This window comes from Molossus molossus, unplaced genomic scaffold, assembly GCF_014108415.1.
Source record: "Molossus molossus isolate mMolMol1 unplaced genomic scaffold, mMolMol1.p scaffold_m16_p_7, whole genome shotgun sequence".
Classification (NCBI taxonomy): Eukaryota; Metazoa; Chordata; class Mammalia; order Chiroptera; family Molossidae; genus Molossus; species Molossus molossus.
Window position 1 is genome coordinate 64,997,276 of NW_023425401.1, and position 144,179 is coordinate 65,141,454.

Consider the following 144,179-nt stretch of genomic DNA (forward strand, 5'->3'; position numbering starts at 1 on the left):
TTCTGTAATGGCTTCCAATCTGCAAGTACTCTTCTTGCCACGTTCCTCCCAACTAACCTGTCCCTTACCCACAGTTTGTACAAGTCCCCAGGGTAGTTACTCTATTCATTGTCTCACCATGGTAGGAAAGATGGCTCCTGTCTGCCACTTCAGCCTCTTTTTCATAAACTCAGATTTCTGAACACATTCTTTGTCCCTGTGCTGCATGACCTTTCTGTTAGGATGTGGATCTGTCATCCCATCCCCCATTTTTGTACTGGGAAACCCGCATTTATCTTTAAAATCTAGCGCATCTATTCTTCCTCTGTGTATCTTTATATACCATCCTTCCAAGCATGATATGCTTTTATGCCTGTCTACCCAATGAATAGAACGTGCCAAGCACGAAATTGGTACTCAATTTGAGGGCAGGGGGGAAAGTTAAGAGAATAAATAAAAGTCAAGAGATAGGGCTCTGTACCTGCTAATTAATGTTTGGCAAATTATCTATTTCGAACTTGTGCCTGGATTTAAACAAAGCAACCGATTTTGTGGAACTACTTCTAACAGACTACCAAATCAAAGGGTGGAGCCGGAAGATAATCTCATCGCCACACCAGATATGTATTGTCATAGGGGGGGCTCCGGCGGCCTCAAAAAAGGCTCTAGTCCAAAACATCCAAGCAGGCGACTTCTCCATGGGCCAGCAGTTAGATACCAGGCGCGGGTATCTCCACGGTGCGAGACCCTCCACCTAGGGCAGCTGACTGACCCATTTCCTAGGATTCGGCCAGCGACCAGCCACATCGCCGGCTCCGCTTCGGAAAACCCCGTCCCACAGGACAGAGCGGCCTCCATCCTATGACGCCCCGGGAGAAGGGGCTGCTCCCTAGAAGCAAGATGGCGTCCTTTGGTCTCCCCTCCTTTCCCCAAGAACCCCTTCTTGGTCCCCATAACAGAGACAAGGAGGTCGCGGTGCGAGATTCGGGAAACTCCACGAGGCCGCGTCCACTCCCAGGCCCCCGGGAGGTGACTTCATCTCCTCCGGCAGAGAGACCGGAATGGGGCCGCCGGAAGGGCAGCCCAGACCCGCCGCAGCACGCTATGTGGAAGCAAACTAGCCCGCGCCCTCCTAGCTATTGTTCTCCAGCTCGGCGCCCGACAACTCCGCTCTACCGAAGGAAAGGAAGGAAAGGAAGTCCCTCCTCCGTAGGCCCCGCCTAGCTCCCTAGCGCCCCGGAAGTGCTCTGCGGAGGCTGCTGCAGAGCGTCCAGGAGGAGGGAGGGTCTCTTGTAGGCAGAGCGGCGTCGTCCTCCTCCTCCTCCTTCTCTTCATCCTCCTCCTTTTCCCTCTGCCGCTCAGGCTCCGCCGCCGCCCGTCGTACTCCTCCTTCTGCTGCTGGCGTAGAGCCTCCCAGAGAAGGGCCGAGTACTCTTCGCCCGAGCCAGCCCTGCCGCAGCTTCCGGTGCCCGTGGGGCGGCGGACTGGTTTGCGGTGCAGGTGAGTGGGGCCGCGGGAGGGGTGGTGGGGGTGTGTCCGGTTGGCGGCGGGCCGAGGCCCAGGCGCTGGGCCCGCCGCAGAGAATGCACGTCCTGCGTTCTGCCCCGGGGCGAGCCGCGGGTCGAGCCCGGGATGGAATTTGGGGCGCCGTGTTCGCCGCTGTGCGGGCAGCGGCGGCGGCGAGGTTCCCCGCCCCCGTCACCCCCTCTAGGTTGGCCACGTCGGAAGGTCACCTCGCATTTCTGACCCTACGCGCTGAGGACCTTTCCTGGGCGGTGCCCGCCACCTGGGGGACCAGCTGCAACTACTGAAATCCCCGCGCCTGGCTCCGCTCCTTTTCCCTCCTTCCCTTTCTTTCAACTCCTTGCCTGTATTAAGGCCGTTAAAGGAATGGCTTTTTCAGACTAAAGTCATTAGATTTCAGGCACTGAACTGTTGAGCCGGCTCTGGGGCTCTTGCACAGGTTTGGCCCATATTCGCGTGATCCAGGCCTTAAAACGAGGAAGAGAATATAGATATTTTGAGTGAGGGGTGTTTCCTCTGTAATCCGTTCCTAAAGGTTTTCCAGAAGTGAAAAATGTGTTTTGTATGTGTTAGATTGGTATATGTGTCTAAGTGGGCGGGGGTGACTACGCAGTGTTGTTTTAAGGTTTAGGGAGAATTAAAGAGTTAACTGGCCTTTGCTCGTGAACCAGAATGTACAGACTCCTGCGAGCTCATCCAATTGAGGTTGTGCGAGAACTCCAGTGCCACACCCTACATGTAAAAGGGAGAAAAAAACACCTAATTTACAAATTGTGTTTGGCCATGATGGTAGGGGAAAACCTTTATAAAATTTGTATCGTAAGTTAATTCTTGTCTTTAATTACAACTTTAATCATGTTCCAAAAATTGGGTAACAAATTTCATTAGTAAACTCACAGAAGGCATTCCGTTACTAATCTATGTAAATATATTTTATTAGTTTTTGATTGTCTGTCTTCATTAATACAGTGTTACTATAAAATGACTCTGTAACTCTAAAACATTTTTAAACTTTGAATTTCTTCAGGATAGAAGCCTGTCTGTGTGTTTCCATGCAGTGTGGCTTGCACATAGAAGTTATTCATTTATTTTTTCATTGAATGAATATGGGTGCGCTCACAGTTGACTTCCAGGAGTCATTTATTTTATTGGACTAGGGTTTTTTTGTTTGTGTTTTTGTTCCAGTTTCTTCACACATGCGTCTAGACTCTGCTTTGCCTGTCTATTCTTGAGCATGGTCAAAGAATAATTCAAGGAGTTCTTTGCTGTCTTTCCAAAACTATCCTCCCCTGAAAGGTTAAAATGATATTTGGGGAATTGTGACTGAGCATTATAATACTTTATATCCAGGTTTACTACTTGAGCATGTTTGTCCAAGGTTATGAAGCAGAGATTTCCTGGTGATAGTAGGTTTAAGTTGGGAGTTGATAGCCATACCCTGTTTTAAAAACAGAATATTTGGAAGTTTAACTGTTTGGAAAACATGGTGCATCACAGAATTGCTTATAGTGGCTCATTTTTCCCATGGATATATGAAATCTTCTGACATCCAATATGATCTTGACATAAATTACCAATAGTCGTGTTCACATTTCTTTTCAGAGATCCAGATGCTGTTCTGGTGTGTCTGCTGAGTGTGCAGTCATCTGTATCTATTTTGAAGCAGTTCTTCATACAACACTTTCTTCACAGGGCTTTCAGGGCAAAGGGGGCTAATTATAAGAAACTCTTTTCTGCCATTTGTGTGTGGGGGAGATAATTTTTGTCTATAGGTAGGTGGGTGATTTTCACTTAAAGAAGGTTCAAATAAAAAAGTGCTGATACTTTCTTTTCTTTCCAAATATCTGGTGGTGGTCCTGCACTGGTTTTCCAAGCTCAGCTTCAACATAAATACATTTTCAGAATCATTTGTATATGTGTGCATCAGTGTAATATGTACTCTTAACCCTTACTAGTTGGGTGGCAAGGGCAATCACTTTTAAAATACTAGAATAAGAGGGCTGTTAATGAGGGGAAAGACTATGATTTTGAAGAAGTAGGGAGACAGATATGGTTTTCATTGCTTTATAAAATGTTTTAATTCTTAGACACTAAGAAGAGGGAAGGAAGCCTGCAATTTTTTACCTCATTGACATTATCACTGTACAGAGGTCAGATTTCCCTTTTTGAATTTATCAACCCTCCTGATAATAACATTCCTCATACATTGATTGCCTGTCAAGCACTGTGAAAAGAGCCTTACTTATATTATTTCAGATCTCCACAAAACCTCTGCAAGATAGGTAGTTTTTCTAGACCTTACTAAGGCTAAGTGAAGCTAGGCAGCTAGTGTGTAGTATAGTCTGGATATGAAAGTAAAGATTTCTGAGAGCTTGGGTATTGCAGGAATCCTAAGAGGCTGAGGAAAATGAGATTCTGATTGAGCCCAGCTTCAGGGAAGCAAAGATACTGATCTCAGCACTTGATCATCAAGTGGGGTCTGGGGGTTACTCATAACCCTGGCCATGTGGTCTCATGCAGTAACACTCTTCTGTTTATCTCCAGTGTACCTACAAATACAGTGTTGCCACCTTCTATATATGCTGTAAGGGAAAAAATAGTTGGGCACTGTTTATGAAGTGTCCTATAAAAACAGCATCAGGATCTCAACTCTAGTGTTTGTTGATTGCTTTTCCCTCTGAAGTATTTGAGATTTGAGAAGACTTTTAGAAACCTATTTGTAGTAACCTTTCCTTAAGGCATGTCTTTTTTCTTTCTTTTGCTAAAGGATATGGGGAAGAGGTTGTAGGGGAATGGGAAGAATAGTAAAAGAAGCAAAGGTGTACTGGGTATGTTTTTACCTTTTCAGACCATATATCATTTTCTGTTTGGGTTTAATATAGAGACTTAAACTGGGCAGAACTCTTATAAGGGTCTAATTGCTATTCAGTGCTAGAAGAATTCTCTTCACTCTTTCAAAGACTGCAGTTTTTTTTTTTTTAAGCACTTTTGGCTTAATTAAGACTATCGTTCATCTCTTGGTTTAAAAAAAAGTACGTAGCTCTATGTAAAAAACAGCTCATTATCAGCCTTCATTAGTAACAGTTATTCTTTGTTTTCTCTTTAGCTCTAAGACATCTTATTGTACTCATTAGCATTTGGTTCATAATACAGAAAAAGTGAAATTAAAGCTCTGAGTTTTGTGGGGTTTTTTATTACATTTTTTTTTTTAATCCTCACCCGAGGACATTTTCCATTTTTTGATCAGGTAGAGTGGGAGGAAGAGAGAGAGAGAAACATCGACGTGAAAGGGACACATTGAGTGGCTGCCACCTTCATGACCAACCAGGGCCGGGGACAAACTGCAACCGAGGTATGCGCCTTTAGCGGGAACTGAACCGGGGTCTCTCTGGACCGCAGGCTCATGCTCTAACTGCTGAGCCAAACTGGCCAGGGCAAAGCTCTTGAGTTTTTAAAAGACTTGTGAGTGACTTTTAGAAGAGAATTTGTATCTTTGATTAAATTATACCTGAAGATGAAGACTTAATTCCTCAAGGTCACGAGGATAGTCTGTATAAGCCAAAAAAGCAAGTTTCTATAAAATATAATAATACTATTCTGAAAGACTTTCACAGCCAGAGTCCCGTGTGAGATGCAATAGATATAACCCTTGGCACAAGTAATCTCTTTGAAATGTGGATCCAATTTCATTGCTGAATTCACTTATTCAAGCTAAATATCAGAATTTGACAGTGCCATCTTGAAGAATAAAACAGCAAGATTGTGAAATGACTTCTACCCCCAAATGTAGTGTGAAGGTGAGGCAAAGATCCCAGGTTTTCACAAAGATCATGATTGTGGTAATCTAAACCACAGGATCTCTGCTTCTGTGGTCTTAAGCGTTGAGTAGCTAACATAGTAATGCATTGAAAGTGGTGGTGGTTGCCACACCAATGAGTGATTGCAAATGCTTTAGTTCAGTTGCTCTGTCTAGATCTACTCTGCATTACTGCAGCAGCCTTTTAATTGCTGGTTGCTTACCACCACCTCCCCCTCCTCTTTCCTCCACATCTGGTTAGAGCAATCATGATACTCCCCTGCTTAAAACCTTTTTGCAGCCCTGGCCGGTTTGGCTCAGCGGTTGGAGTGTCGGCCTGCGGTACAGAGAGACCCGGGTTCGGTTCCCGCTAAGGGCACGTACCTCGGTTGCAGTTTGTCCCCGGCCCTGGTTGGTCGTGCAGGTGGCAGCCACTCGATGGGTCCCTTCACGTCGATGTTTCTCTCTCTCTCTCTCTTCCTCTCCCTCCCGCTCTATCTGAACAAAAAATGGAAAAATGTCCTCGGGGGAGGATAAAAAAAAAACCAAAAAACCTTTTTGCAGTACCTTCTTGACCATTAATAAAATCCAACTTTTATCCTCAGTCACATATACAAAAACCTTCAAGATCTACTCTTTCCTTAAACCCCATAACCTCACCTCTTTTCTTCCAGGATATTCAGTTTCACCAATACCAAGCTTCTGGAATCTAGTATTTTCTCAGGCCCCCATTTTCTGTTCTAGTAATTCTAGCCACTCCTTCCCCCAGTCTAGTATACTCCTTTTGGTCCTTCAGAACTCAGTTTAGGTTATGTCCCCCCAAATTATATCTTGATTAGATTATTTCTCTCTGTGTTTTTCTTTATTGATTTTCAGAAAGAGAGGAAGGGAGAAGGAGAGAAAGATAGGAACATCTATGAGAGAGAACATCAATTGACCACCTCTTGCATGCCCCCCACTAGGGATTGGGCCCACATCCTGGACATGTGCCCTGACCAGGAATCCAACCAGCGATCTCTTGTGGGTTGACGCTCAACCATTGAGCCACACCGGTAGGACTAGATTCTTTCTCTTGATACCATTCCTCAGGGGGAATAAAAGACAGACAAAAAACAACTTTCAAGACTGAGCTAGTTGCTTCTCTTAAGTGCCACCGTAAAATTTATTACAGCTCTTACTATACTATGGACAGTGCCTTCATTAACCTATTGTAAATTTTGTTAACCACAATCCACAGTAACCTCATAACCACATGCACATACGCTCTTAAAAGCCTTCATGGGCCTCTATCAGAAGCTCCCAAATGTTCTCAGTTCATGGCAGCCTTATTACGTCAATAATTTTTTCACAGCATCCCTGGGTCAAAAGAAACATGTAACAGTTTTATTTCTTAAATAATTAGGTCCAAATAATATGTATTTACATCCTGACAACTTAGAAGCTATTTGAAAAAACTGATACACAAAAATTAAATAACTTTTATTCTTAACTGCATAGTATGCCATTGTATGTACCATAGTTTGGTCAACCAGTCTCCTGTACTTGGACATTTAAGTAATTTCCATATTTTTTTATTACAAATGATGTTATAATGAACAACTTTGCATGTATGTATTTTTGTATTGTTGGAGGTATATCTTCAAGATAAATGTATGTATAAAATGTGTTAGGTATTGCCAAATTCCTCTGCCCCTGTGCCTCCCCTCACCTGTGCATTACCTTTGCTCCAAGGGCCCTTCTTTTGCCTCTGTAATTTGTTTCCTTAGCCCACTTCTTCTACAGCTTACTCTACTACCTCTGTAACTTTATAAATAAACTTTCTCTTATAATTTGAGTTTCTTTGCTAAATTCAAGAACCAAGGTTAATAACACATCATCTGTATATTGTATTGTGTGTTCACCACTCCAAGTCAAGTCTCCTTCCATCACTATTTGTCTCCCCTATACCCTATACTTTTTGTATTACAGAAAAAAAGTGTCACAATCTTGCCAACAAGAGTATATTTTTATGATTTTGAATTTCTGCCAATCTGTTAGGTTAGAAATGGTGTCCTGGTATAGTTTTAATTTGTATTCCTCTTACTACAAGTGAATTTAACATTTTTGTGTATGTTTAAGGACCATTTTTTACATGTTTAAATTATTCTGTTCATGTTATCTACTTTCTAATAATAATTTTTGGTCTTCATTTCTTCAGATTTAAAACATTATTTAAGAATATTTGCCATTTAACTTTGACATATGTTGCAAATATTTTGCTCAGTCATCTTTTGGCATTGCTTATGGTGGGTTTTTCATTTTTGTTTTTGCTATGCAAAAGTTTCTTTTTGAATAGTCAAATATATTAATGTTAAATTTATTACATCTGAATTTTTAGTCTTAGTTAGAAAGCCTTTCCCTACCAGGTTATAGAGGAATTCACCCATGTTTTCGTCTAGTACTAATAGAGTTTCATTTTTCACAGTTCTCTGATCTAGGAGTATATTTTGGTATATCGGGTGAGGAATGCATCCAGTTTGATCCTTTTTCACATGATTATCCAGTTATCCAATGCCATTTATTAAAACAACAACAACAACAAAAGAAAAAGAAAAATTGTCCCCTTTGTCATATGAAAGATTTCTTTTTTTAAAATAATTTTTTATATTTTATTCATTTATTTTTGTTACAGATGTTTCTCTTTTTTCCCCATTGACACCCCCCTCCCCACCCTGTCCCCAACTTTGTTGTCCATATCCATTGGTCATGCATACATGTATATAAGTTCTATGGTTTATCTCCTCTCCCTACCCCCTCTTCTGGGGATTGTCGGTCTGTATCCTACTTTTATGTCTCTGGGACTGCCCTGTTCTTCATATGAAAGATTTCGAAATGTAGTTGGGTATATTTTATTCTGTTGGATTGTCTGACTATTCATGTGCTAGTACCATACTGTTTTAGTCATAGAGGCTTTGTAGTATGATTTAATATCTGGAAGGACTAGTCTGCCATTATAGCTCCTTCTCATAGTGTTTTCAATGCTCTTCTTGCATGTTTTATTTTTTCATATGAACTTTGGCATCAGTTTGTCTAAGTCCATTAAAAAGCTCATTGTTATTTTTATTAGGATTGCATTAAACATGTGATTTAACTTAGAACTGATATATTGATGGTGTCAAGGCATCTTAACCTAGAACAAATGATGTCTTTTCATTTTCTTAAATCTTGTAAGGAATTATTTATAGTTTTCTCTATGTAGGCTTTGAACACTTAAGTTTATTCATAAGTATTTTATTTTAATTTTTTGTTGCTATTACAGAGTTTTCTTATCCATTCTGTCTTCTAACTGGTTATTTTTTCATGTATATGAATACTATTGCTAATTTCTGGATATTTCCTGCTACCTTGCTGAATGAATCCTTATTGTTTGAGTTACTTTAATCATTGCTTCTCTTAGATCCGATATATTGTCTGTCACCTGTAAGTAGAAATTTTATCCCTTTCTTTTCCAATGTTTATTATGCTTCTTATTTCTATCTTACCTAATTGCATTGATTCATATCTCCCAAACAATGAAATAGCAGTATTATAGTGTCTTTAATAGATATGTTGATTGCTTTATTGTATTAACTTCTCTGGATATACAAAGATGTACATTTGTATGTTAATTTAGCAATGGATATGCCTTTCAAAGACCGCAGTCCTTCACTATCTCTGTAAGAGATCCTTAATGGAGACGAATGTGGTAAGAGGCTGGAAAGGTTGACTTTCTCGGTGGGCTGCAGCAACATACAATAATAAGCAAGGTTAAGACTATTCCATGGTTTCCTAGTTCATACAACCATTCCTGAGTTTTGTGTCTGCTTCTCCACTCAGTTCTTCCAAACTTCATTATAGTCTTCACTTAGCCTGTCGTGGACGCCACAGTGACATCTAGGCTAAAGCTGCTATAGGTCTATGGAAATCTAAGGATTCCCTTCTAGGCTTTTGTAGTCTTAAATGATTTCTGTGTTTTGCAGATGAATTAGGCTCATGTTGTATTGATGTGGTTATGAGTTGGATCCGTGGGTCTGTAGGTTATTTGGCAGGGCTGATTTGTAGATGAGTTTATCTATTGGGGTGGCCTAGAATACACAGCTGTGGGTTGGTTCTAGACAAGTTTGTAGGGCCTGGATCATCTGACTTTGAGGCAATTCTTTCTCCAGAATTGATTTAGGAAGACCTAGTTCTCTGGCTAGAAGTGATATGTTGACATGGAATCAGGTGTTGTTGGCCCAAGATCCTGCACTCATTCCACCTACACACAATTATAGGTACACACCAGTGCTCAGCCTCCCTCCTTTTGAGGAGTATTTTCATTTCATTGCCGTATAATTTCATCCAGAAAGTTCAAGTTGCATATTTTTCATGGATTCTTATTCACGTTTATCTGGGTGCGTATGTTAACTCTCAGTTCACATCCCATTATCTATCTCTGCCATTCTAAGTATTTTCTTTCCCAGGAGTGCCGGGTGGTAGGATATTTATTAATTTCTTGTCCTTTATGCTGAGGTGTGCTTCTCTCTAGAAGTTTCTACAATTTCCAGTTCACAGCCTATTGTCCATTTTCACTGTCCAGGAATGCTGGTAGGTGAGGTGTTTAATAAATAATCTCTTCTTGTCCCTAGGTTTAGGAGCTCTCACTTGGTGAGTACTCTTGGTCCATGGCCAATTGCCCATCCCCACTTTTCCTGGCACCCATGGGTTGCCTTTTACTCTCTGGGTCTTGCTGCCTAACTGTCATGCAGTTTGGCCTTGGATGGGCGCAGGGGAGGAGGGGTCTCATTCTAATGGTAGTGCTTGGTCTGGAGGCTGATTTTTTTTTTTTAATTTAATTTTTTTTTTTAAGAGAAATAGAAACATTGATGTGAGGAACATTGATCAGCTGCCTCCTACATCCTCCCTCCCTCCCCCCACTGGGGATCAAGCCTGCAACCTGGGCATGTGCCCTGAGTGGGAATCAAACCCGGAACTCTTAGTCCATGGGACGACGCTCAATCCATTGAGCCAAACTGTCTGGGCAGGAGGCTGATCTTTTTTGTCCCCTATCCCCTTTAGTTTAAAGACAGTCTGTTTCCCCTCATTTTTCTGCCTCAGACATTTTGTCTGTGACAGAAAATCCCTATCCCCTGAGGTCTTAGGTTTCTGGGACACCAACCCTGGTTTTTAATTCTTGGGTTATCAGTAACTTTTTCAACATCCTATTAGTCAACAAGGTCTCACTATTTCATGTATCTAAACACTACAACTAAGGTAATTCTTTATGTCTGTTACTTCATTTATTCTTATTTCATGCTTAGAGTTTTTAGTAGTTGTCTTGGTCCTTCAGAATAAAATAAAACTTACCAGATCTTAAAACCTATTTCTGTCTTTATGTTTTATTTTGTTTTGAAGGTTATATTTATTTAGTTACAATTGTTTGAACTTTTTGTACATTCATTTGTTATTTATATTTTTTATTCTTTTTATTGCCTTTTTATGTCCTTTGCTTGTTTTGGGGATGTGGGGGGCTGTTTTTGTTTTTTTGATAAGTTTATTCACATACCATAAAATTTACCCTTTCAAAGTATGCCATCCAGTAGTTGTAGAGTTGTGTAACTATCATCACTATCTAATTCAAGAATATTTTATTACCCTAAAAAGAAACCCTGTGCTCAGTAAGTCATCACTCTTGATTCCATCCACCCACAACAGCCCCAAGCAACTACAGTTGACCCTTGGACAATGTAGGGGTTATGGGCATGGTCTTCTGTGCATTTGAAAATCTGTGTATAACTTTTAACTCACCCGAAACTTAACTAAGCCTTACTGATAACATAAATAGTCAATTAACATACTTGGTATGTTATAGACAAATAATGTATATTATATTCTTACAATAAAGTAAGCTAGAGAAAAGAATAGGTTAAGAAAATCGTAAGGAGCCCTGGCTGGTTGTTCAGTGGTTAGAGCACTGGCCTGTGGACCAAAGAGTCTCGGGTTCGATTCCAGTCAAGGGCATGTTCCTTGGTTGTGGTTTGGTCCCTGGTCCTGGTCGGGGTCATGTGGGAGGCAGCCAATCAATGTCTCTCTCACATGCATGTCTCTCTCTCTCTCTTACATGCATGTTTCTCTCTCCCTCTCCCCCTCCCTCCCTCTCCCTCTCCCCCCCTTCCTCCCTCTCCCTCTCCCCTCCTCCCTCCCTCTCCCTCTCCCTTCCACTGTTTATGAAAATAAATGGAAAAATACCCTAGGGTGAGGATTAAAAAAAATTATAAGGAAATTATATTTACAATACTGTATGTATTTATTGAAAAATATCCATGTATAAGTGGACCTGTACATTTCAAACCTGTGTTGTTCAAGAGTCAACTGTACCAGTCTACTTCCGTTTGTACAGATTTGCCTATTCTGGAAATTTCTGGTCTCCATAAATGGACTCTTACAACATATAGTCTTTTTTTTTTTAAGTGTGATACAGTTGACATATAACATCATATTAGTTTCAGTTATACAACATAATTTGATATTTGTATATATGTTGAGAAGTGATCACCACAGTAAGTCTAATTAACATCCATCACCACACATAGTTAGAAAATTGTTTTTTCCTTATGAGAACTTTTAAGATTACCCTCTTAGCAACTTTCAAATATGTAATACAGTATTATTAACTATAATCACCATGCTATATATTAAAGCCCAATGACTGACTTATTTTCTCACTGGAATTTTTTAGCTTTTGGTCCCCTTCACCCATATTGCCCTGCCTCTGGCAACCACCAATTTGGTCTCTGCATTTATGAGCTTGGGCTTTTCTTTTTTTTAGATCCACATGTAAGTGATATCACACTGTATTTGTCTTTCTGTTGACAATGTAAGAAACATTCTAACCTACAGAGAACTTTTGTGAGTTTATTTGAGCCAAACTGTTAACAATTGCCGAGAAGCAAAATCTCAACAGTTTGAGATAATGCTTCAGAGAATGGCAGTTTTGCACCTTATTTTATTATTTATTTAAATGTTTTTTATTGATATATATATATATCATATATATTTCTTTTTTTAGAGAGAGAGAGAGAAATATTGATGTGAGAGAAACACTGATCAGCTGCCTCCTGCATGCCTGCTACTGGGGATCGAGCCTGCAATCCCGGCATGTGCTCTGGCTAGAAATTGAACCAGGACCTCTCAGTCCATGGGATGATGCTCAATCCACTGTGCCACGCCAGCACTTTATTTTATACAAAAGAAAATAGTTTATTTATCAAACCTAGCAATTTCATCTTTAAGTATATATCCATGAGAAATGAAAACATATGTCTAAAAGAGTTGTATGTGAATGTTCAGAGCCAGATTATTCATAATAACCAAAAATGGAGAAGCATTCCAAATGTTCATCGCAAAATGTGATATATATCCACAGAATGGAATAGTTACTGTTCATCAATAAAAAGGAAAGCACTACTATACATGATGAACTAGAAAAAATTATGCTAAGTAAAAAGAAAACCAATAATGCTTGTGTTTATATGTAATGTTTAGAAAAGGCAAATCTATGGAGCAGAATATAAGCTAATGGTTGGCTGGAACGGTTTGGATAACTACAAATGGGCAGAAGGGATTTTACTGAAGCGATGAAAAATGTTTATTTTTTTAAATTAGTTTTTAATTTTTTTCCTCACCCGTGGACATTTTTGTATTTATTTTCAGATAGAGCGGGAGGGACAGAGGGGGGGAAGAGAGAGAGAGAGAGAGAGAGAGAGAGAGAGAGAAACATCCACATGAGAGAGACACATCATCTGATTGCCACCCATATAATCCCAACCAGGACGGGGACAAACTGCCACCGAGGTTATGTGTCCTTAGCAGGAACTGAACCTGGGACTCTTTTGTCCGCAAGCTGACACTCTAACTGCCAAGCCAAACCGGCCAGGGCTGAACAATGTTTTAAAACTGGATTATGGTGATGATTACACAATACAGTAAAGTTACTAAAAATGACTATAAACCTAAAATGGGTACATTTTATAACATGCAAATTATATCAAAAAAGTTCATCAGAAAAAATGAAATAAAAGAGACTGAAGACATAATAAGCAAACAAAAATAATGAGTCTTGATTGAATCCTGGATCAGGGGTTAAAAACAGCTATTAAAGACATTAGGCAACAACTTGACAAATCTGAATTTGGGCTAAATATTAGATGATGTTATTGAATTACTACTAATTTTATTAGGTGTTACAAAATATTATGGTCATACAGGAGGATGCTTTTACTTTCTGAAGATGCAAGCTGGAGTACACAGAGGTGAAGTTTCATATCTCCGACATTCTTTTAAATAGTTTAGAAAACATCTATACTTAAGAAAGATAGCCCTGGCCAGTTTGGCTCAGTGGTTAGAGCATCGGCCTGCAGTTCAGAGAGACCCAGGTTCGGTTGTGGTTAAGGGCACATACCTCGGTTGCAGTTTGTCCCCAGCCCTGGTTAGGTCATGCGGGAGGCAGCCATTCAATGTGTCCCTTTCACGTCGACGTTTCTCTCCCTCCCACTATATCTGAACAAAAAGTGGAAAAATATCCTCGGGTGAAAATGAAAAAGGAAAAAGAAAAAAGAAAAAGGTATAGCAAATGTAGCAAAACAATAATTGGTAACTGGTGGTTATAGACTTTCAATATACAACTCACCTATTTTTATATAGGTTTGAAATGTTTCAAAATTCAAAGTTGGGTCTGGGGCAGAACACTCATTTTAAAATGTAACCAAATGTAAAAGGAATAAGCAACACAGTTCTCTGTGCATTTAAGAAAGAGGCACATAGTTGATATATAAAGACTTTTACCTCTGGTCTGTGTGTTAACATACAATACAAAAAATAACAGAGAAAACAAATGGGAACTAAAAATATGCAGAAACTTAGCAAACTGGAGCATTATGAAAATGCTGTTGTTAACAAGTACTTTTTGAAATAACAATTTTAAACAAGGCAACATAATTATTAGTTGCTGAAATCTTTTAAGTTATGGGTATGTCCAAGAAGACATTGTTAATGAAAGTCAATAAATTCTCCCATCTGGAAGAGTACCCATTCCATCTATGTTGCTTGGTGGATATAAAGATCAGATGAGATGATGTACACAAAAGTGCCAAGTTTCAATTTTTAAAATTTAGTTTCTTAAATTTTACACCTTTCTCGATAAAGAATAGAAACATTGGATTGAAGTGTCATCTTTGGTTACTCTTGCCCCTCTATAATCAGGGTTCCTCAGTTTTGTAGTCGAACACCACTAACAATTCTTCAAAACACTGTCAGTGTTCATTATAAATTTCCCTTCACTACTCTAACAGGCATTTGTCTTACTACTTGCTATGCCACAATATGTAACAATGTGCTTTTAACAATTTAAAGATTTAACAGCTTGAAACTCATTAGACACAATAATATAAAATAGAAATGGTGCCCTGGCCAGTGTATCTAAGTGGTTAGAGCATCAATCTACACACCAAAGGGTTGTGGGGTCAGTGCCTGGCCCAGTTAGGACACATGCCTGAGGCAACCAATAATTTTCTCTCTTTCACATCAATGTCTCTCTCCCTTATCCCCTTCCACTCTCTAAAAATCAATGGAAAAAAAAAAAAAATACCCTCAGGTGAGGATTAACAACAGCAGCAAAGTGGGAATAGAGGGATCATACCTCAACGTAATAAAGGCCATATATGAAAAACCTATAGCCAACATCATAGTCAGTGGACAAAAAAAAAATGTTTCCCTTCAGAGGAAGACAGGGATATCTGCTTTCACCACTCTTATTCAACTCTGGAAATAGTACTGGAAATTTTATCTATAGTCATCAGACAAGAAGAAATAAAAGCATCCAAATTGGAAAAGTGGAAAGTAAAACTGTCATTATTTGCAGATGACATGATATTGTACATAGAAAACACTAAAGACTCCATCAAAAGACTACTAGATCTAATAAATGAATTCAGGAAAGTTGCAGGATACAAAATCAGTATCCAGAAATTGATGACATTTTTATATACCAGTAATGAACTATTAGAAAGAGAAACTAAGAACAACCCATTTACTACTGCAGCAACAACAAAAAATAAGGTACCTAGGAATAAATTTACCCTAGGATGGAGGTAGAAGACCTGTACTCAGAAAACCTGAATAACTTTATTTTTATTTTATTTTATTTATTTTTTATTAATTAATTAATTTATTTTTGTTACAGATGTTTCTCCTTTTCCCCCCAGATTCCCCCCTTCTTCTCCCTCCCCGCCCTGTCCCCAGCTTTGTTGTACATGTCCATTATTCATGCATACATACATATAAGTTCTGTAAACTTGATTAACTTTAAATTAGCCTTTACTAGGAACACTTTAGTTCTTATCTAAGCAAACTCATGTGATATTTGTTTTAAGCTAAAACATCCACACACACTTCCCACCTCCCATAGAGGAGAGGGACTGACAGCCTACATTAACAATGATAATTTGATCATTGTGGCTGGTTTTTCTGCACTTGTCTTGAGCGTTCCTTTGTGTAGTTTTCTTTAGCTCTCTGGGGGTTATATCAACTGTCTTGAAGTTCCTACAATTTTTTTTTTTTTTATAATTAGTTTCCTTCCTCTCCTTTTTTCATTAACATAGACTCTCAAGGTATGTCTTGAGATCATCTGTTATATGATGCATCTTTGAAATGCTTTATTTTTTTAAGTAAGGATACTTTTCAATTCCTTTTCATGACATTGGGTATATGCTGTGTATGCTGATGGTGATGATACTGTTGCTATAATTGTGATTTTCTTGCTCAGAAGAGGAATAATGTTTATCCCCCTGAAGTGTTTCCTGTCTAAACTCTTAAGAGACAGATATGACTGACATGTAAATACTGTCATGAAGCTGAACAAATAACTTTGGATACAGTGGCTCTTGCTTCCATACTCTTTTAGTACTCTTCAGGATTTATTTTAAGTGTGAAAAAAAATTTTTTTTAACTGAAAACAAGAAACATTTATTATGTCATCTAGTTTCTGTGGGTCAAAATTTGGGAGTGACTTAGCAGGTTGGTTCCAGCTCAGAGATTCTCATGAGGATGCAGTCAAGATGTTGGTTGGGGCTGCTGCAGTCATCTGAATGTTTGACTGGGGTTGGGTGATCTCTTCCCAAGGTGGTTCACTCACATGTCTGACAAGTTTCTACTGCCTGTTGGCAGAAGGCCAGTTCTTCACCCTGTAAACTTCACAGGGATGCTTGAGTGCCCTTACAACATGGCGGCTGGCTTCTCCCTGAATAGATAATGAAGGGAATTAACCACGTCTTGAAGAGAGGAGTGTCACTTTATGGACATATTTTTAAAATTTTTTTTCTTTATTGAATTTAGAGAGGAAGGGAGAAGGAGAGAGAGAAACATCGATGAGAAAGAACATTGATTGGTCGCTTTCTGCATGCTCCCCACTGGGGATTTGGCCCACACCTCAGCATGTGCCCTGACTGGGAATTGAACTGGTGACCTCTTGGTGCATGGGTCAGTGCTCAACCATTGAGCCACACCAGCCGGGCTTATGTGCATATTTTAAAAGCACCACTAACGAGGATGGCTAGGTGGCTGTATGCCAGGTGGCCAGGGCTGTCCTTTACAGCCCCTGGAACAGTTGCACATTGTTTCACTTGGGAGATTTAAAAAGAAGTGCAACCACCAGAGCCCCAGTCCAGACTAATAGAATAAGAATCTCTGGGTGGGGATTGGGGGGACAGACCTGGGAATCTGTATTTTTATTTTTATTGTTGACACTACTCATCTACTGATGGGCATTTGGGCCATTTCCAGATCTTGGCTATTTTAAATATCGCTGCTATGAAAATAGGGGTGCATATATTCTTTTGAATTGGTGTTTTGGGATTCTTAGGACATATTCCCAGAAGTGGGATTGCTAGGTCAAAAGGCATTTCCATTTTTAATTTTTTGAGGAAACTCGATAATGTTTTCCACAGTGGCTGTATGAGTCTGCATTCCAGCCAACAGTGCACTTAGATTTTCTTTTCCCCACATTCTTGCTAACACTCGTTGATTGTTGTGAGATGATATCTCATTGTGGTTTTAATTTGGATCTCTCTGATGATTTCTGACATTTAGCATTTTTTCATATGTCTGTTGGTCATCTGTATGTCCCCTTTGAAGATATGTCTATTCATATCCTTTGCCCTTTTTTTAATTGGATTGTTTGTCTTCCTGGTGTTCAATTGTATTAAGTTATTTATATATTTTGGAGATTAACCTCTTATCAGCGGTATCATCAGCAAATATATATTCCCATGCAGTGGGTTCCCTTTTCATTTTGTTGGTGGTTTCTTTTGCTCAGCAGCTTTTTACTTTGATGTAGTCCTATTTGTTTATTTTTTCCTTTGTTTCCCTTGCCCTAGGAAACATACTGGCAAAAATAACGCTCTGAGAGATGTCTAAGGTTTTACTGCCTATGTTTTGTTCTAGGATTTTTATGAATTTGTGACTTACTTCTAAATCTTATATTCATTTAGAGATTATTTTTGTGTATGGTATAGGTTGGTGGTCTAGTTTCATTTTGTTTCATGTACCTGTCCAATTTTCCCATCACCATTTTTTGAAGAGACTGTCTTTACTCCATTGTATGTTCTTTGTCAAATATTAATTGACTGTGAGCATGGGCTTATTTCTGGTCTCTCTCTTATGTTCCTTTGGTCTATATTCTAGTTGTTTTGATTACAATGGATTTGCTGAATAATTTCATATCTGGTTGTGTGATTCCTCTGACTTTTTTTTTCATTCTTTTTTATTAATGAATTTATTTTTGTAACGGATGTTTTTTCTTTACCCCACAGGTACTCTCCTCCCTATCCTCCCTCCCCCAAGCATTGTTGTCTAGGTCCATTGGTTATGGATACATGCATATAAGTTCTTTGGTTTATCTCCGCCCTACCCCCAACCTCCCTCCTGTGACATTGGTCAGTGTGAACTATACTCATTTCTATGTCTTTGGCTCTGATTTGTTCATCAGCTTTTGTTCATTATATTCCACAAATAAGTGAGATCATGTGGCACTTGTCTTTCTCTGATTGGCTTATTTCATTTAACATAATACTCTCCAGGTCCCTCCATGTCCTCTCAAAGAATACAAGATCTTTCTTTCTTACAGCTACACAGTGTTCCATTGTGTATATGTACTACAGCTTTTTTAGCTTCTCATCTATTGATGGACACTTGGGCTGTTTCCACATCTTAGCAATTGTAAATAGTGCTGCTATGAACATAGGGTTACATATATTCTTTCTGATTGGTGTTTCAGGCTTCTTAGGATATATTTCTAGAAGTGGGATCACTGGATCAAATGGCAGTTCAATTTTTAATTTTTTGGGGAAACACCTTATAGTTTTCCAGAGTGGTCGCACCTGTCTGCATTCCCACCAGCAGTGTACTAGAGTCTCTTTTTCTCCACACCCTCACCAGCACTTGTCTGATGATTTCTTGATGGCAGCCATTCTGCCAAGTGTGCGGTGATACCGCATACTTGTTTTAATTTGCATCTCTCTGATGGTTAGTGACGTTGAGCATTTTTTCATATGTCTCTTGGCCATTTGTATATCCTGTTTGGAGAGAGTGTCTCTTTAGGTCCTCTGCCCATTTTTTAATTGGGTTATTTGTCTTCCTCTTGTTGAGTTGTATGAGTACTCTATATATTTTGGAAATTAATTCCTTATCTGATGTGTCCTTGGTAATTATATTCTCCCATATAATGGGTTCCTGTTCCATTTTGATGGTTGTTTCTTTTGCTGTGCAGAAGCTTCTTAGTTTGATGTAGTTGCATGTATTAATTTTTTCCTTTGTTTCTCTTGCCTTAGGCATTGTATCATTGAAAATTCTGCTTCATGTGATGTCTAAAATTTTGTTGCCTACACTTTCTTCTAGGATTTTTATGGAGTCATGAATCACATTTAAGTATTTTATTCATTTTGAGTTTATTGTTGTGTATGGTTTAAGTTGGTTGCCTAGTTTTATTTTTTTGCTTGTAGCTGTCCAATTTTTGCAGCACCATTTATTAAAGAGGCTGTCTTTCCTCCATTGTATGCTCTTGCCACCTTTGTCAAATATTAATTGAGCATAATGTCTTGAGACTATTTCTGGGTTCTCTGTTCTGTTCCATTGATCTACATGCCTGTTCTTGCCAGTGTTTTGAACAGTGACTTTGTAGTAAACCTGATATTCAGAATTGTGATCCTTCCTACTTTGGTCTTTTTTTCAAGATTGCTCTGGCTGTCTTTTTTGGTTCCATATGACCTTTTGAAATATTCTAGTTCTGTGAAATATGTCGTTGGTATTTTAATGGGGTTATCGAATCTATAGATTGCTTTGGGTAGTATGGACATTTGAATGATGTTAATTCTTCCAATCCATAAACAAGTTATATGCTTCCACTTTTTTATATCTTCCTCTGTTCCTTTTTTCAATGTCTTGTAGTTTTCTGCAAGTAGGTCCTTTACTTCTTTGGTTAAGTTTATTCCTAGGTATCTTAGTTTTTTGCCGCAATGGTAAATGGGATTATTTTTTAGTTTCTCTTTCTATGAGATCATTAATGGTGTATAAGAATGCAGTCAATTTCTTGATGTTAATTTTTGTATCCAGCAACTTTGTAAAATTTGTTTGTTAAATCTAGTAGGTTTTTGATGGAGTCTTTAGGGTTTTCTATGTACAATATCATGTCATATGCAAATAATGACAGTTTCACATCCTCCTTTCCAATTTGGGTCCCTTTTATTTTTTCTTCATTTCTAATTGCTGTGGCTAAGACTTCAGTACTATGTTAAATAAGAGTGGCAAAAATGAGCATCCCTGTCTTGTTCCTGTTCTTAAGAAAAATGCTTTTAGTTTTTGCCCATTGAGTATGATGTTGGCTGTATGTTTTTCATATATGGCCTTTATTGTGTTGAGCTATGATCCCTCTATTATCGCATTGCTGAGCATTTTTTTCAGATATGGGTGCCAGATTTTGTCAAATGCTTTTTCAGCCCCCCCCCCCTTTTTTTTAATTTGTTTTCTTCAGCATCTGTTGATATGATCATATGGTTTTTTATCTTTCATTTTGTTTATGTGGTGTATCACATTTACTGTTTGGCAAATATTGTACCAACCTTGCATTCCTGGGATGAATCCCACTTGGTGTTGGTGAATAATTTTTTTAATGTATTGCTGCATTTGATTTGCTAATATTTTATTAAGGATTTTGATGTCTTTGTCATCAGGGATATTGGCCTGTAGTTTTCTTTCTTTGTAGTGTCTTTATCTATTTTCAGAATTCAAATTATGCTGGCCTCATAAAATGAGTTTGGAAGTCTTCCTTCCTCTTGTATTTGTTGGAATAGTTTGAGGAGAATGGGTGTTCTTTGAATGTTCGGTAAAACTCTCCTCTGAAGCCATCTTGGCCTCGGCTTTTGTTTACTGGGAGATTCTTGATTACATCCTCAATTTCCTTAGTTGTTATTGGTCTGTACAAGTTTTCAACCTTTTCCCAGTATAGTTTTGGTAGACTGTGTGTTTTTAGAACTTTGTCAGTTTCACCTAGATTGTCCAATTTGTTGACATATAATTGTTCATAGTGTTTGTTAACGATCCTTTGTATTTCTGTGGTGTCAGTTGTTACTTCTCCTCTTTCTGATTTTGTTTATTTGGGTCCTTTCTCTTTGTATCTTAGTTGAGTCTAGCTAAGGAACCATCAATCTTGTTTATTTTATTTTTTTGTCCTCACCTCAGAACATTTTTTTGCATTTATCTTCAGATAGAGCGGGAGGGAGAGAGGGAGGAAGAGAGAGAGAGAAACATCAACATGAGAGAGACACATCGACTGGTTGCCACCCGCACAACCCCAACCAGGGCCGAGGATAAACCACAACCTAGGTACGTGCCCTTAGCGGGAACCGAACCTGTGTCTCTGCCCTTAGCAAGAACCGAACCTGTGTCTCTCTGGACCGCAGGCCAACACTCTAACCACTGAACAAAATCAGCCAGGGCTTGTTTATCTTTTCAGAGAACCAGCTCTGTTTCATTGTCTTTTGATTTTTTTTTTTTTTGGTCTCTATGTGGTTTATTTCTGCTCTGATCTTTACTATTTCTTTCCTTCTACTTGCTCTGGGTTTTTCTTTTTGTTGGCTTTCTAGTTCTTTACATTGTGAGGTTAGATAGTTAATTGGAAATTTTTCTTGTTTCCTGAGGTAGGCCTATAGTGGACTGGTCCTGAGGTAGGCCTCTCAGGACTGGTTTTGCTGCATCCCATAGATTTGTGTTGTATGTTCATTTTGATTAGTTTCCAGGAAGTTTTTAATTTCTTCCTTAATCTCTTTGGTAACCCATTCATGGTTTAATAACACACTATTTAGCCTCCATGTGTTCAAATGTCTTTGCATGTTCTTGTTGCATTTGAGTTTTAGTTTCATGCCATTGTGATCTGAGAAGATGCTTGATATGATTTCAGTCTTCTTTAACTTGTGGAGACTTAGTTTGTGTCCTAACATTTGGTCTATGTTTGAGAATGTCCCATGTGCACTTGAGAAGAATGTGAATTCTGCAGTTTTGGGGTATAATTCTCTGTAGATATCTATTAAATCCATTTGATTTAGTGCATCATTTAGAGTCTGTGTATACTTGATTTTTTGTCTAGAGGATCTATCCAGTGATGTCAGTGGGTGTTGAAATCCCCTGCTATGATTGTATTGCTGTCGATTTCTCCTTTGAAGTCCTCCAGAAGTTTTAAAATATAATTTGTTGCTCCTATGTTGTGTGCGTATATGTTTACCTAGGATATATCTTCCTGTTGGATAGATCCGTTCAATATTATGCAGTGGCCTTCTTTGTCTCTAGTTATGGTCTTCATTTTGAAGTCTGTTTTATCGGATATGAGTATTGCTACCCCAGCTCTTTTTTCCTTTCCATTTGCTTGGAAGATTTTTTTTTTTTCATTTCTTCACTTTCAACCTATATGAGTCTTTTGTTGTGAGGTGGGTCTCTTGTAAATAACATATATATGAGTCGTGCTTTCTTATCCCGTCAGCTACTCTGTGGCTTTTGATTTGAGTGTTTAGTCCATTTACATTTAAGGTGATAATTGATATGTACTTATTTGTTGCCAATTTTTTTATTGTGATTGTATTTTTCTCTCTCTTCTTCTAACTACAGCAGTCCTTTTAACATTTCTTGCAGTGCTGGTTTGGTGGTAACATATTCCCTTAGCTGTTTTGTTTTGTTTGGCAAGCTCTTTATTTGACCTTCTATTTTGAATGATAACCTTGCCGGATAGCGTTGTCTTTGATTCAGATCCTTGGTTTTCATTACTTTGATTACTTTATGCCATTCCCTTCTGGCCATATTGTTTCTGTGGAGAAGTCAGCTGATGGCTTTATGGGTGTTCCTTTGTAGGTAAGCTGTTTTTTATCTTTTCCTGTTTTTAGGATTCTCTTTTTGTCTTTAATTTTTGGCATTTTAATTATTATGTCTTGTGGGCCTCTTTGGGTTCCTCTTACTTGAGGCTCTCTGTGTTTTTTGTACTTGTATACCTTTTTTCTTCACTAAGTGAGGAGTGTTTTCTGTCACTATTTCTTCAGATTCATTCTCTAACCCTTGCTCATTTTCTTCTTCTGGAACTCCTATTATGTGGATATTGTTACATTTCATATTGTCCTGCAAGTCTCTTAGGCTGTCTTCCCGTTTTTTAATTGTTTTTTCTTTTTGGTTCTCTGATTGGGCAGTTTTATTCTACATTTCTTATAATTTACTGATCTGATCCTCGGCCTCCTCTGTTCTGCTGGTTATTCCTTCCAATGTGTTCTTTATTTCTGTTATGTCATTATTCATTTCTAATTGATTGGTTTTCAGTGCTCTCTATCTTTACTCCTGTTGTTGGGCTTCCTTATGATTATTGCTCTGAACTCTTCCTCTGATATCTTGTTCAATTCCCTTTCATTTATTTCATCTTCTGTTGAAGTATCTTGTTCTTTTATTTGGAATTTGTTTCTTTGTTTCACCATTTTGGCTGTCTCTGTGGGTTTTGGAGCCTGCCAAATTTTCCCTGTGGATGTTGGTGTTCCATTGTTTGTGGCTCCCTCTACTAGGTTTGTATGAATGTGGGAGGACCTATGTTAAACACCAGTATCAAGTCTTACTTTCCTGGGTAGATTTGCCAGCCCAGGAAAGTTCAGTTATCCTGTAGTTTTTTGCCTGGAGGCTATTAGTCTCAGTTACTTGATGAGTCTTGGGTTGTAGCTCTCAACTGAATTAAAATGTCCCTTGGGTGTTCAGGGTAAGAGGATTTCCAGAAGGTGGAGTAGATGCTTGCTGGCTGTTAATGATCCTCAATTTGCATTTCTCTGGCCTGGCCCAGTGGTGTTAATTTTGTCAAGGAGGGGCTTTTACTTTTCCCAGAGGCCCTGGGAAAGGACTCTGATTAAGATGGCTACTGTCCTGTGAGGGAGTGATTCAGCACAGAACTCCTACTGCAGTCCCAGTTTTTCAAGCTTCAAAGTCTCTCCTCACAATTCCAGTCCAGTCTGCCCTCCCTCTGCCAGAGCCCAAGGTGAGTGACTGTAGCCAATTCAGTGCTGTGTCCCAGCCCTCAGCGCTGTGGATCCAGCTTGGGATATTAACCCCTAGGGAGCTGCTCACAGCTAAAACAGCTCCTGTCAGTGGGCTCCCAGCCTGCCCTCTCTCGCCTCCGCAGTTCTTACCAGGCTTGATTTAGTGTCCTTTTTCTGACTGTGGTTATATGGGTCCTCTCTTGCTGCTTTCCTTTTGGTTTTTCCTGACAATTTGTCTTTATTTTAGTTGTAATTCCAGTTTTGTCCTGGGAGATGGTCTGTGTAGCTTTCATTCACTCCACCACCATTTTGGAATCTCCTCCAGTTTTTTTCTTCTTTATTAAGACTGCTGAAGCTATTCGGGGTTTTCTGTGTACAATAGTATGTCATCTGTGAATGACAATTTTACTTCCTCCTTTCCAATTTGGATGCCTTTTATTTCTTCTTGTCTGATTGCTGTGGCCAGGACTTCCAGAACTATGTTGAATAAAGGTCATTAGAGCCAATGTCTCTTTCTTGATCCTGATCTTAAGGGAAATGCTTACAGTTTCTGCCCATTGGTATAATGTTGGCTGAGGGTTTGTCGTACATGGCATATATGGCTTTTTTTACATTGAGGTATGTTCCTTCTATTCCCACTTTGCTGACAGTTTTTATCAAATGGGTGCTGGATTTTATCTAATGCTTTTTATGCATCTATTGGTTGTAGCACACTCTTTTAGCTTTTTCTTCTCTAGGAAGCTTTTTATTTCTTCTTCAATTTTAAATGATGGCCTTGCTGAGTAAAGTAATCTTGGTTGTAGTTCCTTGCTTTTCATCATTGTGAATATTTTCTGTCAGTCCTTTCTGGCCTGAAGTGTTTCTGTTGAGAAATCAGCTGACAGTCTTATGGGAGTTCCTGTGTAGGTTATTAATGGCTTTTCTCTTGGTGCTTTTAAGATTCTCTTTATCTTTTATCTTTACCATTTTAATTATGATGTGTCTTGTTATGGACCTTTTTGGGTTCATTTTGGTTCAGACTCTGCATTTTCTAGATTTGTGTGTCTTTTTCCTTCACCAGGTTAGGGAAGTTTTCAGTCATTTCTTCAAATGGGTTCTCAATCCCTTGCTCTCTCTCTTCTCCTTATAGTACCTTTGTGATGCAGATGTTGCCGCAAAGTTTCCTTAATTTACCCTTATTGTATTTTTTCTTTTTGCTGCTTTGATTTTATGTGGGGTTTTTTTGTACCTCATCTTCCAAATCTAGGATTCGATCCCTGCTTCACCCAGCCTACTTTTTATTTTTTCCAGGGATTCTTGATGTCAGAAATAGTATTCTTCATTTTTGACTAGTTCCTTTTTATGATTTCTCTGTCCTTTTTCTTGCTGTTCTCACTTTGTTCCTTTATCCTTAAAACCATTACTTTGAACTCTATGTCTGGTGAATTGCTTTTCTCCATTATATTTAACTTTTTTCTGGAGATTCCTCTTGTTTTTTCATTTGGGCCCTGTTTCTTTGTCTCCCCTTTTTAGCTGTCTCTTTGTGTTCATTTCTATGTATTAGATACAACCGCTATGACTCCCAGTCTTTGGGGGGGGTCCCCTTTATGTAGTTGGTGTCCTGGGGTACTCAGTAGTGGAGTCTTGATTTCCTGAACTGGGTGCTCTTGGAATGTCCCTGTGTGAATTATGTGGTCCCTCCCATTGTAATTGGGTCTTTTTTTTTTGTTTTTTTTTGTTTTTATCATCCTCACCTGAGGACATTTTTCCATTCTTTGTTCAGATAGAGTGGGAGGGAGAGAGAGGAACAGAGAGAGAGAGAAACATCGATGTGAAGGGGACACATCGAGTGGTCGCCACCCGCACAACCAACCAGGGCCGGGGACAAACCGCAACCGAGGCACATGCCCTTAGCGGGAACCGAACCCGGGTCTCTCCGGACCGCAGGCCGATGCTCTAACCGCTGAGCCAAACTGGCCAGGGCTGTAATTGGGTCTTGATTGCTGTTGGCCCATTTGTGGGTAGGATCAACCCTCAGGCTGGCTGACTGTGATTCTCAACCCTGACTATGGCATTTCAGCTGCTGTATCGGTGCTGACAAAACAGTACCAAAAAAAAAAAGGCTCTGGCCACTGTTTCTTAGTGGTTAGAGCATTGGCCCATGCACCAAAAGGTTGTGGGTTTAATTCCCAGTCATGACCGCATACCTCAGTTGCAGTTTTGAACCCCGGCCCCAGTTAGGACACAGGTGGGAGTCAACCAGTCAATGTGTCTCACATCAGTGTTTCTCTCTCTTCCTTTGCCCTCCTCCCCCTCTCCCTCGGCCCTTCCATCCTCCTTCCTCCCTTCCTCCCTTTCACTCTTTCAAAATCAAGGGAAAATGTCATCAGGTGATTAACTAAAGAAAAAAAGAATAAGGAAGGAAAAAATAAAACAAGCAAAAGAAAAAGATTAAAGAGAAATATAAAAACAAAACAAAACAATGAAGAGAATAAAAAAGGAAAAAGTGGAGTTTACTTCAGCATTTAGTGCTTGCTGTGATATCCTTTTGGATATGCTGTTGTGAAGCTTGTTGGATCCTGTGCTGATGTTGTCTGAAGATGGCTACTTGGTGTTTTGGTTCTGGGCCTCTAGGTAGGGAGTCTGGTATAGGCAAATGTCAGATAGTGTGTGTGGCCCTTGGCAATGTGTTTGGAGTTACAAGTGATCCACAGTTTGTGGCTTCTTCTGCTGAACTTTGCTGCACACAGAAAGGAGCAGGCTGTGTTCCAGTGGAGGCTTTTACTAGCACTAAGCCCAGGTGCAGGTCAGCAAATGTCCCAAGGCACCCTGGTATCCACTTTCATCTGCCAGCTGCCTGTTAGACGCAAGTCACTGAAAGAGCCTCTGACACAATCTGTTGGATGGGGCTTTTGGATCTCTATAGAGAAGGGGAGGCACTGTTCAGAATTCAGGGAAAGGTGGTGGCTTTGATCACCTGCCCTAGAGTCACATGTCTGAGTCTGTCCTGAATTTTTTCCTAACTCCGGCAAGGTATAGCCCTTAGTAACCTGATGGCTGGGGCCTCTTGACTCCCATAGATTGGGTCTGTCATAAGCCAGCAGGGTGTTTCTATTGGATCTCATGAGAGGGCAATGCCAATCAGGTTCACAAGAAAGTGGAGGGAGTGGCCCCATCCGAAAGGCTGTCATTGGTATCCCCTGAATCTGCCCATACTTCTATGCCCCCACTTATGTGTCTGACTCCTCAGCTGGGTTTAAGATCTGCAAAATGGTGTAAGTAGGATTCCATAGGGTGGGGTAATTGCTTTTCCCCTAGCTGATGCTGCTTGGAGGGGATTGCTGCACGCAAGAGAGATGGCAGCTGCTGTGTTGGAGGATGACTCAGTACAGGGGTCCTGGAGGCTATTCTCCAGTGTCTCTCTCCCCAAAGCCACAAACCCCAGACTTCCCTCAGGTGACTCCAGTCACACTGTCCTCCCTCTGCCAGAGCCCAAGGGTAAGTGGTTGCAAACAAAATTTTACATGTTTGCCATTTAAAAGGCTGCCTTCGTCTCTAGCTGTCTCTGCCTCTCCTTGGCGAACAGAAACCCCACCACTTTTCACAGCTGGATGCTATGTGGGCACCTCTTCCTGGCTCTGGCACTCTGGGCTGGGGAGCGTGGCCTGAGGTTTAGGGTTCACATCTCCAGGAAATCTCTCACAGTTGAGATGTCTCTCCATAATCTCAGCAGCCACCTGTGGGAGTGTGGCCAGCCCCTTTTACATCTATGCCCTTCCTACCAGTCTCAAGGTGGCTTCTTCTACTAATCCTTGGTTATAAGATTCCTGTTCAGATTGTCTTTAGTTGGTAATTCAGGGTGATTGTTAGGCAATTTAGTTCTATTTCCAATTTGGTTCTGAGAGGAGGTGAGAACAAGACCCATCTACTATTCTCCCATCTTGAAATAAACCTTCAGTGTGAAAATGGAACTTTTGATTTTGGATTGTCAGTATAAAATGTGTCATCTCTTATAGAATTAGAATGGGCCTTAAAATGTCATCTATTATATTCTTCCACCCTTTATAAAAATCTCCTCAAAACTACCCAACCTCTAACCATTACTTACACTTAAAACGATACTGTGTAAATCTGCGTCATTTTTTGATACTTTAATTTAAAAATCCATCCTTGCCCTGGCCGGTTTGGCTCAGCGGTTGGAGCGTTGGCCTGCAGTCTGGAGAGACTTGGGTTCGGTTCCCGCTAAGGGCATGTACCTCGGTTGCAGTTTGTCCCCGGCCCTGGTTGGGTCGTGTGGGTGGCGACCACTCGATGTGTCCCTTTCACATCGATGTTTCTCTCTCTCTCTCCCCCTCCCGCTCTATCTGAACAAAATATCGAAAAATATCCTCGAGTGAGGATAAAAATAAATAAATAAATAAATAAAAAATAAAAATCCATCCTTGTTTGGAACTGAAATCTATTGTCCTGTGACTTCTCTTTATTCCTGATTTGCTCTCTGGAGAAGCACGTAGTACACAAACATATTTTTGAGCACTTGTCAAATGGTGCATCTATTGACAGAATTGAGAGATGTCATTTTATCTGTACTTTTCTTCAAATAATTGTAGGTAACAGTTATATAACTTCCTTGTGAGCTTCCTCAGTGTTTGCCCATTCAGTGCATACATCCCTCTTTTCTTTAGTTATTTCCTTACCATCCTGATCATAGCATTTTAAATTAATATAGTAGCATTCACTTCTCTGGAGGACAAATTTTACAACTTAAAATATGAAACACACTTAAAGAGAGGAGGAAATTTCTGGAATCTCTAGATTTTCTTCTGTGGCTTGGCCCTGAGCTAAGCAGTTTCAAATTTATTATTTTCATTTGATCATCCAAACAACCTTATGAGGTAGATTAAGAAAGTTAAGGCCATGGCATTAAGAATTAGGAAATAAGGCTTAAAAACAAACAAGGAAAAACAACATACTTTTAAGCATCTAAAGTGGAAATGCAAGGTCCTAGCACTAACAGCTAGTATGTCCCACGCTCAAGAGATTAATTAGGTCATAATTCAGAACCTACTTACTTTTACTTTATATCTATTACAACATGCCTGTTTGTTTGCTTCCAAACAAGTTTTAGGGGTAAAGGGCAGCACTTAGGCAGCAGTGATCAATGAGGGACAACTATGAAAGTCAAGGAAGAGACAAAAAGACTGAAAAATTACCATAGGAGAACTCAAGAGTTACACATTATAGATCTATTGAATCAAGGAAACTGCCCTGAATTCATAATAGCCTCCAGGAACAGTATAATTATTGACCATTATGATTCTGGGCTATCAAATTAAAAAATATATGTATTTAGTAAAGTTGAGGAATTTGCAAGACAATATTTTGAACTCAAATTCTCTGTGGAGATTTCAAAAATTAAAATGCTGTCATATCCAAATGCTGTTTCTGATAGCTAAATTGCTTGTTTTTCATTATTGCCTCTGGGATATTCCCATGACAATTTTTTAATGTATGTTTAATATTAAGTACTTTGGTAAATAGTAGATATTTTTACTCACTGACTTGATTTGGGGAGGTAATCTATGCAATTATAATTTACCATTTCTTATAACTTTGGCTAAATTATCAAGGTTTTCCCATCTTGCATGTGTTAAGGTTTATCACATCATGACTTCCCTTTGTGTCTTAGCACATTATGGTCCACTCTCCCTGTAATCAGTTGTTAAGTATTTAGGAAATGTTATTAGGCTAAGCAAAACATAATTTAAATTTTCGTATAAAAATGTATATGTGTACTTTTTTTTTTTTTTTGGTACGTGCCCCTAGGCTGGAACCAAACCCGGGACTCTGGTCCGTAGGCTGATGCTCCAACTGCTGAGCCAAACCGGCCAGGGCGAATACTTTTTAAATTATCTTATTAGCAGTTGCTTTCCTTTAGATTGGGAAGTAGAATACGATTGTATTATTTCAGAAATAATTTGTTTAATTCTTCATCTCATTCTCCTCCAAATCTAAGCTGTACATTGGTGGCTGTTTTGCTATACGTAGTCAAATAGATACTGCCCTTTATTCTTACAAGCTTAAACTGTATGAATTTTATTGTATGTTTAAATCTTTGATACAAATATTGACAGCTTGTTCTTCAATTTAAAAAGATTAGTTAAAATGTACTATGCTGGAATATTTATGAGGTCTTTTTTGGTTGTTTAAAACTAGCAATAATTCTTCATCAGAGCATTACCACAATTGAAGACTATGAAATAGTAAGCTTATCTGTACTTTTAGTTAAATTCGAGTAGCTTCATATTAAGAACAGTTTTATTGTGCATTGTACAATGTATGTCATCACCTGACAGATTTGTGTAAAATGTCAAAAACTCAGTTTCTACTTAACTTTGTGCTGTTTCCTTACATTGATAGATTAAGAAATATGATACAAGTAGACTTTTTGATAACTTTGTTAAACCTTGAAAATGTGATGTAACCTTGAGATTATAATTGTAACATAATTTAAGTTCAGAACTCAAGATTAATTTTTTTCAATTTAATATCAGTATAAAATATTATCACACAAATGAAAATACTTAGGTCAAGGATAAACAATAGCATATTTCCATTTTGGAGTTTATTTTTGTAATATTAGTCAATAAATGTGTTTTAAATCTGTGTTATAGTGTGGAGGTGGAGTAGGAGGGTTCAGAAAGAAGCATTCCCTGTTAAGACAACCATATGAAAATAATTTTCAGTTCAGAGTTTTTACTAATTTGTGTTTTCTTCATTCCAAAACTGGGACAGGTTAGCAATAATGGTCTTATATGTGAAACTGGAAAGGGAAGAATAATTGTAATTGAGGTTTTGGGTGTTTTTTTGTTTAGCTTTAAAAATTATAGCTTGTTTTGTTGGCTCTTTCTTTAATATTTGAAGCTGATAGACATCTATTTATTATTAGTAGATTGTAAAATTTTGAATAGATGGGTAGAATATTTTGGGCAAGACAGTATGGTGTAGTGAGATGAGCACAGGTCTTGTTTAATGAAATGTTTGTTGAATGAATAAGGACCTATTGTGTGCCAGGCGCTCAACTGTGTTAGACACGTATAAGCAACGGGCACCAATCTTAGTCTTAAGGGAAAGGGAAAGCCGCCTAGGAAGTGACCACAGGGAGGATGAGTAGGAGATGGTTCAGATTGAGTTGGATGTTGAATATTCAGGACCATGGAATGAAATTCATGCAATGACTATAGAGTATGATGTATTTCTGAGGGGTGAGGAGGAGAAAGTGAAAAGTACCTGATAGGAGAGGGTTGGGAGGGTTGTAGGCAGATCATAATGTCCCTTATCTCAGGCTCTTGGGGAACTGTCGAAAAAACTTAGGAAGTATTTATTAATTTGAGAGAGAGAAATATCAATTTGGTGCTCCACTTATTTATGCATTCATTGGTTGATTCTTCTGTGTTCCCAGACTAGCGATTTGGTGCTCCACTTATTTATGCATTCATTGGTTGATTCTTCTATGTTCCCAGACTAGCGATTGAACCTTTGGCGTATCAGATCGACACTCTGACTGAGCTACCCAGCCATGGCCTCACAATTGCCTTTTGACTATTCTCTACAGCAGTGCTTCTGAAATTATCTCTGGTGAAGGACTATTTCTAAAATTGTCAATACTTAGAAGATTGATACTTTCATAAAAAAACCAATAAAAATATATTACTTGAAAAATGAAAATTTACAAAGACACAATGCAAGCCCATTTGAAAAATTAGATTGAGCCCTGGCCAGTTTGGCTCAGCAGTTAGAGCATCAGCCCGTGGACCAAAGAGCCACAGCTTCGATTCTGGTCAAGGTCACATATCTTGGTTGTGGTTTGGTCCCCAGCCCTGGTTGGGGTCGTGCGGGAGGCAGCAGTGGATGTGTCTCTTTCGCATCAATGTTTCTCTCTCTCTCCCACTCTGTCTGAAAATAAATGGAAAAATATCCTCTAGTGAGGATTAAAAAAATAATAGATTGAGCAAACATAAAATTATTTTTTCACATTTCTGTATATGTTTCTAAATGTATACTGTCAAATTTGTTCTTTTTCATGAATTAGTTATGCTCTGAGTACCTTTGCTGCAGAGGAGTAATCTCTTTTTGGTTGTGTACCCTATCAGTTCAGAATTCTAGAAACTGTCATGTGTGTATTAACTTTTAAATCATGCACATATACTACTATGTAGTTATACAGAGTACCGTTATTAACCATAATATATAAATTAGAAAATATTGAGAGGTATAATCTATTTGAAAATTTTTTAATTTTATATTTAATACTATAAAAGTATTTTGTTTGCACTAAATTACTTTAATGAGTAGTGTAGTTGAATATGCTTTATTATAACTTTTTGAAAGTCGTGGTTCATTCATACAACCAATAATTAGTATGTTAAATCATTACGTTATACACCTTAAATATATGCAATGTATATATATACACGTGTGTGTGTGTGTGTCAGTTATATCTCAGTTATAACTCAGTTAATAAAAGTAACAATTACCTAAGCCCTCTTCCAAGAGCTAGGGATATATATAGTAGATCATAAAAAATACAAAAATTCCTGCTCTTATGGGGTCTTCATTTTAGTGGAGATTAACACTTTGTGATAGTGATTCAGAGGTCTTTGTTTTAGATGCAGTCTGTTTTATATTTGTTTTAATGGCTGTCATAGTTGAAATAGATGCCTCCTAAAGATATATAGACCAAAATGGGAGAATTCTGTCATTGGTTTTATTTCCTTAATAATAGTGCTCGGTTTCCATTTTATTCAACAAGTAAGGACAGATTTTAAATGAAATTTGTCTTGCTAATTTCCATTTTCCCTGATGTCAGTTTTCCTTGCAAACTCATCAGAATGTGTTCCCTTTTTATGAGTGTTCTTTTAATAAATGTTTTCAAAATCCAGTGACACTGTTGGTTAAACAGGTTAGAGATTATTTTTCAGATTGGTGTTTAGTCAAGATTATCTTTTAAAATAGGCACATTTTACACATTTACATTTATAACAGTAAAAGCTTTTCAAATCTTGGTCTATTCATTTACTAATACCACACTGAATTACTGTAGCTTTGTAATGTCTTAATAGTCAATAGAGTAGGAGTCAGCAAATGTTTTTGAGGGCCAAATATTAAATGTCATAGGCTTTGCAAGCAAGATGGTCTCTGCTGTAACTAAGTACTTGCCTCAGCTGTTGTAAATAGAAAGCAACCATAGACAGTACATTAGCAAATGGGAGTGGGTATGTCCCAATAAAACTTTATTTACAGAAAGAGGCATTTTGCTATGAAACTGTTCTAAAAAATATATAGTCTATTAAAATGAAATTCAGACAAAAGAAACAGCATAACTTTGTATTGTTCCTGCTAAATATGTATAATCTGAATATAGTTATCTAACAATATCTTATGAAAAGACATTTTACAAAATAATTGCCTGGCAATCTTTCAAAATTGTCAAGTTCTTTAAAGTCAAGGAAAGTGTGAGGCATTGTTACAGACTGAAGGAGACAAAAGAGGTATGACATCTAAATCAACTCATGATTCTAACCCAGTGTACAATCTTGGATAGGGTCTGAGAATTCTGTGGTAGGAATGTGTTAATGTTTATTTCCAATGATGATAACAGTAGATTTGTCTGTGTTTGTTGGAAATAAACACAAAGGTATTCAGGTAAGACGGAGCATTATATCAGTAAATTACTCTCAACAGGCTCAGGGAATAAAGTTTTTTTGTATTGTACTTATAACATTTCTGTAAACTTGAGATTGTTTCAACATTTTTTTTTTAAAGGAATTATTAAAAGTAAAAGTTATTACAGAAAACAAAAAACAAAAAACAAGCGGCCTAGTTTGCCAACCTGTGCATAATTTGATGCTGTTCTTCAGAATCATCTTGGATGTTCTTAGCATTAGCATTTTCATACAAATTTTTTAATTACCTTATCAATGTCCACAGAAAACCTTGCTGGAATTTTTATTGTAATTGTATTGAATCTACAGGTAAATTTGGGGAGAATTACCATATTTATAGTAATGAGTGTTTCAACCCATTAACATAACCTATAGTATTATTTAGGTCTTCTTTAAATTTTCTCAGTATTATTTTAGAGTTTTCTATGTAAATTCACCATCCAAAATGCCCACCAAAGATCTTTGCCTATTGGTATTCACGCCCTTGTGTATGGTTTCCTTATACATTGAATAGGGCCGACCAAATGACATCGTGTGACTTCCAAACCTAGATTATAAAAGACATTGCAACAACCTGTGCCTTGTACTCTTAGATCACGCTTCTAGAAGATGCCAGCTGTATGTTATGAGAACATTCAGGCAGCCCAATGGAGAGGCCCAGATGGTGAGGAACTTTGAGGCCTCCTGCCACAATAGCCTCATTAGTGAGCCATCTTGGAAGCAGACGGCTCTATTTAAGCCTTCAGATGACTGCAGTCTGTCAGCTACTTGACTATGCCCTCCTGAGAGTCCCTGAACTGAGCCACCTAAGTTTCTCAAATTAAGATAGATGTTATTTTAAGTTACTAAGTTTTAGGGTAATTTGTTATGCAGCAGTAGATAATGAATACAACCATATACTTTTTTTGCAATTTTGTTTGTTTCACCCCTTTTTGTGGTAAAATACACATATTTACCCCCTTAACCATTTTTAAGTGTACAATTTAGTAGTAGTAAATAAATTCACATTGTTGTGCAGCCATCACTACCATTTATCCCTATAACTTTTTCATCTTGTAAAACTGAAACACTATTTTCATTAAACAGTAATTCACCATTTTCTCTCCCTCTATCCCTTGGTAACCACCATTATACTTTGTCTTCATAATTTTGACTACTGTTAAGTGCCCCATAAATGGAATCATATAGTATTTTTGTGTGTGTGTGACTGGTTTATTTCACTTAGCATTAACAGCCTCAAGGTTCATTCATGTTGTAACATATAGCACATTGCATAATTTCCTTGCTCTTTAAGGCTGAAAAATATTCCACTGTGTGTATATACCGATTTTGCTTATCCATTTATCTATCTTTGGATATTTTGGTTACTTCTATGCTTTAGCTATTATGAATAACCCTGCTAGGAACACTGGCATACAGATATCTTTTCAAGACCCTGCTTTTAATTATTTTAGATTTGTTCTTTAAAGTAGAATTGCTGGTTCATACAAGTTTATTTTTAATTTTTTGAAGAATCACCCTACTGTTTGCCACAGTGGCTGTACCATTTTACATTTCCACCAAGAGTACATTAGGTTTCCATTCTCTCTCACCGACACTTGTTTTCTATTTTTTGTTTGTTGGTTAATGATTTTTGATGGTGGCCATCCTAATTGATGTCAGGTAGTATCTCATAGTTTTGATTTGCATTTCTCTAATTATTGACATGGAGTATTTTTTCATGTGCTCATTAGCCATTTGCTTATCTTCTTTGGAGAAATGTCTATTCAAGTCCTTTGCCCATTTTTATTTATGTATGTATGTATTTATTCAGAAAGAGAGGGAGAAAGGGCCAGGGAGAGAGAGATAGAAGCATCAATGAGAGAGAACATCAATTAGCTGCCTCCTATATGCCCCCCACTGGGAATTTGGCCCACAACCTGGGCATGTACCCTGACTGGGAATCCAATTGGTGACCTCTTGGTGCATGGGTCGATGCTCAACCACTGAGCCACACTGGTCAGGCCCTTTGCCCATTTTTAAACCAGGCTGTTTGTTTATTTGTTGTTGAGTCTTAGGAGTGTTCTCTATATATTCTGGATATTAATATCTTATATATTATTTGTAAATATTTTCTCCTATTCTGTGGGTTTCCTTTATACTTTGTTGATAGCATCTTTTGATGCACAATATTTTCTAATTTTCAATTTGTTCATTTTTTTCTTTTTGTTACATGTGCCTTTGGTGTCAGTCAGATCCAAGAAATCATTGCCAAATCCAATGTCTTGAAACTTTTGTCCTCTGTTTTATTCTAAGAGTTTTATGTCCTACATTTAAGTCCTTGATCCACTAATTACTTTTTATATATAAAAATATAAGTTGGGACCTTATTTCTAGCAATTTTGCTAAGTTAACTTGTTGCTATTGATAATTCAATTCCTTTGGAATGTTGCCTATGAATAATCTCAATTTTACTTTTTTTCTATCTAGTCGTTTGCCTTTATTTCTCACTCTTGCCTTATTGCACTGACTAGAACCTCCAGGGCATTATTGACTGGAAGTGGTGATAGTGAACAGCCTTGTTTTATCCCTTACCTCATGGGGAAAACATTTACTATTTCACCTGTAAAGATTTTGTAAATATTATTTATTATTTTAAAGAGGTTTTCTTCTATTTCTAGTTTTCTAAGGATTTTCAGTGAGTTAATATTGAATTTTATCAGATGCATTTTTTTTTTACATCAGCTGAGATGATTTCTTCCTTTGTATGAATTACATTGATTTGTGAATGTATAAACTAACCTTGTATTTTTTAATAAATCCAGTTGGTTCCTAGTGTATTGACTTTTTTATATATCATTGGATTTGATCTAGCAATATTTTAATGTTTTTACATCTGTGTTCATGAGAGATTGGCCTGTAATTTCTTTCTTGTCCTTTTCAGGATAAATTGAGAATAAGTTCCCTCTTCTTATTTATTTTTTTAATCCTCACTCGAGGATATTTTTCTATTTATCTTCAGATAGAGTAGGGGAGAGAGAAAGAGAAACATCGATGTGAGAGTGACACACTAACTGGTTGCCTCCCACATGACCGCAACCAGGGCATAGAATGGACCTCAACCAAGGTGCGTGCCCTTAGCCAGAATCAAACCCACAACTCATTGGTCCATGGGCCAACGCCTTACTGCTGAGCCAACCTGGCCAGGGCTTCTTCTGTATTTTAAAGGTCTTATTTTTATAAATCGAACCACGTTAATGACATTGTAATATTTTATGCATTTCCAGTTTCAGTTTTATGATAGCTGTGAATTTTGAAGAGAATAAATTTAAAATATGATGCTACCTCTATGCACTTACCCTAGAATCCTTTTTCTTCATTCAAATATCTCCATCAGTGATATATTTACATAGTTTTTTCCATGTAGTTTTTTGTAAAAGAAATAATTTACTTTTGAAGAGTATCTTCTCTGGTATATACCTCTTTCTTTTTAGGAAATTCAAGCAGTTCTTGTGTATATTGTGTTATTGTACAATCCAGAAAATATATTAGCTGACACATATTAGAAACATTTGTGCTTTCATCTGCATTTTAATTTACCTTTTATTTTCTACATGTTATTTTTATCATGACAGGAAGAACAAGTGTTAATAGAGTGTAATGTAGATTACATTTTTACTAAGTAAGAAACCTTAGTGGATGCTGTAAACACTTATTTAGTTCAGAGGAATTACATAAAATTTTGATTCAGTATTATATTACTTTAGTGATAACTAAAATATATGAAGTTTTCTTGTTCTGGATACTTAGTTTTTAAATACCATAATAATAGTGATTAGTTCATACTATAGTTCTATAGTCCTTTATCTAAAACCTTCTAAGCCTGATGTGAATTCTCAGAATTTTAAGAAAGATGATTTTGTGCATATACTAAATATTACATTTTTTGGTGCAGTATTCTTTATTCATACTATTTCTGCAGGAAAATGTATGACTATACTACATGGGATAAGGAGGCCTTTGTCTATTCAGACCTTTTTGTATTTTGATATTGTCATTATTGGGTAACACCCTGAGGAACAACAGTAAGGTTTATCATTTACAATATATGTTAGAGATGGCTGGTCTCAGAGTTCCTCTTCTTTTGCAAAAGAACTTCCCAAATATTGGCAGGGCATGCAACTGCCCAGAATAATGACTACATATTCCAATCTTTCTTACAGTTAACTGTGGCTAGGTGACTCATTTTTGGCCAGTAAGATCAAGTAGAAATGATGCATGAAACTTCCAGGAAGGGCTTTTAAAGTAGGGTAGGGTTGCACACCTTAAACTTACTTGTAATGACTGGAAATGCATGCTGTACCATGAGGACAGCAACCCCCTACAAAAATGGGAGCATACTGGTTGCTAGATCATTTGGAGCCACAGTATCAGCAATGGATTGCCTATCTCCATATACTTATATCATTACAGAAATTAATTTCTATTATTTTACTTATTTTGGAATTTCTGTTATTAGTAGCCAGACATAAACCTAACTAATACAGAATTAAACATGTAAATCCATACCACAAATACTCTTCCATTTCAGTTTGGCCTTCTTCTTCTCAGATCTGGTTAATTTGTACTTGTTTTCTTCCATGAGGCTGATGAGTAACTCATGCTATCAGTGAAAATTAGTTGAAGTTCTGCCGTTGTCTTAGTGCATGAATCTCTTCAATTTGTGATTTCTTTTCAGGAATCTTAATAAATTATGTCATTGTAAGGGTGTTTGAGGTAAAACCTAGATAATTTTTTATAAATTTGTCTACCTAGATAATGTAAATGAAAATACACTAATATCCTGAAAGTAAATGAACAGTTAGTGAGAGCAGTACTTTCCATCACTCTCAAAGTACATGCTTTCTTCCCTTGGGACCAGTTGCACTCCACATGGTTGACAGAAATCTAGTGAGGATGTCAGTGTCAGTAAGTATGTTGGCTATTAATAAAGCTTAATTTCTTCATTTTTTAAGATTAGAAATGTGTAAATACAAGGTTTAATATTTTCCCATACTCCAGTGGCTCATTTTATATTTATCCTGGGGAGCATATAAGCCTACTCTCAAGATCACCATTCTAGAGAATGCATTAGAAGTTGTCAGCTATCAGGCTGGGATAATATGACTCTTGGGATAACTAGGCTGATACGATGATGTCTTAAATATAGTTGGGGGGTTGGGAAAAGCAGCTGGATTTGAAATACTAACAAGGTGGGATATATAGGATGTAAGTGATTAATTGCACACAAAAAGTTAAGGAAGAGGCATCAAGAATAACTGAAGTGTCTGTGGTGGGTACCTGAGCCTGAATGGATGATGATGCCATTTATTGAAAGGGGCCAGCTGTATTAAGTGTCGTCCCATGGACTGAGAGGTAGGTCCCGGTTAAATTCCCAGTCAGAGCACATGCCTGGGTTTCGGACTTGGTCCCCAGGAGGGGGCATGCAGGAGGCAGCCAATCAATGTTTCTCTTCCTTCCTCTCTCTCTAAAAAATTAGTAAAAACATGTTTGAAAAAAAAAGGAGAATGTAGAAGAAAAAACATGTTGTTTTAATCATTTTGAGTTTGAGTTGTCTTGTGAATATCAAAGATACGAGCAGTAGCAGTTGGAAACAGATGAACTCTATTCACATCTCCACTCAACTGATTGTTATTAATGAAAAAGACATTATCCCTTGTGCAGTCTTATGAGCTTGGTTTTTCATCTGTCTGATGCTTGCCTTATCTAGGGTCATTTTGATAAATAATCACTGAAATGGAAGAACACAGTAAGCATTTCATTCATCTACAAAATTTAGCTTCCTTTCCTTTAAAAATAATCAGGAATATATATTAGTTTGCATTATGAAATGTAACTAAGCTTATGAAGAGATTCTTTCTAGTAGGACATCTGTGCAGCCTCTGCAATTACAGGACTTATTTTGTGAATTCTGTAACTATCCTTCACTGACCTTTGGTTTAGCTATGAAGATGATTTTTGTAAATATACTGGAGGTAAAGTGCAGCTAGTTGTCTCTCTGTTCAAAAGATTACTTTGGTATCTTTGGTTATACCAGATATGTTGTGTCCTTGTAACCAAAACTGGGTATATTGTACATTGGAAATAGTGTAGGTTTGGAGTTTCATAGACCAGTATTTGAATTCTAGCTCAGCCATTTATCAGCTGTGTGATCTTGGGCATGTTACATAATTTTGGAGGGACTCATTTACCTGGTCTATTATAAAACTATAAATGAAGAATGAAAATTTCTACCTACCTTACAGTGTTATTGTTGAAGACTGGAAGATAACTTTTAAAATATCTAACATAAAGCCTTTAACATTTTAAGCCCTAATCAGTGTTTGTTTCACTTCTGTATACCAACTTATCAGCTGGTATGACACTTCTGTATAACATGACATTTTTTCCAGGAAGTCAGACTTGTACTTCCCTGTTAACCTACCTTTTTAGAGGCTGTGGTCAGATGCCTGTGTGTTTGAGGAGCATTTGTCATCACATAAGTCTTTGGAGTCATGTGCAAAATTGTGGAAGTTTTTAGGTTTTTAAAGGAGTCCAAGTTTCTTGGTTCAGTTCTTATTTTACAAATCTGAAAACCATGGTCATTAGAGGTTAGTAAGTCAGAAAGACTAAAGGCCAGTATGTGGTAGAATCTAGGTCTGTTGACTCACATTATAGTCTTCTTTCTGCTATAAGTTAGGGGCCTTTATTATGTTTAAAAAACACTATGAAAATGGGAAATGACAAAAGAATTAATATACCCAATTTGTTTTGCCAGTGTTTTCCATCAACTTAGAAAGTATTTTTGTCTCTTTTTCATAGTTAATTTATCTATTCAACAAATATTTCTTAAGGACTTACTATGAGACAGGCATTATCAAAGATAATAGAGATATAACAGTAAACAAAAATTTCTGTACATGTGTCTTATTATGGACACTGGTTTTGTTAATTATAGTTTTTTTCTCTCCTTTTTTCAGTAATGCTGTTGCTGAAATGAGTGATTTTTTTTTTCTTTCCTGAAATATAACCATTGATGCTTGAATGGATGATAGTATTTTAGTACTGTAAACAGGCTTTGGTTAATTAATGTTGAGAGTCTTAGAAGAAATACTTAGAGTAGACTATTAAGTGTGCCTAGATGAATTTTGCAGTAATTGGTATTCTTGGTTTTGTCTTACTTAATGCACATTAATCCAGAACTTGCATTCTGTTATGAGTTTGACAGTCTTTTGGAGTGACCAGCAACTTGGATATTTGCACAAAGATTTTTTTTGGTATGTAAGAGAGATTTAAGGACGTTCAGTAATACACATTTAGCTAATTTATTTGAAATATGTCTTTTTTTCTCTATATATTTGAGATATATCTTAAAGAAATCTTTCAGTTCTTCAAATGCCTTTTAAAAATTCATCACAGATGATTAGTGAAAATGCAGAGTATCATAGCTTTTTTCTTGCATGTCACCCCCATAAACAGTTTTGTACAATGAGAAATACTAATTTGTTTGGCATTCCATATTAAACTGCTGTCATGGTTCAGCTTCATTGTATGTAATGTATAGACCTAGTCCATCAGACCATGTGTTCTGGAGAGTGTTCTTTATTCAGTAAAGTTTGAATTTAGTGTAAAATAAAAATTTCTGTCCTCCTGAATTTTACATTCTACAGAGGGGAGTACTAAAGGATGTGAGGTAGTGAGCCTTGTGTTAGTCTTCCAGTCGAAGGAATGGCAAGATAATTTAGGACCTTATAGACCATTGTAAGGCTTTTATTCCCAGTAATATGGCAAGTCTTTTCAAGAGTTGTTATGTTTTGAGGGTAGAGCTTACAATTTGCCAGCAGGTCAGATGTTGCCTATAAGAGAATAGTCAAGAACTACTCCAGGGTTTTGATCTGAGCAACTTGAAGAATGAGGTTTCCATTTACTGATAAAGGGACAGCTGAGAGGCAGATTGAGGTAGGTGAAATTAGGAGTTGAGTTTTGGACAATCTGGAGTTTAGACAGTTAAATTTGGAGTATTTGTTAGACAACCAGTTGAAGAATTTGAGTAGGCAGTTGTTATGAGTCTGGTGTTCAAGGGAAAGATGAAATCTGGAGGTATAATTTTGGTGTCATCCTATATAGAAGTGTACTGAGAGAGATATGAAGGGAATGAATATAGATAGAACAAAGAAGTCTGAGCTGAATCCTGAGAAACACCAACATTTAGAATGAGAGAAGGATAGAAATGGAGTAACAATAGAGATTTGAGGAAAACCAAATGATTGTAGTATCCCGGAAATGAAAGAAGGTATTTTAAGAAAGAGGGAGGGATCATCTTGGTCAGCTGCTGCTAAGTGAAGTAAAATGAAGATTGAGAATTTATTATTGGATTTAGCAATGTGAAGATCACTGAGGACCTTAACAAAAGCCTGATAAGAGTAGGCTTGGAAGAATAGGAGAGGAGCAAACTTAGACACTAAGTTCCAGAATGGAAGCACAGTTGAAAGTTTTTGTTTCGTTTTTTAAAATAGGAAAAATAACATGTTTGCATCTAGTAGAGATGCATGGTGGTGTGTAGAGGATTTCCAGAGCAGTATCTGTTGAGTTGGCTAGAGGGAATTGGATCTACTGCATAAATGGAAGCACTGTTCGTCAGTTTAATTTATAGCAGAGGTTGACAAACCAGAGTTCTAGATCCAGATTCAGCCTACTGCCTGTTTTTTAAATAAAGTTTATTGGAACACAGCCACACCCATTAAGTTAGATATTGTCTATAGCTGTTTTCAAACTACAATGACAGTTGAGTAGTTGCTAAGGAGAATCCTACAATATTTACTATCTTGCTCTTTAGAGAAGGAGTTTGCTGACTCTTGTAAATCAAAATGGGATGACATTTGAGTAGGAGGGGGAAAGAAGCAGAAGGCAAATCTAGGGAACTGAACATTTTGAAAAGGTATTCAAATACCATTTGTGGTTTGGGTCAGATGAGATAGGAATCAGAACCTTGAATTGAGAGCAAAATAAGTTACAGCCTAGGTGCTTTTTCCAAAGGTAGATTCCTAAAAGGGCCCTAGTCTCCAAAGCTGTAAGCAACTGTATAGTCAGCTCTTAACTATGTTACAAACTACCCCAATCTTAGTGGCTTAAAACAACAAACATTGTTACAGTTTCTATTGGTCAAGAACTGGAAGCAGCTTAGCCCTGTATGGTTTTGACTCGGTCTCTCATGAGGCTTTGATCATGTAATTGCATCCTACTGCCATCATCTGAGACTTGGCCAGGTCTAGAGCAGGGGTGAGGAACCTTTTTTTCTGCCAAGGGCCATTTGGATATTTATAATGTTATTCATGGACCATACAAAATTAACAACTTAAAAAACACCCTGTTATATTTGGTCAAACATTTAATTACCTCACTTCTAATGTGATGGCTGGAACTGCTTCTCCTTGATGAGGCATGTCATGTTAGCTGGTATTTATTCATGACATTGCTACTTGCAATTGCTTTTCCAGGTTTCCTTCAGTCTGGCACTTTGTGATAAATTTTGCAAAGAACTGCTCGCAGCAGTAAGTTTTTCTGAACATAGATGCATATTTCAATGCATATCTCCTCAAAGTGGGAAATTCATCATTGCTTATGTAATGTTTATAGAACTCGGTGGGAAGATGTTGTACCTAGCTTTCAGCTCATTATCGCATTGCAGCTTTTCGTGTTGTAGGTTATCAGGCACATCAGCTTGTTCCACATTGAATGTTTAGCAAAGATGTTCAATTCCATTTGTTCACTTTTCATGCTGTTGAATCTTTCATTAAATGCCTCAATTAGTTTTGCACATTCACCAGCATATTCAAGTGTTATAGAAGGCTTTTGTCCTTTCAGAGTAGGGAAGTGCACCATGGTATCCCTTTCGAGTTGCACTTTCCGCGGCCTTAATTTAGCTTCAAATAATTTTATGTTTGGAAGCAGGGAGCTGAGAAGCTGGTTGGGGCCCTGCAGTGTGATGTTTAGCTCTGAGAGGTATTTGGTAAAGTACGCCCTGAAAGCTAAATCACACAGCCACTTGCTATCATTGAGTTCCCTGACAGGTTTTCCCTCCATCTCCAGAACTGCTTGACTTCATCCTGCAAGTTGTAAAACCTCATGAGCCACTCACTGCACTTCACAGTGATAAACAAGATCACTGTACTCAGAGTCAAGATAATTCAGTAACTCCTTTTTTTTTTAATTAATTAATTTATTTTTGTTATAGATGTTTCTCCTTTTCCCCCCACTGATTTCTCCCTCTACCTCCCTCCCCTCCTTGTCCCCAGCTTTGTTGTCCATGTCCATTATTCATGCATACATGCATATAAGCTCTGTGGTTTATCTCTCCCCCACCACCCCCTTTTCTGGGGATTGTCACTCTGTACCCCACTTCCACGTCTCTGGGACTACGCCATTCCTAAGACAGTTATGTTCATTATATTCCACAGATAAGTGAGATCATATGATACTTGTCTTTCTCTGTTTGGCTTCTTTCGCTTAGGATAATACTCTCCAGGTCCCTCCATGTCGTCTCAAAGGATAAGAGATCTTTCTTTCCATTGTGTATATGGACTGTTAATCTTTTTCCTGATAGCTTTGTTCAGCTACCTACAAATATACTTTACTTCTTATCATGTAAGCCAAACTTCCTGAAATTGTCCACACATATTTTATTATTAGAAACTGAAAAATTCATCAGGATCAAGGTAATATAAGTTTTCAAAGAGGAAGAATGAACAGGAATTGATCAGGGAGGCAGTATTAAGGAATTTAGATTTTGATCTAAGTGCAGTATGGAGTTTTTGAAGAATTTTAAGTAAACCATGTCAAAGTGATTTTACTTCTTATTGTGATAGGTTACACTTACATAAATGACAAGCAACATTAATAATGGCTTTGTATGAGTTCTTTGGTATTTTAGTTAGTATATAGTTTTTTGGGGGTAGCAGGGTCCAAAACCCCTATTCTTACATCTTAAATTTGTTCCCATTCTTTGTATATTATATTTGCATCCTGTCAATTAAAATATTACTAACATTTCAAAGTTCAAAACTACCTGAATTTGCTTTTTTCTTGCGGGGGGGGGGGGAGGGTTCTGAGAATGACAACTCTATGTAGGACTAAGAATTTAGTCTCCTAGAGTTAAACACATACAGGCCTCATCTACTCATGCTTGCTGTTATTCAATATGAAATCTTATAAAATACCGTGTAAGAGCTTTAATGTATATGGGTTTTATTTCCCCTTCAAACTTTTATTATTTCCCAGTTTTTATTAATTTATTTTTATTACAGATGTTTCTCCTTTTTACCCCCTAGCCACTCTCCTCTCCATCCCACCCCTATGCCCCCCAGCATTGTTGTCTATGTCCATTGGTTATGCATACATACATATAAGTTCTTTGATTTATCTCATCTATCCCCCCAGTCTCCCTCCTGTGAAGGGTGTCTCTCTGAACCTTTCTATGTCTCTAGATCTATTTTGTTCACGAGCTTACTTTGTTCATTATATTCCACAAATAAGTGAGATCGTGTGGTATTTGTCTTTCTCTGGCTTATTTCACTTAGCATAATACTGTCCAGGTCCCTCCAGGTCGTCTCAAAGGATAAGCGATCTCTCTTACAGCTACATAGTGTTCCATTGTGTATATGTACCACAGTGTGTGTTTTTTTTTTATACTCACCTGAGGACATTTTTGCATTTATCTTCAGATAGAGTGGGAGGAATAGAGAGAGGGAGAGAAACATCGATGTGAGAGAGACACAACAAGTAGTTGCCACCCACACAACCCCAACTGGGGCTGGGGACAAACTGCATCTAAGGTAGGTGCCCTTAGCAGGAACTGAACCTGGGACTCTGGGCTGCAGACTGATGCTCTAACCACTGAGCAAAACAGGCCAGGGCTGTACCACAGCTTTTTTATATACCCATCGATTGATGAACACTTGGGCTGTTTCCAGACCTTGGCAATTGTAAATAATGCTACTATGAACATACGGGTACATATATTCTTTCTGATTGGTGTTTCAGGCTTCTGAGGATATATTCCTAGAAGTGGGATCACTGGGTCAAATGGCAGATCAATTTTTAATTTTTTGAGGAAGTACCATAGTGTTTTCCATAGTGGCTGCACCAATCTTCATTCTCGCCACCAGTGTACTAGAGTCCCCTTTTCGCCACACCATCATCAGCACATGTTTGATGATTTGTTGATGGCAGCTATTCTGGCAGATGTGAAGTGATACTTTATTGTTATTTTAATTTGCATCTCTCTGATGATTAGTGATGTTGAGCACTTTTTCATATGTCTCTTGGCCGTTTGTATCTCATATTTAGAGGTGTCTAGTTAGGTCTTCTGCCCAGTTTTTTATTTTATTTAAAAAAATTTTTTTTAATTGATTTTTAGAGAGAAAGAAAGGGAGAGGGAGAGACACAGGAACATCAGTGAGAGAGAACATGTATTGGCCGCCTCCTGTATGCCTCCCACTGGGGATTTGACCCGCAACTTCGGCATGTGCCCTGATTGGGAATCGAACCGGCGACCTCCTACTACATGGGTCGATATTCAACCAATGAGCCACACCGGCTGGGCGCTGTGCCCATTTTTTAATTGGGTTCTTTGTCTTTTGTTGAGTTGTATGAGCACTCTAAATATTTTGTAAATTAACTTTTTATCTGATGTATTAATTATGCTCTCCCATATAGTGGGTTCCCTTTCCATTTTTATGGTTTTTTTCTTTTGCTGTGCAGAAGCTTTTCACTTTGATATAGTCTCATGCATTATTTTTTTCTTTATCTTTCTTGCCCGAGGCGTTGTATTAGTGAAAAGTCTACTGCGTATGATGTCTAAAATTTTGTTGCTTACATTTTCTTCTAGGAGTTTTATGAATTCATGAATCACATATAAGTCTTTTATCCATTTTGAGTTTATGCTTGTGTATGGTGTAAGTTGGTGGTCTAGTTTCATTTTTGTGCACATAGCAATTCAACTTTCCCAACACCATTTATTAAAGACGCTTTCTTGACTCCATTGTATGCTCTTGCCACCTTTGTCAAATATTAATTAAGTATAATGTATTAGGACACTTTCTGGGTTCTCTGTTCTGTTCCATTGATCTATATGCCTGTTCTTGTGCCAGTACCAGGCTGTTTTGATTACAGTGGCTTTGTAATATAACCTGATATCTGGTCTTGTAATCCCTACAACTTTGTTCTTCGTTTTCAAGATTGCTGTGGCTATATGGGGTATTTTTTGGTTTCATATAAAGTTTTGAAGTATTTGTTCTAGTTCTGTAAAATATGATGTTGGTATTTTAATGGGGATAGCATTGATTGTATATTTTGCCTTGGGTAGTATGGACATTTTAATGATGTTAATTCTTCCAATCCATGGACAAGGTATATGCTTCCACTTTTTTATATTTTCCTCTATTTCTTTCTCAATGTCCTGTAGTTTTCTGCAAACAGGTCCTTTCCTTCTTTGGTTATGTTTATTCTTGGGTGTCTTAATTTTTTGGAATCAACAGCAAATGAGACTGTTTTTTAGTTTCTCTTTCTGTGAGTTCATTATCGGTGTATAAAAATACTGCTGATTTCTTGATACTAATTTTGTATCTTGATTCTTTGCCAACTTCGTTGATTAAATCTAGCAGATTTTTGATGGAGTCTTTAGGGTTTTCTATGTACAATATCATGTAATATGCAAATAATGACAGTTTCACGTCCTCCTTTCCAATTTGGATTCCTTTCAATTTTTCTTCATGTATGATTGCTGTGGCTAAGACTTCCAGTACTGTGTTACATTAGAGTGGCGATAGTGGGCATCCCTGTCTTGTTCCTATTCTTAAAGGAAATGCTTTTAGTTTTTGCCCATTGAGTATGATGTTGACTGTAGGTCTTTCAAATATGGCCTTTATTATGTTGAGATGTGGTCCTTTTTTTTTTTTGTTCATGTATTTTTATTTATTTATTTATTTCTTCATTTTTATTAATTAATTTTTGTTACAGATGTTTCTCCTTATCCCCCACTAATTCCCCCTCCCACTCCCTCCCTGCCCTGTCCCCAGTTTGTTGTCCATGTCCGCTGTTCATGCATACATGCATATAAGTTCTATGGTTTATCTCTCCCGCACCACCCCCTCTTCTGGGGATTGTCAGTCTGTACCCCACTTCCACGTCTCTGGGACTACCCCATTCCTCAGACTGTTATGGTCATTATATTCCACAAATAAGTGAGATCTTATGAAACTTGTCTTTCTCTATTTGGCTTGTTTCACTTAGGATGATACTTTCTAGGTCCCTCCATGCAGTCTGAAAGGATAATAGATTTTTCTTTCTTACAGCTGCGTAGTACTCCACTGTGTATATGTACCACAGCCTTTTTATCCATTCGTCTACTGATGGATACTTGGGCTGTTTCCAGATCTTAGCGATTGTAAATAGTGCTGCTACAAACATGGGGGTACATATATTCTTTCTGATTGGTGTTTCAGGCTTCTTAGGGTATATTCCTAAAAGTGGGATCACTGGGTCAATGGAAGTTCAATTTTTAATTTTTTGAGGTAACACCATATTGTTTTCCATAGTGGCTGCACCGGTCTGCATTCCCACCAGCAGTGCACTAGAGTCCCCTTTTCTCCACACCCTCGCCAACACTTGTTGTTTGATGATTTGTTGATGGCGGCCATTCTGACAGGTGTGAGGTGATACCTCATTGTTGTTTTAATTTGCATCTCTCTGATGACTAGTGATGATGAGCATTTCTTCATATGTTTCTTAGCCATTTGTATGTCCTGTTTGGAGAGGTGTCTATTTAGTTCCTCTGCCCATTTTTTAATTGGATTCTTTGTCTTCCTTTTGTGGAGTTGTATGAGCACTCTATATGTTTTGAAAATTAACCCCTTATCAAATATTATGCTCTCCCATACAGTGGGTAGCCTTTCCGTTTTGATGATTGTATCTTTCGCTGTGGAGAAGCTTTTGAGTTTGATGTAGTCCCATGTGTTCATTTTCTCCTTTGTTTCTATTGCCTTAGGTGATGTGTCAGTAAAAATTCTGCTGCGTATGATGTTTGAAATTTTGTTGCCTACGGTCTCTTCTAGGATTTTTATGGATTCATGAATTACATTTAAGTGTTTTATCGATTTCGAGTTTATTTTCGTGTAGGGTGTAAGTTGATGGTCTAGTTTCATTTTTCTGCATGTAGCTGTCCAATTTTCCCAGCACCATTTATTAAAAAGGCTGTCTTTACTCCACTGTATGCTCTTGCCACCTTTGTCCAATATTAATTCAGCATATTGCCTTGGGTCCATTTCTGTGTTCTCTGTTCTGTTCCACTGGTCTATATACCTGTTCTTCTGCCAGTACCAGGCTGTTTTGATTACAGTGGCTTTGTAGTATAACCTGAAATCTGGTATTGTGGTCCCTCCAAGTTTGTTCTTCCTTTTCAAGATTGCTGTGGCTATTCGAGGCCTTTGTTGGTTCCATATGAACTTTTGAAGTAATTGTTCTAATTCTGTGAAGTATGCCGTTGGTATTTTGATGGGGATTGTGTTGAATCTATATATTGCTTTGGGTAATATGGACAATTCAATGATGTGAAATCTCCCAATCCATGAACAAGGTATGTGCTTCCATTTTTTTATATCTTCCTCTATTTCTTTTTTCAATGACCTGTAGTTTTCTGCGAATAGGTCCTTTATTTTTTGGTTAAGTTTATTCCTAGGTATCGTAATTTTTTTGCCGCAATGGTAAATGGGATTGTTTTCTTAGTTTCTCTTTCTGTGTGTTCATCATTGGTGTATAAGAATGCCATTGATTTCTTGATGTTAATTTTGTATCCTGCTACTTTGGCAAATTCATTTATTAAGTCTAGTAAACTTTTGATGGAGTTTTGGGGTTTTCTACCTATAGTATCAGGTCATCTGCAAATAATGACAGTTTCACTTTCTCCTTTCCAATTTGGATCCCTTTTATTTTTTCTTCCTGTCTGATTGCTGTGGCTAAGACTTCCAATACTATGTTAAGTAAGAGTGGTGAAAGTGAGCATCCTTGTCTTGTTCCTGTTCTTAAGGGAAATGCTTTTATTTTTTGCCTATTGAGGGTGATGTTGGCTGTAGGTCTTTCATATATGGCCTTTATTATATCTAGATATGATCCCTTTATTCCCACATTGCTGAGCGTTTTTATCAGAAATGGATGCTGGATTTTGTCGAATGCTTTTTCAGCATCTATTGATTTGATCATGTGGTTTTTATTCTTCATTTTATTTATGTGGTGTATCACGTTTATTGATTTGCGAATATTGTACCAGCCTTGCATCCCTGGGATGAATCCCACTTGGTCATGGTGGATAATTTTTTTGGTGTATTGTTGGATCTGATTTGCAAGTATTTTGTTTAGGATTTTGGCATCTATGTTCATCGGGGATATTGGCCTGTAGTTTTCTTTCTTTGTAGTGTCGTTTTCTGCTTTTGGAATTAGAATTATGCTGTCTTCCTAAAATGAATTTGGAAGTTTTCCTTCTTCTTGAATTTTTTGAAATAGTTTGAGGAGAATGGGTATTAGATCTTCTTTGAATGTTTGGTAAAACTCCCCTGTGAAGCCATCCAGGCCTGGTCTTTTGTTTCCTGCGAGAGTCTTGATTACCTCTTCAATTTCTTCTGTTGTTACTGGTCTGTTCAAGTTTTCTATCTCTTTCTGGTCCAGTTTTGGGACACTATGTGTTTCTAGAAATTTGTCCATTTCGCTTAGATTGTCGAATTTGTTGCCATATAATTGTTCATAGTAGTTGTTAACGATCTTTTGTATTTCTGTGGTGTCAGTTGTTACCTCTCCTCTTTCATTTCTGATTTTGTGTATTTGGGTTCTGTCTCTTTGTTTCTTGGTGATTCTAGCTAAGGGTACATCAATTTGTTTATCTTTTTGAAAAACCTGCTCTTGGTTTCATTGATCCTTTGAATTATTTTTTTGTTCTCTATGTCATTTATTTCTGCTCTGATCTTTACTATTTCCTTCCTTCTACTTGTTCTGGGGTTTTCTTTTGGTTTGCTCTCCAGTTATTTCAGTTGTGAGGTTAGATAGTCTATTACAGATTTTTCTTGTTTTTTGAGGTAGACCTGTAGTGCTATGAACTTCCCTCTCAGAACTGCTTTCGCTGCATCCCATAGAATTTGTGTTGTTGTGTCTTCATTTTCATTGGTTTCCAGGAAGTTTTTGATTTCTTCCTTGATCTCCTCGGAAACCCATTCATTGTTTAATAACATGCTATTTAGCTTCCATGTGATCAAATGTCTTTGCATGTTCTTGTTGCAGTTGATTTCTAGTTTCATGCCATTGTGATCTGAGAAGATGCTTGATATGATTTCAGTCTTCTTGAACTTGTAGAGACTTAGTTTGTGCCCTAATATGTGGTCTATCTTTGAAAATGTCCCATGTGCACTTGAGAAGAATGTGAATTCTGTAGTTTTGAGGTATAATTCTCTGTAGATATCTATTAAATCATTTTGTGTAGTGTTTCATTTAGAGTCTCTGTTTCCTTGCTAATTTTTTGTCTAGAGTATCTATCCAGTCATGTCAGCGGGGTGTTGAAGTCCCCTTCTATGATTGTATTGTTATCGATTTCTTTTTTGAAGTCCTCCAGAAGATTTTTAATATATTTTGGTGCTCCTATATTTGGTGCATATATGTTTACCAAGGTTATATCTTGCTGTTGGATAGATCCTTTCAATAATATGTTGTGGCCATGTTTGTCTCTAGTTATGACCTTCATTTTGAAATCTATTTTATCAGATAGGAGTATTGCTACCCCAGCTTTTATTTCCTGTCTGTTTGCTTGGAAGATTGTTTTTCATACCTTTACTTTCAATCTATGTGATTCTTTTGTTGTAAGGTGGGACTCTTGTTAACAACATATAGATGAGTCATGCTTTCTTATCTAATCAGCTACTCTGTGTCTGTTTAAGGGAGCATTTGATCAATTTACATTTAAGGTGATTATTGATATGTAGTTAGTTATTGCCATTTTTGTTTAGTGTGGTTCTATGTTTCTTCCCATTTCTCCTGCTAATTACAGCAGTCCTTTTAACATTTCTTGCAGTGCTGGTTTGGTGCTAATGTATTACCTTAGCCTTTTTTTTTGGTCTGGGAAACTCTTTATTTGACCTTCTATTTTGAATGATAGCCTTGCTGGATAGAGTAGTGTTGGATTCAGATCCTTGTTTTTCATGACCTTGATTTCCTCATGCCATTCCCTTCTGGCCTGTAGTGTTTCTGTTGAGCAGTCAGCTGAGAGCCTTATGGGGTTTCCTTTGTAGGTACCTGTTGCCTAACTCTTGCTGCTTTTAGGATTCTCTCTTTGTCTTTAATTTTTGGCAGTTTGACTAATATGTGCCTTGGTGTGTGCCTGTTTGGGATCTTCTTATTTGGGGCTCTCCGTGCTTCTTGAACTTGAATGCCTTCTTCCTTCACTAAATCAGGGAAGTTTTCTGTCACTATTATTTGAATATATTCTCTAACCCTTGCTCATTTTCTTCTTCTTCAGGTACTCCTATGATTCGAATATTATTACGTTTCCTGTTGTCCCACAGTTCTCTTAAGCTGTCATCCTGGGTTTTTTTTGTTGGTTTGTTTTTTTAATATAAGACAAATGTTTAATATTTGTTCTATTTATGAACACAAATTAAGGGAAAAGGTGGGTATAAAAGGTAATACATTTCCAGAATCACAAAAGTGATACCTTACAGAATAATGATGCTTGGGTTTCCAACTGAATATGTCCTTTAAAGCATACCTTTTTCAAAATGTTATGCTTGTATAATGACATCTGTATATTTTAGAAAAATGAGCTACAATTACTTACTTGACCTAAGAGTAAAATGATAGGTACTTGGCCACATTAAACTGAAACGCCTTCACATGCTTTGAATGAATTGCACATAAGTGTTAAAATTCTGATCATATGGTTAACAGCATTTGATGGTACTCTCGGTACTACTCTGTTACCCAGCAAAAGTTCAGATCTCCATAAAACCCAAGACAGCTTAAGCAGAAGACACAGAGTATTTTATCAAAAAGTTACATTTTAGATTTATATAGTCACTATACATATATGTGACTTACCCAAAGACAGTAATTTTGCATAAATATTCACTGAAGAAGAACAAAACAAATAATGTACCTCATTCAAAAGATTTTTGTTGTACCCATATTTATATGGGCCATGAAAATCATCTTAGCATGCAAAGTGATTTCTAGGTTACTATGTGTTTAGAGTAATTTTTTTAATGTCATATATCCTCAATTACTAGATTAATCCAGTATTCTATTCAGTTGCCTGGGAATATGTTAAAACTGAAGTATCTGAAGTGAGTAGTAAAAAATAAAGGCATTAACCAGAATACTTGGCATTTGTGGTTAATTTTTTTTTTACCTTATTTGGCGATTTCAAAGGTGAGATGGCTATTTTATTTGGTGTCTGTGTTGTAGAATTTAAAGCTGATCCAATAACACCACTTTCAGATATTGTTATGGTCTTTGATGGAGTCCCAGGAGTCGACTGTGAAAGAACCCTACCTGCAATGACTGGTGGTGATACTTGAGTTGTCTGTCCTTTAACTGCTTTACTATTAATTGGTTTTGCAAAAATCACCTTTATGATTACTGGACCAGAGGTTGGTGTTCGAGGCTTCTTAGCAATCTCAACTGGCACCACCTCCATGATCGTTCTCCTGCTAGAAAGTTGATCAGACATTCCAGCGGCTGCCCCTTTCTCCTCCCTCCGGCTCCGAGGTGGGGGCTCCAGAAGGTCCCGGGTAGTTCCAAGCTCGGGCAATGCTTGTTTTGCCTGTGCATGGCAGCTCTGGCTTCCTTTCCCAGTTTGCCCGAATTGGAGAGCTATGGAGAACCCAGGGGCCATAGAGGGAGCCCGGGTGGCGACGCCACCGCTGCCGCTGCCTAAGGTATGTCAGGGGCCGGGATGGTATTTCAAATGGTCCGCCATTTTCACCTCGTCATCACCATCAAAGCTCAGCAGCTTACCCGACAGCCCGAGCCCCGGCCTCCGCCACCGCTGCCAGTCTGTCTTCCTGTTTTTTAATCATTTTTTTCCTTTTGGTTTTCTGATTGGTTGATTTTTTTCTACCCTGTCTTCTAATTCACTGATATGGTCCTCAGCCTCCTCTACTCTGCTTCTTAGACCTTCCAATGTATTTTTCATTTCTGATTTGTCATTCTTCATATCTTCTTGGTGGTTTTTAATTTCCAACTGGTTGATTTTCAACATTTTTCTATGTCTTTACTCATGGTGCTCATGTCCTTACACATGCTGTTGAGCTTCCTCTAAATCATGGCTCTGAATTCTAGTTCTGTTAACTTGCTTAACTGCACCTCATTTATCTCATCTTCAGTAGAGGTCTCTTGTTCTTTCATTTGGCTTTTATTTCTGTTTTTCACCATTTTGGCTATCACAGTGGACTTTGGAGTCTGCCAAATTTTCCCTGTGGGTGTTGGTGTTCTGCTGTTTGTGGCTCCCTCTCCTGGGTTTGGATGAGGCAGGGAGGACCCACTTTAAACACCACTGTCAAGTCTTAACTTTCCTTGTTATTGTTGCTAGCCCAGGGAATGGTAGTTATCCTTTAGTTTTTTTTGCTTGGAGGCTACTATTAGAGGTCACCTGAAGAACCTTGGTTTCTGAGTTGCCTGAAAAACTCCCTCAGGTGCTCAGTGTAAGAGGATTTTCCGAGGGTGGGGCAGATGCTGGTTGATAATGGGCCTAAATTAGCATTTCAATGGCCACCAGGTTGGGTTGAATCTCCAAGCAAGGGGCCGCCGCCTCTCCCCAGGGCCCTGGGAAGGAGTAAGATGACCACAGTCCTGCATGGCTGCACTCAGCAAAAGTTCTGAGCACCCTCCAAAACCCGAGTGTCCCCACACAGTTCCAGTTCAGTCTGCCTTCCTTCTGCCGGAGCCCAAGGTGAGTGGCTGCTGCCAATTTAGCCTCTGTCCAGACTCTGCGTTGTGGAGCTGCCTAGGACTTTTAACCCGAGGGCGCTGCTTCCAGCCTAGGACAGCCGTGGCTGTGGCACCAGCCCAGGGCGTAGCACTCAGCTGAGTTCACAGGTCTCAGCCGAGGGTGTAGCACTCACCCGAAGCCACAGGAGGCAGCCGATTCAGCAGCAGCTTCCAACCGAGTCCCCTGGTCCCAGCCGTGTCCGTGCGACACCAGCCGAGGTGTAGCACCCAGTTTGCAGGACTCATTCATGTGTTACATTTATTGCTTTGCAAATATTGTACCAGCCTTGCATCCATGGGAAGAATTCTACTTGTTCCCTGTGAATAATTTTTTTAATGTATTGCTGGATCCTATTTGCTAATATTTTGTTCAGGATTTTGGCATCTATGTTCATCAGGGATATTGGCCTGTAGTTTTCTTTGTTGTGTCTTCATCTGATTTTGGAATTAGAATTATGCTGCCCTCATAAAATGAGTTTGGAAGTGTTTCTTGTTCTTGAACTTTCTGGAATAGTTTGAGGAGAATGGGTGTTACTTCTTCTTTGAATGATCAGTAAAACTTCCCCGTGAAGCCTTCTGGGCCTAGGCTTTTGTTTGCTTGCAGAGTCTTAATTACAGCTTCAGTTTCCTTAGTTGTTATTGGTCTGTTCAAGTTTTCTATCTCTTCCCGGTTCAGTTTTGGGAGACTGTGTTTCTAGAAATGTGTCCATTTGTTTTAGATATTCCACTATAAAAGTTCATAGTATTTGTTAATTTGTTATCCTTTGTATTTCTGTGTTGTCAGGTGGTACTTCTGCTCTTTCGTTTCTCATTTTGTTTATTTGGGTCCTCTCTCTTTGTTTCTTTGTGAATCTAGCAAAGGGTCCATCAATCCTGTTTATCTTTTCAAAGAACCAGGTCTTTGTTTTATTGATCTTTTGAATTGCTTTTTTGGTCTCTGTGTTGTTTATTTCTGCTCTGTTCTTTACTGACTCTTTCCTCCTACTTGCTCTGGGTTTTTCTTTTTGTTTGCTTTCTAGTTCATTACGTTGTTAGGTTAGTCAATGAGAAATTTTTCTTATTTCTTGAGTGTTATGAACTTCACCTCTCAGGACTGCTTTTGCTGAGTCCCATAGATTTTGCGTTGTTGTGTGTTCATTTAAATTGGTTTCCAGAAAGTTTTTAATTTCTTAATCTCCTTGGTAACCCATTCATTGTTTAATAACATACTATTTAGCCTCCATGTGTTCAAATGTCTTTGCATGTTTCTGTTGTAATTGATTTTTAGTTTCATGCCATTGTGATCTAAGAAGATGCTTGATATGATTTTAATCTTTTTGAACTGATAGAGACTTAGTTTGTATCCTAACGTGTGGTCTGTCTATAAGAATGTCCCACGTTCACTTTAGTAGAATGTGAATTCTTCAGTTTTGGGGTGTAATTCTCTGTCGATATCTGTTAAATACGTTTGTTCTAGTGCATCTAGAGTCTATTTACTTGTTAATTTTTTGTTTAGAACACTGGTTCTCAACCTTCCTAATGCTATGACCCTTTAATAACAGTTTCTCATTTTGTGGTGACCCCAAAGCATAAAATTATTTTTGTTGCTACTTTATAAATGTAATTTTGCTACAGTTATGAATAATAATGTAAATATCTGATTTGCAGGATGTATTTTTATTGTTACAAATTGAACAGAATTAAAGCATAGTGATTAATCACAAAAACAATACGTAACGTGAAATGTTTATTTCTAATTATAAATAGATGAAATTTTGTCTTGAAGCATGGCGTAGCTCGGGTAACAGTCTTAATATAACAACAGTAAACTACATTGTTACATTTTGCTACAACATGCGTAAAAAGCCAATGTCACTGCGAAGGTTGTGATTGCTTTTTTCTCATCAGATCAAAAATTCTCAGGGCAGTCTTTGTAAGAGCACATTAAGATCATCTTCCATAACAAGTCTACTTTTGTATTTAGACTTGATGATCAACAAGCTGGAGAACCCTGTTTCACAAAGATATGTTGTTGGAAATGGAAGAAGGCACAATACAGTCTCAGACAGAACAGGAGATGACTGCAAACACTTGATCCAGAATTTTATAACTGGCATTGTAGAGAAATCAGTTCTCACGGCATTATTAATACGTTCAATGAACTCCTCTTGTGCTGTCTCAGGAACATCTTCAGCTTTGACTGTGAATGGGCTTCTGGCAAGTGCAAATGTGGTGTCGGGTAGATTTGGAAAGTATGAAGAAATTTCGTCTGCAAACTTGTGCAAGTGTTTTTTCACGGAAATTATCATCGTAATCCTTTTGTCTGGTACAATGTCATGTTCCTCAAAGAAAGCAGATAAGGTAGGCAACAATGTAAATTTTATTTTCATCCCATTTTTTTTTGCCAAAGCTGAAGTTTTATTTGGAATGATTGGATCTTTCCAGACAAATTGAGTCATGTTGCATTTGGTCCTTGCAGTGATAAATTTAACTCATTGAAGATTGCAAGATGTCAACCAAGTAAGCTCTTTTCTGCAATTCACTTTTGTCGCTGAAAATTGCTTCGAACTGTAGTCATGCTTTCTGATTAAAATACGTTTTGAGTTCATCACGAAGCTCAAAAACATATTTTAAATCTTTTCCTGTCAACAACCATCTCACTTTAGTGTGAAATAGCAAAGCATTGTTCGGCGCATCCAACTCATTGCACAGTTGCAAAAACAGTCAGCTGTTTAAAGTGCTCACCTTTACAAAGTTGACAGAACTTAATGATGCTTTTCATTACTTCTTGTAACTCTTTATGGCAGCATCTTTGTTGCTAATATTTGCCAATGAATCATACAGTGAGTTCTGACAACTTTCAGTGACTCATTCAGTACCGAACATTGAAATCCAAATCGACATCCTAGCACAGCTGGAGCACCATCTGTGCAAACACCACAGACCTTTTCCCAAGAGATCTTATACTCTTTCAAAAATGAACCAACTGTGTCAAGTACATCATGTGCAGCAGTTGTCATTTCAAGAGGTTTGCAAAAAAGAAACTCATCTTTAAAGTCGCCATCAATAATATACCTCATGTAAACCAGTAACTGTGAACAGTTTGCAATGTCTTCAGATTCATCCACTGGATGCTAAATATTGGTGGTGCAGTAGATTTAATTTCCTGAATTAAAGAACCTGATCAAGAACATCAGAAAACATGTCATCTACTCTTCTGTGGACAGTGTCGTTAGATAAGGAAATTGCACTCAATTTCATGACATTTGTCTCCTCCCATAACTCGAACAGTGTCTTTGACCGCTGGCAACAGTAAATCCTCAGCAATAATAAGAGGTTTCATAGCTCTGGCGATTCTGAGTGCTACCAAATATGAAGCTTCAACGGCTGCTACATTTTGTTTGTGGTACTTACCACCAGTGTCAGGTCTGGCGTTCTAGAGTTCATCAGCTTTGCTTCTAAAATAGTTGGTATCCTTGCCAGCAAAGCTCAGATCCTTGCTATCAAAATGGTGTTTTAGTTTGTTTGGCTTCATAGATTCGGGCGATAGAACTTCAGAACAAATAACACATTGCGTTTTCTCAATTTCTGCTGTAATTATTGAGGTAAAACCATACTGTAAAAAATCCTCACTATATTTTCTTTTTTTAACGTTCTTCTCTACATGATACCTTGTCATGGGATGGTTTGCTAATGAAAATGATATGTAACAATACCTTTAATAATACAAAAGATGATACATGGCATAATTTAGTCAATACAGTTCATTAAAGTTTCCTATGGTTTACCATTCTGTGTTGTTTGTTTTACATACCTGTTAGTATCACAAGGGGGCAATATTCACATCAACCACAGCTGAATATAAAAAGACCAATCAGCATCCACATTAAGTTCTCATGATGCAGATTTTTTTTCTTTTTGCAGTAGTTGATGATTTTAGAGTACATGATTTTACATTTACCCAGTAACTATAATTCATGAAATATCGTTTTACCTCCCATATTGCTGCTTTCTACACAGTAGCTGCTCTCTATACATGTGTGACTGGTCCACATAAGTACATTATGGCACCAACCCTGTCACACACCGGTATTTGTACAGGGTGTATGTGATGGGGTTGGCGTGATGATGTCATGACGCCAGGTACTCGTATGTGGGCATATCTGCATGTGGGTGGACCTGCCTGGAGACTGATAGAGGGGTGTCTTGGTTCCTAAGACCATTGGTCTTAGGCGACCCCTGTGAAAGGATCATTTGACCCCCAAAGGGGTCACAACCCACAGGTTGAGAACCGCTGGTCTAGAGGATCTATTAAGTGGTGTCAGAGGGGTTTTGAGGTCCCGTTATGATTGCATTGCTGTCGATTTCTCCTTTGAAGTCCTCCAGAAGTTTTTAAATGTATTTTTCTGCTCCTGTATTGGGTGCATATATGTTTACCAGAGTTATATCTTCCTGTTGGATAGATTTTTTCAGTATCAATGTAGTGGCCTTCTTTGTCTCTAGTTATGGACTTCATTTTGCAGTCTATTTTATCAGACATGAGTATTTGTACCCCAGCTTTCTTTTCCTTTCTGTTTGGTTGGAAGAATCCCATCACTTTCAACCTATGTGAGTCTTGTTGTATGTTGGGTATCTTGTAAACAACATATATATGTCATGCTTTCTTATTTAATTAGGTACTCATTGTTTTTTGATCAGAGCATTTAATCCATCTATATTTAAGGTTATTATTGATATATACTTATTTATTGCCATTTTTGTTTATTGTGATTTAATTATTTTTCGTCTACTTTACAGCAGTCCTCTTAACATTTCTTGCAGTGCTGGTTTTGTGCTAATATATTCCTTTAGCCTTTTTTTTTTTTCTCCTGGGAAGCTCTTTATTTCACCTTCTATTTTGAATGATATCCTTGCTGGATAGAGTAGTCTTGGATACAGACCCTTGTTTTTCATGACCTTGATTACTTCATGCCATTCCTTTCTGGGCTGCAGTGTTTCTGTTGAGAAGTCAGCTGATAGCCTTATGGGGGTTCCTTTGTAGGTAACCTGTTGCTTGTCTCTTGCTGCCTTTGGGATACTCACTTTGTCTTTAATTTTTGGCATTTTAATTATTATGTGTCCGGGGGTGTGCTTGTTTGGGTTCTTCTTACTTGTTGCTCTCTGTGCTTGAACTTGAATGCCTTTTTCCTTCACCAAGCTAGGTAAGTTTTCTGTTACTATTTCTTCAACTGTATTCTCTAGCCCTTGTTCATTTTCTTCTTCTTCTTCTGGAAATTCTATAATGTGGATGTTGTTATGTTTCTTGTCCCTCAGTTCTCTTAAGCTGTGTTCCTGTTTTTTAATTTTTTTCCCCTGATTGGGATATTTTTCCTACCCTGTCTTCTAATTCACTGATTGAGTCCTTCCAATGTGTTCTTTATTTCTGCTGTGTCATTCTTTATTTCCAGTTGGTTGGTTTTCAGTGTTTCTATATCTTTACTCATGCTGTTGAGCTTCCTCATCATCTGTGAATTCTACCTCTGATAACTTGCCTAACTGCATTTAATTTATCTCATCTTCAGTAGAGTTCCGGTTCTTTCATTTTGGATTTGTTTCTTTGTTTTACCATTTTGGCTATCTCAGTGGGATTTGAGGCCTACCAGATTTTCCCTGTGGGTGTTGGTGTTCTACTGATTGTGACTCCCTCTACTGGGTTTGGATGAGTATGGGACGACCCACATTAAACACCACTGTCAAGTCTTACTTTCCTGGGTAGATTTGCCAGCCCAGGAAAGGTTCAGTTATCTTCTAGCTTTTTGCCTGGGGGCTATTAGTCTCAGTTACTTGATGAGCCTTGTGTTGTAGCCCTCAATTGAATGAAAAACTTCCTCAGGTGTTCTGGGTAAAAGGATTTCCAGAGGGTGGGGCAGATGTTGGCTGATTGGTAATGAGCCTCAATTTGTATTTTCCTGGCTTGGCTGGGTGGTATTAAATTTCTGAGGCAAGTGCTGTTGCTTCTCCTTGGGGCTCTGGGAAGGGGCTCTTTGAGTAAGATGGCTACTATCCTATGAGGGAGTGATTCAGCAAAAAACTCCCATTGCCCCCTCACCTCTCCAAGCTCCCAAGCATCCACACATTTTCAGTTCAGTTTGTCCTCCCTCTGCCAGAGCCCAGGGTGAGTAGCTATAGTTCATTTAGTGCTCTGTCCCAACCCGCTGTGCTATGAAGCCATCTTGGGCTTTTTACCCTGAGGGAGCTGCTTACAACTAAAACAGCTGCTGTCCGTGGGCTCCCAGTCCACCCTTTTTCGCCTCCACAGTTCCTACCAGGCCCAATTCAGTGTGCTTTTTCTTGCCCCTGGTTATATAGGTCCTCTCCAGCTGCTTTTCTGTTGCTTTTCCCCCATGATTTGTCTTTATTTTAGTTGTGATTCCAGTTTGGTCCTGAGAGATGGTCTGTGTAGCTTCCATTCACTCCCTCCCCTTTAAACTTTTAGAGTCAAGTTTCACTAATTTGGGATTAGATAATTCTCTGTGAGGCTACTGTTGATCCTTGAGAACAGCAAGAACCAAGAAGGGAAGAAAGGTGATTTATGAGAAAGTCCATTATCTGACAACCAGAATGTTTGTTTTGTTTTTACAGAGAGTCTTCTGTATGTAACTAGTCTCTTTGTCTTCACATATTATCTGTCACTGTAACCAAGACCATGTTTTTGAATATCTGGTATAACATGACACTACTAGATCTCATTGAGGCCAGTCCTTCAGAAAATTAAACTCAGACTCACTTGGTTAAATCCAGTCACCCAGTATGATGGATTGGTGAATGTGGAGGTCTGGAAGTGGGTCCCAGTTACCAAGTAAACCAAACATGCTCACCTTTTTCCTTGAACTTTACTTCGAATTTAGGCTTGGAATAAAACAATGAGGGTAAAGGATATTGGCTTCAAAGTTATTTGCAACTACACAATGGTTTCATGTCTGATCCATCTACACTGGCACAGGTGCATAGAATCTGCTGGATCATACCATCTTAAGTCAGTTCCAATTTGAACTCTACCACAGATTTTTGGGGGATTTCTTGCAAGTGACTTAACTTTTCTCAAGCCCTTATTTCCTTATGAAAAATGAGAAAATTGGATTGTTTTAAGACTGCCTTCTGCCCTAGCCAGTATGGCTCTGCGGTTAGAGCATTGGCCTGCGGACCTGGGTTCGGTTACCACTGAGGGCATGTACCTCGGTTGCAGTTTGTCCCCGACCCCAGTTGGGGTTGTGTGGGTGGCAACCAGTCATTGTGGTTCTATCACGTTGATGTTTCTTTCTCTCTTTCTCCCTCTCTCCTTCCCACTCTATCTGAAGATAAATACAAAAATGTCCTCGGGTGAGGATAAAAAAAAAAAGACTGCCTTCTGTGGTTATTCAGTTGCATCATATTTACTTAACTTAAAAAAGATCATGCAGTGAAATTTCTAGGTAAAAAAAAACTTTTCTTGGGGCCTGGGCCTTCCAAATATTATCTCTTTTATCATCAAATTGTCCTCTATATTAATTGAAGCCTATAAGACTCTAATAAGATTTCCAGTCAAGATGGCAGCGTAGATAAATGTGGTATCTCGTCCTCCCACAACCACATCAAAGTTACAACTAAATTACAGAACAACCGTCGTTCAAAACCATCTGAAATCAAGCAGAGTGGAAGTCCTACAACTACGAAATTAAAGAAGAAGCCACATCGAGACTAATAGGAGGAGCAGAGGCACGGACGGGCTGGTCCCACACCCACACATGGTGGATAAAAATTTGGACACCTCGGCTGGGAAGGTCTTCCCTGTGGACTCAGGGGTCCCCGTCCCACACCAGGTGCCCAGCTCAGGGTTCCAGTGTCAGGAGAGGAGTCCCCATCACTTCTGGCTGTAAAAACCAGTGGGAACTGAGGCTGAGGGAGCCTGAGGCTGCTGGGGCCTCAGGCATCTCCTCTTAAAGGGCCTGTGCATGGAGTTACTCAAATTCATCCCCACCCTGGTGATTCCCTGAAGCCCTGCCCCACCCAACTTCCAGGCCCACCAAAACTGTTGCCAGTTGCTTTACCATAGGATTGGCCTGTCTTGGATCCTGCTTCAGGTTTTCCTAAATTCTTTCAAGCAAGCAGCATCTGGTCTCAGCTAGCCCCATACCTCTCATTACATGGCCCCAGGCCTGGCAGTAGAAGTAGCCAGCCTTGGTTCACAACTTGCCGTTTCCTGAGCACCTCCAAGTACTGCACAAGAAGCAGCCGTCTGTAGATCGCTTTGTATCTTATGCCTTCTGGTCCCGGGTAGAGCACAGGCAGTGACTGATCTGACCCCAGAGCCAGCACACCCAATGGACAGCTTCAGAACACTGTGAAGCACCACCACCCAACCACCTCCACAAGTGACACACTCAAGGAATGGACTAAGTGTGTACCAGAGCCTTGCTGAAGTAAGTCTTGCTTTGTGTGGTGGGCCCCTGCACGGCTGATCATCCATGGTAGTCAGAGTTTGGTAGATAGTGGGCACAGCCAGTCCTTGCAGCCTATCAGCTTGAGTAAAACCCTCTCATTGATGTGCCAATAGCAATCAAGACTCAATTGCAACAGAAGGGTGTAAAGTCCACACGAGGGGTGCACCTTGAGGTCCTAGCTGGGAGATCAGGGAGGCTGTTCCACTGGACCCTACAGGACACCCTAGGAAGCACAGGAGACATAGCAACTCTACTTAATACATAGAAACACACACAAGGAGGCAGCCAAAATGAGGAGACAGAGAAACAGGTCCCAAATGAAAGAACAGAACAAAACTCCAGGAAAAGGACCAAGCGAAATGGAGATAAGCAACATAACAGATGCAGAGTTCAAAACTCTGCTTATAAGGATGCTCAATGAACTTAGTGAGAACTTCAGTGAACTTAGTGAGGGCCTCAAGAGCATAAAACAGGACCAGTCAGAAATGAAGGAGGCACTAACTGAAATAAAGAATAATTTACACAGATTCAATAGTAGAGTAGGTAAAGCCAAGAAGCAAATCATCAATTTGGAATATAAGAAAGCAAAAAACACCCAATCAGAACAGCAAAAAGAAAAAAGAATAATAATAATAAAAAAAAATGAGGATAGTATAAGGAGCCTCTGGGACAACTTCAAGCATGCCAACATTCCCATCTTGGGGGTGTCAGAAGGAGGAGAGAGAGAACAAATCAAAAACCTATTTGAAACAATAATGGCAGAAAATTTCTCTAACTTGGTGAAGGAAACATACATGTCCAGGAAGCACAGAGAGTCCCAAACAAGATGAACCCTAAGAGGCCCACACCAAGACATATCATCATCAAAATGCAAAAGGTTCAAGACAAAGAGAAAATCTTAAAAGCAGCAAGAGAAAAGCAGTTAGTTACCTACACGGGAATTTCCATAATACTGTCAGCTGATTTCTCAAAAGAAACTTTGCAGGCCAGAAGGGAGTGGCAAGAAATATTCAGAGTGATGAAAAGCAAGAACCTACAACAAAGATTACTCTATCCAGCAAAGCTGTCATTTAGAATCAAGGGCCATATAAAGAGTCAAAAAAAAGCTAAAGGAGTTCATCACCATTAAACCATTATTATATGAAATGTTGAAGAATCTTCTTGAAGAAAAAGATTAAAAAAAATAACAAATCAAATGGCAATAAATACATGTCTATTGACAATTGAATCTACAAACAAAATGAACGAACAGAACAGAAACATTTTCATTGATAATAGAGAACATTTTGTTGGTTGCCAGATGGGAGGGGGATTGGGGGAATGGGTGGAAAAGGTGAAGAGATTAAGACGTACAAATTGCTTGTTAAACCTCAAAGGGAAGGGATTTGGGGAGTGGGAAGAAACAAGCCAAAGAACTTATATGCGTATATGTCTAACAGACAACAGTGTGAGCAAAGGCAGGATGGAGGTGGGAGTGGAGAGGAGGGAGTCAGTAGGCAAAAAAGAAGAAACATCTGTAATACATTCAACAATAAAGATAAGTTAAAAAGAAGAAAAAGACTAATAATAATGAGATACTATAACTTTGCTTCTGACCATTGGCTTGAATGTACGTGCATGTGGTTAATGTTTTACTTTTAAATATTTGAGAAGATTCCAAGTTTACTCGTGCATGGACATGTTGCCCAGCCTACGATTCCTAACCGTTCCTGATGAGCCATGGCTGAACCCAATAAGCAAGCCCCTTAAATACAGGGCACTCTCGCTCACTGTCTCCCACTCCCCCCTCCTCCACCTCTCCCCATCCCCTTCACCTCTCTCTGACTTAGAGTAACAGGGCATGCATTCTAGAGTATATTCTTGCTGTTAGACATGTTCGAAACAACTGAGGAGGGTCCCTTCCTTGACCTCATAGAAAATTGCTGAATGTAGGACTTGTTTTAAATGAATGTTCTCTAGTCTCTTTTTCTGCCTCAGTCAGTCCATCTGTAGCCCCAGGAGTCTTTATCCTGAAAATAACAATATATTACTCTGTAGCATCATCCCTGACTCAGTTCCTCCTTCTTAACTGTTTGTCTGTCCCCCTCACCTCCCTCTACAAAGTCCAGAATATTTTGCCTAATAATATCAAACTTTCATCAGCAGGTGTAAGGAACTTGGTGCATAGTACAATGTAGTACTTTCAGTAAATATTAGTTGTTTTAATTCCTTGGCCACTTACTGTTAGACGAACTATATGAAATTGCTATTTTTATATGTTAAAAAAAATTCATTTTGTCAATTTCACATGGTTCAACTTTATGGACATACAGACTGATGGTTTTTAACTAGGATGCAAATTAGAATTATCTAGGCCGCTTTTTATAAAATATATATCCACTCCCCATCCCAAACCAGTGAATTAGGATCTTTATGAATGGGTCCTGGGTAAGTACATTTTATAAAAGCTCCCCAGATCATTCTAATTCATACTCCTACTTAGAAATACCTGTGAGAGAAGTGTCTCTTTAGGTTTCTTTTAATGTGAAAGTTCTTTTATACAAATAAATATGTTTTTGATACAGTCAGAAGGCAGGTCACAAACTGAAACTTTAGCTTTATAACTCAACAAATTACTATAATTTTAAACTTTAAGATAAGATGAAATCTCAAATGAAGATTTATTAATACTCAATCCTGGGCTGGAAAATCTAGAGTCTACAAGTTATTTTCATGATTTTCAGAGAATTGTGACTTGGAGTTGTAACTTCACATTATCTCTCATATAATTTAAATTTAGGATCTTGTGCTTTTCAAATATACTTTTGCCTTTTCATGAAAAAGAAAGTTAATAGTAAACAGACCATATTAACTCAATTGACTTACAGTGCAACTTATCTATGATTTATAATTTTAATGTAGCCAAGTAAAAATGAAGGGAGTTTCTTTAAGCAATAGCTATCTTCGTTCACTTATGGTAATTTGTGTGATGTGCTCTGATTATTAACCAGTTTTGAAATCTGGGTAAATGGGCTCTAGATAAGCCCATAATTATGGGCAAAATTTTTTTCTTAGTTCTGTGGCAACTATAGACAAGAATATTAAAACCCAGAAAAGAAAATTCTGAGATTTTCTATTAATGTTCACTCTAATTTGCATTTCTTAGCTTTTATATCTAATATGGATTATTTACAAATGAAGGTATACATACCTTTTTAAAATACAGAGAAGTTTAATGTGGCTCCTGGACAAAAAATGACTCAAATTTGTGAGGTGTTTCATTAGAAATACGTATATGCACTAACGATGGGCAGCCTCTGGTGTCTTACTCCGAAAAAAATTTTTATCAGGAAATAATATTGAATTATATCTGTCAACTGGTGGTTGTTGGTGCCAATTCAGTGCTGATGAGAACCCCCAATTTGGGGTGCAATGAAGAAGGAAACATTTTCAATGCAAAAACGGCTCAGCCCAGCTGTGGAAACAACAGGGCTGTGGAACAGCTCAGTGGTGACACAGCATAGCTGTGAGGATAGACATCTCTGCTGTGCTCTGGGCTGCTCCTGCAGCCAACTTTGGTGTTTCAGCTCCATCCAGGGAAGCAGTCTGTATAGTCTTCAAGGAAAGGTACAATGTGCTCCCAGAGCCAGAGGGGCGCTGACTTATATAGACAGGCTGCCCTTGGTCCCTGCTTGTTCATCCTCCTGTAAATAAGGACTCTAGATCCTCTCAGTTTGGTGTAAATAGCACTGTCTTGATTGGTCAGAATGGAGCTGCTCTAATTAGCTGGTGAAATGTTGATGAGGGTGGGGTGGAATATAGCTGTGCAACTCTAGTTAGACCAGGAGGCCTCAGACCTGTTGGTTGAAACAGGATTCCAGGAACTCAACATTTTTTAAAAAAATGGGTGTGTTTACTGTTATACTTTTTGTCAATACAGTAAACCCTAAATTTTGCAGACCTCAACCTAACGGACTTTGGATTTAATGGACAAAATTTCTGGTCCATATGTCATATGTGAAAATGAACACCTGTTAATCTTAAAATGCTATTAACCAAGATTTGCTTATAATTAAATTAACAGGTTATTTTTTGTTGTTATTCAGTTATTTTTTAATAAGTTTTAGTGAGTAGGCCATATGTTGGAAAAAACACTGGTAATTTTGCCAACATAAATAAATATTAGAGATCTACAACTATAGTCAACATATTTAGATCCAAGAGTCACCTCTCCTAAACAATGTTCTATGAATGTTTAGCACATAATCACACCGCATTTTGCATGGTAATTGGTTCTATTGTCACACAGAGTGACTTTCTGCAGCAGTTTAATGTGTCTGGGCCGATGGTCCCATGTGCACTAAGCCACGCCGCAACCGTGTACATTTGTTTACTCAGGGTAACTGGTGAATGCACATGTTTACTAGAACTATTCAGCATAAATTTAAAATTATAGTAATACATACAGAAAACTTTTCTGTGAAATTTTGACACATGCTTAATTTTAATGACAAAAAATGTGTCTACAGAAGTAAAAACAGATAAACTAATTTGTCAAGTTTTTAATATGCATTCAGAAAACCTATTCTATTAAATAATGGGCTTTCAGCTTTAACGGACACTCCTTCACCCCAATTAATTTGTTAAATCGAGGTTTTAATGTATTCTAATATATGAGTTAATAAGTCTTATTCAGTTGAATAATCTTTAAGCAGGACCATTCAGGCAGTGTTAATCCAATTATTTTTCTGTATTTCTTAGATTAACAAACCTTTCATAGACGATATCAAGTTCATAAATATATCAATACGAAAACCTCTTGACAGTGTGTAAACACTTAATTTATAGTTCATACGTGGTAGAACCAAAAGCAGATATAAATTATACTTTTTTATTAGCTCTATTAAGCATCCACCCTTTAAGTATTTCTTTATCCAATTTTGTGGCTGGTAAATTCGATTAATTACCATTTATATATTTGATTTCCAAATAGGTGATACATTCATGTGGTTTAAAATTCAAAAGATGCCATTATATATTCTTCCACGGTTAGCATAGGAATACCAAAGCAAAGTGTATATGCTTTACAATTAATAATTATTAAATGTTTTCCTAAGCTACATAATCTTATTTTAAAAGTACATTTAGGAGTTCAAAAACAAATCTTAAAATTGCTCTTTTCCATCTTTCAAGTTTCATCCTATTACTTATTTCTCAACATTGGTGAAATTAAGTCATAATGTGGTGGCAAAACCACTGGGGATGGAGTTAAGAAAGTTGCTTATCCTTAGGCTATGCTTTACTTAAATGTTTTTTTTCATCCTTACCTGAGGATATTTTTTCCATTGATTTTTAGAGAGTGGAAGAGAGAGAGAGGGAGGGAGGGAGGGAGGGAGGGAGGGAGAGAGAGAGAGAGAGAGAGAGAGAGAGAGAGAGAGAGAGAGAAACATTGATGTGAGAAAGATAAATCCCATTGGTTGCCTCCCACATGTGCCCAGAACAGGGCCTGGAATTGAACCCATGACTTTTCAACACTCTAACCACTGAGTAACGTCAGCCAGGGCTGTACTTAAATTCTTTTAAGATGTTTTTGTCTATTAAAAGATCAGTGTTCATTTCCTTCATTTTCTTGCACCAACTCTTGTCACTAGCCACACCCCCTAATTAAAAGCTGCATGTTTCTCTTCCTTACCCACATCTACTCACGTCAGAAAGAAGGGTAATTGGGCTTGATTATTTCCTTTCTTTCACTCCTTGCATCTAATCTATCTCCAGATTTGGTTGATTCTTTTTCGTTAATATCTCTTGCATCTGTCCACATCTTCTTCCTAGTCCAGACTCAAGTCATAGCTGCCCTGTAGCCTTCCAGCTGATCTCCCTGCCAATCAGAATTGTAGTCTCTCATCTAAAAATTGGTGGTTCTCCACTGCTTTGAAGGTGAAAGTCTGAATTCCTGGCATGTAAATTTCTGTTTCTGGCCCTTGTTACTTCTTATAGGTTTGTCTCTCACCATCACACCCAGGTTCACATGCTCTGCTGATGCTTTATCTTTTTTTTTTCTTCATTGATTTTAGAGAGAGAAAAAGGGAGAGGGAGAGAGAGAGAGAAACATTGATGAGAGAGAACATCAGTTGGCCACCTCTTGCATGCCCCCCACTGGTGATTTGGCCCACAACCTGGGCATGTGTCCTGACTGGGAATCGAACCAGTGACATCTTGGTACATGGGTCGATGCTCAACCACTGAGTCACACTGGCCGGGCTGATGCTTTATCTTTCAAGTCTCAGTTTACCATCACTTCATGCGTTCTAGAAGTGTTTTGTTTTAACTGTGGTGAGGGCTTTTCTTTTTTGTTGCTGGTGATAATTTTGCACTGACTGGGGACTGAATATATTACATATAAAGATAGTGTATTCTAAAAAGATGCCTGAATGTTTACATTGCCCATATTTACTATGTATATTTGAACATCTTACATATGCTATTTTATTCATCTTAACATATTTACAAACAAACTGAGACCAAAGGAAATAAAGTCATTTGAGCCTTTGTGGTTTTAAGAGTGCATGCTTTGATGTCTGACAGCATGTCTGGTAAGTCATACAAATTTTACTATGCAGACAAGGTAAAATGTTAGGTCATCAGTGAACTAACTATGTACCCTTAAAACTGAATATTACCTTCCCTAGTTTAGTCTTCATTATAATTTTATGTTCTCCTTATTCAGTGTAGTTCAAGTAATTAAAAAATACTAAGTTGTTACATTTCAAAATTAAACATTTCCTCAGGGACTTTCTAACTTTGAATGCTGCTCCTATAGAGTTTGCATACTTTAAAAAGGATAGAAATTGTTCTATATCTTGATTGTGGTGATAGTTAGATGACTGTATACATTTATCAAAATTCATTAAAAGGGTGATTTTATTGTGTAGATTGTCAACATAAGAAACCTTCGAACCTATAGAGAATTTCTATGAGTTTTTTTGAATCAAACTGACAATAATTGCTGGGAAGCAAAACCCCAAGGGATTGAGAAAGTGCTCTGGGAAATGGCACTTCTGCACCCTACTTTATACGTTATAGTCAAAAGAGATGTAAGTTAGTTACATGAAATCCATTGGTGATAGATTAGGGAGGTGGTAGAAAAGTGAGGAAACCTCTGGGATTGAGTAAAAAGTAAAATGATAGACAAGTACTTCTTTACATAGGTGGATACAGGATAGTTAACAATCAACATTGAACATGATAACAATAACAATGAGGGGATTTATAATCTCCAGTATGGTGCAGTGCCTGTACTTTGAGGGGTCTGAAAAAGGGGAAATTACTTTGCCTTTTATTGTTATCCTAGATGCAAAAAGACAACAGACAAGCTTAGTTAAAGTGAATGTTGATCTTCGTTAGGGGGAAATACTGCCTTAGGACATAACTACCTGCTTTGAAAAGTCTTTAGTTAAGAAGTTTTAATTTCAGACCATCCTATCATTATTGGAGGATGTGTGGTGTCTTTTTCCCCACTGGGTGCTGGGGTTGGGGTCCTTATGATATCTTGAGAAAAAGAATTTTCTGAGGATGAGTGATTTTTTATTTGTGTGGCTTTACATCTTTCTTCCCATTTCCCTAAATCCAGCTCTGGAAGAAGTACAGCTGGGGATTCAGTAGAGGTAAAAGCAAATCAGTGTCCAGAGTTTCCATTCCATGTTGGAATTGGGTCTGGTAGAGCATCAGGCTAATTGCAGTACATTAGTCCATTGTGTGCGGGGTCCACATGCCCTTGAGCAATGTGGGCGAATGCAGGAGCTCGATAGCGTGAAAGTGACCAAGATAGCCAGCAGCCAGGAGAGCAAGAGAGAAAACTTCTTTGTTTAGGAGATTAAATCTCTCAAATCTTCCCATGCTTGCAGTGGCCATGTCTGCTCTGATCAGTGACCTGTTCCCAGGTATGACTGACAGGCAAGTACCATCCTTGTTTCACCCAGACTTTACTGGGCATGGGTCTATTCTCCCTCCCATTCAGTCCCTTCCCATAGCAGTCTTCAGGGAACAGACCTGGGGAGTGTTAAACTGCAGCTTCCTGGTAAAGCTGCACAAATGCATGCCTATATTTGGCCTTCCCTCTGCTCCTTTCCTGTTATTAATAATCAGGTTAATAAAAGGTCTGAACCTTCGGGAGATAACATCGACAACACAAGGCCAATGTAGAGCAAAACGATTTTATTGCATGCACCTGGGTGCAGGTGGGCTGAGCCGGGAAAGGGGTCAGCCTCAAATAACAGTTGGGGTGTAGGTTATATACTCTACTTCTAGCTTCCAGCAGTTCCTGCTGACTACTCTGCCTGGCTCATTGTCCACTTTGCAGTTGGATTGGTCTGGTGTCATATCCTGCATCTGCTGGGCAATTCATTGTTTTGCGGATAATCCGATAAACCATACTCAACAGGATTCTGAGCAGAAGTCATGCAAGCAACACATTTTTGACAGTTTCCGCCTTTTGCAAACTTTTGCCTTAACCCTTTCAGTTAATTACAGTGGTATCACTATGTGGTTATTTTAGGTGTCTACTTTTGTCAGGCCACCACACAGGCCTCCCCTAAGCTTATCAGGTTTAGTATGTGGCCCCTTTTCATCCACAAGATCAGCCTGCCTTTTAAAGAAAAAGTTGAAGCCAGTTTTCAACATCAGAAATTCTTTTCACAGATTAGGATAAAGAAAATTCCAGGTGATAGATCAGATGACTCCTAAGTCTTTTCACTTTTTATTTATTATGAAGAAATTATTATATATTAATAATTAATAGTCTTTATGCTATTATCAGGATTTTATGCCTCTATCAATATACAATCTTCTTGTCCCCAGAATAGGATCTATCTTTATTTATTCAAGTCACCTTTACTGTTACCTAAATATCATCTTCACGTATATCATGTAGTTTTGAAACCAGAAAAGTTGGTGTTTGTGCTATGTGTTATACTTAAACCAATAAGTAGAGACAAGGATTGAATCATTATGGATGCTTTATTCAGGTGGCTGGCAATCTGAGAAGGTGGTGGGTTATGTACCCTAAAAAGACCGTCTTACTTATCATCTCAAGTCAACCCTTTTTATAAGAACAAAAGTATAGGTAAAGGGGTTTGGAATTCAGGAGAGAGGGTTAATCAGAGATAAATGCTGCCGTGATTTTTTGACCACTCTTTCATTTGTTGACTAATGATTCTTTTTCTGCATCCTGGGCAGTGGAGGTTCTCTGACTGGAGCACATGGCTCATATACCATCTTGGTTGCTATAGTCCTCCTGGGGCATAAGGGTCAAATTACTTGCAGGTCTTCTTAAGTCAGGGCAGGTCCAGTCATGCATCCATTTGGGCCTTAAATGGAATCACAAGTGTCCATAAAAGAAGGAGGTAGAGGAGAAGACTATATATATGACCACAGAAGCAGAGATTGTAGTGATGCAGCCACGTGCTAAGGAAAGCCAATCTCTAGAGGTGTAAAAGGCAAAGAACAGATTTCTCTCCTGGAGCCTCCAGAAAGAACCCACCCTGCTGACAGCTGGAGTTTAGCCCCTTAAGACTTGGTTTGAATTTCTGACACCCAGAACTATAAGACAGTAAGTTTTGTTTTGTTTTAAGCCATTATAATTTCATGGTAATTTTTTACAGCTGCAACAGGAAACTTAATATAGTATGGATACCCATTAGTAAAACATAAGGGCAGGGACCTAGGCTTGTGGAATTAAACTTCATATCCTCAACACCTAGACCAGTGCCTTAAATAATAAGTTAGGACCCTGGCCGTTTGATCAGTGGTTAGAGCATCAGCCCACAGACCAGAGAGGCCAGAGTTCGGTTCCCGCTAAGGGCACTTACCTCATTTGCAGTTTGTCCCCGGCCCCAGTTGGGGTCATGTGGGTGGCAGCCACTCAATGTGTCTCTCTCACATCGATGTTTCTCTTTCTCTCCCTCCCTCCCTCCCTCCCCTTCTCCCTCCCTCCCTCCCTCCCTCCCTCCCCTTCTCCCTCCTGCTCTATCTGAAGATAAATGCAAAAATGTCCTCAGGTGAGGATAAAAATAATAATAACAATAATAATAATAATGTTAGGCAGTCAGTATCTTTGTTGATGGAGGAAGAATGGGAAGGAAGGAGGGAGGGAAAATTAGGTAATTCGTTATTTAAATAAACATTGTGAGCATGGTGTAAGTGTCTGGCTTCTGGATGAAGCAGAGAAAAACAGTAAGTTTGAAAACTTGAAGCTCACCTATAACCAAATAGATTCTATAGTACTATTTTAGGATATCACTATTAAATATTAAACAGTAAAAGGTAGAAAATAATTAAAGAATAAGTAAACCACACAAACTATATGTTCACATAATACAAAAATCAAAATGGTGTATAGCAAAAAGCCTCTATTCCACATCTCTCCATCAGTGTTTTTTTTAGTTTCCATCTTCATAGGCAACCTCGTGTTAGCATTTTTTATATCCTTTCAGATATATAAACAAGTAAATTCTAATCCTTTTTCTCATCTTTTTATGTAGTTCAGAGCATACAAGTTACCTTGTTCAATATCTTGTTTTTTGTTTTGTTTTTTTTCACTTTAAACAATATGTTTGAGCTGCCTCCACATAAATGGGTAAAGAGCTTCCTGCCTTGTATCCAATTGACACTTCTACAATGAATGAATGTGCCTATTTCTCTACACCAAGGATTGACAGTATTTTTCTGTAAACAGTTTAGATTTGTGAACCATTACACTCTGTTTCATATTTCTCTTGGTTTTGTTTTATTTTGTTTACAACCCTTGAAAAACATAATACCATTCTTAGCTCACATACAAAAAGCAGGCCAAAGGAGGCTATAGCATGGTGACCCTTACAAACGTTATTGTCAACATGATGGAAAAAACAGAGGTATTGTGATATAATTTTATTTGTATTTGTTTTATCAGAAAGGCTGAGCATATTTAAAGCCATTTGTATTTTCTTTTCTGTGACTATTCATATTTTTTACCCATTGTCCTATAGTTGCTGATCTTATTTATAATAATTTTTTATATAGGGAAATTATTTCTTAACCTTTGAAATGAATTGCAAATATTTCCCTCTGTTTTTAACTTTATTATTTTTTTTAATGTTTTCATTGATTTTTTATTTCTTTTTTTAGAAAGAGATAGAAACATCTTTATGAGAGAGAAACATCCATCAGCTACCTCCTGCACACTCCCTACTGGGAATCAAACCCATAACCCTGGCATGGGAACCCCCCTGACTGGGAATTGAACTGGGACCTCTCAGTCCGTGGGATGACACTCAATCCACTGAGCCACATTGGCTGGGCCTTTTCTTTTTACATTGCTAGTTGAAGATTTTCACATGTAAAAATTTTTTTATTTGTAAAATTAAACTTGTTTTATGACTTTTTGTTTTACATAAATTTTCATGTAAACTTCATGCCTTTCTCATTCTTTTATATCAATTTGAGGAGACTAGATCCAACTTCATTTTTTTCCAGAAACTCACGAGTTGCCCAGTACCATTTACTGAATTATCCTCCATCCTTCCCCTCTCCCCATTTAAAATGGCACCTTTATATATAGTATATATTCTATTCCATTGATCTGTCTAGATAAATTTGCTTTTGAATTCCAACTCCCTCAATAAATTAGGTGTGTTCATATTTCATGGAGGAAATACAAGTATAGCTAATAAGGAAATAACCAAATTTTCTGCCACCTGCACCTATACCCCTGTTCTTTGCTTGACCTCGCCTTCTATTACCAAGAGATGTCCCTGTTCCTATGTGCCCTGGTCTGCATTCCTCTGGGTCCACTCCTAGAGGTACTTTGCGCCTAGAGCCAACCTGTCTTCTTCTTCATTAATTTTTGCCTCTTGTAGATGATTGTCATATAAACATTTCTACCCTCACCCCTGAACTCCAAATTAACACATTCAGTTTCCTATTCAACAACTCCAATTGGATATCTAGTACACAAGCAGAACTTTAGGATTTCTTTTCCAGACATGTTCCTTCCTCATCTTTCTCCATCTTAGGAAGTGGTACCACCACAGATTCAGATGTTTTTAGAAGTTACTCTTGTTTTTCCCCATCTAGTCGTTCAAGTTCTTACTGTGTCTCTAAAAGTATCCCAAATAGCATGGCGGTTAGGAGAGCCAGGCTGCCTCAGTTTGAATCCTGGCTCAATCTTGAGCAAGATCTTCTATGACCCAGATTCTTCATCTTTTAAATAAAGTTATAATAATACCTCATAGGATTGTTAGTACATGAAATGTGCCCAACTAAGTTAATAAGCATAAGGTGCTCAGAACAGTGCCTGGCACTTACTGAAGACTCAATAAAGGTTTGTTGTTGCCATCCCGCTATAGATGGTATTGCTACCATTGCTGCTGCACAAGCCTGTGTCCTCTCTTGCATGGTTTATGGGATAGCCTTCCGTGCTTTCAATTCTTGTACTTTTAGCATCCATTCACATGACAGCCAGGGTAATCTTTTTAAAACATAAATGAAATTATGTCACTGTCCTGTTTAAAAACTCTCCAGAGGCTTTTTATTACAATTGTAATAAAACTACATTTTCCCATAGCCTTCAAGGGTTTTGGTCATTTGGCCTCTTCTACCTTTCAGTCTCACCTCCTGTTACTCCCAAGCCTCTATCTACGCCTTCTCGTCCCTAGAATGTGCCTAACCCTCTGCCATCTTAGGTCTTTGCATTTGTTATTCACTGTGTCTGGAATGCTTTTAGCTTAGATACTGTCTCTTCAAAGGAATCATCCTTAACCTTCCCAGTTAAAGTAGCCCCTCCCCCCACTTTTTATCCCAGTGCCCCCTTACTTTCTTTGTTGCACTTAGCCTGAAAAATGGAATTTTCTTATATATGTATGTGTTTTTCTGAAGTTTCAGGTCGGTAGGGGATTTGCTTGTTTACCATCAAAACAGCATCTAGACTAGGGGTTGAGAGGTAAATTGTGGAATGCCAAGGTTTTGAAATGGGGAAAGGAGTATATTTTTGGATGGAACTTCAGTTTTCCTGAATAGCCTCTTGAAAATATGGTATGTGCAGCTCATAATTATTGGGAATAATTGCACTTTGGAAAAATAGTTGGGACCCATTGCCTTTTCTAAGTCACAGACTATATTTTAAATTGTGCTGGAAGGAAAAGTGTTTTAACCCAGTTAATGTAACTGTTTTACTGTGAAAATGTTTACAAACAGAATTTTAGAGTATTAATTGATATGGTAACACCCTTAGCTTATGTGGTACATTACTGTGTGAAATGATTACAGCTACCAAGGATCACAATGGTGAGAAAGAAGTAATTTCCTGATTTATTTAGGCACACCAGCAGCAGTGTGCTCTATAAACTTGTTTAGACTTGGCATTTTTCAGACTTTTTTTTTTTTTTAACTCATCTTTATTGTTGAATATATTACAAATGTCCCCCCTTTTTTTTCCCCATTGACCCCTCTCCTCCTCAATCCTGCCCTGCTCCTGCCTTCCCCACATTATTGTCAGTGTCCATTGGTTATGCATACATGCATAGAAGTTCCTTGGTTTATCACATCCTGCCCTCCCTCCCTCCCCCCTTCCCTTTGAAGTTCATCAATCTAACCTATTTGTACTAATCCTTTTTTAATTTTTTTTGGTACATGCCCCTAGTGGAAACCGAACCTGGGACTCTGTTCTGCAGGCCAACACTCCAACCACCGAGCCAAACCGGCCAAGGCTGTTTATACTTCTTAATTCCTTCATCTTTTTCACCCATCCCTCCAGCCCCCGCCCATCTGGCAAGCAATAAAAAGTTCTCTGTATCTAGGAGTCTGTTTCTGTTCTGCTTGCTCATTTTGTTTATAGATTCAATTATTGATATATATGTATTAATTGCCATTTTATGGTTCATATTTTTGTTCTTATTTTCCTTCAAGAAGACCCTTCAACATTTCATATAATACTGGTTTGGTGGTGATGAACTCCTTTAGCTTTTTCTTGTCTGGGAAACTCTTGATATGTCCATCAATTCTAAACGATAGCTTTGCAGGACAGAGTAATCTTGGTTGTAGGTCATTGCTTTTCATCACCTTGAATGTCTCTTGCCACTCCTTTCTGGCCTGCAAAGTTTCTTTTGAGAAATCAGCTGACAGTTTTATGGGAACTCCTTTGTAGGTAATAAACGGCTTTTAAGATTCTCTCTTTGTATTTAACCTTTGGCACTTTGATGATGATGTGTCTTGGTGTGGACCTCTTTGAGTTCATCTTGTTTGGGACTCTCTGTGCTTCCTAGACTTGTATGTCTGTTTCCTTCACCAAGTTAGGGAAGTTTTCTGCCATTATTGTTTCAAATAGGTTGTTTTTTTTTTTTTTTTAATCCTCACCCAAGGACATTTTTTTGTTCAGATAAAGTGGGAGGGAGAGAGAGAGAGAGAGAGAAACATCAACGCGAAAGGTACACACGAGTGGCTGCCACCTGCATGACCCAACTAAGCCCAGGGACAAACTGCAACCGAGATACGTGTCCTTAGTGGGAACCGAACCTGGGTCTCTCTGGACCACAGGCTGACCCTCTAACCGCTGAGCCAAACTGACCAGGGCAGGTTTTTGATTTCTTGTTCTCTCTCTTCTCTTTCTGGCACCCCCAAGATGCAAATGTTGGCACACTTGAAGTCCCAAAGGCTCCTACACTATCCTCATTTTTTTTGGATTCTTTTTTCTTTTTGCTGTTCTGATTGGGTGTTTTTTGCTTCCTTATATTCCAAATGGATGGTTTGCTTCTTGGCTTTACCTACTCTACTATTGATTCCCTATAAATTATTCTTTTAATTGTTCCCTATAAATTATTCATTTCTGACTGGTCCTTTTTTATGTTGTTGATGTTCTCACTAAGTTCCTTAAGTCTCCTTAAGTTTCTTGGAGGTCTCACTAAGTTGCTTGAATGTTTTCAGACTTTTAATTTACTTATCTGAAGTATACTAATTTTACTATTTCTACACAGTGATAGTCATTCAGAATCTAATAATCATGTCCTTGATATCCAGGAAACAGAGGGACTCCATCATGTTTGAGTTAAATTGAACTTCCAGCCTCTAAGTGTGGATTCTTTATCATACATTTCACAGTTCAAGCTTTATGCTAAAGTGACTGTAATATAATGATAAGAACAGGATAAAAAATTGCATATGTAGTACGGTCTCAATTACACTCCATATAGATTAAAAGCAGTCTCCAAAGGTGTTAGTACATTCATGTTGTTAAATGGATAGCAAGATTGTGGGGGTCTATTTCTTAAAACTTTTCTGTATTGGGCAAATAGGCATATGGACATGATTTGTAGGTATAGCCTGAAGCAGTACCCAGGTCTTGTGAGTGCCCTGTACAGATAGTGTGTGAGGCACAGACTCCAGGTAGACTGTCCTTGCCCATACTTATGATTGAATCTCTTATAGTAATAACTACTTTACACCAGTACAGTCTAAAGCACTTTCCAAGGTTAAGTCAGACTTCGGACATTTGTTTATTCATTCAACACCTGTGAACTGAATGGCCGATTTTGCCAAGCCGTGTTAGTTACAAATAAAGTAAGCCAAATATCTTGGTCTCTGTACTCCAGTTACTTCTGGGATATTGGGAAAGAAGACCCATATTAAACAACTAACACACTCAAGCAATTTCAACTTGATAATGATTATGAAGGAAAAGTATCAGGTGCTACAAGGAGAGAGCAAAGGGCAGGGGAGAGCCTAATTTAGGCCAAGAGTTTCAGGTAAGGCTGAGACCCCAGAACTGAGAGGAGTTAGCTAGAATAAAAATATGCCAAATGGAAGAAACTGCATAGCAAAGGCCAAGAGGTAGAGAAGAGCATATGAAGAACTGAAGGAGACTAATGTGTATCTGATGCAGTCAAGCTGGGAGAGATTGGCATGATATGGAGAGATAGGCAGGATGGGGTGTCGTCCTGTGAGCTGCAACTTGGGAAAGCTGTATCCGTGGCCAAAATAAGTTACAGTGATGTTGAGAAGGAAGGGTACAGTCCCCTGGATCTTCTGATAAGAGGAAGTCTCCTTGTTTGGGCCTCCACACAGACTTAGTGTTTGTTGTGACCTCATGGCATTCTTTTCTAAGGCCTGCTACCATGGCCAAAGGTAACTGTGTACCATTAATATACAGCTTCTGGAGGAACCTGGCCTTTCTGCACTGAGCACATACATTTAGTAAACAAATGATACATGTTCCAAGGAAAGGAACGTTTGTTTATTGGCCATCCACCCCAAGGTACACACCAATTTCAGTGATAGGATACTTGGGAGTTGGGATAGACTATATTGGATTCTTTTGATAATTCTGCCACCAAATTGTTTGGATGTGGTTTCTTTTCTAAACTGGAAAGTAAGTAAGCCTTTCAATTGGCAATCTTTTTGTTGTTGTTGTTGTTGCGTTTTTACTGGGATTAGAAGAAACATCTCTTTAATTATTGCCAATAGAGGTTAATATGAAAACAAAGTGATCATTTAACCAGTTCTCATAATCTGTGTGGTTATATTCTCATATAGCTCTATTATCTTCAATGTGTAGTTGCAGTAGGAAATTTTCACTTTTGGTCACAGCTCATTACTGAAAACTATTGTAAGAGAAATGCCCTTGAGTTATGTACTTGTTTTATTGCCATGGTGTTCTCTGATAGCATACTTCATTTGCCATCTGTTTCAAATCAGTGCAGGATGCCTTTGGGCAGTTTGGCTGAGCAGTTAGAGTGTCAGCCCACAGACCAAAGGGTCACGGGTTCGATTCCTGTCAAGGGCACATACCTCGGTTGTAGTTCAGTCCCCAGCTCTGGTCAGGGTCATGCCAGAGGCAACCAGTTGATGGTGTCTCTCTCACATCGATGTTTCTCTCCCCCTCTCTCTCTGTCCCTTCTCCCCTCCCACTCTTATCTGAACATAAATGAAAAAATATCCTCAGGTGAGGATGAAAACTAGTATCTTGAAGCATAAGTATATTATATCTCTCACTGGAATTCTGAAGAAGGATGTACTAAGCATTACTTATTTTCTCGTTCTTTTTAGATTTTTCTTAATCCTTTGGTGAAAACTCTAATACAAGATGGCCGCAAATAAGCCCAAGGGTCAGAATTCTTTGGCCTTACACAAAGTCATCATGGTGGGCAGTGGTGGTGTTGGCAAGTCCGCTCTGACTCTACAGTTCATGTATGATGAGGTAAGTTCTGGTTTTATAATGAATATCATAATTTGGGTTTTCAGAGAGTATTCCTCTAGCTTAGTTTGGTGCTATACTGGGTGAATTCCTTGAATCCTCGAAAACTATTAACCTTTTTTTTTTCTTTCATTTTTAAATTCAGAGCCAACATTTATACAAAATTGATATAACAAGTCAGTAACCCAAGGTTCATAAAAAGCAAAACAAAACTAGATACAGTACCTATTTTTAAGCATTCTAAGTTTGGCTTTTTATTTTTAGTGTTTCAATGGCAATTCTCACCTTGAATTAGTAGAACTGGTGGAATAAAGTGCCTAATTGAGACTTGAGGTTGCCATGCAGAATGTGTCCTATAATAACTTCAATGAAAAAGTTATTTATTGTGTATTTGGCATGGTACTGCATTCACCATTAAACAGGTAAAGGCTGTATCCCTAAAATATAATTACTGGACAGGTTAACAAGTTTGTGTGCATGGAGTAGTATATCAGACTTTATCGACCCAGATTCTTTCTTTAGAGAACTGTTACCAAGTCTAAATGATTTAAGAATTGGTAATCTAATTTAAGCATTTATCTGAAATTCTTCCTCCCAATAGAAGCAGGGTTTTGTGGTTATACTTTCTTAACCTAATCCTCATAACAGTCCTGTGTGGTAGGTAGTGGTATCCCCATTTTACACATGGGTAAACAAACCCTCAGAGAACCTGCTATCTTGCAAAATAATCTTGGAGATTTTTACCACCCCATGTCTCCTATTGCCTCCTTCTATAGCATTTTTTTCATACACAAAAATTCTTAAATCTATTAGTTGCCCCACTTGTTGGTGACTATAATAAAAAATTTGGACAGAGGCAAAATTGAAATAGTACTTCAAATGAAATTACTCATTTATGTGTTCAATTTTTTTATCTATATTATTCAATTTAATTCTTATTCTGCTTTCTTTATTTAAAAAAGTGTACAGCCCAGCTGGTGTGGCTCAGTGGTTGAGCGTCGACCCATGCACCAAGAGGTGGCTGGTTCAGTTCCCAGTCAGGGCACATGCCTAGGTTGTGGGCCAAATCCCCTGTGGAGGGCATGTAGGAGGCGGCCAATCAGTATTCTCTTTCATTGATATTTCTCCCTCCCTCTCCCTCTCTAAAATCAATGAAGAAGAAAAATATTAAAATAAAATAAAAGTGTACAAACTGTTTACTTTTGTCAAGTGATAAGAATAATGGTTTCCTTTTCAAAAATTAAGGCTTAAGACATTTTTCCACAAAGTACTTACTCTAAAAAAATTAGTTTATGTTTCAATTATAGTTGACATGCAGTATATTAGTTTCATATGTACACCAAAGTGATTTGACGTTTAAACAACTTAATGAAGTGATCACCCTGATAAGTCTAGTACCCATCTGACACCATACATAGTTTTAAAAATATATTGAGTATATATATTCCCTATGCTGTACTTCTTAATCCTTTTCACAATTTCACCCATCACAAACCCCTCTCTGATCTAGAGACCATTAATTTGTTCTCTGTGAGTTTGTGTCTGTGTTGTTTGTTCATTTATTTTATCTTTTAGATTTTACATATAAGTGAAATCATATGGTATTTGTCATTCTCTGACTTACTTCACTTAGCATAATACACTCTAAGTCTGTTCATGCTGTTGCAAATGGCAAGATTTCATTCTCTTTTACGGCTAATACTCCATTGTATATATGTACCACATCTTCTTTATCTACTCATCGATCATTGGAGACCTAGGTTGCTTCCATATCTTTGGCTATTGTAAATAATGCTACAATTAACATAGGGCTGCATATGTCTATTCAAATTAGTGGTTTGGATTTCTTCAGGTAAATACCCAGAAGTGGAATTGCTGGGGCATAATGGTAGTTCTGTGTTTACTTTTTTGAGGAACCACCTCCATACTGTTTTCCACAGAGTCCTACCAACAATGTACAAAGGTTCTCTTTTCTACATCCTTGACAACACTTGTTGTTTGTTGATTTATAGATGATAGCCATTCTGACGGGTGTGAGGTGATACTTCTTTGTAGTTTTAATTTGCATTTCTCTGATGATTAGTGACTTTGAGCAATTTTTTTATGTCTATTGACCATCTCTGTGTCCTCTTTGGGGAAATACTATTCATGTCCTCTGCCCATTTTTTAATTGGAACGTTTGGGGTTTTTTGGTGTTAAGTTGTATGAGTTTTTTAAATGAATTTTAGATATTAACGTCTTATTGAATATATCACTGGTGAATATCTTCTCCCATTCAGGAAGTTTTCTTTTTGTTTTGTTTTGTTAATAGTGTTCTACACTGTGCAAAAACTCTAGTTTGATACAGTCCCATTTTTAAATTTTCATTTTGTTTCCCTTGCTTAGGGAGACATATCTAAAAAAAGTAATGCTAGGACCATTGTCTAAGAGTTTAATGCTTGTTTTTTTTTTTCCTAAGAATGTTACGATTTCAGGTTTTATTTTTAAGTATTTAATCCATTTTGAGTTTATTTTTTCTGGTTTAAGACATAGTCTAGTTTCAGTTTTTTGCATGTATTTATCCAGTTTTCCCAGCACCATTTATTGAATACACTGTCTTTACTCCATTGTATATTCTTGCATCCTTTCTCATATATTAGTTAATCATAGAAGCATGGGTTTATTTCTGGGCTCTCTATTCTGTTGCATTGATCTTCATGTCTGTTTTTATGACAGTACTATGTTGTTTTGATTACTATAGCCTTGTAATATAGTTTGATAACAGCATGATACCTTCTTTCTAGTATTGCTTTGGCTATTCAGGGTCTATTGTGAATCCACATAAATTTTAGGATTATTAACTCTAGTTCTGTGAAAAATGCCATCAGTATTTTGATAAGGATTGTATAGATTCTGTAGATTCCTTTAGATAGTATGGATATTTTAATAATGTTAACTCTTCCTATCCATGAGCACAGACTATTCTTTAATTTGTTTGTGTCTTCTGTTTCTTCAGTGTCTTCTAGTTTTCCAAGAACAGGTCTTCTGCCTCCTTGGTTAAATTTATTCGTAGGTATTTTACTATTTTTGATGCAATTGAAAATTGGAATTGTTTTCTTAATTTCTTTCTGACATTTCATTATTGGTGTATAAAAATATAACCAATTTCTGAATATTAATTTTGCATCCTGCTACTTTACTGAACTCATTTCTTAGTTTTAATAGTTTCTTGGTGGTTTCTTTAGGATTCTCTATATAAAGTGTCATGCCATCTGTCAATAATGACAGTTTTACTTCCTTCTTTCCAATTTGGATGCCTTTTTTTGTCTTATCTGATTGCTGTGGCTAGGACTTCCACTACTGTGTTGAATAAAAGTGGTGAAAGTGAACATTCTTGTCTTGTTCTTGATCTTAAAAAGTTTTCAACTTTTCTACATTGAATATGCTGTGGGTTTGTCATATATGACCTTTATTATATTAAGGTTTGTTCCCTGTATCCCCATTTCATTGAAAGTTTTGCCAGGCCAGTGTGGCTTCAGCAGGATTGCAAATGGTTCCATGGACCAAGAAGTCACCGGTTCCATTCCTGGTCAGGGCACATGCCCAGGTTGCAGGCTCAATCCCTAGCAGATGGCATTCAGGAGGCAGCCAATGGATGTTTCTCTCACATAGATATTTCTCTCTCCCTCTTTCTCTAAAAAACAATTTAAAAAAGAAAATTTTTATCATGAATGGATGTTGGATTCTGTCCAATGCTTTTGCATCCACTGATAGAATCATATGATTTTTATCTTTTATTTTATTTATGTGGTGTATCTGTCATTTTAACTAATTTGTTCACATTGAACCAACCTTGTCCTGGGAATATATTCCACTTAATCACAGAGTATGATCTTTTTAATGTATTGCTGAATTCAGCTTGTTAAGATACTGTTGAGGATTTTCCTCTTTGTTCATCAGGGATATTGGCCTATAATTTTCTTTTATCTGATTTTGTTATCAGGCTATGCTGGCCTTGTAAAATGATTTTGGGAGCCTTTCTTTCTCTTTAATTTTTTGGAATAGATTGAGAAAGATAGATGTTAATTTTTTGAATTTTTAGTAAAGCAATGTGGTGCAGGACTTTAGTTTGTTGGGAGGTTTTTTATTCCTGATTTGATTTCATTACTAGTTATTGGCCTGCTCAGATTTTCTTGTTTCTTCCTGATTTAGTCTTGGACGATTGTATGTTTCTAGAAATTTTCACTTCCAGGTTGTCCAATTTGTTGGCATATAAATGTTCGTAGCATTTATTTTTTACAATTCTTTGTATTTTGGTGGTGTCAGTTGTCAATTTTCTTTAGTTCTGATTTTAATAATTTTAGTTTTCTAGGTTTACTAAACCTAGAGTCTGGCTAAAAGGCCTACCAGTTTTGTTTGTTTTCAGTGAACCAGCTCTTGCTTTCATGGATCTTTTAAAAATATTTTTAGACTCTAATTTTTTTTCCTGCTCTGATCTTATTTTCTTGCTTCTAGTTGGGTTTCTTTTTCTAGTTCCTTGAGATATAAGGTTAGATTACTTGAGATTTTTCTTATTTCTTAGTGTGGGACTGCATTGCTATAATTTTCCCTCTACAATTGCTCTGTCTTTGTCCCATACATTTTGGGTGGTTGTCTGTTCATTTTCACTTGACTCGGTGTATCTTTTGATATATTTCTGATTTCATTGTTAATTCATCTATTGTTTAGTATCACTTTATTTATCATCCATATGTTCATGTGTTTTTTAGGTTTCTTCTTGTAATTTATTTTTAATTCATACCTTTGTGGTCAGAGAAGATCTTTCTTGATATGATTTAAATTTTCTTTAATTTATTGAGACTTGTTTTGTGGTCTGACAGGTGGTCTGTTCTGGAAAATATTCTGTGTGCACTTGAATATACATTCTACTTTTGGGTGAGATGCTCTAAAAAATCAATTAAATTTATATGGTCGAATGCATCATTTAAGGCCACTGTTTCCTACTTGATTTTCTGTGTGGGTGTTTAACCCATTGTTATCAATGGGGCATTAAAGTACCCTACTGTTGTTGTCTTATTGTTGATTTCTCCCTTTATGTCTGTCAATATGTACTGCTTTATATATTTATATGCTGCTACGTTAGGTGAATAGAAGATTACAAGAGTTCTGTCCTCCTTTTGGATTGATCCTTTCATTGTTCTTTATCTCAGTATAGTCTTTGCTTTAAAGACTATTTTGTATGATATAAATATTGCTATTCCAACTTTTTTTTTTTTGTCACTTTTGCTTATCTGAAATATCTTTTCCATCCCTTTACATGTGTCTTTCAATCTGAAGTAGGTGTCTTATAGGCATTATATGTTGGGTCTTGTTTTCTTATCCATTTAGCCACACTATGCCCTTTGATTAGAGCATTTAATTCATTTACATCTAAAGTAATTATTGATAGTTATGTAGTTATTGCCATTATTCATATCATTGATTTTTTTTCTTCTTAAAAGAATAATCTTTAACGTTTCTTGTAATACTACCTAGGTGGTAAGGAACTCCTTTAGCTTTTCTTTTTGCGATTTTTATTAATTTATTTTTGTTACAGATGTTTCTCTTTTTTTTACCCTAGATACCCTTCTCCCAATCCCACCCACCATCCCCAGCATTGTTGTCTAGGTCCATTGGTTACATATACATGCATATAAGTTCTTTGGTTAACCTCATCCATCCCCTTAACCTCCCTCCTGTGAAGTTTGTCAGTCTGAACCTTACTCCTTTCTATGTCTCTGGGTCTGTTTTGTTAATTATACCACAAATATGTGAGATCATATGGTATTTGTCTTTCTCTGATTAGCTTTGTTTCACTTAGCATAATGCTCTCCAGGTCTCTCCATGTTGTATCAAAGAATAAGAGATCTATCTTTCTTACAGCTGCACAGTGTTTCATTGTGTATATGTACCACAGCTTTTTTATGCACTCATCTATTGATGAATAATTGGGCTATTACCAGATCTTAGCGATTGTAAATATTGCTGCTATGAACATGGGGGTACATATATTCTCCCTGATTGATGTTTCAGGCTTCTTAGTATATATTCTTTAAAGTGGGATCACTGGGTCAAATGGCAGATCAATTTTTAATATTTTGAGGAAATACCATATTGTTTTCCATAGTGGCTACACCAATCTGTATTCCCACCAGCAGTGTACTAGAGTCCCCTTTTCTCCACACCCTCGCCAGCACTTGTTGTTTGATGATTTGTTTGATGGCAGCCATTCTAGCCAGTGTGTAGTGATACCTCATGGTTTTTTTTAACTTACATCTCTCTGATGATTAGTGATGTTGAGCATTTTTTCATATGTCTCTTGGCCATTTGTATGACCTGTTTGGAGAGGTGTCTATTTCGGTCCACTGCCCATTTTTTAATTGGGGTCTTTGTCTTCTATTTGTTGAGTTGTACTAGTACTCTATATATCTTGGAAGTTAATCCCATATCTGATGTATCATTAGCAATTATGCTCTTTCATATGGTGGGTTCCCTTTCCATTTTGATGTTTCTTTTGCTGTGCAGAAGCTTTTTAGTTTGATTTAGTCCCATTTATTATTATTTTTTCTTTGTTTCTCTTGCCCTAGGTGTTATATCAGTGAAAATTCTGCTGCCTATGATGTCTGAAATCTTGTTGCCTACATTTTCTTCTAGATTTTTATGGATCCATGAGTCACATTTAAGTTTTTTATCCATTTTGAGTTTATTCTTGTATATGGTATAAGTTGGTTGTTTAGTTTCATATTTTTGCATGTAGCTGTCCAATTTTCCCAACACCATTTATTAAAGAGGCTGTGTTTACTCCACTGTATGCTCTTGCCACCTTTGTCTAATATTAATTGAGCATAATGTCTTGGGTCAATTTCCGAGTTCTCTGTTCTGTTCCATTGATCTACATGCCTGTTCTTGTGCCAGTACTAGGCTGTTTTGATTACAATGGCTTTGTAATACAACCTGATTTTCGGTATTGTGGTCCCTCCTACTTTACTGTCCTTTTTCAAGATTGCTGTGGCTATTTGGGGTCTTTTTTGGTTCTATATGAACTTTTGAAGTATTTGTTCTAGTTCTGTTGTTGGTATTTTAATGGGGATTGTATTGACTCTATAGATTGCTTTGGGTAGTATGGATATTTTAATGATGTTAATTCTTCCAATCCATGGACAAGGTATGTGCTTCCACTTTTTTATATCTTCCTCTATTTCTTTTTTTCACTGTCCCGTAGTTTTCTAAAAACAACTCTTTCCTTCTTTGGTTAAGTTTATTCCTAGGTATCTCAGTTTTTTTACCACAATGGTAAATGGGATTGTTTTTTTAGGTTCTCTTTCAGTGAGTTTATTGTTGGTGTATAAGAATGCCATTGATTGTGAATGTTTTATCCTACTCCTTTTCCAAATTCGTTTATTAAATCTAGTAGATTTTTGATGGAATCTTTAGGGTTTTTTTATGTACAATATCATGTCATCTGCAAATAATGACAGTTTCACTTCTTCCTTTCCAATTGGATCCCTTTTATATTTTCTTTATGTCTAATTGCTGTGGTTAAGACTTCCAGTACTATGTTAATTAAGAGTGGCGGAAGTGGGCATCGCTCTCTTGTTTCCGTTCTTAAAGGAAATTCTTTTAGGTTTTTCCTATTGAGTATGATGTTGGCATAGGTTTTTTATATATAGCCTTTATTATGTGGAGATATGATCCCTCTATCTCCACATTGCTGATCATTTTTATCAGAAATGGCTGCTGGATTTTGTCGAGTGTTTTTTCAGTATTTTTTGATATGATCATATGGTTTTTATCTTTCATTTTGTTTATGTGGTGTATCACATTTGTTGATTTGTGGATGTTATACTATCCTTGCATCCCTGGGATGAATTCCACTTGGTCATGATGAATAATTTAAATATATTGCTGCATCCTATTTGTTTCTTGAGGTAGGCCTGTAGTGCTATGAACTTTCTCTCAGGACTGCTTCCATGTGGCCCATAGATTTTGTGTTGTGTGTTCATTTTCATAGGTTTCAGAAAGTTTTTAATTTCTTCCTTGATCTTCTTGGTAACCCATTCATTGTTTAATAACATGCTATTTAGCCTCCATGTGTTTAAATGTCTTTGTGTGTTTTTCTTGTAATCGTTTTCTGGTTTTATGCTATTGTGATCTGAGAAGATGCTTGATATGATTTCAGTCTTCTTGAACTTTAGAGACTTAGTTTCTGTCCTAACATGTGGTCTATCTCTGAGAATGTCCCATGTACACTTCAGAAGAATGTGAATTCTATAGTTTTGGGGTGTAATTTTCTGTAAATATTTATTAAATATCTTGATGTAGTGCATCATTTAGAGTCTTTGTTTCCTGGTTAATTTCTTTCTGGAGGATCTATCCAGTGATGTCAGCAGGGTGTTGAACTCTCCTGGTATATTGTATTTCTTGCAGTGCTGGTTTGGTGCTAACATATTCCCTTAGGCTTTTTTTGTCTGGGAAGCTCTTTATTTCACCTTCTATTTTGAATGATATCCTTGCTGGATAGAATAGTCTTGGATTCAGATCCTTGTTTTTCATTTCCTTGATTACTTCCTGCCATTCTCTTCTGTCCTGTAGTGTTTCTGTTGAGAACTCAGCTGATAGCCTTATGGGGGTTGCTTTGTACTTAACCTGTTGCTTATCTCTTGCTGCCTTTCTCTCTTTGTCTTTAATTTTTGGCATTTTAATTATTATGTTTCTGGGTGTGTTCCTGGTTGGGTTTTTCTTACTTGGTGCTCTCTGTGCTGCTTGAACTTGAATGCCTTTTTCCTTCACCAAGTTAGGGAAGATTTCTGTCACTAATTCTTCAAGTATATTCTCTAACTCATGCTCATTTTCTTCTTCTTTGGGAAGTCATGTGATGCGGATGTCCCACAGTTCTCTTAGGCTGTCTTCCTGTTCTTTAATTGTTTTTTTCTTTTTGATTCTCTGAACGATTTTTTCTACCTTCTCTTCTAACTCCCTGAACTGATCTCAGCCCACTTTACTCTGCTGGTTATTCCTACCAATGTGTTCTTTATTTCTGCTATGCTATTCTTCATTTCCAGTTGGTTGTTTTTTAATGTTTTTATGTCTTTTCTCATGCTGTTGAGCTCTTTACTCATGCTGTTGAGCTTCTTCATTATGATCACTCTGATCTCTACCTCTGATAACTTACTTAACAGCATTTCATTTATCTCTTTGGTACAGTTCATTGTTCTTTTATTTGGGATTTGTTTCTTCGTTTCACCATTTTGGCCACCTCCGTGGATTCTGGAGCCTGCCGCAACTTCCCTGTGTGTGTTGGCGTTTCACTGATTGTGGCTCCCTTTTATGGGTTTGGATGAGTATGGGAGAACCCACATTAAACACCACTTTCAAGTAGTCTTACTGTCCAGGGTAGATTTGCCAGCCCAGGAAAGGTTCAATTATCCAGTTATCCTCTAGCTTTTTGCCTGGAGGCTATTAGTCTCTATTTCTTGGTAAGCCTTGGGTTGTAGCCCTCAATTGAATTAAAAAATCCTCAGGTGTTCAAGGTAAGAGGATTTCCAGCAGGTGGGGCAGATACTGGCTGACTATTAATGAACCTCAATCAGCATTTCTCTGAGCTGGCTTAGCGGTGTTAAATTTCTGAGGGAGGGGCTGTTGCCTCTTCCTGGGACCCTGGAAAGGGGCTCTTTGAGTAAGATGGCTACTATGCTGTGAGGAAGTGATTCAGGAAAAAAACTCCCATCGTCGCCCCAGTTCTCCAAGCTTCCGAGTCTCTACACAGTTCCAGTCCAGTCTCTCCTTCCTCTGCTGGATCCCAGAGTGAGTAGCTATAGCTAATTTAGTGCTCTGTTTCGGCCCTTTGTGCTGTGGAGCTGTGGAGCCAGCTTGGGATGTTTACCCCAAGGGAGCTGCTCACAGTTAAAACAGTTGCTGTCTTTGGGCTCCCAGCCGACACTCTCTTGCCTCCGCAGTTCCTATCAGACTCGATTTAGGGTCCTTTTTCCATCCCTGGTTATACAGGTTCTCTTCTGCTGCTTTTCTGTTACTTTTTCTGGACAATTTCTGTTTATTTTAGTTGTAATTCCAGTTTGGTCCTGTGAGATGGTCTGTGTAGCTTTCATTTCTCTGCCACCATTTTGGAATCACTCCTTTAGCTTTTTCTTATCTAGATAGCTCTTTATCTGCTTTGATTCTACATTACAGCCTTGTTGAGTAGAGTAACCTTTGTTGTAGGTCCTTGTTTTGTATCACTTTAAATATTTTGTGCCAGTCTCTCTGTCCTTCAGGTTCTGTTAAAAATCGCGTTGGCAGTTTTTTAGGAGCTTCCTTGTAGGTAACTGTCTCTCTCTCTCAGCTTTTAAGGTTCTCTTTTTACCTTTAACCTTTGGCATTTTCATTATGATTTGTCTTTATGTGGGCCTTTGTGTATTCATCTTGTTTGGGACTCTGCACTTCTTGGACTTCTATGTCTATTTCACTCACCAGGTTAGGGAGGTTTTCAGTCATTATTTTTTCAAATAGGTTTCCAATTCCTTCCTCTTTCTTTTGTTTTGGTACCCCTGTGATGTGAATGTTGTTAAACTTGATGTTCTCCTAGAGGTCCCTTAAAGTATTCTAACTTTGTTCTTTTTGTTGTTCTTTTTTTTTTTTAATTGTTTATTTTTTTGTTACAGATATTTTTCCATTTTTACCCCATTGGCTCCCCGTTCCCGGCTTAGTTGTCCATGTGCATTGGTCATACATACAAGTTATATGGTTTATCTCTTTCCACCCGCCCCCACCCCCTCTTCTGAGGGATGTCAGTCTGTGCCCTACTTCCATGTTTCTGGGTCTACCGTATTCCTCAGACTGTTGTGTTCATTATATAAGTAAGATCATGTGGTATTTGTCTTTTGCTGCTTGGCTTATTTCACTTAGGATAATACTTTCCAGGTCTCTCCATGTAGTCTCAAAGGATAAGAGATCTTTCATTCTTACCGCTGCATAGTACTCCATTGTGTATATGTACCACAGCTTTTTTATCCATTCCTCTCCTGATGGACACTTAGGCTGTTTCCAGATCTTAGTTATTGTAAATAGTGCTGCTATGAACAGGGGGGTACATATATTCTTCCTGATTGGTGTTTCAGGATTCTTAGGGTATATTACTAGAAGCGGGAGCACTGGGTCAAATGGAAGTTAAATTTTTAATTTTTTGAGGTAACACCATATTGTTTTCCATAGTGGCTGCACCAGTCTGCATTCCCATCAGCAGTGTATTAGAGTCCTCTTTTCTCCACACTTCGCCAACACTTGTTTGATGATTTGTTTATGGCAGCCATTCTGACAGGTGTCAGGTGATACCTCATTGTTGTTTTAATTTGCATCTCTCTGCTGATAAGTAATGTTGAGCATTTCTTCATGTGTCTCTTGGCCATTTGTATGTCCTGTTTGGAGATGTGTCTATTCAGCTATTCTGCCCATTTTTTAATTGGTTTCTTTTTCTTCCTTTTGTTGAGTTGTATGAGCACTCTATATATGTTGGAAATTAACTCCTTATCTGATACATCATTGGCAAGGATGTTCTCCCATACAGTGGGTTGCCTTTCCATTTTGATGATTGTTTCTTTTGCTGTGCAGAAGCTTTTGAGTTTGATGTAGTCCTATGTGTTCATTTTTTCCTTTGTTTCTGTTACCTTAGGTGATGTATCAGTGAAAATTCTGCTCCGTATGATGTCGAAAATTTTGTTGCCTACATTTTCTTCTAGAATTTTTATGGATTCAGGGGTCACATTTAAGTCTTTTATCCATTTTGAGTTTATTTTTGTGTATGGTGTAAGTTCATGGTGTAGTTTCATTTTTTTGCATGTAGCTGTTTAATTTTCCCAACACCATTTATTAAAGAGGCTGTCTTTACTCCACTGTATGTGCTTGCCACCTTTGTCAAATATTAATTGAGCTTATTGCCTTGGGTCCATTTCTGGGTTTTCAGTTCTGTTCCACTGGTCTATATGCCTGTTCTTATGCCAGTAACAGGCTGTTTTGATTACAATCGCTTTGTAGTATAACCTGATATCTGGTATTGTGATCCCACCTACTTTGTCCTTCTTCCTCAAAATTGCTGTGTCTATTCGGGGACCTTTTTGGTTCCATTTGAACTTTTGACGTGTTTGTTCTAGTTCTGTGAAATATGTCGTTGGTATTTTGATGGGGATTGCATTGAATCTATAGATTGCATTGGGGAGTATGGACGTTTTAATGATGTTAATTCTACAAATCCATGAACAGGGTATGTGCTTCCACTTTATTGTATCTTCCTTTGTTTCTTTTTTCAGTGTCCTGTAGTTTTCTCAAATAGGTCCTTTACTTCTTTGGTTAAGTTTATTCCTAGGTATCTTAATTTTTTTGGTGTGATGGTAAATGGGATTGTTTTTTCAGTTTCTCGTTCTGTGACTTCATCATTGGTATATAAGAATGCCGTCGATTTCTTGATGTTAATTTTGTATCCTGCTACTTTGCCAAATTCATTTATTAAGTGTAGTAGTTTTTGATGGAGTCTTTAGGTTTTTCTATGTATAATATCACGTCATCTGCAAATAATGACAGTTTCACTTCCTCTTTTCCAATTTGGATCCCTTTTATTTTTTCCTCATGTCTGATTGCTGGGGCTAAGACTCCCAGTACTATGTTAAGTAAGAGTGGCGAAAGTGTACATCCCTGTCTTGTTCCTGTTCTTAATGGAACTGTTTTTAGTTTCTGCCCATTGAGTATGATGTTGGCTGTAGGTCTTTCATATATGGCCTTTATTATGTCGAGATATGATCCCTCTATTCCCACATTGCTGAGCGTTTTTATCAGAAATGGATGCTGGATTTTGTCGAATTTTTTTCAGCATCGATTGATGTGATCATGTGTTTTTATTCTTCATTTTGTTTATGTGCTGTATCACATTTATTGTTTTGCGAATATTGTACCAGCCTTGCATACCTGGAATGAATTGCACTCGGTCATGGTGAATAATTTTTTTGATGTATTGCTGGATGCGATTTGCTAGTATTTTGTTCAGGATTATGTTCATCAGGGCTATTGGCCTCTAGTTTTCTTCCTTTGTAGTTTTTTTTTTGGTTTTGGAATTAGAATTATGCTGGCTTCATAGAACGTGTTTGGAAGTCTTCCTTCTTCTTGAATTTTTTGAAATAGTTTGAGGAGAATGGGTGTTGGGTTTTTTTTGAATATTTGGTAAAACTCCCCCGTGAAGCCATCTGGGCCTGGACTTTTGTTTCCTGGGAGAGGCTTGATTACGTCTTCAATTTCCTTAGTTGTTATTGGTCTGTTCAAGTTTTCTATCTCTTCCCAGTCTAGTTTTGGGAGTCTGTGTGTTTCTAGAAATTTGTCCATTTTGCTTAGTTTGTCGAATTTCTTGCCATATAGTTGTTCATAGTAGCTGTTAACAATCTTTTATATTTCTGTGGTATTGATTGTTACTTCTCTTTCATTTCTGATTTTGTGTATTTGGATTCTGTCTCTTTGTTTCTTGGTGAGTTTAGCTAAGGGTCCATCGATCTTGTTTATCTTTTCGAAAAACCAGCTCTTTGTTTCATTGATCCTTTGAATTGTTGTTTTGGTCTCTATGTCATTTATTTCTACTCTGATCTTTACTATTTCCTTCCTTCTACTTGCTCTGGGGCTTTCTAATTCTTTAAGATGGGAGGTTAGACAGTCAATTAGAAATTTTTTTTGTTTCTTGATGTAGGCCTGTAGTCCTATGAACTTCCCTCTCAGAACTGCTTTTCCTGCATCCCATAGATTTTGTGTTGTTGTGTGTTCATTTTCATTGGTTTCCAGGAAGTTTTTGATTTCTTCCTTGATCTCCTCGGTAACCCATTCATTGTTTAATAACATGCTATTTAGCCTCCAAGTGTTGAAATGTCTTTGCATGTTCTTGTTGCAGTTGATTTCTAGTTTCATGCCATTGTGATCTGAGAAGATGCTTGATATGATTTCAATCTTCTTGAACTTTTAGAGATTTAGTTTGTGTCCTATCATGTGGTCTATCTTTGAAAATGTCCCATGTGCACTTGAGAAGAATGTGTATTCTGTAGTTTTAGAGTGTAATTATCTGTAGGTATCTATTAAATCCATTTGGTCTAGTGCTTCATTTAGAGTCTCTGTTTCCTTGCTAATTTTTTGTCTAGAGGATTTATCCAGTGCTGTCAGCGGGGTGTTGAAGTCCCCTGCTATGATTGTATTGCTGTCAATATCTCCTTGGAAGTCCTCCAGAAGATTTTTAATATATTTTGGTGCTCCTATATTGGGAGCATACATGTTTATCAAGATTATATCTTCCTGTTGGATAGATCCTTTCAATATTATGTAGTGGCCTTCTTTGTCTCTAGTTATGGCCTTCATTTTGAAATCTACTTCATAAGATATGAGTATTGCTGCCTCAGGTTTTTTTTTTTTTTTGCTTTCCATTTGCTTGGAAAATTTTTTTCCATCGCTTCACTCTCAACCTATGTGAGTCTTTTGTTGTGAGGTGGGTCTCTTGTAAACAACATACATATACGTAAATGACTCATGCTTTCTTATTCAATCAGCTACTCTGTGTATTTTTATGGGAGCATTCAATCCATTTACATTTAAGGTGATTATTGATATGTACTTGTTTATTGCCATTTTTGTTTAGTGTGGTTCTATTTTTCTTCCCATTTCTCCTGCTAATTACAGCAGTCCTTTTAACATTTCTTGCAGTGCTGGTTTGGTGCTAATGTATTCCCTTAGCCTTTTTCTAGGTCTGGGAAGCTCTTTATTTGACCTTCCATTTTGAATGATAGCCTTGCTGGGTAGAGTAGTCTTGGATTCAGATTCTTGTTTTTCATGACCTTGATTACTTCATGCCATTTCCTTCTGGCTTGTAGTGTTTCTTGTGAAAAGTCAGCTGATAGCCTTCTGGGGTGTCCTTTGTAGGTAACCTGTTGCCTAGCTCTTGCTGCTTTTAGGATTCTCTCTGTCTTTAATTTTTGGCATTTTAATTACTATGTGTCTTGGTGTGGGCCTGTTTGGGTTCTTCTTACTTGGGACTCTCTGTGCTTCTTGAACTTGAATGCCTTCTTCCTTCACAAAATTAGGGAAGTTTTCTGTCACTATTTTTTTGAATATATTCTCTATCCCTTGCTCATTTTCTTTGGGGACTCCTATGATGCGAATATTATTATGTTTCCAGCTGTCCCACAGTTCTCTTAAGTTGTCTTCCTGTTTTTTAATCATTTTTTTCTTTTTTTTTCTGTTTGGTTGATTTTTCTCCCCTGTCTTCTTATTCACTGATCCGGTGCTCAAGTTCCTCTACTCTGCTTTGTAAACCTTCCAATCTGTTTTTCATTTCTGACATGTCATTTTTTATCTCTTCTTGATGGTTTTTAATTTCCAGTTGGCTTATTTTCAGCGTCTCTATGTCCTTTCTCAACTCTTTGCTGTTGAGCTTCCTCACGATCATGGCTCTGAATTCTAGCTCTGTTAACATGTCTAATTGCTCCACATTGATCTCATCTTAGGTGGAGGTCTCTTGCTCTTTCATTTGGCTTCTGTTTCTGTGTTTCACCATATTGGCTATCACAGTGGGCTTTGGTGCCTGTCAAGTTTTCCCTGTGGGTGTTGGTGTTCTGCTGTTTGTGGCTCCCTCTCCTGGGTTTAGATGAGCGACGGAAGACCCACATTAAACACCACTGTCAAGTCTTACTTTCCTGGTTAAACTTGCTAGCCCAGGAAAGGTACTGTTATCCTCTAGCTTTTTGCCTGGAGGCTAGCAGTCGAGGTTACTTGATGAGTTTCGGGTTGTCAGTTGATTGAAAAACTCCCTCAGGTGCTCAGCATAAGGGGATTTCATGAGGGTCGGGCAGATGGTGGTTGTTAATGAGCTTCAGTTAGCACTTCAGTTACCCACAGGGTGGGGTTGAATTGCCGAGGGAAAGGCTGCTGCCTCTCCCCAGAGCCCTGGGAAGGAGAAATATGGCCACCGTCCTGCATGGCTGCCACTCAGCAAAAGCTCTGAGTGCCCTCCAAATCCCAAGTGACCCGACACAGTTCCAGTCCAGTCTGCCCTCCCTCTGCCGGAGCCCAAGGTGAGTGGCTGTGGCTTTTTTAGTCTCTGTCCCAGCTCTGCGCTGTGGAGCCAGTTGGGAGTTTAACCTGAGGGCGCTGCTCACAGCTGAGGCTGCTGACGAGCTGCTGACCGTGTGGCCTCCCAGCCCCTGTCTCGCACCTTCGCAGTCCTACCAGGATTGAGTCAGTGTCCCTGGTTATATGGTCCTCGCAAGCTGCTTTTCTGTTGGTTTTTCCCGTCGATTTGTCTGCGTTATAGTTGTAATTCCAGTTTGGTTCTGGGAGACGGTTGTTTAGCTTCCTTTCACTTCATCGCCATTTTGGAATCCTCTCTTTTTGCTGTTCTGATTGCATGTTTTCTTCTACCTTGTCTTCTGTGTTACTGATTCTGTCTTCTGCTTCATCTAATCTGCTATTGATTCCCTTTAATACATTCTTCATTTCATTTATTGTATTTTTCATTTCTGACTGGTTTTTTTTATGGTTTCTATCTCTTTGTGTAAGTTCTTACTAGTTCATCAATTCTTCTAAGTTTATTGAGCATCCTTGTAAATATTGTTTTGATCTCTGCATATGGTAGACTGCTTGTCTCCATTTTATTTAATTCCTTTTCTGGAGTTCTGTCCTGTTCTTTTAGGGAAAAGTTCCTTTGTCTCTTCATTTTGGCTGTCTTTGTATTTGTGTCTTTTTTTTTTATTAGGTAGATCTTGCTATGTCTCCTGTTCTTGACAGCATGACCTTTTATATGGAAGGTGTCCTGTGGGGCCTAGTGCAGTCTCCCCGATCACTTGTGCCTGGTGTCCCAGGAGTGTCTTCTGTGTGGGTTGTGTGTGTTCACCTGTTGTGGTTGTAGTTAGATTGCTTTTGGCACATCAGTGGGTGGGGTTGACCCTCAGGCTGACTGGCTATGACTAAAGCAGGTATGCTGTTGTGTCTTAACTGACCCCTTGGAGTAGCATTTGCTTTAGTGGGGCCCGCTGCATCTGGCCTTTCGGTTTATTGTTTGTTAAGCTGTTAGAATGATGCTGTGGTGTGTTCTGATACTAGTGACTGGGTATCTTGGGTCTGGAACCTCCTGGAAATGGATGTTGTGCAAGCCAAGGTCAGCTGCCTCTTGTTTTATGCTTGGGTCCTCCAGATGGAAGCTTCTAAGAGATCTGCAGTTGGTTGCTACTGTTCCTGGGTTTAGAGATGCTTGGGAGAGGCTAAGCTGTTTGCTGATGCTGAATGTTTACTTGTTCCTGTCATGGGACCCTTTGATGGGCACCATACTGCAAGCTGAGACTAGACATCACCTTTGCCAGGTTTGTGGCTGCTTAGTTGAAGCTATGTTCCAGGCCAACACGGGCTACTGCTTATGTCAGGCTTGTGGTCTTCTGATGGGAGTTAACAGTGCAAGTTGAGGCTGGTCACCACTTTTGCTGAACTTGGGACTGCTTATCAGGAGCTACAAGGTACACCAAGGTCATTTGTTTCTTGTTTGGAGTTTGGGACTTTGAGACATTTGGGGAAAGTTTGCAGCAGTAGCCAAGTCAGGATACTTTTTTGAAGGAGCCGCTGGAAGAGGCCTGGGCTGGAAAAGTGACTTTTGTGGGACGGGGTTTCAGGGAAGTTAGCCAAGTTAAAGGAGAACACAGCCCTGGCCGGTTTTGCTCAGTGGTTAGAGCATAGGCCTGCGGACCAGAGAGTCCCGGGTTTGGTTCCCACTAAGAGCACACCTCGGTTGCAGTTTGTCCCCAGCCCCAGTTGGGGCTGTGTGAGTGGCAACTGCTCGGTGTGTCTCTCTCACGTTGATGTTTCTCTCTCTCTCTCTCTCCCTTCTCTCCTTCCTACTCTATATGAAGATAAATGCAAAAAGATATCCTCAGGTAAGGAGTGAAAAAAAAACAAAAAAAAAGGAGAACACAGATTTGGCTCCCACCTGTACCTGGCCGGCTAGGTTGAGGGGGTTATTCAACAGAGGAACAGTCGCGCCTGCCAGCAGTCTGTCCCCTGAGAAAGTTGCCCCAACCTCCCACCCTCCAGCCCTCTTCCTGAAGTTAGTCGGTTTAGTTCCTCCCTATATGTTGCTGGTTGTATTCCAGCTGCCACCTCTTCACTGGAGCTTAGGGTGACTGAGTTTGTGAGTGAGCCTCCTAAGAAGTTCACCTCCATTTCCAGAAGTCCCCTATCCTCAAACGCAATCCCCACTGCTTTCCTCTTTCAGATACTGGTGCTTTGGTCTGGGGAGACTGGTATGAGGCTAGGTCCTCCTCAGGGGGACTTCCACAGCCAAGATAATATCCCTCCTGATACTTATTCACAACACCGTGGGTGTGGGGCCTGCCTATTTCACATCTTCTCCCCTCCTACCAGTCTGGACATGGGTTCTTTATATCCATAGTTTTAGGATTTGTGTGCAGCTAGTCTTCAGGTGATTTGTAGTAATGCTTGTTCTGTAATTTAGTTGTAATTTCAGTGTGGTCATGGGAGGGAGGAGGCAAGCATGGAGTTTACCTAATCTGCCATCCTGACTGGAACCTTGCCACTCTTACTTCAAACTACAGTGATACCTCGGTTCTCGAACGCCTCGGTTTTCGACCAAATGGAGATTCGAGAAACTTTTGTCTCGGAATCTGAACAAATATTTGGAACTCGAACTTCCGAGATGAGCCGAGTTGAGCCGAATGGTATTCATTCGGCCCAGCGCGCCTTGCTTGCGTCATCAGTGTGAGTGCAGAGAGAGAGTCACGCTTTGTGGAGTCACGCTTTCCTATTGGTTTCATTGCTTCGGTTCTCGAACAATTCGGTTCTCGACCGTCCTCCTGGAACGAATTATGTTCGAGAACCGAGGTATCACTGACTAAATCCATCTCCTTCACAATAAGGAGGTCAAAAGTAAGAATATGCACGTTCCTGACATTTGATGAATGGTTAAGCCTTCATTTAATATTCATAAATATTTAATATTCCTTTAGTGTTTATTATTTGTAAACTGTTAGTATGTAAATATGGTAGAATGTTCTATAGCTTTTACAGTTGCAAATACTGTGTTCATTTTTTTTTAATAAAGCTTTATTTTATTTTATTTTTTATCATTACCCGAGGACATTTTCCCATTTTTTGTTCAGATAGAGTGGGAGGGAGGGAGGAAGGGGGGGGGGAGAGAGAGAGAGAGAGAGAGAAAGAGAAACATCAACATGAAAGGGACACATCAAGTGGCTGCCTCCCGCATGACCCAATCAGGGCTGGGGACAAATTGCAACCGAGGTACATGCCCCTAGCGGGAACCAAACCTGGGTTTCTCTGGACCACAGGCCGGTGCTCTAAGCACTGAGCCAATGATTCAAAAATCATTTTTAAAAATAATTATTTATTTTCTACCATGTACCAGGCACTGTAGCAGGCTTTGGAGACAACAGTGATGATTCCCAGTAGTCACGGTTCTTGCTCCTAGAGGTTAAATTCAGGTGGGAGGCTATAGACATTGAACAAATAAGGAAATGTTAAAGAATGAAATATAAGAACTAATAAAAACCCCATAAATGGCCCAGTTTGTGTGGCTCATTGGATTGAGTGTCGTCCCATTGACTGAGAGATCCCAGTTCCATTCCTGTTCAGGGCACATTCCTAGGTTGTATGGTTGATCCCTAGTAGGGGGCATGCAGGAGGTAGCTAATCGATGTTTCTCTTTCACATTGATGTTTCTATCTCTTTCCCTTCCTCTCTAAAGAAAATCAATAAAAACTTATTTTGAAAGATCCCACAAATGTATGTTCATATATACACCCATACTACAATAATGTGCTGATCAGAATATCAAGGTAAGATTTATGAGAATGAAAACAGAAGTAGGAATGTAAAGCTTATTTAATTCTACTATTTAAAAATATCAAAAGTTTGAGGAGCAATCTCAAAATTCAAAAGTTGACATTCTACAGAGAAGTATAAGCCAGTTTGACTTGATTCATTTTAGAGAAAGGAAAGATTTAATGGTACTTTCAATGTTTACCTAAATATGGACTTGCTTTCAAGTTATTTCCACAATTCTGGCATGGAAACTGATATTTAAGAGTCACATGGAAAAGGATTCTTACACATTTAATAAAATACAGGCATACCTTGTTTCATTGCACTGTGCTTTACTGCGCTTCAGAGGTTTTATGTGTTTTACAAATTGAAGGCAAGACTCCCTCCACCAGCAAAAAGATTATGACTTGCTTTATTGTGGTGGTCTGGAACCAAACCTGCAATATCTCTAAGGTATGCCTATGTTTGTGTAATAGTTTTTGCATGTAGTGTTTCAAGGGAGAAAAAAGCAAACATTTCAAGCTGTAAACAGCCTGGAGATGATAGTACAATCCCCACTTTTTGCAAATGTGGAAGTTACCAAATTGTCTAAAATGAAAACTTAGCATTGTTTTTAACCATTGGGGATAACTGAATGAAAGGTACGGGACCTCTCTGTACTATTTTGGCACCTTCATGTGAATCTGTATTTCAAAATAAGTTCTGAAAAGTAAAGATAATTTTTAAATGGATTTCTTATTTTTTCTAGTTTGTTGAAGACTATGAGCCAACCAAAGCAGACAGCTATCGGAAAAAGGTAGTGCTGGATGGGGAGGAAGTGCAGATCGATATCTTGGATACAGCTGGGCAGGAAGACTACGCTGCAATTAGAGACAACTACTTCCGGAGTGGGGAAGGTTTCCTCTGTGTGTTCTCTATTACAGAAATGGAATCTTTTGCAGCGACAGCTGACTTCAGGTATGTCATGGAGTAATGTTGTTGCTGACTTAGTGCATAACAGTTTCTTCCCCAGAAACAAGAGGATAACTAGAGGTTCTGTTTATTTTATTTTATTTTATTTTTTTAATTTTATTGTTGTTACAGGTGTTTCTCCTTTTTTTACCCCATTGACACCCTCCTCCCTATCCCCCCACCCTATCCCAAGCTTTGTTCTCCATGTCCATTGTTCATGCATACATGCATGAAAGTTCTGTGGTTTATCTCTCTCCCACAACCCCCTTTTATGGGGAGTGTCAGTCTGTACCCCACTTCCACGTCTCTGGGACTACCCCATTCCTCAGACTGTTATGTTCATTATATTCCACAAATAAATGAGATCATATGGTACTTGTCTTTCTCTGTTTGGCTTGCTTTGCTTAGGATAATACTTTCCAGGTCCCTCCATGTCATCTCAAAGGATAAGAGATCTTTCTTTCTTACAGCTGCATAGTACTCCATTGTATATATGTACCACTGCTTTTTTATCCATTCGTCTACTGATGGACATTTGGGCTGTTTCCAGATCTTAGCTATTGTAAATAGTGCTGCTACGAACATAGGGGTACATATATTCTTCCTGATTGGTGTTTCAGGCTTCTTAGGATATATCCCTATAAATGGCATCACTGGATTAAATGGAAGTTCAGTTTTTAATTTTTTGAGATAACACCATGTTGTTTTCCACAGTGGCTGCACCAGTCTGCATTCCCACCAGCAGTGTACTAGAGTCCCCTTTTCTCCACACCCTAGCCAACACTTGTTCTTTGATGATTTGTTGATGGCAGCCATTCTGACAGGTGTGAGGTGATACCTCATTGTTGTTTTAATTTGCATCTCTCTGATGCTTAGTGATGTTGAGCATTTCTTCATATGTCTCTTAGCCATTCGTATGTCCTGTTTAGAGAGGTGTGTATTTAGCTGTTCTGCCCATTTTCTAATTGGATTCTTTAGCTTCTTTTTGTTGAGTTGTATGAGTACTCTATATATTTTGGAGATTAACCCCTTATCTGATATATCATTGGCAATTATATTCCTTCATACACTGGGTTCTCTTTTCATTTTGATGGTTGTTTCTTTTGCTGTGCAGAAGCTTTTCAGTTTGATGTACTCCCATGTATTAATTTTTTCTTTTGTTTCTGTTGCCTCAGGCATTGTATCAGTGAAAATTCTGCTGCATGTGATGTCTGAAATTTTGTTGCCTACATTTTCTTCTAAGACTTTTATGGATTCATGAGTCACATTTAAGTCTTGTTTATTTTGAGTTTATTTTTGTGTATGGTGTATGTTGATGGTCTAGTTTCTTTTCTTTTTTTTTTTTTTTTGTATGTAGCTGTCCAATTTTTCCAACACCATTTATTAAAGAGGCTGTCTTTACTCCACTGTATGTGCTTGCCACCTTTGTCAAATATTAATTGAGCATAATGTCTTGGGTCCATTTCTGGGTTCTCTGTTCTGTTCCACTGGTCTATATTCCTATTCTTGTGCTAGTACTAGGCGGTTTTGATTACAGTAGCTTTGTAGTTTAACCTGTTATCTGGTATTGTGATCCCACCTACTTTGTCCTTCTTTTTGAAGATTGCTGTGGCTATTCAGTGCCTTTTTTGCTTTCACAGAACTTTTGAAGTATTTGTTCTAGTTCTATGAAATATGTCGTTGGTATTTTGATGGGGATTGCATTGAATCTATAGATTGCTTTGGGGAGTATGGACATTTTAATGATGTTAATTCTTCCAATCCATGAACAGGGTATGTGCTTTCACTTTTTTATATCTTTCTCTATTTCTATTTTCAATGACCTGTAGTTTTCTGCCAATAGGTCCTTTACTTCTTTGGTTAAGTTTATTCCTAGGTATCTTAATTTTTTTGCTGTGATGGTAAATGGGATTGTATTTTCAGTTTCTCTTCCTGTGATTTCATCATTGGTGTATAAGAATGCCGTCGATATCTTGACATTAATTTTGTATCTTGCTACTTTGCCAAATTGATTTCTTAAGTCTAGTATATTTTTGATGGAGTCTTTAGGGTTTTCTGTGTATAATACCATGTCATCTGCAAATAATGACAGTTTCACTTCCTCCTTTCCAATTTGGACCCCCTTTGTTTTTTTCCTCATGTATGATTGCTGTGGCCAAGACTTCCAGTACTATGTTAAATAAGAGTGGCGAAAGTGGGCTTGCCTGTCTTGTTCCTGTTCTTAAGGGGAATGCTTTTAGTTTCTGCCCGTTGAGTATGATGTTGGCTGTAGATCTTTCATATATGGCATTTATTATGTCAAGATATGGTCCCTCTATTTCCACATTGCTGACTGTTTTTATCAGAAATGGATGCTGGATTTTGTCGAATGCTTTTTCAGCATCTATTGATATGATCATGTGGTTTTTCTTCATTTTGTTTATGTTGTGTATCACGTTTATTGATTTGCAAATATTATACCGGCCTTGCATCCCTGGGATGAATCCCACTTGGTCATGGTGAACTTTTTTGATGTATTGCTGGATCCGATTTGCTAGTATTTTGTTCAGGATTTTGGCGTCTATGTTCATCAGGGATATTGGTCTGTAGTTTTCTTTCTTTGTAGTGTCTTTTTCTGGTTTTGGAATTAGAATTATGCAGGCCTCATAAAACGAATTTGGAAGTCTTCCTTCTTTTTGAATTTTTTTAAAATAGTTTGAGGAGAATGGGTGTTAGTTCTTCTTTGAATGTTCAGTAAAACTCCCCCGTAAAGCCATCTGTGCCTGTGCTTTTATTTGCTGTGAGAGTCTTGATTACCTCTTCAATTTCCTTAATTTTTATTGGCCTGTACAAGTTTTCCATCTCTTCCTGATCCTGTTTTGGGAGACTGTGTTTTTAGAAATTTGACCATTTCACTTAGATTGTCAAATTTTGTTGCCATATAGTTGTTCATAGTAGCTGTTAACGATTTTTTGTATTTCTGTGGTGTCAGTTGTTACTTCTCCTCTTTCATTTCTGATTTTGTGTATTTGGGTGTTCTCTCTTTGTTTCTTGGTGAGTCTATCTAAGGGTCCATCAATCTTACTTATCTTTTCGAAAAACGATCTCTTTGTTTCATTGATCCTTTGAATTGCTCTTTTGGTCTCTATGTCATTTATTTCTGCTCTGATCTTTACTATTTCCTTCCTTCTGGGGTTCTCTTTTTCTTTGCTTTCTAATTCTTTAAGTTGGGAGGTTAGACAGTCATTTAGAAATTTTTCTTGTTTCTGGAGGTAGGCCTTTAGTGCTATCAACTTTCCTCTCAGAACTGCTTTTCCTGCATCCCATAGATTTTGTGTTGTGTGTTCATTTTCATTGTTTTCCAGGAAGTTTTTAATTTTTCCTTGATCTCCTTGGTAACCCATTCATTGTTTAATAACATGCTATTTAGCCTCTATGTGTTCAAATGTTTTTGCATGTTTTTGTGGCAGTGTATTTCTTGTTTCATGCCATTGTGATCTGAGACGATGCTTGATATGATTTCAGTCTTCTTAAACTTGTAGAGATTTTGTTTGTGTTATATCATGTGGTCTTTGTGAATGACCCATGTGCACTTGAGAAGAATGTGAATTCTGTAGTTTTGGGGTTTAATTCTCTGTAGATATCGATTAAATCCATTTGGTGTAGTGCTTCATGTAGAGTCTCTGTTTCCTTGTTAATTTTTTGTCTAGAAGATCTTTGTAGTAATGTCAGTGGAGTGTTGAAGTCCTCTGTTACAATTGTATTGCTGTCGATTTCTCCTTTGAAGTCCTCCAGAAGATTTCTAATATATTTTGTTGCTCCTATATTGGGTGCATATATGGTTACCCAGGTTTTATCTTCCTGTTAGATAGATCCTTTCAGTATTATGTAGTGGCTCGCTTTGTCTCTAGTTATGGCCTTCCTTTTGAAATCCATTTTATCAGATATGAGTATTGCTATCCCAGCTTTTTTTTCCTTTTTGTTTGCTTGGAAGCTTGTTTTCCAACCCTTCTCTTTTGTTGTGCGGTGGGTCTCTTGTAAACAACATATATGTGAGTCATGCTTTCTTAACCAGTCAGCTACTCTGTGTCTTTTTATGGGAGCATTCAAGCCATTTACATTTAAGGTAACTATTGTTATGTACTTATTTATTGCCATTTTTATGTAATGTTCTTATATTTTTTTTCCTATTTTTTCTACTAATTACAGCAGTCTTTTTAACATTTCTTGCAGTGCTGGTTTGGTGCTAATGTCTTCTCCTAGCCTTTTTTTGTCTGGTAAGCTCTTTATTTGACCTTCTATTTTGAATGATAGCCTTGCTGGGTAGAGTAGTCTTGGATTCAGATCCTTGTTTTTCATGACCTTGATTACTTCATGCCATTCCCTTCTGGCCTGTAGTGTTTCTGTTGCGAAGTCAGCTGATAGCCTTATGGGGTTTCCTTTGTAGGTAACCTATTGCTTATCTCTTGCTACCTTTAGGATTCTCTCGTTGTCTTTAATTTTTGGCATTTTAATTACTGTGTGTCTTGGTGTGGGCCTGTTTGGGTTCTTCTTACGTGGGGCTCTCTGTGCTTCTTGAACTTGAATGCCTTCTTCCTTCACCAATTTAGGGAAGTTTTCTGTCACTATTACTTCAAATACATTCTCTAACCCTTGCTCATTTTCTTCTTCTTCGGGGACTCAAGTGATGTGATTATTATTATGTTTTCAGTTGTCCCACAGTTCTGTTAAGCTGTCTTCCTGTTTTTTAATCGTTTTTTTACATTTGCTTTTCTGATTGGTTGATTTTTTTTTTTTCTACCCTGTCTTCTAATTCACTGATACAGTCCTCAGCTTCCTCTACTCTGCTGTTTAGACCTTGCAGTGTGTTCTTTATTTCTGATGTGTCATTCTTGGTGGTTTTTAATTTCCATTTGGTTGATTTTCAACATCTTTATGTCCTTACTCATGCTGTTGAGCTTCCTCAAGATCATGGCTCTGAATTCTAACTCTGTTAACTTACTTAACTGCTCCACATTTATCTCATCTTCAGTAGAGGTCTCTTGTTCTTTCATTTGACTTTCGTTTCTCTGTTTCTCTATTTTGGCTATCTCAATGGGCTTTGGAGCCTGCCAAATTTTCCCTGTGTGTGTTGGTGTTCTGCTGTTTGTGGCTCCCTCTCCTGGGTTTGGATGAGCTAGGGAGGACCCACGTTAAACACTACTGTCTTGTATTACTTTCCTGATTAGAGTTGCTTGCCCAGGAATGGTACAGTTATCTTCTAGCTTTTTGCCTTGAAGCTATCAGTAGGTGTTACTTGAAGAGTCTTGGGTTCTCAGTTGAATGAAAAACTCCCTTAGGTGTTCAGCGTAAGGGGATTTCCTTAGGGTGGGGCTGTTGCTGGTTGTTAGTGAGCCTCAATTTGCTTTTCTTTTCTTTTTTTTCTTTTTTTAACCTCACCCGAGCACATTTTTCCATTTTTTGTTCAGATAGAGCGGGAGGGAGAGAGAGAGAAACATCGATGTGAAGGGACACATCAAGTGGCTGCCACCCGCTTGACCAACCAGGGCCGGGGACAAACTGCAACCGAGGTACATGCCGTTAGCGGGAACCGAACCCAGGTCTCTCTGTACCGCAGGCCGACGCTCCAACTGCTGAGCCAAACCGGCCAGGGCTCAATTTGCTTTTCAATGGCCCACCCGGGTGGCGTTGAATTTCCAAGGGAGGGTCCATCGCCTCTCCCCAGAGCCCTGGGAAGGAGTACGATGGCCACCGTCCTGCATGGCTGCAACTCAGCCAATACTCTGAGCGCCCTCCAAATCCAGAGTGTCTCCACACAGTTCCAGTCCAGTCTGCCCTTTCTTTGCCGGAGTCCAAGGTGAGTGGCTGTTGCTATTTTGGCGTCTGTCCCTGCTCTGCGCTGTGGAGCCACTTGGGAGTTTAACCTGAGGGCGCTTCTCATAGCTAAGGTTGCTGCTGTCTGTGGGTTCCCAGCCCCTCTCTTACGCCTCCGCAATCCTACCAGGATCGAGTCAGTGTCCCTGGTTATATGATCCTCGCAAGCTGCTTTTTTATTGCTTTTTCCCGTCGATTCGTCTTTATTTTAGTTGTAGTTTTAGTTTGGTCCTGGGAGACAATCTTGTAGCTTCCATTCACTCCACCGCCATTTTGAAATCTCTTTCTTGATTTTTAGAGAGAGAGAAAGGGAAAGGGAGAGAGAGATAGAAACATTGACTAGAGAGACCACCGATTAGCCACCTCCTGCATGCCTCCCACTGGGGATTGAGCCCACAACCTAGTCATGTGTCCTATCCGGAAATCTAACTCTTGGTGCATGAGTTGTCACTCAACCGCTGAGCCACAGCAGCCGGGCCAGCTAGAGGTTCTTACTTGGTATTCTCTCACTGTGTGTTTAATTGTGTTTTTTTCCCTCTTTGATATCAGTATGTGGCTCTATCTACTATGTATTTATCCTTTGATGCTATCCCAGTTCCAGCTGTATTAGAGCTTGAGTTTGTGACAGCCTCGCTACCCAAAGTCTCCTTATGTATTATAGTAGTATTTTTCTTTGGAGTATAATACTCCTGCTTCCATAATAACCAACACTTGGATCACATAATGGAGCTCTGACCCAGATTTTGAATCTTTTGATTAGTCACGGTTTTCTCAGCACTTGTGTAATGTTCAGCAGGCACATAGCCATCCTCCTTGGAATACAGATGTTCTGACAGCATAAAATGAAATTTTTAATAGAAATAATAATACCACAGATTGGCACAGTAGGTTGTTTTGTACAATGTCTTTTAGAAATCTTATTTACTATTTGCTTAATCAAAACCTGGCATCCATTTGGTTTGATGGTGGGGCTGAATAATGGGGAGAGGAGTTCTCTTTATACCTAAGAGAAATGTGGCATTAAAAAATTGCTGAGTAATCTTGTAAGTACTACATGCATATTCAAAAGTATTCTTTAATTATATGTTTTTATTTCTGTGTTATGCACCTGATTTGGTATGGGGGACACAAAAGAAGCATGTAATGTATGTTTTCTGTTTTCAAGATTCACACAGCTTAGTTGAGTAAGTCATGAAACCAAGAGCAAGTTAGTGACAACTAGGGAGACATGAATAGTAATCATTACAGAGAATCCAGGTGAAGCCTTCATGAATTAGATGAGACTGAAAGATAAAAAGGATTTCCACAGATAAGAAAAGAAGTCATTTCAAGGTGACTGAGCAAAAAATGGAACCTGGGCTTATACAAAGTATTCTTTTTTGAGTACACTTGAAAGTCTCAAGAACTTAAAGGATTCTAAGAGGACATCCTTTATAAAAGCGTATCATTGAGAACCTTTTAAAATACAGATTTATTTCTAAAATTAAGTTTGCTGGTTTCTATAAGGAAGTAGTTTTGTATGAGATAAAATGCAAAGGGTAGCAGATTCTGGTAGCTTGTGATGCTGCGAGACAAGTTGAAAGTTATGTAAAAGTCAGTGCTTATTCATTCAGCAAATATTTGAGTGCTTATTATGTCATAGCAGGTCCAATTCTAGGTGATGGAATAAATTTTATCACCATAGTCACCAAAGTCAAAGTGATATTTCAAGGAGATAAGGTATTTCTATGCCAGAGAAAGACTCTTGGGCTATGGCTATTACAGTGAATCAATCATTCTTTACTCTTCTGTTGTACATCCAATGTGTTGCCTTCCCCATAAATAACAGTATCCTAATGACTGACCAGCAATTATCGGAAGGAGATTTTGAGACTGTCATCAGTCCATGTGGTCAAACCTGTACCACAAATGACAGCTCCTCTATGTAGTCTTTCTGATCCTCCCCCCAAACCAAGATAGAATGTGATGTATTTTCCCCAGCTCCAGTAGCACACTGTTATACTAAATTTGATTTATAGGTAAAAAAAATTTTTTTTTTGTCAATTATATATATATATTTTTTTTATGAATTTTTATTTATTTTTTTTGTTACAGATATTTTACCTTTTTACCCCATTGGCACCCCCCACCCCACCCCACCTCCGCCCCGTCCCCGGCTTAGTTGTCCATGTCCATTGGTCATGCATACGTGCATATAAGTTCTGTGGTTTATCTCTTCTCACCCCCCCACCCCCTCTTCTGAGGGATGTCAGTCTGTGCCCTACTTCCATGTTTCTGGGACTACTGTATTCCTCAGACTGTTATGTTCATTATATTCCGTATATAAGTGAGATCATGTGGTATTTGTCTTTTTCTGCTTGGCTTCTTTCACTTAGGATAATACTTTCCAGGTCCCTCCATGTCGTCTCAAAGGATAAGAGATTTTTCTTTCTTACAGCTGCATAGTACTCCATTGTGTATATGTACCACAGCTTTTTTATCCATTCGTCTACTGGTGGACACTTGGGCTGTTTCCAGATCTTAGCTATTGTAAATAGTGCTGCTATGAACATGGGGGTACATATATTCTTCCTGATTGGTGTTTCAGGCTTCTTAGGGTATATTCCTAGCAGTGGGATCACTGGGTCAAATGGAAGTTCAATTTTTAATTTTTTGAGGTAGCACCATATTGTTTTCCATAGCGGCTGCACCAGTCTGCATTCCCACCAGCAGTGTATTAGAGTCCCCTTTTCTCCACACCCTTGCCAACACTTGTTTGATGATTTGTTGATGGCAGCCATTCTGACAGGTGTGAGGTGATACCTCATTGTTGTTTTAATTTGCATCTCTCTGATGATTAGTGATGTTGAGCATTTCTTCATATGTCTTTTGGCCATTTGTATGTCCTGTTTGGAGAGGTGTCTATTCAGCTCCTCTGCCCATTTTTTAATTGGGTTCTTTGTCTTCCTTTTGTTGAGTTGTAGGAGCACTCTATATATATTGGATATTAACCCCTTATCTGATACATCATTGGCAATGATGTTCTCCCATACAGTGGGTTGCCTTTCCATTTTGATGATTGTTTCTTTTGCTGTGCAGAAGCTTTTTAGTTTGATGTAGTCCCATGTGTTCATTTTCTCCTTTATTTCTGTTGCCTTAGGTGATGTATCAGTGAAAATTCTGCTCCGTATGATGTCCGAAATTTTGTTGCCTACATTTTCTTCTAGAATTTTTATGGATTCACGGGTCACGTTTAAGTCTTTTATCCATTTTGAGTTTATTTTTGTGTATGGTGTAAGTTGATGGTCTAGTTTCATTTTTTTGCATGTAGCTGTCCAATGTAAAAAATTCTTAAGAACAGAACCCATTTCTTAGCCATGTCAGAGTTTCTAGTACCTGTATTTGGCACAGTTGCTAGCATATGACATATAATGCTTAGTAAGCACTTGATAGAAATGTTAGAAGACTCTCTTACTTTTTTTATTCTTTTCTTATATCAAAAATGAAGAAGCTGGACCAGCTTGTAAAGGTACTTTTTTATTTTAAAATTCTGTAGTAGCTTCTTTAACTCTATTTGAAGAGAACATCACAGTAAGCAAATATGTATGAAGGTTCTCGACATAGCATTATCTTTTTCTGACATCCAGGAAAGAAGCTAATAAAACCAACGTAATAACTATAAAGAATATTGTCTTCTCACCTCTGAACCCAGTAAGTCCAAGTTTTCCATGGCCATGTTTCTAATAGCATTAAACACACTGTAATTTCAATAGTGGGTCTTCTTGAAGCATCTGACTCATGGTTGCTTATTAGGTGTTTATTAAGAAATAAACTAATAATTGTATATAATATGACCAGAAGTGCTAGTGTCACAAATTCAAGTCACTCTTATATTCCTGATGGTTAGTGATACTGAGTGGTAAGTCAGTTATTATTAACATCTTAGTTTAGGCTGTTGGTGATAAAGGAAACTGTAAGAAATTAACAGCAAATTTGTTGTTACCAGCACTGGAAAAAAGATTGTGATTGGCCAAAATCCTCGTCACAAATACATCATGAATTTAACAGCAATAATGATGAGTGTTGTTGACATGCTTTTTGCAAGAAATCACATAAGTGGTAGGAAACATTGCACTCTGTACAACTGTACAGCTCAGCCTGTGTCACCCAGATACAGTGCTCCATTAACATTTTTACTTTCTGAAAGGATGTTTAACATAAGTACAAATCAGGGAAGGATAGAGGTGACTATATGTATGGTCCATAGTTTATTCATACTAGAAAAATGAGTGATTCAGGTTCTGAGAATGTCCTGTAAGCACTGGGTCAGAGTGTTTGCTACTTTATCAATAATCAGGTAAATGTACTAATAAAAATAATAACACTACCTAATACAGTGGTTACCATATGCTGTTCTAAGTATTAACATAAATGAGATAGATATCACTGTATTTCATAGATTCTAAGACTCATTTTTTTACGTTTTGTCATTTGCTAAAATCTAAACTGTTGTATATAATGACATCTTAGGTTATAATGGGCAGCAGTTTTTCTTAGTGGTGCATAAAATAAATAATGCTTAAAGTTGGTGACTTCTTAAATGTGATTTTTAAAAAAAAAGTATTATCCAAATTTATAAATTAAGGAACTGAAGCATATGAAGGTTCAATGACTTCCCCTGTTTGTGCAGTTAGGGATGGCAAAGCAGTTAAAAGCAGGAAGTCTGCCTTCATATTCTTGCTTTTAACAACTCTGCAATACTGGCTCTCATTAAATGAATGATGGCTCTTTTATAACACCACACAGCCATCCCATTTTATGTTATTAAAATAGAATATGGCGAGTTTTCTTTTTAAAATACAGCCCTTTTCCCTACTGTGTATTGTTTTTAATGTATTAAACATTTTTATATAGGGCGTTGTTTTTAAAATATGTAATTAAAGTATTCTATGACATCATATTATAATATTACTAATTTTGTTAGTATCAATTCAACCCTCAGTTGAAACAACTAATTGAAAACATTTTTTCAAAAAGGTAAAATTGTATTTTTATAATCAACACTTTTCTTTCACCTCATCTTCTCCCACAGGTTTGTTCTTATGACTAGAAATATAATAAAGAGGTTTCCCTCTGCCAGTTTGTAACTTTGCCATACAGGGGAAATGTTCTGTAACGTGGAGACCCTCACCATAATACCCAGTGGACACCTTGGTGTTCATTCCATATCAGAGGTAGGGGTCTCTTGTCATAAATAACTTTTGGGAACTAAACCTTCTTGAACAAGGTTTGTTCCCTTAGATATTCCATTATAGGGAGGCCCCATAGTATGTAGTGTAGAAGTTGTGTGTGTGCTCTGGAGTTAGATTTCTCAGATTCAAATCCTACTTCTACTTAACTGTGACTTGACTCTGAGCAAGTTACATAATTTCTCTGTGCCTCATTTTCCTTATCTTTAGTAGGATGACATTATTAGTACTAACTTTGTAGGTTTGGGTGAGGATTCATTGAGATAATGTATGTAAAGCACTTAAAACATTTAAAGTACCAGCTACATTGTGAGCACTCAATAAAATGTTAGCAGCAGTGGAGGTGGTGGCTGTATTCAACAGATGCTGTTTAAGAGGCACAAAGTAAACTAATCTGAAAATAAGCCATGACAAAGATTTATACTCAGTCTCAAATATCACAGTAAGGTTTGTACAAAATCATGTTTACCTTGCTGATCTGTCATTCTGATGATCCCCTTAATTTTCTTATTTTCTCTTAGTCTAAAGTATTGATGTTTCTATAGTTTCAGTGTCTCTTAATTTAAAAGAAGAGACATCTATAAGATAGCAAGCTAGTAAACCTAAGTTTTACAAATTTCTTTTGTTGATTTTACTAGAAAACATCTTTCTTCATTGGATTAATAATAATCAGTAAGAGCAGCTAACATTTATTGAATATTTACTGTACGCCAGGCACAGTTCTGAGCACTTTATGTTTAATCCTATAAGGAAGGTATTATTGTAGTCCCACTTTACAAATGAGGAAACCGAGGCCAAAAAAATGGACTTTACTCAGAGTCACATGACTAGGAAGGACAGAACCATGATAGTTTAAAAATTGGTGACACTTTCATATCTTGAAACTGATCTCTAAATGCAAAATCTATACTCGAGCTGACTTCCAGATATTCCTGGCGTGTGTGGGGCTTTAAAACCATTTAGTTGGACCTTTGATATGATGCGATAAGAATGGCACCCTCGCCCTGGCCGGTTTGGCTCAGCGGTTAGAGCATCGGCCTGCAGTCCCGAGAGACCCGGGTTCGGTTCCCGCTAAGGGCATGTACCTTGGTTGCAGTTTGTCCCCGGCCCTGGTTGGTCATGCGGGTGGCAGCCACTCGATGTGTCCCTTTCACATCGATGTTTCTCTTCCTCTCTCTCCCTCCCACTCTACCTGAACAACAACAAAAAAAATGTCCTCGGGTGAGGATAAAAAAAAACTCCTCCTCCAAAATCTCATGCTCTAAGTTTACTCATGAGAAAAACAAACAAATTATTACTGAGATACTTTTCTACAAATTATGTACTCAGCACTCCTCAAGACTGTCAAGGTCATCAAAAACAAGGAAAGTCTGAGAACTGTTATAGCCAAGTGGAATCTGAAGAGATAGGATGACTAAATGTCATGTGTCCTAGATGGAATTCTGAAAAGCATTTAGGGTGAAGTTTGTATTTGATATTTTCATTTCATACTTCATCTGTCATATTTTATACTGTCTTCCTTGGGGTATTTTTTCCTTTTCAGTTAAGTGAATGTATAACTTAAATGATTGATGGTAGAATAAGGAAGAAGTGCTGTTCATTTTCAATGAGGTGATTGTTATTATGCAGAAACAAATAAGCAAATACCAAAAGCAGTTGGTATTTAGTTATTTTAACAGTACAGGTAATGTTAATGTTTCTTTCTCATTTTCTCTTATCCAGGGAGCAGATTTTACGAGTAAAAGAAGATGAGAATGTTCCATTTCTACTGGTTGGTAACAAATCAGATTTAGAAGATAAAAGGCAGGTTTCTGTAGAAGAGGCAAAAACCAGAGCAGATCAGTGGAATGTTAACTATGTGGAGACATCTGCTAAAACACGTGCTAATGTTGACAAGGTAAAGGCACACCTTACTACATGTTAAAAATAGGTTGATTTGCTTTAACTCTGCTCCATTTTGTTGAGAGATTTCTGAGACTTTCAAATAACATTTTAATGTATTGATTTTTATCAGCCCTGAATGCTCAAGTGCAACATGTTAGGGATTTCTTTCTTCACCTTGTCCCTTGGCTTGAGACATTATAACATGAGACAATGCAGCAAAATGTACTTTTTATTTTTAGCACTGATAGGATTCCTGACCTGAATTCTTGCCCCCACCCCCAACTCCCTCCCCCTTTTTTTCTTATCTTAATTGGCTGGATGATTTAGAAGGAATTGTGTAAGTCCTCAGACCTGTCTTGCCCCATTTAAATTCTCAAAAGTGAAGGAGCCCTACCCTAGATTGGAGGATTTTTAAATCTCTGTACAACTGCACTCCCCACCCTCAACCTCTGTTTTTCCCTGAGTGGAAAAGAAAACCATCTACCCTCTTTCCTTATATTCCCATTTTGTTCAGATTGGCCTGTCCTGGATACCGGGAGAGCAACACCCTTATATCTAGGAGCCTTCCTAGGTGCATTTCATCCTGCTGCCAGAGATTGTCGTCAGTATTTAGGAAAACTGCCCATTGGACTGAAGCAGTACAGGTGGTTAGAGCCCACAAGATGGGGCCTTTTTCAGCCCCCAACTATCTAGGCCCCACCATGTGCCTACAGAGCTTGATAAGCACAGATTTCTGGGTCTTATACCCCAGAGATTTTAATTCATCTGGTCTGGGGTAGAACCTGAGAACTTGCATACTTCTTACCTCCCAGGTGGTGCAGACTGTAGACTGCTGAAACACACTGACTAAACAGCACAGCTGTAGATGGCCTAAAGTGTTAGTGAACTCCTCTGCTTGTGCTTGTAGATTCACAACCCTGATCCAGAAATCATTAGGTTAAAAATATTAGAAATGTTTTTGTTCATTTACTGTAGGTCTTAAGATAGTGTCATTACTGTATTAAGTGGGTTAAACTTTTTAGTTACATGGTCAGATTCCTGTGGGTCCAAGATAGCTGTACAAAATGAATGCTACACAATTACTAGTCAGTATACCAGTTTTCTCTAAAGTTCTGGCAAATTTTTTTTAAGTATTAATGAAAATATGTTTTAAGGTTGTATGTTTGGGGTTTTGAAGGGCAACATTGAACATTATCTAAACATTAACATATATATATATACTTTGATGTCTTGAGCAGGTTGTAGTACACACTCTAAACCATATTGGAACTAAGAGGAGTAGGGAAGAGAGGTGAACAGTAACTGTCCAAGCTACGAAACTGCCCTTGTAACAGTCCTTGTAGTGTCATCTGCTGCCATCAGAGGCCCTTGGGAAGTATGGTGCTGTGCATTATCAGAGCTCTTATAGGACAGTAAGAAAAAAACCAACAACCCAGTGGGAAAATGGTCAAAACCATAAATAAGCATGTCACAGAAAAGAAATGCAAATTATTTTTAAACTTGAAAGAGGCTTGCTTAGTCTCTCATAAACCAATTGAGCCACACTGGCCAGGGCTGGTACCTGTGTTCTTTCTCAAAACAGTCATTGTTGTATCGTATATTGTATGTCATCCACTACTAAAAGCCTGATACAGATTTTCTAGGGTATTAATATTGTCTCCTCCTATTAAATGGGCAAGTGTCATGTTTTGTCACAGAAAATAGATACTAGCTTCCTACAAGATGCCAATCCTCGTCTGGATTCCAAATAGACCACATTGGGTAGATACTTCAAGGAGCCAGATTTTAAATCTACCTTGTGAAAAATTTTTGTGACCATCAGAGTTCTTGAGCTGCAGCCTAGCCTGTCTCAGGAGGCTATGCCTATCACAGGAAATCACCCAGAAGTTAGTGGACCATCTGACAAACCTGCTTGTGTATTCGCTGGGTGCCAGGTTCATCTGATGTTACCCTTCTAGATAAATGCTCTGGCTTTTAAATATTGTTTTTGTTTTAATTGTTTTCCTTTATTGACTTAGGAAGGAAGAGGTAGAGAGAGGGAGATCAATGAGAGAGAATATCAATTGGCTGCTTCCTGCATGCCCCCCACTGAAGATCAGGCCCACAACCCAAGAATGTGCCCTGACTGGGAATCGAAACAATGACCTCTTGGTGCATGGGTCAGCCAGGCATTTTTTTATTTTTACTGTACATGAACACATGTTCATTGTATTAAAAAATGTTTTTATAATATGGAGAGAGAAGTATTAGGAGGAAAAAGTGAGTCACTCTTCACCAAATTTCCACTTCCCTCCCCTCCCTATAGGTAACCGCTGCTAACATGCATGTATGTTTCCAGACATTTGCCTGCATTTATAGGTGTGCATACAGAATCTAAGGGAGAATTTGTGTTTGCTTGTTTTTCCCCTGTATAAATAGGATTATTACAGTAAGTAGTTTATAAACGTGTAATGTGTTTATATCTTATATGTATAGCATTTCTGTGTATATAGAACATCTGTGGTTTGCTTTTTAAATTGTACAGTAGATAAGTCTTATAGTTCTTTTCATGTCATTGCATATAAATGTGCCACATTCTTTTTAAATCTGCAGTGTTCCATAATTAGGCTTTTTCATAATTTCAGATATAATTCATTGAGTTTTATCTTTGGAGCTATCATCACTTGTAGTGCTTTTTAAAATTTTATCTTAAAAATTGGAATAGCCCCGTTTGCCTCAGCAGTTAGAGTGTCAGTCTGCAGGCTGAAGAGTCATGGGTTTGATTCCCAGTCAAAGACCCTTTGTTGGTTTCAAGTTTGATCTCTGGCCCTGGTCAGGGTCATGCGGCAGGCAACCAGCCATTGTGTCTCTCTCACATCAATCTTTCTTTCTCTTTCTCCCTCTAAAAAAAATCAGTGGAAAAATATCCTCGGGCAAGGACTAAAAAGATAAACTTGGGATGGAAAGATCAGGGGTTATATTATGTGAACATTTTTACCAAAAAGTGTAATTCAGGAAATTTCCCAATTTGCACGTTTCCCCAACGTACTTAGAGAAGTAGACTTTTCCTCTCCCTGTACTCCCCAGACAACAGCTCTTAAATATGTTTTGTTTTGTTTTTAATCCTCACTCAAGGATATTTTTGCATTTCTTTCAGATAGAGCGGGAGGGAGAGAGGGGGAAAGAGAGAGAGAGAAATATCGATGTGAGAGAGACACATCGAGTGGTTGCCACCCACACAACCCCAACAGGGGCCGGGGACAAACTGCAACTGAAGTATGTGCCTTTAGCTGAAACTGAACCCAGGACTCTCTGGTCCTCAGGCCAACGCTCTAACCGCTGAGCCAAACCAGCCAGGGCTAAGTATGTATTCTTATATTATGTCCAAGGGTTACTTCTGTGACTCTAAGAAGTACCAAGTTCATATAATCTGTTTGCTTTATTTACCTTTTTTTCTTCTTTCTAGGTATTTTTTGATTTAATGAGGGAAATTCGAGCCAGAAAGATGGAAGATAGCAAAGAAAAGAATGGAAAAAAGAAAAGGAAAAGTTTAGCCAAGAGAATCAGAGAAAGATGCTGCATTTTATAATCAAAGCCTAAACTCCTTTCTTATCTTGGCCATACTAATAAATATAATTTATAAGCATTGCCATCGAAGGCTCAATTGACTGAAATTACTTTAACATTTTGGAAATTGTTATGTATCACTAAAAGCATGAATTGGAACTGCACTGAAAGTCAGATTCACTTTAAAAAGAAATTAATGTGGCTTCACCAAGAAGCAAGTTCAACTTATTTCGTAACTGGCTGCATTATCACGGTCCTGAATGTAATGTATGAGCTTGTGTTTTGAGGGCAGTCTTCATTAAACTGTTAAAGGGGTGTGCTGGGGGTGGAGAATGGGAAGAAAAGTATTTTATATCATTTTAAAATGTCATAGTCCTCTACTGCCTTGAAAATGACAATTGTGAACATGATAGTTAAACTGTACCACTTTTTTTAAACCATTATGCAAAATATAGAAGAAAAGTTATTGGCATGATTGTTGCATATAGTTATGAGAGTAATTTATCTGTGAAACTGCATTAATTAGCTGGTGATTAACTTAGAAAAGTGGTGTAAACTTGCACATGAATATTTTTTAATATGCCTTAATTTAGAAACTCAAAAAAATACCCAGTTACATCATTCTGGGTGTGTCCTCATTGGTGCCATGGGCCCATTATCCCATGTGTCCTGGTGAGAGACTATATACCTGATAAGGAATACAACTTTTGTAAAGAATATTCTTGAGAAATAACTGTCTGCTAGGAGTCTGTCCAGGTTTAAAATGTGTGCCATACTCTGGATCTTCAAAGTAAGGTACCAGAGCTCCTGATTGCTTTTAATTAACGATATGGTAGTTTAAAAGGAAGAACAGCATACACTTGTAAGATAATTTTAGACTATGAGGATTCAGCACCAGTTGTTTTAGTGAACACTCTTTTCTTTAAGATGCTAGTCCCTGGAAATCCCTTTCTTCAAGTGGTAAGCATGTGTTAAGTTTTTAAATTCTTTTTGGAGCAGTCACAGGAAAAACATCAATAGTGCTAATTAATGCATATTGCACTAGAACGCCTTGGGAAAATATTCATGCTTGCTACCTTTTTTTTTTAATCCTCACCCCAAGATGTGTTTTTACTGATATTTAGAGAAAGAGGAAAGGGGAAAATATAGAGAACCATCAGTGCGAGAGAAAAACATCGATCAGCTGCCTGGCCAGGAATCAGACCCACAACCTTTTGATGTATGAACAATGCTCCAACCAACTGAGCCACCTGGCCAGGTCACCACCTGTTAATTTTTAAATTTGTACTCATGAGATTATAGTGTGGCTATATGGGAGTTATTAGGTGTATTTGTAGCCTGTTTGTGTTCATAATGAAGAATGCTGTAGCTATAGTTTCCTTAAAGTTAACATCAAGCAATCAAACCTGAGTATTGTGCAGAAAACAAGCGCACAAAGGCCAAACATTAGGCTAGTGTCACCATTGTGTGGTGCACCCACTGGAAGAATTCTAGCATGCTGTTCGGAACATAACTTCAATGGAAAATATGTCGACGTCCGATTTTTCTTTTCTTCCTTGGAATGGAGCTAGGACAGTTGATTTACAGAGTCTTTCTTTCATTTTGTTCAGTCCTAATTTCAATAAGTCAAAGATGTGTTCAGGCATTCCAGGTAACAGATGTGTAAGTAAAGTTAACTAAAATAGGCTATTTGGAAACTCAGCTCTTTATATATTGCACCTGGCTTGTTATGTTAAATATTTGTCCTTAAAGGGTTTGAGATGTACATCTTTTATTTCGGATTTTTCATAGGCTATGCCAAGTGCAGAATTAAAGTACCAATAACACTGGCCCCATGGGCCCAGCACTCTCCATGTGTACTCATTGTGGTCTTATTTAACCAGGGGTCCTAACCACTAACAATGTGACTTTGCTTTGAGACCTTTCCTCCTGGGTACTGAGGTGCTATGAAGCCAACTGACAAAGACACATCACATGTCTTAGGCTGATGCCACTACCCAATTGCTTTATTTGCAATTTGAGCCATTTAAAGACCAATAAACTTCCTTTTTAAAAAATGTTTGTGGTATTGATGTTTACAGTATGACACATCAGATTCAGATTTACCAACCTGTGTATCATTACCAGAGATTTTAAAAACAGCTACATCTTTTGAGCTGTTAGTTTAGGGATTTCTTTTGGGTAACACCAGATTTCCTAAATAACAGTATTATTGCTCAGGTTTAGTCAAGGCTCAGAAATGGAAGAATCCCACATGCACAGTTACATAGAAGATACTTTTATGCTCTCATGAAAGTCACAAAAGTGTGCATTACTTTTCAAATATGCTAAACTCTACAATGACAATAGTGACAGCACTATATTCATTTTCTTTTTTTTTTTATTCCTACCCGAGGACCTTTTTCCATTTCTTGTTCAGATAGAGTGGGAGGGAGTGGGGGGGAGAGAGAGAGAGAGAGAAAGAGAGAGAAACATCGATGTGAAAGGGACACATCGAGTGGTTGCTACCCGCACGACCCAACCAGGGCCGGGGACAAACTGCAACCGAGGTACATGCCCTTAGCGGGAACCGAACCTGGGTCTCAGACCACAGGCCGATGCTGTAACCGCTCTATCTGTACAAAAAATGGAAAAATGTCCTTGGGTGAGGATAAAAAAAGAAAATATTTGGCAACCTTATAATTACTACCTTAAGGTAAAACTATCAAAGCATTTCCAAAAGTTCCTGTGAAGTTTTCAAAGCATAATAATCCTTTTTGCTTAATTCAATATTAGAAATCTTTTAGCAAATTACTTTGGAAGTCAGGAGTGGCAGGTCAGTAGAGGTCTTTATTCATGCCTCTAGTTTTCAGTACATTTTATGGACTGCCTACTGTGGACACTACTGGGAATCCAACAGGTCAGGTGAACAGCATGAGTTATGGGCCACATGCATAAAGAGAAAATGAAGATAAGAGATTAAGTCTAAAAAAAAAGAGAGAGATTAAGTCTCGGTTTCCTTACTCTGGGCTAGGCCCTCTATTTCTTATGATTTTCAACCCTAATAATAATGGCAGCAAACACATAGTGAGTGCATCCAATATCAAGATACTGTATTTATATATATATTTAAATTGAATATTAGCCTTATAAAGTAGGTTGAATAACTTGCTTAGGGCTACAAAGCTAGTAATTATTAATTAGAATTGAAAACAAAGTAGTCTGGCTTCCAAGTCACTGCTCTTTATCACTGTACAATGAAGAAGAAGCAGAATGGAGACTAGAATTAATTATTCAGTAGCCTGTACTAAGGTGGGAAATGCCCAAGATTTCATCAAGGCTGCTACTGCTTGCTCAATGATGGTCTTCAGAAAGCTTGCAGAGTTAGCTGTGAACAGAAGAGGCCTCTTATGCTTCAGGCCTGGTTGCTAATAGATCAAGTGCTGAGAGGGAGAGCCTGGTGCAGAACTCCAATGTGGAATTGGGTCAACAGTGCTTTTTCCATGACATCAGTCACAAGGCAGTATTTCTTTGGCAGGTCAGAAGCTTTCATCTCATACTTTTTTAAAAAGTCTATCTTTATTGTTGAAAGTATTACAGATGTCCCCCCTTTTTCTTCATCCTGCACTTTAACTGCAACATAATTTACTATTCCTGTTTCTTTGCTCCAGCAGCCCTGCATGCAGCTGTGGTGACCTACAGATGCATGGCAAGTGGGTGGGGAGGATGGTTTGGTATCTGTATTCTCAATCTTTACAGAAACTGGGCATAGAGAGGGAGCAGCCTCTTAACATCTGTAAAGAGGCTGTGAGACCTGTGATGACTTTCATGGTTAATCTAATAGAAGGACAAGGTTGCTCTTATCAAAAGCCCCAAGGAAAATAAACAGCTGAAGTGTTTTGGTGCATACAAGCACCTAGCAGTTAGAAAATGCTCCTAAGGGGGGCAGAGTGTTTGAAAGGACCAAAGAAGTAAGTCAAATCTTGTTTTATTGGGAAGTAAGGGAGCATGTATAAGAACTAACTTCTTCACGGACAGTGTGGCTCAGTGGTTGAGTGTCAACCTATGCACAGAGGATGCCTGTTCGATTCCCAGTCAGGGCACATGCCCAGGTTGTGGGCCACATCCCCAGTGGGGGTCATGCAGGAGGCAGCCAATCAATGTTCTCTCTCATAGATATTTCTCTCCCTCTCTCTAAAATCAATAAAGAAAAAAAAAAACTTTGTTTAAAAAGAGCTAACTTCTGGGACTCTGCCAAGGGAGCACCTATGTGGACATGAAGGAATTTCAAGCTGCAGCCCTGACAGTTACATCACATGCCAATTCTGTTTGTAGACTAATCTTTATAACCTATGCCAGAGCCCTCCCACATAACACTCTTAGTAACGATTACATTTACTGACTCAAGTAAATACCTGTGGGTGCCCTTGGACTGTAACTTCAATGTGTTAGCTACAGTGTTTGCTTTTACTCATCATGTCCCCTTGGTAGCACGTGGCCTTGTACACATATTAATGCTCAGCAAGTGTTTTTTGGAATGAATAGGGTTGGTGCAGAGATTTTTTAAAAAGTCACAAGAAGCCTTCAGACCAGAAAGAAGAGAGGTTCTGTGAAGAGTGTAAAACAACAGAAAGTTCTATCAAGGTGTGAAAAAGTCTTGTCAGATTAAAACGTGGGGAGTCACTGAGTCACTAAAATTAATGGAGCAGTCTTATGTATATAACTTTTTACTATGAAAAAAATTTAGTTATTCCTAACAGTAAATAGAATAGTATAATAGACCTGCGCCCCCCCACCCACACACATGTATCTTTTCATCCAGTTTCAATAAGCATCTACATTTTCCCAAATATTTTCATATTTTTCCCTAACTACACTTTTTTTCTGGAATATTTTAAAGTAACCCCAAGAATTTACATCATTTTATGCATAAATACTTCTGGGTGTTTTTGTTTCTTTCAGCTGTTAGGGTTTTGTTTAGGCCTTGTGATATGGGCTTGTGAAAGGACTCACAAGAGAGGAGAGAAAAAGGAGGAAATGCATTAACTTTCCTCGTAGTCAGGGAAAAGCCCATGCACTGACTGGCAATTCAATAGCAGAGCAGAAAGAGTGAGTTGCTCTTTTATTGGGGGCTTTTGGAAGTAAAGGGCAGATATGCCAGGGAATTTCTTATCATATCTTAGTCTATAAAATACGGGGAATAGGAGAAAAGGAATGTGGGCCAGAGGCTGGTCACCAGTGAGTCACAATCACGGGTCCAGTGTTCCAATAATCAGGTTGTTAATCTTTCCATGATGTCAGGTAGTCCCCTTTGTCCTCATATAGAATGAACAGCATTCCCAAGGTAAACTCTGGAGGTACACACCTCCCAGCCAAGTCAGAATGGGCTTTTCTTTAACCAGAACAAAACAATCACAACCAACATTGTAATGGAAGATTAACATTTTTTCAACTATGGCTAGTGCCCCACTATGATTAGTTTTCTTACTCTTCTAATATTTTCTATTCTAATATTCTTTCCTGCCCTTTTCAGTTGGGTAGAAAGGCGGTTTGAAGTTGCAGACACCAGTAATCACCATGTTTATTTACCAGATGCTTCTCATAAACTGCAAAAATCATTAAAAAAAGAAAAAGAAAAACCTGTTTTTTGTCCTTACACCAACTGTTGTACACCATTTCACCTATAAATACTTCAGTATGCACCTTCTATAGGTCAAGATGATTTTTTTCATAAATGTATCACACCTAACAAAATTAATAATTTTAATATCTTCTAAAACCCAATCTGTATGCAAATTTCTGATGTTTTCTCAAGAAAGTTCTTTATACTTGGTTTGTTTGAATTGGGATCCAAATGTGGTCTACACATTGTATTTTATTACATGTTCAAGTCTTTTATAAGTTTTTGTATTAGAATAATTTTAGATTTATAAAAAAGTTACAAAGATTATACGAAGAGTTCCTATATCTTTCTCCCAGTTACTACGAATGTTAACATAACCAGGGTACACTTGTCAACAACTAATAAATTAATATTGGTACAAAATAATTAGTTAAGCTATAGGCGTTATGTATTTCACCAGTTTTCCCAGAAACTTTTTCTGTTTCACAGTCGAGTCCAGAATTTTCATTGAACTTAGTCTTTATATCTCCTTATGCTCCTCCAGTCAATGACCATTCCTAATAAAGATTAACTGAAAGCATGTGGCCTGTGACAGAAGACAGTAAGTGTGAGTTCTGCCCACCTTACCCTCATCAGCAACATGCCAAATCCCACTCCTACCTCAAACATTCCTCCTCTTTGCAGTTAAGGCAATTGGGATACAAAACAGTGGGTCTTATATTCAAAAGATATGTGGTTGTTGGCCATGGTTTGGGGAAACACAGATCTTGGAGGGCATTTTGGCAGGATCTATTGAAATACAAAAAGCACAAACTTTAATACACAAAATTCTATTTTTTTGTATCTATAGAAATAATTGCACATGTTTCCAGAGTCATGTACAAGGTGTGGTTCATTGTAGCACTGTTTTCTAGAGGAACACTGGGAACTACCTAGATGTCTAGGAAGAGAGGAGGCTAAACAAAATGTATCATAGTCATACAATGCATTACTTACATAGCAGTTTAAAGAAACAGACTAGAGCCGTTTATCAGCATAGGACGGCAATTTTCAACTGGTGTGCCACAAGAATTTTAAAACATGTAATAACTGACTAGTTGGGGTCACTGACCTCTTTTTCCCTAAGACTATCAAATTTAAAAATGACAACAGCCAACACAACAGTAGCTGTCCAGTGTGAATGAATCAAAATTATACCTATTTTTTGGTCAGATCAGCAAAAAATACATTTTTGGTGTGCTGCAGAACTTTAGTAATTAGTTTATGTGTGACATAAGATGAAATAGGTTGAAAATTGCTGGTATAGAGAGATCTCTATAATATTCTTGAGTCAAAAATGCATTTTGCACTGTGATACAAAAAATGTAGCTTTATTGTAAAACATGTTTACAAAATAACGCTATAGATGTTTTGTATATTTGTATATCTTAAGAAAAGTATTTTTAAATATCTAGGTGGATATACTTCAAATACATAATAATGGTTGCCCCTGGGAGGATGGTGGAATAGGAAAGGATTTTCAGGTTTAAACTTTATCTTACATTACCATTTTTAAATGAAGAATGCATTCATGTTCTTCTTACATAATTGAAATTAATTTTTCAAAGTATATGGTTACACATATCCAGCAAAGGCCTTATATCTAGAATATATATTTCTAAAATATCAAAACAGTAAAAAAAGATAGAAAATGGAAAAAAAGATATTTCACTAAATGGCAAACATGAAAAGATGTGCATCATCAGTGTCACTTGGGAAATTTAAATTAAAGTCATGATATTATTTGCACTTATTACAACAGATAAATTAGAAGTAATAACAAATATTGACAAGGATGCAGAGAAACTGGATTTCTCCTACGTTCCTGGTGGGGATGTAAAATGAATGAGGAATTCCCAGTAAGTGCGGGTCATAAACTTCTTAGAGGGACAAGTGGCGTTCAGCCACCCGAGATTGAGCAATAACAGGTCTGTGATGCCCTTAGATGTCCGGGGCTGCACGCGCGCTACACTGACTGGCTCAGCGTGTGCCTACCCTACGCCGGCAGGCGCGGGTAACCCATTGAACCCCATTCGTGATGGGGATCGGGGATTGCAATTATTCCCCATGAACGAGGACTCTAGAGGGGGAGTGAGGATGAGGAGGGACAAGAGACACCAGAAATGGAGACAAGACAGGGCTCTGATCAAGTCTCGTTTATTCTGGCGAGATCCACAGTATATATAGGGCAAGAAGCAGAAAAACAAGAACATTTGTTGCCAAGCGATAAGTTTGTGGTAACCACCCTGAAGCAATTTCAGGTAAATATCACGTAAATATTCCAGGTGGAACAAATGATAAACAGAGCATAACTGGCTGAGTAAATGGTTACTTAAAGGAATGCAGAAACATTGTATGCAGAGATGCAGAGATATCCTGCCTTGGGGCAGGAGATGGCAGAGCAGATTTTTGCAAAATGGATGCCATGCAAACAGTCTCCCACAGTACAATCACTCTGGAAAGCATTTGGCAATTTATTGACAAAACCAAATATGCATTCAGTTATTGCACTCTTAGACATTTATCCTAGAGAAATGAATACTTATGTTCACTTAAAACCTGCACACAAATGTTCAAAGCAGTTTTATTCATAATAACAAAATACTACAAAGAACCCAAATGTCCCTCAATGTATGAATAGTTGAACAAACTGTGACATTCATAAAGTAGAATACTACTCAACAATAAAAAGGAGTAACCTATGTTCATTTGCAGCATTATTTACAATAGCCAAGACCTGGAAACAACCTAAGTGTCTGTCGATGGATAATTGGATAAAGATGTAGGGGATACACACACACCCTGGAATACTGGAATACTATTCAGCCATAAAAAAGATGAAATATTGCCATTTGCCACAACATGGATGGGTCTTGAGAGTATTAAGCTAAGTGAAATAAGTCAGATGGAAAAGGACAAAAACCATATAATTTCACTCAAGGAATATAAACCCAAAAGTAACAAACAAAAATAAATTCATAGACAAAGACAACAGAATGGTAGTTAACAGAGCAGAAGGAAGGTGGAAGAGGACAAAGAGAGTAAAAGGGCTTCAAATATGTGGTGACTTGAATTTGGTTGGTGAGCACACAATACAGTAATAGATGTAACATTATAATGTGTTAAACCTAACATATAATGTCATTAACCAGTGTTATATCTGTAAATTCAATTTTTTTTTTTTAAAGAACAACCTAGATAGACCTGGTATTAGTTTTCTCAGGACCATAGGCTGACGCTCTAACCGCTGAGCCAAACCGGCCAGGGCTGGTATTAGTTTTCTATGACTGCTGTAATAAATTGCCACAGACTTAATAGCAACACAATTTTATCATCTTACAATTCTGGTATGAAGAATCTGGTATGAAGTATGAAGTCTAAAATGGGCCTCATTAGGTTAAAATCAAGGTATCAATGTTCATTCTGGAAACCTAGGGGAGAATTCATTTCCTTGCCTTTTCCATCTTATGAGGCTGCATGCATTCTTTGACTTATAGTCACCTTCTTCCATCTTCAAAGCCAGAAACACTGGGCCAACACCTTCTCACAATGCTCTCTCTCTGGCTTTCTTTTCTCATTATTCCTTCTACTTGTAAGACCCTTGTAGTCACAGTGGATCATCAGGATAATCAAGAATAATTTAACTATTTTAAGGCCAGCTAATCAGTACCTTAATTCCCTTTGATATATAACTTAGTGTATTTCAATGGTTCCACAAACATCTTTGGGAAACCATTATTCTGTCTACCACAAATCTCAAGTCAGTCTATAAAGATTACCTACTCATAAAAAAAAAGGTTACTCTCACCACTTCTCTTCAACATTGTAGTTAAAACTCCCAACAGTCTAGAAAATGAAATAAAAGTTATCCAGATAGGAAAAGAAAAATAAAACTATGTTAATGACATGATCATCTATACAGAAAATCTAAAAGAAACAACAAGAAACTTCTGATACTAATAAACTATTATAGCAAGGTTGTAGAAAACAAGGTTAATAAACAAGTCATTCGCTTCCCTATACACCAGCAATGAACAAGTGGAATTATAAATTTAAAACAATATTACTTACATTAGCACCCCAAAAATGAAATATTTAGTAAATCTAACAAAATATGTACAAAATGTATCTGAAAAAAAAAAACTTTAAAATTGTAATAAAAAATATTGAAGAACTAAATAAATAGAGATTTCATATTCATTGATAAAATGACTCAGTATGGTCCAGACGTTGGTTCTTCCCAAATTGATCTATAGGTCCAATGCAATCCCAAACAAAATCCCAGCAAGTTATTTTGTGGATGTCAACAAACTAATTCTAAGGTTTATATAGACAGGCAAAAGGCCCAGAATATCCAACACAACATTGAAGAACTCAGTTGGAGGACTGACACTACCAGACCTCAAGACTTATATAAAGCTATAGTAAACTGCCCTGACCAGTTTGGCTCAGCGGTTGAGCACTGGCCTGCGGACCAAAGAGTCCCGGGTTCAGTTCCCGCTAGGGGCACTTACCACAAAAAAAAAAAAAAAAAAGCTATAGTAATCAAAACAGCATGGTAATGGGAAAGGAATTGATGAATAAGTCAATGGAACAAAGCATAGAGCCCCAGAATAGATCCACATACATATAGTCAACTGATTTTTGACAAAGAAGCAAAGGCAACATGATGGAGGAAAAACTGTCTAGCCTTGGTTGGTTAGCTCAATTGGTTAGAGTATGTATCATCCAGATACACAACAAGGCTGCAATTTGATCTTCAGTCAGGACATATACAAAAATCAATCAATGAATGCATAAACAAGTGGAACAACAAATAGATGTCTCTCTTTTTCTAAAATCAATAAAAATTTCCAAAAAAATCTATCATCTAAAAAAATGAATAAATTTTAAAAATTTGAAAAGACAGTCTTCACATGGAACATTTTCAAAGATACACCATATGTTAGGACACTAAGTCTCTACAAGTTCAAGAACATTGAAATCATATCAAGCACCTTCTCAGATCACAATGGCATGAAACTAGAAATCAATTACAGCAAGAACTTTCAAACACATGGAGAATAAATAGCATGTCATTAAACAATGAATGGGTTACCAAGGAGATCAAGGAAGAAAGTAAAAACTTCCTGAAAACCAATGAAAATGAACACACAAAAACACAAAAATCTATGGGATACAGAAAAAACAGTCCTGAGAGGGAAATTCATAGCACTACAGGCCTACTTCAAGAAATAAGAAAAATTTCTAATTGATTTTCTTACCCTACAACATAAAGAACTAGAAAGTAAACAAAAAGGAAAACTCAGAGCAAGTAGAAGGAAAGAAATAGTAAAGGTCAGAGTGGAAATAAATGACATTGAAACTAAAAAAAACATTCAAAAAAATCAATGAAAAAAAAAAGCTAATTCTTTGAAAAGATAAACAAGATTGATGAACCCTTAGCCAGACAAAGAAACAAAGAGAGAGGACCCAAATAAATAAAATCAGAAACAAAAGAGGAGAAGTAACAACTGACACCACAGAAATACTGTTGCCAAACAGTCCCCCACTCCCTGGACCTTCTCCTTCCACCCCTGACGGTTTTGGCCTTCTCAAACTGCTTTTGATTTTCTGATTCCTCTTGGGTTGAAGAAGACCAAGTCACCCCTACCCCAGGCACCCCAGTTTGGGGGAGGGCCTATTTTTTTTAGTGATCTCCCAACTTTCCACCTGTTCCTCTCTCTCCAATGTTGCCAATTTCTAATCATAATAGTGACTATGTGCTTGTCTGTTTAGTCCTGTATTGAAAGAAAGAAAGAAAGAAAGAAAGAAAGAAAGAAAGAAAGAAAGAAAGAAAGAAAGAAAGAAAGAAAGGAAGAAAGAGAAAAAAGAAAAGAAAAGAAAAGAAAAGAAAAGAAAAGAAAAGAAAAGAAAAGAAAAGAAAAGAAAAGAAAAGAGAAAAGAAAAGAAACAACAACTCAACAATGAGAGTCCTGACCTCGTGGCTCATTTGGTTGGAGCATTGTCCTGTACACCAAAAGGATTGTGGATTCTATTTCCTTTCAGGACATATACCTGGGTTTCCCCAGTCAAGGTGCATATGGGAGGCAGCATCAATGTTTTTTTCTCTCTCTCTCTCTTCCATCGCCCCTTTTCCTCTAAGCATATCCTCAGGTGATTATTAAAAATAAAAACAAAAAACTCAACAATGAGGAAACAAACAACTCAATTAAAAAAACGGGCCTAAGACTTTAAGAGACACATCACCAAAGAAGATATAGAGATGGCAAATAGACATATGAATGATACTCCACATCATATATCATCAAAAAATGCAAATTAAGACAATGAGGAGTTATTACTATACACCTATTAGAATGGCCAAAATTCAGAACACTGACAGCACAAAATTCCAATGAGAACGTGGAGCAATAAGAACTCATTTATTGCTGGCAGGAATGCAAAATGGTACAGCCACTTTAAAATACAGTTTGGCAATTTTTCACAAAACTAAATTATGCTCTTACCATATGATCCAGTAATAGTGCTCATTATATTTACCCAAACAAGTTGAAAACTTATGTTTATACAAAAACCAACATATGGATATTTATAGCATCTTTATTCATAATTGCCATAACTTGGAAGCAACCAAGATGTCCTTCAGGAGGTGAATGTATAAATGAACTGTGGTTCATCCAAACAATGGAATGTTATTCAGCACTAAAAAGAAATGAGCTAGCAAGCCATGAAAGGACATGGAGGAACTTAAATGCATACTACTAAGTGAAAGACCAATCTGAAAAGGCTTCATACTGTATAATTCCAACTATTTGATATTCTGGAATAGGTAAAACTATGGAGACAGTAAAAGAATCAGTGGTTGCCAGGGATTAGAGAGGAGGGAGGAATGAATAGGCAGAGCACAGAGGATTTGTAGGACAGTGAAACAACTCTATATGACACTGTAATGGTGGATACATCATAAATTTTTTCAAACCCATAGACTATACAACACTAAGAGTACGTGTAAACTATGTACTCTGAGTGATAATGATGTGTCAATGTAGGTTCATCAGTTGTAATATTATATTGTACCATTCTTGGGTTATTCATATTGGAGGAGGCTATGTATATGTGGGGGCAGGGGGCATATGGGAAATCTCTGTACCTTTCTCTCAATGGTGCAACAAACCTAAAACCACTCTAAAAGTTAAAGTCTATTTTTTTTAAATGTGGAGGGGAAACTCTTTATTTGCAGATGACATGATCTTGTACATAAAATATCCTAGGAATCCATTGGAAACTATTAGGACTAATAAACAAGTTCAGAAAGGTTGCAGAATACAATATTGATATATGAAAATCAGTTGTACTTCCAATGAACAATCTGAAAATAAAATTAATAATAATTCCACCCTGGCCAGTTTGGCTAAGCGGTTAGAGCATCGACCCATGGACTGAAGGGTCAAAGGTTCGATTTTTGGTCAAGGGCACATACATGGGTTGCCGGTTTGATCCCTCGCCCTGGTCAGGGTCATGTGGGAGGCAACCAATTGATGTGCCTCTCTTACATTAATATTTCTCTCCATCTCTCCCTTTAACTCTATCTAAAAATCAATGGAAAATAACCTCAGGTGAGGATTAACAACAACAACAAAAATTAAAAAAAAAAAAAAGAATAATAATTTCATTTACAATAATGTCAAAAGAATAAAATACTTAGGAATAATTTTTTTAAAAGAAGTGTAAAACTTTTGTCTACAATTATTTTTAAATTGTTGAAAGAAATTAAGGATGATGTAAATAAATGGAAAGACATCTTATGTTCATGGATTGTAAGATTTAATACTGATAAAATGGCAATATGTACTCCCTCAAATTATCAACATATTCAACACAATCCTATCAAAATCCCTGATGATTTTCTCACAGAAATTTACTAATTATATATATGTGTGTGTGTGTATATATATATATATTCAAGGGATTCATAATAGCCAAAACAGTCTTGAAAAAGAACAAAGTTCTGATTTCAAAACCTATCACAAAGCTAGACTAATCAAGATTTTGAGGTACTGTCATAAAAAAAGACAAATAGATCAATGGAATAGAATTAAGAGCCCAGAAACAAACCTGTACACTTATAGTTAATAGGTTTGTACACTTATAGTTAATAGGTGGCACAACAATTCAAAATGGTGCTGGGACAACTGAATATCCACAATCAAAAAATAAATTGAAGACTGATTCCAAAACCGCGGCAGAGTGAATGGAAGCTACACAGACCGTCTCCCAGGACCAAAACTGGAATTACAACTAAAATATAGACAAATCAATGGAAAAAGCAACAGAAAAGCAGCTTGCGAGGACCATATAACCAGGGACACTGACTCAATCCTGGTAGGATTGCAAAGGTGCAAGACGGGGGCTGGGAGCCCACGGTCGGCAGCTCAGCAGCAGCCTTAGCTGTGAGCAGCACCCTCGGGTTAAACTCCCAAGCGGCTCCTAGCGCAGAGCCAGGACAGAGGATAAAAAAGCCACAGTCACGCACCTTGGGCTCTGGCAGAGGGAGGGCAGACTGGACTGGAACTGTGTGGGGACACTTGGGATTTGGAGGGCACGCAGAGCTTTTGCTGAGTTGCATCCATGCAGGCTGGTGGCCATATTGCTCCTTCCCAGGGCTCTGGGGAGAGGCAGCAGCCTTTCCCTTGGAGATTCAACCCCACCCTGTGGGCCATTGAAATGCAAATTGAGGCTTACTAAGAACCAGCATCTGCCCCACACTCGGGAAATCCCCTTATGCTGAGCACCTGAGGGAGTTTTTCAATCAACTGACAACCGAAAACTCTTCAAGTAACTGGGACTGCTAGCCTCCAGGCAAAAAGCTAGAGGATAACAGTAACTTTCCTGAGCTAGCAACTTTAACCAGAAAAGTAAGACTTGACAGTGGTGTTTAACGTGGGTCCTCCCTCACTCATCTAAACCCAAAAGAGGGAGCCACAAACAACAGAACACCAACAGCCACAGAAAAAACTTGACAGGCTCCAAAGCCCACTGTGATAGACAAAATGGTGAAACACAAAAACAGAAGCCAAGTGAAAGAACAAGAGACCTCCACCAAAATGATATCAATGTGGAGCAGTTAGGCATGTTAACAGAGATAGAATTCAGAGCCATGATCTTGAGGAAGCTCAACAGCATGAGTAAGGACATAAAGATGTTGAAAATCAACCAACTGGAAATTAAAAACCACCAGGAAGAGATCAAGAGTGATATATCAGAAATAAAGAACACATTGAAAAGTCTAAAGAACAGAGTAGAGGAAGCTGAGGACCAAATCAGCGAATTAGAAGACAGGGTAGAAAAAAATCAACCAATCAGAAAACCAAAAGGAAAGAACGACTAAAACAAGAAGACATCTTAAGAGAACTGTGGGACAGCTGGAAACGTAATAATATTCGCATAATAGAAGTCCCTGAAGAAGAAGAAAATGAGCAAGGGTGAGAGAATATTTTCAAAGAAATAGTGACAGAAAACTTCCCTAATTTGGTGAAAGAAGAAGTCATTCAAGTTCAAGGGGCACAGAGAGCCCCAAGTAAGAAGAACCCAAACAGGGCCACACCAAGACACATAGTCATTAAATGCGAAAAATTAAAGACAAAGAGAGAATCCTAAAAGCAGCAAGAGATAAGTAACAGGTTACCTACAAAAGAAACCCCATAAGGCTCTCAGCTGACTTCTCACAAGAAACACTATAGGCCAGAAGGGAATGGCATGAAATAATCAAGGTCATGAAAAACAAGGATCTGAATCCAAGACTACTCTACCCAGCAAGGCTGTCATTCAAAATAGAAGGTCAAATAAAGAGCTTCCCAGACAAAAAAACAAAAAACAAAACAAAACAAAACAAAAAAACACTAATACCCATTATCCTCAAACTATTTCAAAAAATTTAAGAAGAAAGACTTCCAAACTCATTTCATAAAGCCAGCATAATTCTAATTCCAAAACCAGAAAAAGACACTACAAAGAAAGAAAACTACAGGCCAATATCCCTGATGTACATAGATGCCAAAATTCTGAACAAAATACTAGCAAATCAGATCCAGCAATACATCAAAAAAATTATTTACCATGACCAAGTGGGATTCATCCCAGGGATGCAAGGCTGGTACAATATTCGCAAATCAATAAATGTGATACACCACATAAACAAATTGAAGAATAAAAACCACGTGATCATATCAATAGATGCTGAAAAAGCATTCCACAAAATCCAGCATCCATTTCTGATAAAAACACTCAGCAATGTGGAAATAGAGGGACCATATCTTTTTTTTCCAAAGTGTTGATCTGTTTTATTATCTGACTGGAAAACTAGACACTCAGCCAGTCCAGGGGGGATGAGGGGCCCTAATCTTCCTCCTCCTCATCGCCGGCTCCAGCCCCGCCCTGGCCATTCTTCGCGTTCTTCCTCTTCACAAGGCCCGGGCGGCCACCCCCGTACTGGAGCAGAGGGAGAAGTCGATGTGCCTCTGGCAGTCCAGACGGACAATGAAGGAGGGGATGTTCACCACCTGCTTGCGGACCCTGATGTGACGCTGGCAGATCAGCACCCGAGCATGGTGGATGGACTTGGCCAAACCCAGCTTGAAGACCTGTGTATGCAGGCGCCTCTCCAAGAAATCCTCAATCTTCAGGCCCAGGATATAATCCAGCTTCATCTTGCCCTCACCCAGCACCCCAATGCGGACCAGGCGCCGCAGTAGGGCATTGCCTTCAGACAGGCGCCGTTGGTCTTTCTCGACCAGCGTCAGCAGCTCCCGGGCAGCCTTGCAGATCTTGGCCAGGATAAATTTGACCCTCCAGACCTCATGTTTGTTCCGGAGCCCATACTCTCCAATCAGCTCTTGGTCGAGGTGGGATTTCTCAAAGGGTCTCCGTGGGGTCATGTATGTCTTCCGACAAACCCAGCTCGGGGGCACCGGCATATTGGCTGCGCTCGCCTGTCTACGCCTAAGCGCAACCCCGGATAACTGAGAAAGAGCGAGGGACCATATCTTGACATAATAAATGCCATATATGAAAGATCTACAGCCAACATCATACTCAACGGGCAGAAACTAAAAGCATTTCCCTTAAGAACAGGAACAAGACAGGCATGCCCACTTTCGCCACGCTTATTTAACATAGTACTGGAAGTCTTAGCCACAGCAATCAGACAAGAAGAAAAATTAAAAGACATCCAAATTGGAAGGGAGGAAGTGAAACTGTCATTATTTGCAGACGACGTGATATTATACATAGAAAACCCTAAAGACTCCATCAAAAACTACTAGACTTAATAAATGAATTTGGCAAAGTAGCAGGATACAAAATTAACATCAGTTAATCGACGGCATTCTTATACACCAATGATGAACTCACAGAAAGAGAAACTGAAAAAACAATCCCATTTACCATCGTGCCAAAAAAATTAAGATACCTAAGAATAAACTTAACCAAAGAAGTAAAGGACCTATTTGCAGAAAACTACAGGACATTGAAAAAAGAAATAGAGGAAGATACAAAAAAGTGGAAGCACATACCTTGTTCATGGATTGGAAGAATTAACATCATTAAAATGTCCATATTGCCCAAAGCAATCTATAGATTCAATGCAATCCCCATCAAAATACCAATGACATATTTCACAGAACTAGAACAAATACTTCAAAAGTTCATATGGACCAAAAAAGACCCCGAATAGCCACAGCAATTTTGAAAAAGAAGGACAAAGTAGGTGAGATCACAAAGCCAGATATCAGGTTATACTACAAAGCGACTATAATCAAAACAGCCTGGTACTGGCACAAGGACAGGCATATGAACCAGTGGAACAGACTAGAGAACCCAGAAATGGACCCAAGGCAATATGCTCAATTAATATTGACAAAGGTGGCAAGAGCATACAGTGGAGTAAAGACAGCCTCTTTAATAAATGGTGCTGGGAAAATTGGACAGCTACATGCAAAAAAACTTAAACTAGACCATCAACTTACACCATACACAAAAATAAACTCAAAATGGATAAAAGACTTAAATGTGACCCATGAATCCATAAAAATTCTAGAAGAAAATGTAAGCAACAAAATTTCGGACATCATACAGAGCAGAATTTTCACTGATACATCACCTAAGGCAACAGAAACAAAGGAAAAAATGAACACATGGCATTACATCAAACTCAAAAGCTTCTGCACAGCAAAAGAAACAACCATCAAAATGTAAAGGGAACCCACTGTATGGGAGAACATCATTGCCAATGATACAACAGATAAGAGGTTAATTTCTAAAATATATAGAGTACTCATACAACTCAACAAAAGGAAGACAAAGAACCCAATTAAAAAATGGACAGAGGAGCTGAATAGACACCTCTCCAAACAGGACATACAAATGGCTAAGAGACATATGAAGAAATGCTCAACACCACTAATCATCAGAGAGCTGCAAATTTAAACAACAATGAGGTATCACCTCACACCTGTCAGAATGGCCGACATCAACAAATTATCAAACAACAAGTGTTGGTGAGGGTGTGGAGATAAGGGGACTCTAGTACACTGCTGGTGGGAATGCAGACTGGTGCAGCCACTATGGAAAACAATATGGTGTTATCTCAAAAAGTTAAAAATTGAACTTCCATTTGACCCAGTGATCCCACTTCTAGGAATATACCCTATGAAGCCTGAAACACCAATCAGAAAGAAGTATGTACCCCTATGTTCATAGCAGCACTATTTACAATAGCTAAGATCTGGAAATAGCCCAAGTGTCTATCAGTAGATGAATGAATAAAAAAGCAGTGGTACATATACACAATGGAGTACTATGCAGCGGTAAGAAAGAAAGATCTCTTGTCATTTGAGACTACATGGAGGGACCTGGAAAGTATTATCCTAAGTGAAAGAAGCCAAGCAGAAAAAGACAAATACCACATGATCTCACTTACATATGGAATATAATGAATATAACAGTCTGAGGAATAGGGTAGACCCAGAAACACAGAAGTAGGGTACAGACTGACAACCCTCAGAAAACGGGGTGGTGGGGAATGGGAAGCGATAAACCACAGAACTTATATGCATGTATGAATAACCAATGGACACGGACAACAAAGCCAGGGATGGGGCGGGAGGGATGGGAAGGAGGGTGTCAATGGGGTAAAAAAAAGAGAAACATCTGTAACAAAAATAAAATTAAAAATAAATAAATATATTGGATTGCTTCTTCATACCATATACAAAAATTAATTCAAAATGAACCACTGACTTACATGTAAAAGCTAAAACTACAACACTCTTAAAAGTATAGAAGTAAATTATTGGAACCTTAAATTAGGCAACGCTTTCTAAGCTGTAACACTAAAATAATAATAATGATAATGATAATAAATAAAGAAAAAAACCAGATTAATTGGACTTAATCAAAATTAAAAATATTTGTGCTTAAAAAAGAATACAATCAAGTTGTGGCTGGTTTGGCTCATCAGTTGGCCAGACGGCTCATGAACCAAGGAGTCAGAGATGTGGGTTCAATTCTGGTCAACGGCATGTACCTGGGTTGTAGGTTCAATCTTGGGCCCCGGTTGGGGTCATGCTGGAGACAACCAATCACTGTGTCTCTCTCACATCGACATTTCTTTCTCTCTCTGCCCCTCCATCTCTCCCTTCCACTCTTTCTGGAAATCAATGAAAAAATATCCTCTGATAAGAATTAACCACCCCCCCAAAAAGGAATACAATCAAGAAAGCATAAAGCAACCTACCAAATGGAAGAAAACATTTGCAAATCACACAAATGATGAGACTTCTATCTAAATTATATGTAAAAACTTTTACAACAAAATAATAAAAAGACAAACCCAATTTCAAAATGGGCAAAGAATCCAAATAGACATTTTTACAAAGAAGATATGCAAATGGCCAATGTGCACATGAAAAAATGCTCAACATCTTTAGTCATGAGGGCAATGCAAATCAAAACCAAGAGATCTTATTTCACACCCACTAGGGTGGCTAAAATAGAAAAGATAGATAATAACAAGTGTTGTTAAGGATATGCAGAAATTTGAATCCTCATACATTGCTGGTGAGTCTCTAAAATAGTTCTACCTTCTTTGGAAAACAGTTTAGCAGTCTCTGAAAATATTAAACAGAGTTAACATATGATCCAGCAATTCCACTTTTAAGTATATAGCTATTTGGGTTTTGTACCCCAATTCCACTGTCTGTGTGGGACATTCCCCCCACATCACCAGACAATGCTCTGTGACACCTACTGGGTGTCCTACAATTTAACTCAATTCTAATAATATCTACCAAGAGGTAGCATCAGATTCCACAGGTTAAGGGCTCATTTCCACAAGACTGCTGCCCTCCATTTCAGAGGCCAATCACAAGCCCAGGTTGTTACCTGTGTTTCTGTCCAACTGGCTATAGATTGGAGATTTCAATGACTCCCTCCAGCCCAGACTATAAGCCAGCAGACCCCTCCTGCAGTTCCTAGGCCTGAGAGTGTGATCTAAAATGTGGAGTCTCTCAGAAATTCCTAGAAGTGTCAGGCTATTCTCAAGCCTTCAGGTGACTCAAAGATTTTTATCTTTCAAGGTTGGCCTGTTAAACTCAGTTCAGCTCTCTCTAGCCCCAGCCAGCCCTAGTAACACACCATGAAGCTGAGGTAGGTGCACGGAGGCTCTTTCAGTACCAGTGTTTGATAAGAAACAAAGTAAATTCCAGCTCTAGAAGTTGTTTAAAGATAGAGACTGATTTCTCTGAATTTCCTGTGCCTAGAGCCTTTTCAACACAAGAGATATGGCTAGTGGATGAGGACCTCTTAAAGATCCCTCTTAATTCCTATGGGTCTCAACTCTGGCTGCATATTAGAGCTTTAAAAATTTTGGTAGATCCAGCTGCACACCTGAGCAGTTAAATCATCTTTTTGTTTTTGTTTGGGGTTTTTTTTTTTTTCCCCTATTTTATAGCATACTCAATGTAATTCTTACATCAGGCTCAATGATGAGTTTCTGAGGGATCTTTTCTATGATGACACTCAATAGAGGGTGGCAATTATTATTCTTAAGGAAAATTCAGTTACATATGATATCAAGTGGATATCCAGCTTTGAGCTCCTCTAAGCTTCCACAAATTTATTGTATCTATTCTAATACATTCATAGGAAAACATAAGACAAGAACACTAAAAGCTGTACAGTAGGGGGAAAAAAGTGTCTAATTCCTACCCCGGTTCCCCAGAGACCACTATTTGTACTAGCTTGTTTGCTCCTGGACGCATTGTGTCTCTGCAACCATACATATGTATATACTTACCTAGAGATGTATTTTAGAAGACAGAACCTTCCTATGCTTTTATGTGTTGGTAAATGGTTCTGGGGAGAAAGATGAATTTAGGATATATTGCAATCTATCTACCTCACAGTGCATATCAGCATATAAAATGTTCTGAGTATTTCTCAAACATTTTGAACACAGAGCTCTTATTCTAAAGGAAATTTTTTTTTAAAGTTGACATACAATATTATATTAGTTTCAGGTGTACAGCAGAGTAACTACAGATTTATATAACTTACAAAGTCTAGTACCCATGTGGCACCTAGATAGTTATTGCAATATTATTCCTTATATTCCCTGTGCTATAATTTACATTCCTATGCCTGTTTTTATTTATTTTTTAAATTCTTTTTGAAAATTAATTAATTAAAAAAAATTTAAAATTAAAAAATTAATTAATTTATTTTTGTTACAGATGTTTCTCCTTTATCCCCCACTGATAACCCCATCCTCCTCCCTCCCCACCCTGTCCCAAGCTTTGTTGTCCATGTCCATTGTTCATGCATACATGCATGTAAGTTCTGTGGTTCATCTTTCCCCCACCACCCCCTCTTATGGGAATTGTCAGTCTGTACCCCACTTCCACGTCTCTAGGACTACCCCATTCCTCAGACTGTTATGTTCATTATATTCCATAAATAAATGAGATCATATGATACTTTACTTTCTCTGTTTGGCTTGCTTTGCTTACGATAATACTTTCCAGGTCCCTCCATGTCATCTCAAAGGATAAGAGATCTTTCTTCCTTATAGCTGCATAGTACTCCATTGTGTATATGTACCACTGCTTTTTTATCCATTCATCTACTGATGGACATTTGGGCTATTTCCAGATCTTAGCTATTGTAAATAGTGCTGCTACAAACATACATTCTTTCTGATTGGTGTTTCAGGCTTCTTAGGGTATATTCCTAGAAGTGGGATCACTGGGTTAAATGGCAGTTCAATTTTTTTAATTTTTGAGATAGCACCATATTGTTTTCAACAGTGGCTGCACCGGTCTGCATTCCCACCAGCAGTGTACTAGATTCCTCTTGTCTCTACACCCTCACCAGCACTTGTTTGATAATTTGTTGATGGTGGCCATTCTGACAGGTGTGAGGTGATACCTCATTGTTGTTTTAATTTGCAACTCTCTGATGATTAGTGATGTTGAGCATTTCTTCATATGTCTCTTAGCCATTTGTATGTCCTGTTTGGGTATCTATTTAGCTCCTCTGCCCGCTTTTTTACTGGGTTCTTAGTCTTCCTTTTGTTGAGTTGTATGAGTACTCTATATATTTTGGAAATTAACCCCTTATCAGATGTATCATTGGCAATGATGCTCTCCAATATAGTGGGTTCCCTTTCCAGTTTGATGATTGTATCTTTGGCTGTGCAGAAGCTTTTGAGTTTAATGTAGTCCCATGTGTTCAGTTTCTCCTTTGTTTCTGTTGCCTTAGGTGATGTATCAGTGAAAATTCTGCTTCGTATGATGTCTGAAATTGTGTTGCCTATAGTTTATTCTAGGATTTTTATGAATTCATGAATCACATTTAAGTCTTTTATACATTTTGAGTTTATTCTTGTGTATGGTGTAAGCTGATGGTCTAGTTTCATTTCTTTGTATGTAGCTGTCCAATTTTCCCAACACCATTTATTAAAGAGGCTGTCTTTACTCCACTGTATGCTCTTGCCACTTTTGTCAAATACTAATTGAGCATATTGCCGTGGGTCCATTTCTGGGTTCTCTGTTCTGTTCCACTGGTCTATATTCCTGTTCTTGTGCCATTACCAGGCTGTTTTTATTACAGTGGCTTTGTAGTATAACCTGGAATCTGGTAACACAATTCCTCCAACTTTGTTCTTCTTTTTCAAGATTGCTGTGGTTATTCGAGGTTTTTTTGGTTCCATATGAACTTTTGAAGTATTTGTTCTAATTCGGTGAAGTATGTCGTTGGTGTTTTGATGGGGATTGCATTGAACCTATCGATTGCTTTGGGTAATATGGACATTTTAATGATGTTAATTCTTCCAATCTATGAACAAGGTATATACTTCTATTTTTAATATCTTCCTCTATTTTTTTTTTCAATGACCTGTAGTTTTCTGCAAATAGGTCCTTCATTTCTTTGGTTAAGTTTATTCCTAGCTATCTTAATTTTTTTGCTGTGATGGTAAATGGGATTGTTTTTTTAGTTTCCTTTCTGTGAGTTCATCATTGGTGTATAAGAATGCCATCAATTTCTTGACATTAATTTTATATCCTGCTACTTTGCCAAATTCACTTAATTAAGTCTAGTAAATTTTTGATGGAGTCTTTGGGGTTTTCTACGTATAGTATCATGTCATTTGCAAATAATGTCAGTTTCACGTCCTCCTTCCCCATTTGGATCCCTTTTATTTTTTCTTCTTGTCTAATTGCTGTGGCTAAGACTTCCAGTACTATGTTAAATAAGAGTGGCAAAAGTAGGCATCCCTGTCTTGATCTTGTTCTTACGGGAAATGCTTTTAATTTTTGTCCATTGAGTATGATGTTGGCTGAAGGTCTTTCATATATAGCCTTTATTATATTGATATATGATCCCTCTACTCCCAAATTGCTGAGTGTTTTTATCAGTAATGAGTGCTGAATTTTATCGAATGCTTTTTCAGCATCTATTGATATGATGATATGATTTTTATCTTTCATTTTTTTTATGTGGTGTATCACATTTATTGATTTGCAAGTATTGTACCTGTCTTGCATCCCTGGATAAATCCCACTTGGTCATGGTGCATATTTTCTTTTGATGTATTGCTGGATTCAATTTGTTAGTATTTTGTTCAGGATTTTGGCATCTATGTTCATCAGGGATATTGGCCTGTAGTTTTTTTCTTTGTAGTGTCTTTTTCTGGTTTTGAAATTAGAATTATGCTGGCCTCATAAAACAAGTTTGGAAGTCTTCCTTCTTAAAATTTTTGAAATAGTTTGAGGATAATAGGTATTAGTTCTTCTTTGAATGTTTGGTAAAATTGTGCCATGATGCCCTCCAGGCCTGGGCTTTTGTTTGCTGGGAGAGTCTTGATTACATCTTCAATTTTTTTTGTTGTTGTTATTGGTCTATTCAAGTTTTCTCTCTCTTCCTGGTTCAGTTTTGTGAGACTATATGTTTCTAGAAATTTGTCCATTTTGCTTAGATTATCTAATTTGTTGCCATATAATTGTTCATAATATCTGTTAACATTCATTTGTATTTCTGTGGTTTCAGTTATTATTTCTCCTCTTTCATTTCTGGTTTTGTTCATTTGGGTTCTCTCTCTTTGTTTCTTGGTGAATCTAGCTAAGAGGCCCTCAATCTTCTTTATCTTTTCAAAGAACAAGCTCTTTGTTGCATTGATTCTTTGAATTGTTTTTTTGGTCTCCGTGTCATTTATTTCTGCTCTGATCTTTAATATTTCCTTCCTTGTACTTGCTCTGGGGTTTTATTTCTGTTTGCTTTCTAGTTCTTTAAGTTGTGAGATTAGATAGTCTATTAGAAAGTTTTCTTGTTTCTTGAGGTAGGCCTGAAGTGCTATGAACTTCCTTCTCAAAACTGCTTTTGCTGCATCCCATAAATTTTGTGCTGTTGTATGTTCATTTTCATTGATTTCTAGGAAGTTTTTAATTTCTTCCTTGATCTCCATGGTAACCCATTCATTGTTCAATAACATGCTATTTAGCCTCCATGTTTTCAAATGTCTTTGCATGTTCTTGTTGCATTTGATTTCTAGTTTCATGCCATTGTGATCTGAGAAGATGCTTAATATGATTTCAATCTTCTTGAACTTGTAGAGACTTAGTTTGTGCCCTAACATGTTGTCTATCTTTGAGAATGTCCCATGTGCACCTGAGAAGAATGTGAATTCTGAATTTTGGGTGTAATTCTCTGTAGATATCTATAGAATATATTTGATCTAATGCTTCATTTAGAGTCTGTGTTTCCTTCTTAATTTTTTTTGTCTAGAAGATCTATCAAGTGATGTCAATGGGGTATTAAAGTCTCCTGCTATGATTGTATTGCTGTTGATTTCTCCTTTAAAGTCCTCCAGAAGATTTTTAATACATGTTGGTGCTCATAAATTGGGTGCATATATGTTTACCAAGGTTATATCTTGCTGTTGGATAGATTCTTTCAATATTATGTAGTGGCCTTCTTTGTCTCTAGTTATGGCCTTCATTTTAAAATCTACTTTAAAATATGAGTACTGCTACCCCAGCATTTTTTTGCTTTACATTTGTTTTAATGGTTTTTTTCCGTCCCTTAACTTTCAACCTATGTGCGTCTTTTGTTGTACAGTGGGTTTCTTGTAAACAACATATATGTGAGTCATGCTTTCTTATCCAGTCAGCTACTCTGTGTCTTTTTTTATTTTTAATCTTTATTGTTGAATATAGAATGTATTACAGATGTTCCTCATTTTTCCCCCATTGACCCCCTCCTCCCCACTCCCGCCCTCCTCTCGCCTTTTCCCACACTGTTTTCTGTGTCCATTGGTTATGCACATAAGTTCTTTGGTTTATTTCTTCCCACCCCCCAACCCCCTTTCCTTTGAGGTTTGTCAGTCTAGCAATGAATTTGTACTTCTTAATCCCTTCAACTTTTTCACCCATTCCCCTAACCCCCCTCCCATCTGGCAACCAACAAAATGTTCTCTGTATCTATGAGAATGTTTCTGTTCTACCTGTTCATTTTGTTTGTAGATGGCATTGTTGATAGATATGTATTCATTGCCATTTTGTTTCTTCATATATTTTATCTTTTTCTTCAAAAAGACCCTTCATCATTTCATATAATCACGGTTTGGTGGTGATGAACTCCTTTAGCTTTTTCTTGTCTGGGAAACTCTTTCTTTGGCCATCGATTCTAAATGACAGCTTTGCAGGATAGAGTAATCTTGGTTGTAGGCTCTTGCTTTTCATCACTCTGAATATTTCTTGCCACTCCTGGCCTGAAAAGTTTCTTTTGAGAAACCAGCTCACAGTATTATGGGAACTCCTTATAGATAACTAGCTGCCTTTCTCTTGCTGCTTTTAAGATTTTCTCTTTATCTTGAAACTTGCATCTTGATGATGATGTGTCTTGGTGTGGGCCTCTTGGGGTTCATCTTATTTGGGACTTTCTGTGCTTCCTGGACTTGTATGTCTGTTTACTTCACCAAGTTAGGAAAGTTTTCTGCTATTATTGTTTTAAACAGGTTTTCAATTCCTTGTTCTCCCTCTTCTCCTTCTGGCACCCCCAAGATGCAAATGTTGGCATGCTTGAAGTTGTCCGAGGCTCCTTACACTATCCTCATTTTTTGGATTCTTTTTTCTTTTTGCTGTTCTGATTGGGTATTTTTTGCTTCCTTATATTCCAAATCGATGGTTTGCTTCTTGGATTTACCTACTCTACTGTTGAATCTGTGTAAATTATTCTTTATTTCAGTTAACGCCTCCTTCATTTCTGACTGTGCTTCCATCATTTCTGACTGATCCTTTTTTATGCTCTTGAGGCCCTCACTAAGTTTACTAAGGTTCATTGAGCATCCTTATACGCAGTATTTTGAACTCAGCA

The 144,179-nt window shown here is 38.0% G+C and overlaps 1 protein-coding gene and 1 pseudogene across 2 annotated transcripts; one reads left to right on the plus strand and one right to left on the minus strand.

Annotated features, from left to right (window-relative positions):
* The first annotated feature begins 1,241 nt into the window (after positions 1 to 1,241).
* RALA (RAS like proto-oncogene A) lies at positions 1,242 to 118,730 on the plus strand. 2 transcript variants are annotated; one of them, XM_036247193.1, is made up of 5 exons: positions 1,242 to 1,479; positions 80,129 to 80,279; positions 100,894 to 101,102; positions 113,900 to 114,074; positions 117,507 to 118,730. In XM_036247193.1, the coding sequence occupies exons 2-5, from the start codon at positions 80,166 to 80,168 to the stop codon at positions 117,627 to 117,629; spliced, it is 621 nt and encodes a 206-aa protein (XP_036103086.1). In that variant the 5' UTR covers positions 1,242 to 1,479; positions 80,129 to 80,165; the 3' UTR covers positions 117,630 to 118,730. The 2 variants fall into 2 exon arrangements, with proteins under 2 accessions (XP_036103086.1, XP_036103085.1); XM_036247192.1 differs by lacking the exon at positions 1,242 to 1,479 and adding an exon at positions 56,776 to 56,978.
* A 14,844-nt stretch (positions 118,731 to 133,574) lies between these two features.
* LOC118620147 lies at positions 133,575 to 134,261 on the minus strand (annotated as a pseudogene).
* Between the last annotated feature and the right edge of the window lie 9,918 nt (positions 134,262 to 144,179).

What these genes read in the sequence shown, in the direction of transcription:
- RALA (XM_036247193.1), top strand. Translation starts at nt 80,166, where the DNA reads ATGGCCGCAAATAAGCCCAAGGGTCAGAATTCTTTGGCCTTACACAAA. An exon ending in TACAGTTCATGTATGATGAG is followed by an intron (nt 80,280 to 100,893) that starts GTAAGTTCTGGT and finishes TATTTTTTCTAG; the next exon opens with TTTGTTGAAGACTATGAGCC. An exon ending in GCAGCGACAGCTGACTTCAG is followed by an intron (nt 101,103 to 113,899) that starts GTATGTCATGGA and finishes TCTCTTATCCAG; the next exon opens with GGAGCAGATTTTACGAGTAA.